The 142588-nt window shown below is 46.1% G+C and overlaps 5 protein-coding genes and 1 pseudogene across 7 annotated transcripts in view; 4 read left to right on the forward strand and 2 right to left on the reverse strand.

Moving 5' to 3' along the window:
- Positions 1–1245: 1245 nt before the first annotated feature.
- On the reverse strand, positions 1246–19355 carry SESN2 (sestrin 2). The gene is made up of 10 exons (XM_079778348.1): positions 18906–19355; positions 10716–10781; positions 8543–8740; positions 7970–8152; positions 7647–7859; positions 6772–6922; positions 6154–6272; positions 5693–5883; positions 3855–3999; positions 1246–3035 (listed from the first exon to the last, which is right to left on the reverse strand). The coding sequence occupies exons 1-10, from the start codon at positions 19002–19004 to the stop codon at positions 2949–2951; spliced, it is 1452 nt and encodes a 483-aa protein (XP_079634474.1). The 5' UTR covers positions 19005–19355; the 3' UTR covers positions 1246–2948.
- A 15378-nt stretch (positions 19356–34733) lies between these two features.
- ATP5IF1 (ATP synthase inhibitory factor subunit 1) lies at positions 34734–38449 on the reverse strand. The gene is made up of 3 exons (XM_079778444.1): positions 38290–38449; positions 38105–38196; positions 34734–34991 (listed from the first exon to the last, which is right to left on the reverse strand). Exons 1-3 carry the CDS (start codon positions 38374–38376, stop codon positions 34844–34846), a joined length of 327 nt encoding a protein of 108 aa, XP_079634570.1. The 5' UTR covers positions 38377–38449; the 3' UTR covers positions 34734–34843.
- A 2327-nt stretch (positions 38450–40776) lies between these two features.
- DNAJC8 (DnaJ heat shock protein family (Hsp40) member C8) lies at positions 40777–68027 on the forward strand. Its single transcript, XM_079777985.1, has 9 exons — positions 40777–40908; positions 43020–43121; positions 54548–54604; positions 59372–59438; positions 59956–60050; positions 61545–61616; positions 64658–64749; positions 66067–66142; positions 67210–68027. Exons 1-9 carry the CDS (start codon positions 40831–40833, stop codon positions 67330–67332), a joined length of 762 nt encoding a protein of 253 aa, XP_079634111.1. The 5' UTR covers positions 40777–40830; the 3' UTR covers positions 67333–68027.
- A 7868-nt stretch (positions 68028–75895) lies between these two features.
- Positions 75896–105562, forward strand: PTAFR (platelet activating factor receptor). 2 transcript variants are annotated; one of them, XM_079777802.1, is made up of 2 exons: positions 75896–75980; positions 102419–105562. In XM_079777802.1, the coding sequence occupies exon 2, from the start codon at positions 102465–102467 to the stop codon at positions 103494–103496; it is 1032 nt and encodes a 343-aa protein (XP_079633928.1). In that variant the 5' UTR covers positions 75896–75980; positions 102419–102464; the 3' UTR covers positions 103497–105562. The 2 variants fall into 2 exon arrangements, with proteins under 2 accessions (XP_079633928.1, XP_079633927.1); XM_079777801.1 differs by lacking the exon at positions 75896–75980 and adding an exon at positions 89076–89185.
- Positions 105563–106485: 923 nt separating this feature from the next.
- On the forward strand, positions 106486–107212 carry LOC307103520 (large ribosomal subunit protein uL1-like; annotated as a pseudogene). The gene is made up of 2 exons: positions 106486–106501; positions 106584–107212. The product of its transcript is annotated as a large ribosomal subunit protein uL1-like (transcript).
- A 34190-nt stretch (positions 107213–141402) lies between these two features.
- EYA3 (EYA transcriptional coactivator and phosphatase 3) overlaps positions 141403–142588 on the forward strand; it is a 98234-nt gene continuing 97048 nt past the window's right edge. The window contains exon 1 of the mRNA XM_079776527.1: positions 141403–141514. The gene's annotated coding sequence lies outside the window, so the exon portion shown is untranslated. The remainder of the gene's footprint in view (positions 141515–142588) is intronic.

Genomic DNA, 142588 nt, shown 5'->3' on the forward strand with positions numbered 1-142588 from the left:
TAGGTATTAACTCCATTGCCTAGATAAGGAAATTGAGGTGGAAGAATGGAAATAACTTGCTTATGATCAGACATTACATGTCAAAGCTGGAACTTGACCCCAGGTCAGTCTGTTAAGTTGGTATTCCCTAGACTCTCCCTTGAAGTTCCTTTTCTATAAAATGGGAACACCACTCCTTTCTTCCAGGGTTGTTGTGGAAAGTAAGAGATTAAATCTGAATACATCTGACAAGTCACTCAGCAGTGCTACCTGGAAATGAAAATGCCGTTTTCATGGGAGAGGAAACTTGAGGCAGTTGATTGACACCCCTCTGCATCCCCTTGCCCCAGGATAAGTGACTGAGTCAGGACCAGATCCAAGTTTTGTACTCCAGATCTGATTTACTCTTTCACATTCTCTTAAATGACTGTAGAAGGAAGAACAAATGTGAGAACACTGCAAAAATGAAAAGGGTACAAGGAAAAGGGAACATGAAGTCAGTCAGGGAAGGCTTCCTGGAGGAGGCCATTTTCATGTTTGAAGGCAAGTGGGGAAGACAGCAGGAGAGGGCTTAACTCTTAGTCATGATGCAATTATCCTAAGCTTACTGAAGTTCCTTGTGCCCAGAGTTCAAAAGCTACTAAATGGCACTGGCACAGCCTGGGGTTAGGGAGAGTCACATCTATCTCCTTATGCCCAGTTCTATCTCCTTAGTGCTAGAGAGGGAAGGATGAGAAGCAGATAAGCATAATGTGGTGGGGAGGGGACAGAAGGGGAGCCCCCAGAGATTCTCAAACAGCTCGCCTCTGCCACAGGGGGAGCCTAATAGTGGATAAAATAGGAAGGTTAAATGCCCAGGCCTTAGGGTCAAGCAGACCCCAATTGGAATCGGGCTTCACCACTTACTAGTTACATGGTCTCAGCAATGTCACTTTACCTCTGTCCCAATTCCCTTGCATATTCAGAGAAATGGCCTCCAAGTACCCAGTCAAGGGCTTAGTGAAAAAAAAACAAAACAAAAAAACACAAAAAACACACATGCCCATTGTATTTCCATAGTGCCTGGCCCGCTACAAATGGGTGAAAGGACTAGATACCGAAGGTACAGAAGTTTCAATGCCAACCACTCCCAATCCTGCAGTCACTGGGCACAAGTGCCCAGTAGGGTTGGGGCTAGCAGGTCAAGTCCATGATGCAATCACAGCTTCCTGCTAAGAGGTGAACCATGACCCTTAGGAAATAGAAAAACAGCCCATTAACAAGCAGTACAAAACAAAACCTCGGTGAACTTTTATTTCTCATTATACAGAACTGGTAGCAAAGCCAAAGACTTCTGCACTTGAACACTGAATACCCCTCCCCATCCACGCACAGAACACTTCCAGTCATCATGTCCTCTCTCGACTCCAAACCCAGGCTGGGGCCTCTCCCCTCCTGCCCAGCTTCACTGCAGGGAGGGCTGTGAGGCCTGAGGGTGCCAGTCGCTTCCCCATGCCTGCATGGGTATGAAATGCGGCACACTGACCAGGCTCCTCTCCTGCCCCGCCCCAGCGAGGAGGGTCAGAGCAAGCAGCAGCTTGGCCCTTGCCTTTCTTCAGGCCCCTCCTCACCGGTCAGAGAGGAGGCACACACTGCCGGAGAAGGGCAAGGGAAGTCGTAATTCACAGCTTGTTTGCCATAGAAAGTGCCTGGGGTCAGTCCTTGGCTGCTCCTGCCTCCAAGTAATCCACCTAAAACTGAGGAGAGGGGACAGAATCTGGGTGGGCCTTGGAAGGCAGCCAGGAGACTGACTGCAAGAGGGGGAGTCCCCGGAGGACCTTCAAAATCCTGCACGATGTGCAGTTCACTGCTGGCAGGTTGGCCTGAGAAACCCAGAGTGAAGACTCAGGCATGAAAAGTATCCCCTCCCCTTAGACTGAAACGGAGGAAATCGGGGTCAAGGAGGTTTGGCAACATAGCCATGGTCACCTGGCCAGGGGCAGCGCCCGAACAACCCTGGGGTCTCCAAGCTCTCCCACTGCGCCATGTGCCACCTAGAAAGGATCGAGTTTTTGGCAAATATCTGCAGTAGAGCTCAGGACACAGGAGCAGTGCAGGCTCCGGGGAGAACAGATTGCCCCCGTCCTCCTGCTCACACCTTTAGAGGTGAGGCCCTGGAGAGGTTTGGACTTCATCCATAAAGGACCAAAATACAGAGAATTTATAACCTAATACTCCCTACACTTCAAAAGGCAAAGTGACCAACAAAGCTACTCAAATTCTCTAGAGATCATCTACTTTTTGGATGTGCTTGGTCTCTTCTCCTGGGGCCTCACACCACCAGGTGTGGGAGAAAAGGGTGGGAGGTCAGAGGAGATCAAAGCAAATGAAACAGGATTGGGGCCACCAGGAAACAAGGGGCCTTCAGGCTGCCCAACTGAACAGGTTTTTGGGGAGCCGGATGCACAGACCAGCTGTGACCCTGACTTTCACATTGACGGGTTAATGGCAGGTGAGAGGTAATGGAATTGGAATGATGGAGGAAAAGGAAAGCTGCTTGGAGTGTCAGTCCCCGGAGGTGTTCGCCCCTCTCCCTCAGGGGCCAGCCGGGGCCCTTTCCAGTCCAGGAAGGCCACAGTGCTTGTGGTGGGCCCAACCTGGAGGTACATAAATCCGCACTCAGCCCATCTTACTTCCTGTGCCTTCTGCCTCTGGGTTCCGGGGTAGGAAGAGGGCATGGCCCCTGGGGATCTGCTAGTCCTCTTCCAGCTCCCAGGGCCAGAGCTGAGATCCCAGAGATCCTGTCCATTCCAGTGAGAAACTGTAGGGTGTGGCTTGGGGGCTGCACCTCACACAAAAGCCCACCCCCACAGTGTGGCGGGTGGGCGTGGGACAGAAAGGGATCGGGTCTGTCTCCAGACAGAAAAGTTCTTGCAGAGAGGAGGATGCCTCGAGAGTTAGCTGCTCCGGGCCCAGGTCCTGTGTGGGAGTCAGGTCATGTAGCGGGTGATGGCACGGAGGGCATAGAGCAGGGCGGCTTGCATGCGGGCCTCCAGGAGCAGCAAGTTCACGTGGACCTGGGGCACAGGGGAGGGCTTGTCAGCAAATGATGTCCGTCCTCGCCGTCCCCATCCCTCCCACCTTGCCGCCATCCCTGACCACTCATCTCATCCTTCTATTACCTAAGACTCTGAGCGATTTGGGGCAAGGACTGCTCAGGAATTTCAAGCAAATTCATCTTTGTTGTGACTAATCTCTTTATCTCCCAAAGCTAAAGTAAGAGCTACCACTGAGCACCTGTTTGGGATTGGAGATTTACATTCATTTTCCCATCTCATCCTCCCAGCAATCGAGATGCAGGTACTGTACTTTCCGGCGTATAAGACGACTGGGTGTATAAGATTTTCCTGGGTTAAAAAGTCATTTTATATGCCGGAAAATAAGGTATATTGGGCTATATTGATGGGATTAGATATAATGGATTAGATATATTGAACTACCGTATTTTCTGGCGTATAAAATGACTTTTTAACCCAGGAAAATCTTATACGCCCAGTCGTCTTATACGCCGGAAAGTACGGTAGTGTTTATTCCCATTGTCAAAATAAAAAAGCTTGAGGAGGCAGAGTAACTCGCCCAAGGTTCTACTTCTACTGAGTGACAGTGTTATGATTTCAACCCAGATCCTGCTGGCTGCCATGGAGGACCCTGCAAAGCACATTCCCATCTTATGGGTGAATCAGTCTGAAATCACTTCATGGAGTAGTACTTAAACCCAGTACAATACACCCAGGTATCCTACCTGGCAGGACAGACTCAGTCTGGGGTACCTCGTTGGGTCGACCCCTTGCCCTCTCCACTGGCCAGGCTTACCCAGTTCCACCCTGCCTCCGTACCTTCTCTGAGTGGCGGAAGTGCCTCCAGAAGAGCCTGTACATTCTCCGGGTGGTCTTCTCCGGGTAGCAGGCCACTGTCTTGATATAGACCTTGAGGTTCCGCTCCAGGAGCTGGTTCACCTCCCCGTAGTCATAGTCATCATACCTAGATGGAAAGGCCCAACAGCATCACTCACCCTCCGCTTCCAGAACTAGCCCCTCTCTTCCAGCCCCACCCTATGAAAGGAGGAACAGAGAGCAGCAAGAAAAGGCAGAAGGGGGGAAGCAACTAGAAGCTTGGTTCCTCTTAGGAAAATAGCTGATGTCATATATCACAGACCAAGGAATGAATAGAGAATAAGCATGCTTTATTTGGTATCAACTATGTACCATGTGAACATATACTCAAGGAATCCTTAAAACAACTGTACACTACTGTATATAGAACTATTACATACAGTATACTGTATTCATCAGCCTCGTTTTATAGATGAAACTGAGATTCAGAGAAGTAAAGTCACTTGTCCTAGGCCACACAGGTGGGAACGGGATTCAAACCCAGCTCTACCTGGCTCCAAGGTCATATTTACTACTTTGCAGTAAAGGCCATGGAAGTTGGGACAGGAGGTGAGTGCAAGTATTTACCCTGGAGAAGGAAGGTGGGAAGGGCAAAGGGGAGCTGGTACTCATTTTATAGATGGGCAAACTAAGGCCCGGAGAAGACAATTAAGTTGTTCAAGTCAAAGAGCTGGTTGGTGAGCAGTCCAGAAGCTACTTTATCATTCGCCAGTCCTGTGAGCCAGTGAGTCATCTCAAATCCGTGTGGATGGGAAAGACGGGTTAAAAACGGGAAGACAGAGTCAGCAGACAAAGGTGCCAGGTCAGGGATCATGTTGGAGAATGGAGGACCCTGGGCCTGAGAGCTGGGCAGGAGCCAGCCTGTGCCGAGCCATCCTTGGTCTCCTGAGCTAGAAACCTGACAATGACCAGCGGGATGGAAGCCAATTAAGTACAACTCAGCCCACCCAGTGAAATGTGATTCACAGTTAGGAATACATGGAAACTCACATTTATGCCCTTTTAAAAACTGGGGGATTTTTTTTTTAATGCTTGAATTAAACTGTTAAATGAGAAAAGTGAGAAAAGAATCATGGTTCACTAAAATATGCTCATGTCTGATTAAGTAAAATAAGTGACACATACGCAAGAAAATATTGTTTTCATAAAATTATATGTATGTTTTGGTTATTTGTGCATGGAAAACAGACAGGAAGGAAATACTTGACAAGAAGAAGAAAGGATGGTTATCATGTATAGTTTTTATTTTCTTCTTTTTGCTATATTTTCTAAATTTACTAAAAATTAGGCTGCATCTCTTTACAAGCATCAAATATATATATATATATATATATTTAAATGAAATTATAATTTCAACTATTCAAAACCAACTACGTAAGAAAGAAAAGAAGCAATATAGAAAAATGTCACAGCCCAGCCTGCGTGGATCGGTGATGAGCATCGACCTATGAACCAGGTCATGGTTTGATTCCTGGTCAGTGAGGGGCGTGCAGGAGGCAGCCGATCAATAATTCTCTCTCATCACTGGTATTTCTCCCTCTCTCTCTCAGATTATATATATACAGTTATCTCTATGGAGTGGGATTAAAGTGTTTCATGTATAAGGTTCAAACAGTAAGCACATTTATTATCTTTTGTAATCAGCAAAGAAAAAAATCTGCTTTGAAAAATAGCATAGGCAGGAAGAAAGGAAAAAAAAAAAAAGAAAAAGGAAACCACTGTGAGTGCAGACTGAGGACTTGCAGTGCACACATGCCCTGGATGAGGAGACGTGTGCTTACCTGATGCCGAAGACGCAGTGGATGTAGTTCCAGATGGCCCTGCGGAGCATGGAGGTGTCCACTCCGCTGTGCATGGCCATGGTGTTGTAGGTGAGGCTATAGGCTGCCTGGAACTTCTCATCGAGCAGCTGCCCACCCTCCGGGTAAAGCCTCTGGATCAGGGAGTAGCCATGGTCTTCCCAGGTATAATCCTGAGAAATGTGGGAAGGGGTCAATAAATGGCCCAAGGCTGGCCGGAGAGACCCCATCCTCTGGAACACACCTCCCCACCCCACAAATCTAAGCTACTGCTTAGTCTGGGCCGGAGAAGCCAAGAGGGATGCACTTAGGGCACAGATGGGTCCCTTCATGATCCCACTTCCCTCAAGGGAGAGAAGGTACCCAACTCTAATCACTCAGATCATCCACCACCCCTTGACTGTAAATCAGGAGCAATGCCAAGATCAGTGGGGAGAGCCCACCTGGGCACGGAAGGTAGGAGGCGCCTGAGTCCCTCGCCGGGTGAAGTCCTCATATCCGAAAGTGGGGTCTTCTACGAAGCACAGCATGTCTGGGTGTGGCGAGGACTCCAGGATGTCAGCTGAGAATATCAGAAAGAGATCACAGTGAGGCCAAGGCACGGAGCACAGCGATCTTCACTCCCGAGTAATCATCAATGTGGGGCCAGGCAACGCAGGGTCTAAGGCCAGAGAAAGCCCCTCCCTCCCGTGAGTGGAACCAGGATTCCAACGGGAGGAGGCGAACCAGGCCCGGGGCGGAGGCCCCAGTAGTAACAACAGGCACAGCAGTAGTAGTTATTTATGGAGCCACGCGTCCTGGGCCGGGCTCCGTGTGAAGAGCTTTGCTTTTCGTGTTCCGTTTACCCTGCACATCAGTCCTTTCCGTGTGAGGAGACAGGCCCCCGGGCAGGAAGTGACGTATTAGTGGTCACTCCGACAGGAAGCCTAACACAGGCCAGATTCAAACTCAGGTCTGACCCCAAAATACAAGAGATGCAGTACACAGAGGTGCCTACTCCTCCACAGAGATGGCAGAAGAAGGGGGCAGGCCCTGGAACCTGGACGCCTGTGATCCCGTACCCGAGGGGGTCACCAGTAGGCTCTCCGACTTCTCCAGCTCGAAGCGGCTCTCCATCTCTTCCTGAGACGCTCCCTCATCCCGCAACAGGCTCTCCTGCAGCTGCCTCATGCGTTCCATCAAAGCCTCCACGTCGCGGGCAGCCTCGAAGCCCTGCAGGGGGCACCCACAGATGACCATCTACTCCGCTCTCGGCCACCCCAAGAAATTCCACACATCTTTCCCACATGCCAGGCCTTTCTGAACCGGCAGCTCATGGTCTATGCTTCCCCAAGGGAAGTTTAAGAAGCTACAGAATCAGCCCTGGCCCAGCTAGCTCATTTGGTTAGAGCGTCACCCTGATACACCAAGGTTGTGGGTCTGACCCCTGGTCAGGGTACATACAAGAATCAACCAATGAATGCATAAATAAGTGAAACAACAAATGCATGTTCCTCTCTCTCTGTCTCAAATCAAGCAAGAATTTAAAAAACACAAAACTACAGAACAGACATGCACAGACATGTCTTCTCTGAGCATCAACTGCCCTCACAGGTAAGGGACTTTTAAAATACCTGTATTTTCGTATTAAAACAAACAAGGCCACCTTACAGAATAAGAAACAAACTTTGTATTTTGAAAGTGGTAAAACCCAGGAGACTTTAAGTCTTGGAGCTACATGTTGAGGGGCCAGTGACATGGTTATTTCATCTAGTCCTCACAACTCATTATGAAGTAGTGGTCTTTATCCTCATTGTAGAGATGAGGAAGTGGAACTTCAAAGTCAAATAACTTCTCCAAGGCTTATCACTGTGAGGCAGTGAAGCAGTGGCTTCTGTCCAGGGATGACAGGCCATGCCAGCTTCCTCTCCCACCCAAACCCGGGCCAGTGACTTACCCCAGAATTGTTCAGTGAGTCTCTGCTGGGGGGGCTGCTTTGCTCGCTAGGGGGTGAAGGTGCCTGGGGTACCGGGCTGCCCTCCGGGTCCCCCTCAGGGAGGATGCCACAGCCAAACACGAAGGAGGCCAGTGAGTGACAGTGGGTGAGCAGGACCAGGGCCTGGATGAGCTCAGCCAGGGACCAGCTATGCTCACCCGTCTTCAGCAAGGCCTGGAGAGGAAAGAAGGCCAGACGTGCTCAGTGCCTGCCCCCGGGCTAGCTGCCATACCCCAGCCCGGCCCCTGTGCTGCCTCGGGGACCTGCCCCTCTACCCGCTGTACCTGGATATGCTCCTTGGTGATGAGCCATGGGCGATGTGCCAGCAACTTGTTGATCTCATTAAGCTTGCGCAATTTCTTAGGGGCCCGGTGGAGGCCAAGCAGCCACTCAGGGTCACCGCCAGTCTGCAGAAACTCGGCCATGTGGGAGCCCACCAGGTAGGAACACTGGTGGCGGGCAGCAGCCTATGGAGGTAAGGGCACATACAGCAGCGTGAGCTTAGGTCATGCTATTCTTTCTGTGCCCTATTCGGCGTGAGTACCCCATGGAAGGTGACATCATAGACCTCATTGTTGCCGAGAGGCAGGAAATTTGGGTTCTAACCCCAGCTCTGCCACTGGCTTGTTGTGACCTTGGGCAGGTCATTTACTCCTTTATGCCTCAGTCTCCCAAGCTGTGGAGCAGGCACTAAAGATGCCTCTTTTCTAAAATTCTATAGTCAAATAAAGCCAGGGCTTTCCTCTCCTCCTCCTCATCTATGGAATCAGTTCAGAAAGTCCCCAGCAAAGAGATTTGCGGACTGAACCCCCCGCCATGTGGCCACCCCCAGGAGAGTCAGGGTCAGACAGGCTCACCATGATGGCAATGTAGTGGCGCCAGGAGCTGGCCAGGGGCCCATCTGTGTGCAGCAGTAGGTAGTGCAGGCGCCAGAATCTGCTAAGGTAGTCGGGGTGCAGGCCCATCACCACTGCCAGGTTGTCCACACGCCCACAGGACATCAGTGCCTCCAGCCCCAGGTTCTGCTCGAGGCTCTCAGCTCCCTCCTGTAGGACCTGCCAAGCAAAGGTGAGGAGAGGATGGGTTCCCCTCCCGTCCTTCCCCGAAAAGAGACCAACACATTCATCACAGTGGGATTATAATAGCAAGAAACTGAAAACAACCATGTCCCAAAAGAGAGTAAGAGAGTAAAAGGTATTTCATTAAGTGATCAAATACTTACCAGATACCTTGTATAGTAATAACCAATACTTTTATAATGCTTACAAGGTGCCAAGCACTGTTGGAGCACTTTCTATGTATTTACTCATTTAATTCTTACAAGTATGCGATAATTCTATTCTCCATTTTCAGATAGAAAAACTCAGGCACAGAGATGAAAATACAGTTTTACGGCCTTCATGGAGCTCCTGTTTTAACAGTGCAAAACCGTACAGCCCTGGGAAGTGGGTGCAAAATAGCGGACACTTCCCGAGTGCTGTGTTCATGCCGGGGCTGAGTTTAGAGCGTCCCCTGCCTTATCTCATTGATTTTCCCCCATTCTCTTGTGAGGTGAATACTACTTTCCCTCCACTGACAGATGAGGAAATCAAGGCCCAGAGAGGTTTCATTCCTTGCTCAAGGTTACAGATCTAGTAAATGACAAAACCAGGATTCAAATCCAGATTAACCCCAAAGCCTATTTCTTTTCTTTATTATAAAAGAGGAGTGGTTCTTTCTTTTTGGATTTCTGAGAAAAATGGAGAGAGAGAGAGAGAGAGAGAGAGAGAGAGAGAGAGAGAGAGAGAGAGAGAGAGAGAAGAGAGAGAGAGAGAAAGAGAGAGAGAGAGAGAGAGAGAGAGAGAGAGAGAGAGAGAGAGAGAGAAAGGAAGGACCATCAATAATGAGAGAGATCAGCTGCCTCCCACACGCCCCCCACTGGGGATTGAGCCCACAACCGAGGCATGTGCCCTTGACTGGAATTGAACCTGGGACCCCTCAGTCTGCAGGCCAACACTCTATCCACTGAGCCAAACTGGCTAGGGCAGGAGTGGTTATTTCTAAATGAAAATATAAAATACAAGCGCAACACTTGAGCTTCATGTTCTGGGCTGCACACATGAATAACTAGCTAGTGGGTGTTTATTTTCCATTTACAAAGGGTGGAGGGAACTGGGGGCTTAGACATTTGTTAACAGTTCATTAACTACTTGGCCTACATGTTTAGGAGAGAAAAGAGGACAAGGAAACAAACAGTTGTTTCCAAAGAAAAAGAAGAAAACTATTATTTAAAAAATGTTCTGTGCATGTGCTTTGAGGGCACCCCCACACACCAACTCCACACTAGAATGTCAGTTCCATGATGGCAAGGATTTTTGTCTGTCTTATTATCTGTGGTATCCCCAGCACCCAGGACAGTACCTGACACAGATTAATCATCCAATAGCTATCTGTTAAAAACATGGGGGAAAAAAGAATGGATGATCTGACTCAGTAAATGAAAGAGGTCTCTGTTGTAGTAAGTGAGAAAACAGAACGAAACAATAAACTCCCCCCAAAAACATGCTGTAAACTATGACCTTGGTTCTGTATGGGGGAAAAAAAAAACAAAAAAAAAACGCCAGAAAACAATGGCAAATGGTTAAGTAACACTGATTACTTCGCAGGGGAGAAGGAGATTCTGAAACATTGGAAACATTTTTTATAATGAACATTTACTTCTGAAGTAAAATAAAACTTTAATATATGCACAGTCAAGAATGAGAAAATAAACACAGATGGTTCTATCTTCTTGAGGAAAAGCAGGCCTTGTTCTGGGAATCAAAAGTTTGTTCATGACCTAGCTGCATTATTACCACTGTATCTCTTTGAGCCCGTTTCTTCCCAGCAAAATGGGGTTAATTTGCCTGCTTCCTAGAGCTGTTCTATAGGTTAAATGAGTCAGGAACCTGAAGGGATAGTTTCAAAACTGCTATTTCAAGAGACACCAACTCAGTGTTCCATGTCCCTTCTTCCCAGCGACCAACAATTCCTAACCCCTTCCAAGCTTACCTCCTCCACTGGGATGAAGGCGCTGGGTCCTCGAGGGCCTCCCCGAGCCCACCTCATCCTCTGCTCCTAGAAGGAAACACATCATGGTTAGTTGGAGGTAAAAGAGAGGACTAAAAGGGAAGTTCTCTCTCTAGTTTTCTCTTCCTACCCAAGGGGCTACAGTGAACTTTGAAAACCTCCTTTCTGGTGCAACCTGCATAGAGGAGTCATGTGGGAGATATACACCTGTTAGGTGGGTGGAGAGAGAGCAAACAAGAGAGAGGGCTCGCCCCACAGGCTTAGCTCTTCAGAAACTGGGCAGGGACTGGGGAGCCCCAGTACTGGGTAGGGAGGGCCTGGGAAAGGGGACTACACAGCCACCATACTGCACATCTCCAGGAGACCACCTTCCGGCAGCCCTGGAGAATCCATGCAAGAACCCCCTCATTTACATCCTGAAGCCCGGTTACCCTAGATTCCCAGGATGCAGCTGCAGTCTCTCTCAAATTGTCATTTCTTCATCCCTCCCGCCATCACCACCTTATAGACCACTACCATCTCTTGTCTGGACTACCAACCACAGCCTGACCAATGGTCTCCCTGCCCCATCCTACCCATTCCTCTACCAAATTAACAAAAAAATAATGAATAAAACATGCCCCCTGAGCACCAACTCTAGGAGCAGGAGCAGATTTAGTGAGTATGTGACCTTGGTGGTTTCTAAAGAGGGCAACCTTTCTACAGCCAGAGTAAACTTTATGTGCAAATCTGATCAACTGGCTTAAAACTCTGCCTCCGCTCCCTTAGCCTTTGAGATAAATGAGAGGGACGCGGGCCCACTGTCCTCCCACTCGTCATTCCTTTGGCAGAGCTAACTTTCAGTCTTCCAGGGCCTGGGAAACTTCTTTCAGACCCTCCTCTGTGACCCACAATTCCCAGTGCTTTGCTTCTGACAACATTGTCTTCTGCTTGTCTGAATGAGGTCTCCCTACTGCCACGTCACATTTTGTGGAGAGCGGGGCCAGGTCATTCATACTAGCTATGAATTAAGAACACAAAGAAAGCACAGAGGCTTCAATTGGCCTGCAGACTGAAGGGTCCCGGGTATGATTCCAGTCAAGGGCATGTACCTCGGTTGCAGGCTCAGACCCCAGCCCTGGTCGGGGTGCGTGTGGGAGGCAACCAATTGATGTGTCTCTCACATCAACAGTTTCTCTCTCTCTGTCTCTCCCCCTCCCCTTCATTCTCTCTAAAACTCAATGGAAAAATATCGAGTGAGGATTTAAGAGAGAGAGAGAGAGAGAGAGAGAGAGAGAGAGAGAGAGAGAGAGAGAGATTACCCGAAGCAGTTATACCTCCACTGGACAGAAACAGAAATAACTCTCCCCATCTCATTAAAATCCAGACTTATTACCAATGGACCCACCTGCCCAGGAACTAAATATTATAACTGCACCTTCCTTCTCAGATGGCAACCCCCACCCTGAGGAAGGAAGAGTCGGGGGCTCTGAAAGAGGACAAAGGAAAGAACAATGGGACCTGGAAGTCCCCGATGTGAATAATTCTGCCACTAACTTGCTGTGTGCCTCTGAGAAAGGAACCTAAACTCTCTGGGCCTTAAGCTGGGACAAAGAAGAGAGTTGGGCTGATTACTCAGGTCCCTTTCAGCCCACACTTCTGGGAGCTACCAGGCCAGGCGGGTCCCAGTCTAGCATGGAAACCACCAGAAGCCCCAAGCACTCCTGTTCCAGCTTCCCCTCCTCCCTCACCAGAGAGAAAGCCTAACAGCTCTGTGTGGGAGATAAGAATTGCTGACTCCACAAAAAGGGCCTCCCCCTCAGGGGATGTGAGGACAGAGAGAAAACCACAGCCAGGTGGGGTGGGGCGGGGCAGGGCAGGGTGGAACTGGGGTTTGGGGGCTGGGGGCATAGAGGGCCCCCTTAGAGTGCTAGCAAGGTACAGGGAACAGCCTTGGGAGCCCCATTTCACTCGAAGGTCTGCCCCATGAGCTGTCAAGGAAAGGAACCTGTGGGTCTGAAGTGATAAGTCTGGATCCAACAACGTTTTCAGCCGATGGTGAGGAGGATGGTAATGGAGTACAGTAAAAGACAGGGGCTCTGACAACAACTGCCTAGGCTCCAATGACATCTCCACCCTCTGCTGCCTACGTGAGCCTCAGTTTCCTCAACAAATAATGGGGCTAATAGTACCTACTTTTACTGGGTAGTCATAAGGATTTAATGAGATAATGCCCTTACCTCAGTACCTCTATCACAGTAAGCACTTAATAGAAATCAGCTATCATTAACCTCGTTGTTTTTTCAAACAATGGCATCTCAACCCTAGCAGTACTTTAGAATCCATTTGAAAGCTTTTAAAAAAATACCAGTGCGCCCTAGCCGGTTTGGCTCAGTGAATAAATATCAGCCTGTGAGCCAAAGGGTCCCGGTTTGATTCTGGTCAAGGGCACGTACCTTGGTTGCAGGCTCCTTTCCGGCCCGGACCCAGGCCTGGTGCATGCAGGAGGCAACCAATAGATGTGTTTCTCTCACATCAATGTTTCTCTCTGTCTTTCCCTCTCTCTTCCACTCTCTCTAAAAATCAATGGAAAAATATCCTCAGGTGAAGATGAACAACAACAACAACATATATATATATATGCAAGGCCCCACCTCCAGCAATTCTAATTTAATTGGGTGGGCACAGCATAGTTTATAGCCAGGGTGTGTAAGGCAGTGGGCTAAGAGCTTTCCAGGTGGAGCCAAAATTAATCTGTGCATTCAACAAATGTTTTTGATGACTACATTTCAGGTAGCAACAGTACAGGAGTAAAAAAACAAAGTCTCAGCCTTCACAGAATTTACAATCTAATAGAGAAAGGCAAATAAACAAATTACAAGAAGGATTTCAAATCATAGATTATATGAAGTAAATTAAATAAAGCAATGATGGGGTGGGGGTGGGTGATATGCAATATTGTAGGCTGAGTAGACAGAGAAAACCACTGAGCCAAGACGAGGTAACTTTTGAGTTGATATCTAAATATCAAATATCTAAATGAATTGATTAGGCAGCAGGGCCAGCATTCCACTCAGAGGGAACAGAAATTGCAAAGCTTTGAAGGCAAGACCAAGCAGAGTCTAACCCGGAGCTCTGACACTAGGAATGCTTCTCTCACCTTGACACCCAGAACTTCAGAGGAAGCAGACAGGGCAGGAGATGCCAAGAGATGATGCCTCCAAATTAGCTCTCCCCTATTCCCTGAGACAGGAAGTCAATAATCATAAGGGTAGATAACAACCGTGATTACCATTGGCTAAGCATGTATGTCACATGCACTTTAAGGCAGGAACTACTACTACTACCAGGGTGCCTATTCTACAGATGAGGAGTAAGGCTCAGAGAAATAGTCACTTTTAGTCACTCAGCCAAGGAGCTAGCAAAGTTGGGATCCAAACCAGGTTTCTTCAACAGCAGACACTATTCCCATTCTCTAAACTTCTCAAGGTCTCAACAGCCCCAAGGCTTTGCACCTGGGGTTCACCAGGATTGAGGAGCTCCTTCTCCCTGCCCACATCCCCAGAAATCCAGTACCCCCAATCACAGCACCTGTCATACTGCGTCGTTTCTTACCTTGAGGGTGCACACTGGAAATAGTTCCCTGTTCTTAACCCCAGGGTCTAGCACAGAGCAGTCCAACAGAACTTTCGGCAATGAAGGAATAGTCTATCTGCATGCCAAAGATGGTAGCCCCTAGCCATGGGGGCTGAGCATTTGAAGTGTCACTAGTGCAACTGAAACCTGAATTTTAATTTTTAAAACAATTATCAAAACTTAAATAGCACCAAAACCGGTGTGGCTCAGTGGATAGAGCGTCGGCCTGCGGACTGAAGGGTCCCAGGTTCGATTCCGGTCAAGGGCATGTACCTTGGTTGTGGGCACATCCCCAGTAGGGGGTGTGCAGGAGGCAGCTGATTGATGTTTCTCTCTCATTGATGTTTCTGACTCTCTATCCCTCTCCCTTCCTCTCTGTAAAAAATCAATAAAATATATATTTTTAAAAAAATTAAAAAAAAAAACCCAAAAAACTTAAATAGCCACATGTGGCTAAGGGCTACCATATTAGACAGTGCAGTTTCAGCAAACATGCTAAAGGCAAGATCTCCCCACCCCCAAGTTATAGATTAAAGAAAGGAAACCAGAGGGGGCAGGTGACCTACCAAAGTAACACAGCTAGTAGGGGCAGAGGGAAGATCAACGGTTACTGTTCCTATAGTTCCAACTGACGGGGTCCCTCAGGGCAGCAAGAACACTAACCAGTCAGCCCTCTGGGTGGCCACTCAACGGGAGGGTTTCAGGCAAGTTTTGAAAAGAGGATAACCACCTCAGAGCCCAGTGCCTGGCTCCTAATTTAAGTGCTTGCTAAAGGTTGGTTGTTATATTAGCTTAGGCACTTGTGTACAGTTTCCATCTAATCTTCATCAGTTTTGGTGTGGGGGTGGGGGTCTCTATTTTGCACTTGAGGAAAGATTAAGGTTCCAAAGGTTAAGTACCAGATGACAAGTGGCCAATCTGAGATTTAAACTCAGCCTCTTGGAGTAGCCCCAGCCTTTATTCCTGGTATCCTATGCACAGCTTGCAACCCCAGGACTCAGCTACAGACACCTGCGAAGTCACTCTGCCAGCTGGGAAAGGGCAGAGACTACCCCACCCTCACCCCTACTCCCACCCCCACCCCGTGAGCAGCTGTGGTCTGCTGAACTCAGATACATGCCTGGGCTTACACCTGAGAGGGATACATAGCCAAGCAGCCTGTGACCAGCCTTGGGGGAGGGGAGTGTGCGTGGTGCCTCAAACTTACCCTGGGCGGGGACTGGGCTAAGGGCTTTACACATCTGATCTGGCTGATTTCTCCCAACCATGTGGAGGGAAATAGGTCCTATTATCCCTCCTTCAGAGACAGCTCATGGAAGCTCTTTCTGAGTCCTGGTCCAGACAAGCACAGCTCAGATCGAACTTCAAAGCCTGCACAGTTCACAAGGGTCAGCTCAGCCAAGAGGGGCAAACAGTTACAAGCACTCACTAGGTGCTAAGAACAGTGCTGGGGATGTGGCCTATGCAGTGATTCTAGCCCAGCAAGGGCAACAGACAAGAAATGCCCGATTATACCACTGTCACACTATAATTGGGATAAAAAGCTCCTACAAAGGAGAAGGGGGCCTGGGAGAGGATATGCAGAGGGGCCTTATCTATGGGGGGGGGGGGGGGGGCGGGGAGGCGTCCCTGAGGAAATGATGTTGAGGAAGTGATTCTTGAGCCTAATAGGGCTCTGAACACATACTACCAATACCAGAGTGAAGTGTCTAACGACATAAACCCCTTGAAGGGGTGTGTGAAGTGATGGCAGTTGAGGGGACCATACATGTGGGTCTTCCCTTGGACCCTGGGCTACCAGGCTTTGTAAGTTCCGCACCTTGCTGTCTTCTAAGGAATCCACTTAACGCAGACATCCTCCCAAGGTCCTCTTTGAGAGAAAATATGTAGAAAGGGTTCAGACATCACCCACTTGCCCCTCTCAGACCTGTGGCTTCTTCCATCGAAAGGCCACTCCCCCATAGCTTGCCCAGACCACTTCCCAGGCACTGTCCCTAAGAGGCATGGACCAACTCTCACCTCAGGCAGGGGGGACACCCTCAAACACACCCTGTGAGACACTCTGGGGAAAAGAGATATAAATGGACGATGGCCACATCCTAATAAGAGCCACCATTTCTGACAAGGTTACTGTGTTCCAGGTACTGTGCTTTGGCCTTTGTATTCTCAGCCAATTCTCCCAACAATCCCTCAGAGATACTATCAAATCTGAAAGGAAGATGCAGATCTGAGAAGTGATCACTTGGCCACGTTCACACAGCAAGTGAGTGGGAGGGCTAGTACATGAACTCAGAGCTCTGCCCAGGTGCTCTGATTTTTATTATTACTATTTCTAAGCCTCACCTGAGGATATGCTTAGAGAGAGGGAGAGGGAGAGAAAAATGGATCGGTTGCCTTCCATACATGCCCTGAGATCGAACCCGCCACCCAGGTATGTGCTCAACCAACTGAGCCACTCGGGCCGGGCTAGGTGCTCTTAATAAATATTACGGCCTGGCTGGTGTGGCTCAGTAGGTTGAGCATCGTCCTGTGCACTGAAAGGTTGCCGGTTGATTCCCAGTCAGAGCACATACCTGGGTGGCGGGTTTGATCTTGTCAGGGCACATACAGAAGGCAGCCATTGATGTTTCTCTCTCCCCCTAAAAAATCAATTAAAAGATCTTAAAAAAAAATTACACCAGGTTCTTAAATAACATTGTTTGTTTATATCAATTAGCCTATGGTAAGGTTAGTTTCCTTATGCATCATTTTGCATAAAGTCACAGAACCTATAGACCATGTTAAATGAGGACTTACTGTATTTCCATTTTTAAAAAAATATATATTTTATTGATTTTTTACAGAGAGGAAAGGAGAGGGACAGAGAGCTAGAAACATCGATGAGAGAGAAACATCGACCAGCTGCCTCCTGCACACCCCCTACCGGGGATGTGCCCGCAACCAATGTACATGCCTTGACCGGAATCGAACCCGGGACCTTTCAGTCCGCAGACCGACGCTCTATCCACTGAGCCAAACCGGTTTCGGCTGTATTTCCATTTTTAAAAATATATATTTTTATTTATTTCAGAGAGGAAGGGAAAGGGGGAGAGAGACAGAAACATCAATGATGAGAGAGAATCCTTGATACCAGGCATGTGCCCTGACCGGGAATCGAACTGCGACCTCCTGGTTCATAGGTCGATGCTCAACCACTGAGCCATGCTGGCGGGGCTGTATTTCCACTTTTTCACAAAGAAGGAAACAGACTGAGTGGAATGGCGTGGTCTGAGTCACACAGCTGAGACTGGGCAGAAGCAGGTTTTATTCCTCCACCTGTGGCTCCTAGGCCGTGGTGGGGACGGGTAAACAGAGGAACAGAAGACACAGGACACAAACCATCCACTGTTGGAGCCAGAAACCATGATGCTCAGAGAAGCCCAGCCGTTTCCCCAGGATCACCATTGAGGACTAGCAAGTGTCTGTCTCCCCACCGCAGTAACACACTGGTGCCACTCTCCAGGCCAGGAAACTAAAGAAACAAACAAACTCCCTGCAGGGCCAAGCTCATTCGGGAATCCTGGAGACACCCAGGCCAAAAAAATGAGCTACTCCGGGGTGTTAGTGAAGAAAGCGCCTCCATAGTCCCTCCTGGACCTCAATTTTCTCATCCTGTAAAATGGGACTACAGTATAGCTCACACTAGTATTTTGCTAGTTCAGTCCGGAGGACTCAGAGAAAAGGCAAAACCCGAGCCTGGAATCCAATAGGTGCTTTATACGATGCCCATTATCGAGGGTGGTGGTGAGGGTGGGGGCAGGGGGGTAGGGGAGGCGAATTGTCAGATTAGGCCCAGCCTTACTCCCAGCCTCCCTGCAAAGGGAGTCCCTGCGAAGCAAACTTCTGAGACCTCAGACCCCTTGGCAGGGCACAGCCTAATCCGCGCTTGATGTGGGAGCGATGGCCAGGGGTTTCGCCTTCTCCCCGGAGCTTTGGCCGCCGCCGCCGCCGCGTACCCGGTAGCCGGCCAAGGCCCGGAAGCAACTGCGCCCCCTTCCAAATTGGGGTGCAGGTGGGGCGGGGGACGAGGTCAACCTCCCTTGGCCCGTCCCAGATGCCCCATTCCCCGCGCTGGGGGACCGGAGCGGGAACGCATCCTACCTCGAAAGAGGCGTCCGCCCGCCGGCCCGGCCCGGAGCAGGGAGTCGTCGGGAGGGGGCGGGGAGGAGGAGGGGTCGGGCCGCGGCGGCGGAGATTTGCCCGGACTTGACGACTCCCACGGCCAGAGCCCAAACCCCAGGCAACCTCGAGAAGGCTGTCCTTTCATTGGCCAGGAGTCCGCGGGCGCCCAGGAGGGCTCCGCAACCCCGGGGGAAGGGGAGGGGCGAGGAGGGTCGAGGTTGCCAGTTGATGCAACCCCGCTCCAGGTTTACGCGCTCCACTCCTCCTTCCCGGGCCGGGGGTGGAGGAAGCGAGGGGGGGAGGGGGGCCTGCGCACCGACTCAGCCCAGGCTAGCCCGAAGCTCGGACGAGGCTCGGGGTTCAAGGAAAAAGTGGCGCGGCTCGGCCGCTGCTTACCTCTCCGGCCCCCGGGCTGCCGCTGCCGCCGCCGCCGCCCCGGGAGAACGGCAGGTAGCCCTTCAGCTCCGTGCGGCATTCAGAGTCCGCCACGATCATGGTGTGCGCCAGGACCCGGGCACCGGAGGGGTTTGTGGCCGGACGCACTCAGGAAGCCGGGACCGGGGGCCGCAGGGGAGGTTCTAGAACCCGGGGTGTCTCTCGGGGCTCCAGAACGCTCCCAGAGTCCAGGAACGGCCGCTGCCTCGCTGGACTCTCCTCGCGTCCGGCTCCTGGGGCGGCGAATGGACTCGGGAGCCTGGGGTTGGCCGCGGCGCGCGGGCTTTCACGGCCTGGGGTGCCTCTGAAGTCCGCAGTGGCGAGGGCTGCTGGCGGACGCGGCGCTGCTCGGCATCCCCGCCGCGGAACTGCCAGCGCTCGCAGGGCTCTGACACCAGCAGCGCCTCCAGCCCGCTGCGGTCCCCGGGGGAGGGCGGGGACACAAAAGCCCCACGCCGCAGCCAATCAGATGCCTGTTTCCTAGGGAGGCGGGGCGACACCCTCCTCAGGAGCCGACTGCTCAGCCAATCCGCGCCGGGAAGCGCCCAGGAACTCTGGGAGCTGTAGTCAGCCCCGCACGAATGCTGCAAACTTTTGCAAAAGGGGTTTAGTCAGATTGTTGACAATACCGGACGAGAGTGACAGCCCGGAGAGTCATTACAGCTGCGTGATGAAACGGGACTTCACCGGGGCTGGGCCGTCGAGCCAGGTGTGAAATCCCTCCCAAGTACGTTCTTCAGCTTTTCAGTTCCTGGAGGGACTGGTTTAGGGTTCGGAGAGGTGGTGCTAATTATAGAGCCAGATCTGGGCACACCCCTGTGCCCCTGGTCTCCGGGGGAGGGCTCCGCCCTTAAAATGTATCAGACACAGAGAATCCACCTTATTTGCAGAGTCTCTGGGAAAGCCTTCATTCTTTGAAATGTCCCTGGCAACCCCCAGTCTAACTTCAGTCCCTATTGCTGCAGGTGTCCCCCTACTGCTCCTTTGAGTCTCGGGTCCTTTTTCCATCCCTGCCACCCGGTTCTAGAAACTTTGTGATAAGGCGGTCCACTGGATCTTTTCTCACCTCTCTGGCCACTCCTTCTCTGACTCCTCAATCCTTCCACCCCTGGAACGTGGATGTTTCCCTAGTTTGTTTTTATCCCTCATCTATCCAGACTACTCTCCGTGCTTGATCTCATTCCTTTCCTGGCCTTTAACTCTCCCTTTGGGAGAAAGTCTCTTCCACCAGCCCCTCAGCACCTGTAAGCTGATTTAATCTTCAGCCCCCTTCCCACAGATTCTCTTCCTCACAGTTTTTCTTCAGAGCTCCACTTTTTTTTGTTTCAATTTTAAAACCATTGTTAACTCTGAATAGAGAATCATGGCTGGAGCAAGTGGACTAAATGACCTACAAGGTCCCCTCTGAAACTTCTGAGTCTAGGCTTATGAGTCCAAAGATGACCCTTATGGCTTGGTCTCCTGCCTCCAACTTCTTGGGAGAAGGAAATAAATCTCACCCTCTGCTGAGCTCCCAAGGCACTTGATTTGGATCTCCTTTATAAGACCTATCACTTTCTACCTTGTAGTATAATTTTCTGTGTGCAGGCCTTATCTGACCCTTTTGATTATGAGTTATTTGAAGATAGGGTCCACATCTTTGTCTTCTGCCACATGCCACCTAGCCCAATGTTCTGGCCTTCAAGCCCTTCTTCCAGAAGTTCCCTCTGCAAATCTCTGCCAACTGAAATCCTACCCAGCATTCAATGTCTTCATTCATGTTTGTGGCCTGAATGAAGGCTTGGAAACGCCACTTCCTACAGAAAACATTACTTCTTCAGCTCAGCTCAAAGTCCTCTCTCCCACTCCTCAACACATTGTTTCTACCTCTTTATACCACTGGTCTTCAACATGATGCAGCAGCCTTGTTATGTCTACATAGCTTACCGCTTCTCTCTAACAAACAATGGAATATGTTATTGACTACTTTTGAAAGGGAAGAAACTTCAGCTTACTTAGAAAGGTAAAAACTTAGCATCAGAGTCATATAATATCTTCTTTTGACTGTACCAGGCTGTGCCAGAGCTTATTTATTTAGTTATTTATTTTTAATATATCCTATATAAGAAAAGGCTAATATGCAAATTGACCAAACTGCTAAAGGACTGGTTGCAATGATGCACACTGACCACCAGGGGGCAGCCCCTCAACACAGGAACTGCCCCCTGGTGGTCAGTGTGCTCCCACAGGGGGAGCGCTGCTCAGCCAGAAGCCGGGCGCACAGCTGCCGCGCCAGCGGCAGTGGCAGGAGCCTCTCCCGTCTCTGTGGCAGTGCTAAGGATGTCCGACTGCTGGCTTAGGCCCTCTACCATGGGGAGCGGGCCTAAGCCATCAATCAGACATTCCCCAAGGGCTCCCAGACTGTGAATCTCATGCACCGGGCCTCTAGTATTTTTGTATATTTCAGAGAGGAAGAGAAAGGGAGAGAGATAGAAACATCAACGATGAGAGAGAATCATTGATTGGCTGCCTCCTGCACGCCCCGCACTGGGGATGGAGCCCACAACCCGGGCATGTGCCCTGACCAGGAATCAAACCCTAACCTCCTGGTTCATAGGTTGACGCTCAACCTCTGAGCCAGGCCGGCTGGGCTGTCAAAGCTCCTTTAATGCAGGAACTGTGCCCAGTTGTGTCTGTATCCCTCACTATCATGTACTGATTCCTCAGTAAATATTTTTGAGTGAGTCAATATGAATACTTTCCTCTGTAGAATAACCCTTTAGAATCTTCAAGGAAGTGACTAAATTTTTTCAAGGTTTCACTTACCAAGTTAGAGATTTTGTGAAAAGAAAAGGCAATACTGATATACTAAATTGCATGAGCTTTTGTTACCAGTCTGTAAGGAAGGAAAAGCTCAAAAGAGGCACAGATACAACCTTTTGCTGAACTCCAACAATAGTCCAGGATACATCTGTTATCTCCTGTAACTCTCACTACAACCTGGTGAGGTAGGCATTATTCCCCCATTGGACAAATGAGGAAACTGAAGTTTAAGAGGTGTGTTGGCCGTGGTCTGAGAGTTTGGTAATATGTCGAGTAAGGATTCAAATTCAGGCAGGAATGACTCTAAAGCAGAAACTCCACTGTACCACTAAGGAGAGAAGAAGCTGAGTGTGTATGTAAGAAGCAGGCTAGCACAGGGAACTAATGCGTAAAGCAGAATTCCAATTAATTGGGAGTGAGAAACACAATGATCAAGTGGCCTATAAGAGATGGGCCAGGCATGCCTTTTGATAGGAGAGCCTCCATGAAAAGCCAAGTCATCTTCTGAAGGTGGTTAGGGCAGCTGGAATCTGAGCCAAAAGGAACCAATGAAAATATGTCATGGAACTGGCTCCATGCAGAGCAAACCTGCTGGTCAGTCCTCTGGATTCTTCCTTTTTTTCTTTCACCCAGTAAATATTTATTGACTACCTAGTATACACCAGACAGTGTCCTGGGCTCTGGAAATCCAACCAGTAAAACTTCCAGTCCAGTGGGGCATGGCCCAGTGACTCTGGCTGAGTTTATTCCTCCCCTCCCCTATGACTAGTATTTTTGGACCTCTACTTTCTGTTGCCATACTCTCTGTACTCTTGCATCAGCCATGCTGAGGCCACGGATTGACCAAAGCTTTTATTATTCCTCAATCACATTCCAGTCCTGAAGCTACGTCTACATTGCTTTTGAAATGTTTTTGGTTTCCTCTGCGTCAGACCCTCTCTCGGATTTTAACTCTAATGGAAGTCTCTTCTGTTTTGTATTCATTCTTTCTGAATTAATTTTACAATCCCAAATTATGGGGTCACTTTGCTATAATGACTTTGTCTCTGACCATACCTGGGGCTATGATTTATCACCCATATGTAATTTTCCAAGCTCTTCTCATTGTTCTCAACACACTGCCCCCTACCATCTCAGAATACAATTCCTGCCTTGGGGGAGCTTTCAGGAGAGAAGCCCAACTCCTACAGGTTTAATAAAGCCAAAGCGGACTCACCCTCTGCGGCTCATTCACACATTCGTCCATTCAGTCACTCATTAAGCAGTCATTGTGGTAGATGCGGAGGGAGGTCCTCCTGCGCTGACAGGTGCTGAGCTGAGGAGCTACACAATTAAAATGGAAATTGTCCCCTGGATTGTGCTCCAGGAGGCAGAACAAACGGACTCTCTGAATCAGAGCCAACCATCTCTCAAGAGCACTGCCCCAGGAATCCTAGTTTTTAGCTGTATGACTGAAAGAGAATCCCCCCCGCCCCCCCCCCCCCCCCCAGCTCTTAGAACCTGTTTTCTCATCAGTAAAACAAAGGGATTGGAAATTAGCTCTAACCCTCTAGAGCCACTGTGGAGAGGACTGGGCAATGCATATCATTCGGTTTAATTGATTATATACTGGGGACGGAAACCAGGTTTCAAAAAAACTCACTCCTCTTAATAAAAACAAAGCAAATCAAATACAAAAACTGACCAGCTGGGTGCTTTGGGATAATACACTATGAATTTAGGTTGGCTTTGTCGGCTGAATGAGTCCTTAGCGCCCCCTACAGGCAGGACCGTGCTACAGCGCAGAACGGACTGGGAAGAAGGGTGGACTGAGGTGCCCCAAACCGTTTTTGAGTTTATAGGATTGTCAGGTCCCATATCACAGCCTGAAGGTCCTGAAAAGTGGGCAGGCAACAGCTAAGTAAAGATCGTGTGGATGCTGAAGATTCCCTGCTTCCAGGAGGGACCAGACCAGACTCCTCAAGGACCTTCCAGCCTGAATGCACTTCCCATTGTTTCGGCCTACTCCTGCATTTTACAGGCAGGAAGCCTCAGGTCCAGAGAGAATAATTCATATGTCCAAGGTCCTCAGAAAGTTGGTCACAGAATGGAGACTAGTTGGTCCAGACCCCCAAGTCCAGGGCCACCTACAAAGGCTGCCCCAGGAGTGACACCTTTCCAGGAAGAACAATTCTCTTTGTTCCAGCGTCTTCCTCTATTCCCCCCTCTCCACTTCTAGAGGACCTACATCCACTTCTCAGACACCTGAGGCTGTCCTGAGCAATGGCCCTGGCTCCCATCACCTTTCCCAGCCCACCTCCTCCTGCCTTTAAGATTTCCCTCCTCTCCTCCCCCCAAAAAAGTTGCACTTGGATTAGGATATCAGAGCTGAAGGTTTTTAGCTGTGTGAACCTACGGAAGTCACATCACCTCTCGGAACGTGTTTCCTGTGTAAAATGGGGCAATCCACTGGGGCTGTTGTGAGGATGAGCGCTAATGCATACAAATCCCTTAACAAGGCTTGATGCAGATCAAGTGCTCAATAAACTGTAATTATTATTATTGTTATTATTATTTATATTGTTGCTGTTATTTGAAAGTACCTAACTTAGTGCAGGACGACAGTGGGTGTTCAAGAAAGGTGATTATAACCATTAATATTGAAGAGTTTGAAGCACGGAGCCTGGCATGGGGCAGGAACTGAATACATCAACGGTGGTTAGTACTCTTGCTTTTTTCACCCAAAGGCTCCCAGTACGTTGGCAGTCCTACTCTCTCTCTCTCTCTCTCTCTCTCTCTCTCTCTCTCTCTCTCTCTCTCTCTTTTTTATTGTTGACACTATTACAGATGTCCCCAATTCTCACCCCCGAGCCCCCGCCCCCCTCTTTGTGATGTCTCTCCGGAGGAAAGGCTGCACCACTTATTTTTGCTCAGCAACAGGCTCCTCTGACGTAAGCCGCCCCGGCCAGTGAGCAGGAAGAGGGGCTGGGTTACCCGGCAGCCAATAGCAGCCCGAAGCGGCGCGCAGGCCTGACCCGCGCTGGTTTCCAGGCGCTGGAGAAGCTAACCCCTGAGGGGGTTTTCGGGGGCGGGGTTTGTCTCCAATGCTCCTGGGTCTGCCTACCAACCAGGCTCTGATTGGTGCGGGCCTTGGAGGCCCGCCCCTTCGTTCTCCCGGCCCCGCCTTCGTGGGAGGGGGCCGGGACTACCCCGTCTGTTTTTTGTTTCTTTCTCCCTCACTTTCTATTTTTTTTATTTTTAATGAAATTTTGGTTATAACTTAGTTTTTCCCTTCCACGTGATGTGACATGTGTTATTTAAGAAAGTTTGGGATATACAGAAAAGCATAAAGGTACAGAAGAGATGGCCCGAATATTTTCACCTTTTGTGTTTTTTAATGTTTAAGGCTTTCGGACTTAAGCTAGTCTTGCACTTGTTCGTCGGGCTATTGTAAAAGCAAGCGTAACCCTGGAAGCGACCAAAATGCCCCTCAAAGGGGACTGGCTGGAGTAATAAACAGATTCGTCCTCACAATGAAACATCACGCAGCACAGAAACGGAGGGACGTAGTTCTACGGCTCTCCGTGAAATGAAAATGTGTTCAGGATTTAATATTAGGTTAAAACAAAAAGCAAGTTGCACGATCATACATATGGAATGATCTCAAAAACATATATGTACATGATTATACAGAGGCAAGAAAAGTCTGGAATTAATGGGCAGTTTGCAACAAATTGTTAGCATCCGGTTACCTCTGGGGTGGAGGGGGATAGAGAAATTGTTAAGACTTTTTATTCATTTCTATAATATTTGTGTGTGTTTTTTTTAATTGTTTTAATTGACCCTAGAGAGAGAAGAAGAGAGAGAGAGACACATCAATCTGTTGTTCCACTCATGGATGCATTTATTCTGTTTTGCTTTTTAAAAGAATATATATTTTTATTGATTTCAGAGAGGAAGGGAGAGAGAGAGAAACATCAACGATGAGAGAGAATCATTGATTGGCTGCTTCCTGCACGCCCCACACTGGTTATAAAAATTGAGCCTGCCAAAGGAACTAAAGAGGCACTTTTTAAAAGAGGACATACAGAAGGCCAAGAGACTGTATGAAAACATGCTCAAAGTCACTAACCATCCGAGAGATGCAAGTCAAAACAACAATGAGGTACCATCTCACACCTGTCAGAATGGCTATCATCAACAAATCAACAAATAGCAAGTGCTGGTGAGGATGCGGAGAAAAAGGAACCCTCGTGCACTGCTGGTGGGAATGCAGACTGGTGCAGCCACTGTGGAAAACAGCCGATCAATGATTCTCTTTCATTATTGATGTTTCTATTTCTCTCTTCCTCTCCCTTCCTCTCTGAAATATTAAAATATATATATATTTTTTAAAATTTAAAATAAAGTTGCTTCTGTGAACATTATTGATGCCTGTCTTATTCAGCTCTGGCTACCATAATAAAATATCAAAGACTGGGTAGCCTAAACAACCGAAATTTATTTTGTCGCAGTTCTGGAGGCGGGAAAGTCAGAGTTCAAGGTGCCAGCATGGTCGGGTTCTGGTGAGAGCTCCCTTACTGGCTTGCAGGTGGCTGCATTCATGCTGTGTCCTCACATGGCAAAGAGCTAGCAAGCAAGTTCTCTGCTGTCTCTTCTTACAAGGTCACTAAGCCCATGATGAGGGCCCCATTTTCATGTCTTCATCTAAACCTAATTACCTCCCAAATACCCTGTTTCCCAATACCATGACACTGTGGTTAAGGCTTCAACATACATATTTTGGAGAACACAATTCAATCCACAGCAACACTTATGAATGGGCCTGGTGCTATGCTTGGGTTGGGGAACAGGGCTGAATAATACCCAGAATCTGACAGCCAGGATCAGACAGATGAGGAAGATAAAAGCAGAAACAGAAGTAGCTCAGATAAGCCCAGACACCCGAAAATAGTCTGACCAAGTCACCACTGGCCTTAAAACTCTTCATGGCTCCCATTGTCCAGGCTGTGTATGGTCATTCAATGGGTCATATTTGGTCTGCTGATATAAGCTGTTCAGTCCTCTGGGCTCAACAAAAAATAGGATTAGTTGCTAAGATTTTAATATTAGGAGATTTGACATAAATTCCCCAACTTACGAATTTTCTTAGAAAAGAGGAAGATGTATTAACACTGGGTTTGCATTCCTGGGGCCATTGGTGGGACTAGGTAGCTGAACCTGTCTTTTCCAGTTTTTAGTTCCCATAATAATAACTACACAGAGACCTCTTTGACTTATTTATTTTATCTGCCTGGCTTCTGTAGGAACCTGAGTTTGAAACCCCTGAATGGGGTCAAGGTTATTTAACAAGGTATTCAAAGCCCCATGATGGTCCTGTGCCTTCCCTTTCACCTGAACTTCCTTCTACTCTTGCTCAAACACACTGTTGCTCAAGATCAAAGGGTAAGGCAGTGACAGAATGGAGATTAGAACCAGGGTTTCTCATCTCACTACCCAGGCACTTTTAACTACCTCATTTGGTTCTTTACTCATTAACTTGAGGTGCTTATTTTTCTTGATAAGACCAGGCCAAAGTCAGCCAATTTGAATAAAACCAAATGGAATGAAATGTCCAGAGGTGGAAATTTTTGCTACCAGATGTGCAGTCTCATAGATGGCTCTCATCAGCCTCTCACTCCCCTTGCTCACTGTGCCCCAACTTTCTGGCCACTTTGCTGTTTTTTGGCCATGTTGAGCCACTCGTCTCAGGTTCTTTGCCTTTGCTATTAGACTTCAGCTTGGAACACTTTGTACCTTCATAGCTTATGCTAATGTAATCTTTAGGCCTCACCCTATCAGCTCACTCTATAAGGTGACCACCTTTTCAGATCACACTATATAAAATAGTTCACCTCCAGCCACTTTATGTCCCTTTACCCAACTTTATTTCTTCTTTCACCTAACATATATACTTGTTTATTTTTTTTGCCTCCCTCACATTATTGAAGCTATATGAGGGCAGGATTCTGTTTTGTTGTTGTTGTATTCCTGGCACCTAGCACAGTCCTGACACAGTAGGCATTCAATAAATATATACCAGATGGGTTGTGACCAATGGTTTGGCTGGATGGTCAGGGATTTGGAAGGAAGATGTTTGGGGGTGACAAGAAACTGTCTCTAAAGGGCGGGGAAGATATTTGTGTCCAATGTGAATACTTACCAAAGAGTGACCTTGGCAGAGGAAATGTTAATAATCAAGTGGAGTGCTGACTGGCAGGGCTCAGTGGTTGGCGTGTTGGCCTGTGCACCAGAGGGTTGAGGGTTTGATTCCCGGTCAAGGGCAGTACCTGGGTTGCAGGTTTGATCCCTGCCCCGGTTGTGCGTGTGGGAGGCAACCAATGAATGTTTGTCTCTCACATCAATGTTTCTCTCTCTCTCCCCCTTCCCTCTCCCTTCCACTTTCTCTAAAAATCAATGGAGCCTGGATGGTGTGGTTCAGTGGTTGAATGTCAACCTATGAAGCAGGAGGTCACGGTCAGATTCTCTCTCATCATTGATGTTTTTCTCTCTGCCTCTGTGAAATCAATAAAAATATTTTTTAAAAAAGATAAAAGAGTCAAGATCACAGCAACAGCAGTGAACCTAGGATGAACTACCTAGACTCAGGAAAGGAAGTCACAGAGGCAGAAGTGAGCCATGCTGGGCTGCAAGGACTCAGGAAATAAGTTACAGAGGCAAAAGGGGGCCCCTTGGAGACAGGTTCAGGGGGTTAGTCTGGGATAAGCTGCTGCTGCCTGCTGCTCCCCTGGTTGCAAGTCCCATGGGAATACTCAGAGCTTAGGAGAAAGAAAGCAAAGATATAAACCCCAGAAAAAAAGTGGGGGGTAGGGCCTGCAGGTGTGCTCAAGGCAGACCAGGCACTGGCATCCTTTGTCTTAAGGGTTTTTATGTTTTCTGAAGGTGGGAGTTCTAGGGAAGGTCTCAACAGAATATTCAACAGCTTTCTAGGTGTGCCCTTTAATAAGCTGGTGCATCAAAATGAGTGTAGAGGGGAGTTTGGTATCATTCTCTGGTCAGCTTCACTGCTTTACTTTTATTTTGGTTCTAATTGTTGTTGTTTCTTTCGTTATTTATTTCCCTGACTTCATCTGTTCTGGGGTTTGGCTGGCACTAATGGCACTAACTGGGTCCTGTTATCTATCTCCTTGACTAGGGTGATTTAAACCACTCACTCTCTAGTTGGGGAGCAGAGGTGCAAACCATCTGCTCCTAAGCATCCTTGCTTAAGGGAGATAAGACCTTGGTTAGCAGGCTGTTAATTGCTCGACCTTTTTTAACTACTTGTCTCAGTTTCCCTCATTCCATTTGCCAAGTAAATTGTCCTAGCGTTTTGCCTCAACATCAAAAATTCAGATACAAGTATTGGTGAGGATGTGGAGAAACTGGAACTCTTGTACATTGCCGATGGGACTGTAAAATACTGCAGCTGCTATGAACAAAGTTTGGCAGTTTGTCAATAAGTTAAACATAGAATTACCATGTGACTCAGCAATTCCCACTCCTAGGCATGTATCCAAAAGGACTGAAAACAGATGTTCAAACAAATACTGGTACATGAATGTTTTTAGAAGCACTATTCACAATGGCCAAACGGTGGAAACAAGCCAAATATCCATCAACTAGTGAATGGATAACCAAAAGTTGTATATCTATACAATAGAGTATTAGTCTGCCATAAACAAGGAACGAAGTATTAAAACATGCTACGTGGATAAACTTTGAAAACATCACACTAAGTAAAAGAAGCTAGATGCAAAAGGTCACATATTATATGATTTCATTTATATGAAATATTCAGAATAGACAAGTTTATAGATAGAAAGCAGACTAGTAGTTGGGTGGCTGGGGGAATAGAGAGTGACTGCTTAATGGGTATGTCATTTGGGGTGTAATAAAAATACACTCAAACTGCTAGAGGTGGTGTTTGCACATGTTGAATATATCAAATGCCACTGAATTTTACACTTTATTTATTTTTTAAGTTTTTATTGCGTTTTTTACAGAGTGGAAGAGAGAGGGATAGAGAGTTAGAAACATCAATGAGAGAGAAACATTGATCAGCTGCCTCCTGCACACCTCCTACTGGGGATGTGCCCACAACCAAGGTACATGCCCTTGACGGGAATCGAACCTGGGATCCTTCAGTTCGCAGGCAGACGCTCTATCCACTGAGCCAAACCGGTTAGGGCTGAATTTTACACTTTAAATCAGCGGTTGCCAACGGGTGGTCCATGAGGTCGGAAATGTTGGTGACCACTGCTTTAAATGGTTGAGGATTCATTCTTTGTTACGTGAATTTTACCCAATTACAGAAGAGTGGTGAACAAGGAGGAATCTGTGGATTCTGCTAACTGTGAGTTTGTGCCAGGTGGCACCAAGCGAAGCAGTGGCTATGTGTCCCCATGCTCTTTGTTTCTTTGCCTGCTCCCAAGCTTTTTGTTCCTTTCCAGTGCTTGGAGTTAAAGATTCCTTGAAGTAGGGTACAAGTGGTTTAGGTGTTCTCTGCTCTAATAAAGGACTGCTATACCTAAACAGAAGAGGTAAAGGAGGGCGGGAGGGAGGCTGGAAAGAAGAAAGGAGGGAGGAAGGACTGAGAAGAGGGACACAGTGATTATGCTTTCAAGTGGCCAAACCCCCCTCCCACCCCGGAAGATTGGTAGGCTCTCAACCACACGACCTCCTCTTTCCCCATCATTCCCCTCCATGTTCCAGCTGGACAGGCTGAACTGTGAATGCCCTCAAACCCATGCTTCTTCACATGCTGTCACTCAGCCTTGAATGCCACCCCTCCCTTTTATCTGGCTGCTGCTAACACCTTTTCCACGGTGCGGGCCCTTCAAGCCCCAGGTCTGGGTAGTGCCTGTCCAGTATCCTGCCCAAGCATTCTGTACTCATCACCATCAGAATGTTTCCCACATTGTTGTTTAGTCACTTGTCCTTCCCAGTCAGCTGTGGGTCCCGTAAGGACAGGAGCTTTGATTGTTTGGTAGTTGTATTCCCAGTGTATATCAAGTGCCCAGCATACAGTAGATGCTAAATATAAACTTTATTTATATTTTATTTATCTTTAGAGACAGATGGGTAGGGAGAGAGAAACATCAATTTGTTGTTGCATGCATTGGTTGATTCTTGTATGTGCCCTGACTGGTGAATGAACCAGAAACCGTGGCATATCCCGACAGTGCTCTAACCAACTGAGCTACCTGGCCAGGGCTTAATTTTCAATCTACACATTTTAAAAGATCTGAAAATGGATTATGTAGGTTATGCAGCAATGCATATTTGAGAATAGTGGAATGACCCAGAGTCCTTTTTATGGAAATCAGACGACAAAAGGTGACTCTTTTTCAGAACAAATATTACCCTCAATTACAGTACTAGTATACTGCTTGGTGAGCAGAATTTTAGTTCTCCCTGGCCCCTTCAACTAGGTGTCCTTATGCAGGGAACAACCTGCAGCCCATACCTTTACACCAGTGGTTCTCAACTCGAACCACATATTGGAAAAACCTAGAGAGCTTTTTGAAAATACTCATGCCCAGGCCCCCATCTCAGAGATTTGGATTTAATTGGTCCTGAGGCATTGGTTTAATTTTAAAACTCCCCAGTATTTCAATGCGAAGCCTGGGTTGAGGATTACCACTTTGTATTTACTGATGTGAAAATCTAAACCCAGCTCTATTGCAAATGTGTGTGCACTATATAGGCATGCATTGACATGCTGATGGGATTCATGTCACAGCCAAAATCTAACACAATGCCAAGTACTGGCATTTCAACATTTACTGCCAGGAACCTCTGCCTTTGCCACCCACCCCCAGATGTCCAGGCAAGCTCCCTGACCTGTCTCACATTGAGGAGGGAGCTAATAGGCAGCTGAACCACGACACTGGGACTGCAACTCGAGATTGTGGGACTAGGAGTTCTGAAGTCAAGTCTGGGCTCAGCACAAGCCTGGTTGTGCGACCTTTAAAAGTTACTTCACCGTCCCCTGCTTCAGTTACTTTGGTTATGAAATTAAACTAATGGTATGGACACATTTGCCAGAAATATAATGAGATTTAACGAGTCAAGTATTTGTTAAGTGCTCCATAAATTGCTGTGCAATTGTTAAGTAAGTTCATTGTGTGAAATTCCATTGAAATATTTATTTTTTAAATGGCCCCGTGATTTTTTTTTTAATACATTTTTATTCATTCTAGAGAGGAAAGGAGAGGGAGAGATAGAAACATCAACGATGAGAGAGAATCACTGATTGGCTGCCTCCTGCATGCCCCACACAGGAGATCGAGCCCGCAACCTGGGCATGTGCCCTGACCAGGAATCTAACTAACTGTTCATAGGTTGACTGTCAACCACTGAGACACCCAGCTGGGCTGGCCCCGATGATTCTGACACAGGTGGTTGGGAAGCTGTTTAGACAGATCTGCTCATAGAGTTCTCTGGTCCCTGCCTTTTCCAAGTTTTGTGTGTTCAAGTCTTCTTGAGTTTCTGAAACAATAGCCCCTGTTCTTTTAATAAATTACTTTTTCTCTTCCTTAAGCCAGCCAGTGCTGGTTTCTGTTACTTGTAAACAAAAAGAACTTAAACTAATGCAATAAATCAGTACAGTATTTTCCAAATTGTATTCTATGGAAGGCTATGTTCTAAAATGTTAATGTTATCCCGGGCCAGGGTAACTCAGTTGGTTAGTGTTGTTCTGATATAATACCAAGGTTGCAGGTTTGATCCCTTGTCAGGGCACATAGAAGCATCAACCAATAAAATCGTAAGTAGAACAACAAATCGATGTTTCTCCCTAAAATCAATTAAAAAAAGGATTAAAAAAATAAAATGTTCATGTTTTGTACAATAATGCTTAATATATTTTAATTTTCATATCCTCAAATAGCTTTCATATTAAGAACTATATATCTATATTTCATATTAAGATAAAAGGGGGGTGGCATTCAAGGCTGAGTGACAGCATGGTGGGAAAGGATACTTGACTTGGGGTGGTAAATACACAATACACTGTACAGACGATGTATTGCAGAATTGTATATCTGAAACCTATATAATTTTATTAACCAATGTCACCGCAATAAATTTAATTTTAAAAAAAGAACTAAGTAGGTATCATTATTATATTTAATAAAATGCCTTTACAAAAGTGTTCTATGCCCAAGGCCAGCAAATTTCAGAACTATTTTATTTGTAGTATAGTGGGCCTCAAACTTTAGTGCAAATCAGAATCATCTGGGGGAGCTTGTTAAGATTGTTGGGTCCAGCCCAGCCGGCGTGGCTCAGTGGTTGAGCATCGACCTATGAACCAGGAGGTCACAGGTTCGATTCCCGGTCAGGGCACATGCGGGGTTGTGGGCTTGATCCCCAGTAGGGGGCATGCAGGAGGCACCCGATCTGTGGTTCTCTCTTATCATGGATGTTTCTATCTCTCTCTCTCCCTTCCTCTCTGAAATCAATAAAAAATATATTAAAACAACAACAACAACAACACACACACACACACACACACACACACACACAAGATTGCTGGGTCCCACCCTCAGTCTCAGCAAGTCTGTGATGGGGCCTGAGAATTTCCATTTCTAACAAATTTCCCAGATGCTGCTGGATCACGGACATTTGCTAGTTTTAAATTAGGCTGCTCCAAAATTTATTTTACTTAAGAATTCACGTTGATTCCATCTTCATCTTCAAGTTTCAACTTTTACTTGCTTTATCCAATCATCATTAGACTTTTAGGGGATTTTGTATGCCTTTATAATTTTAGTAAAAAAAAAAAAAAAAAAAAAAAAGCAAAATGATCCTGACTGTGTGGTTCAGTTGGTTGGAGCACCGAAAGGCTGCCAGTTTGATTTTCGGATGGGAAACAGGCCTGTTTTTGGATTCGATCCCTGGTTGGGCACACATAGGAGGCAACCTTCCCCTTTCTCTAAAATCAGTAAAAACATATCTTGGGTGAGGATTTTCTTAAAAAGCAAAATGAAAGATGTTACTTGTTCCTTATGTCATTTGTAAACTTTCCAAATTTTGTACTGTTGTAAAATTTTTAAAAAGGCATGTGACCTTACCATGATCATTTCTTGTACTTCGTCTTGGAGGTCATTTTGTTACTGGCCACTTGAATCTCAGTACTTACACCTAGGGACTATTTACAAACTTTCCATCAGCAGCATCATGGACAAGTGTTTTGGAAACAGCCATCTAGTGTCCTGTCTGCAAGAGCAGGGTCAATGCCTTGTCCAAGGTTTTATTACAAGTAACACTAGGGTCTTGCAACAAATTGTTCATAGTAATTCTGGGGCAAGTGATCTATTGAATTGTTGAATTGAAAATGTCTTGCCAATGGCCCTAAAAATCACTTCAAAAATAAATTTTTGTTTTGGCTTAGAGGAGTTACACTACTAGTTTGTTAAAGTCTATTTTGAATCAAGAGCAAGCTCGGTGGAGCAAAATATAACCTAGGATATAACTGTGATTCTCTGCTATTAATAGACTTGGATTAGAAATCAAAAACCCTAGATGCCAAATTTCAACTCTAATTTACTAACCATAGGCAACACATCATTTCTAATTCCAGTTCTCTCAATCTGCACAAAAATAATTGGAACAAGGATAATTAGTTCATATGAAGAGTTCTCTAATCCATCTTATAAATGCAAAATGGACTGATGGTTCCTTGAATTGTATTTTTTAAGCAACTACTCATCTGTTTTCCAGGCTGCTCTTGACCTTGGATTGGGGTTTACCCTTCAAGCTTTCTCTGAACCTCTGACTCAGACAGGGACAGGGGCCTCTCCCCATGTCCTACCTGCCTCCCCCAGTTCCCCCGTGTGACACAGCACTTATCATGCTGTGCTTTGTCTTTAAGCTCCCTATTGCAGATACCCTGTCTGACACATTTTAGCATTTAGTGCTCCCCCACCCCTCTCCAGACGATAGAAGGCTTAGACACAGTTCACTGATCACAATTTATTATAATCTTTTGGAGCATAGATACGATATTAGTTACCAGAACTATGTCTTCATAGAGGTGGACATTATGTAGCCATTCTATGGGGAACTGCGTGCACTTAATCATCAGTATGATCTTTCAGTTTCTTGATGTTCTGCTTGTGCCGCTCAATTTCTTTCTGCAGACGCTCAATCTCCTTTTTATGATGAGTGATCTCTTCTTCATGGTGTTTCTTCAAGGATGCCAGTTGTTCTTTAGTCCGCTCTCTACAAGTAAACAGTGGCTCTGGGTTTAATCCTAATCCATCACTCCAAAGAGATGTTTAAGCAGAACCTGCAATACCTAAGGCAAAGGAGTCCCAGTCCCACGGGAGTCTGGCTTCTACCTCCTCAAGCCCCACTAGTGAAACAACACTCCACCGTAACATGTACCCATCTGTAGGAAATGACCAAATGACTCCATTTTTCTGGTGCTAGTGCCTGAAATTCCATCATTCACGAGCTATTCCTTTTACATTCCTCATTAGAGCAGAAAACTCCAGAGAGGTATGACGTATGTCCCCAATACCTTATTAGAGGAATAACCAAGAGAACAGAATCCCTTTTTGGGGAAATGAGGAGTAGACAAAGGGGTACAGTGAAAGGACAAATATTTGCAATCTATCCTAATTTACCTAGAGCTTTCTTTGCCTAGAGAAATGCGTGGCCCACTGTAAAGGCCAAAAAGAAGGGCGGCGGGGGGGGGGGGGGAGGAGAAGGGCCTCTTGCATGGGCAGTACTTGGCAGTCCAATTGAGAAACAATATAGCCCTGGCTGGGTGGCGCAGTTGGTTGGAAGGTTGTCCTGTACATCGAAAGGTTGCGGGTTTGCTTCCTGGTCAGGGCACATATCTAGGTTGTGGGTTCAAATCTGTGTTGCAGTGTGTATGGGAGGCAACTGGTCAATGTTTCTCTCACTTTGATCTCTCTCTAAAAAAAACACAAACAAAAAACCAATAAAAACATCTTCGGGCGAGGATTAAAAAAAAAAAGAGAGAGAGAGAGAGCCCTAGCTGGTTTGGCTCAGTGGATAGAGCTTCGGCCTGCAGACTGAAGGGTCCCAGGTTTGATTCTGGTCAAGGGCACAAGCCCAGGTTGTTGGCTCAATCCCAAGTAGGGGATGTGCGGGAGGCAGCCAATCAATGAATCTTTTTTTTAAAATATATATATATTTTTATTGATTTCAGAGAGGAAGGAAAAGGGAGAGATAGAAACATCAATGATGAGAATCATTGATTGGCTGCCTCCCACACGCCCCCAACTCGGGATTTAGCCTGCAACCTGGGCACGTGCCCTTGACTGGAATCAACCTGGGACCCTTCAGTCCACAGGCCGACGCTCTATCCACCGAGCCAAATCGGCTAGGGCAGAGCAATGATTCTCATCATTGATGTTTCTCTCTCTCTCTTCCTGTCTGAAATAAAAAATATATCTAAAAATATACAGGACATCGATGCAGGTTGCCCAGGACCAAACCAGAGAGGGTAGGACCTGCATTGCCACCATCTGTCCATCATCCAGATATCATTGCTGACATGCACACATAAGGAACTATTTGACATTGAAACTGGGTCTCAGAACTGTTGGACATTGAAATTGGGACTCAAACATTTTTTGTTATTATATGTTTATTTCTAGTCTGCAGATGCAAGATTTTTTTAAAGAAAAGAAATGGGTAAAAATAGATACAGAGGCAAAAAGCATTGAACAGACTGTCAAACTACAGCGGGAAGGCAGGGGAGGTTGGGGGGGGCGGGCTGTAAGAGATCAACCGAAGGACTTGTATGCATGCATATAAACATAACCAATGGATACAAGACACTGGGGGGGGGGGGCCAGGTGAAGGCATATGCTGGGGGGTAGGGGAGGCTGGGGGGAGGTCAAGGGGGGAAAAAAGGAGACATATGTACTACTATTAGTAATAATTCAAACAATAAAGAAAAAAGTATATATATACAGGAGCCCAAGTAGGTGGTCTTTAAGGACTGTACTTTGGCTTTCTGGTATGACAGGGGCCATGGTGATAATTCTATTTTTTTTCTTTAAGAATAGTTTGTTGATTTTTACAGAGAAAGAGGAAGGGAGAAGAAACATTCATGTAAGAGCCCACAACCCCAGCATGTGCCCTGCCCGGGAATGGAATCAGCAACCTTTCCGAGCATGGGCGAGGCTTAACCAACTGAGCAACACCGGCCAGGGCCAAGGTGATAATTCTCAAGAGTGAGGAAGAGAAGGCAGAAGTGAAAAGATGGCCAAAGGAGAAGCAGAGATGAGTTCTATGCTATTCCTTACTGTGCAGAGAAGTCAGTAACAGATAACTCAGGGTTGGTAAAAATGTAGAGGCCTAGCCCACTCCATACTCTTTTTTTATTGTTGTTGTTAATCCTCACCCGGGGATATTTTTCCATTGATTTTCAGGACGAGTGGAAGAGAGAGAGAAAGAGAGAAACATCCATGTGTTGCCTCCTGCATGAGCCCGGACCAGGACCCTGGCAGGGAGGAGCCTGCAACCAAGGTACAGCCCTTCCGGACCAGGTCCGCATGCCAGTTGCTCTCCAGAGGCTCTATCCACTGAGCCAAACCAGCTAGGGCCCCACTCCATACTTTTTTTAAAAAAAATATATACTATATTTTTAATTGATTTCAGAGAGGAAAGGAGAGGGAGAAAAAGAAACATCAATGATAGAATCATTGATCGGCTGCCTCCTGCACGCCCCCCACTGGGGATAGAGCCTGTCACCTGGGCATGTGCCCTGACCGGGAATCGAACGGTGACCTCCTGGTTTATAGGTGATGCTCAACCACTGAGCCACACCGGCCGGGCCCCACTCCATACTGGGCGGAGCCGGCCAAAAGTCTCCAGGAAATGAGGAAGGGAATTTCAAATCTGGAGCACTCAGCTCCTCTATGACCCACTCGCTCTGGCCAAGTTAGGCCTTTGGAGGTCTAGGGGATCCATCCTTCAGGGGCTAGCAAAGCTAAGGCGTGTGGAGGAGAACACATCATGGAAGGATATATATTGGGTGTTGGATCCAGACAATGCAAAGGATCTGGGGGCGTTTCGCACAATCTGGGAAGAACTCCACGGGTGGGGATGGTAAATGATTCCGGAAGAATTGGGCCGTGGAGAAGCGCAGGTGGAAATGGCTTGGAGTGGGGGCCCTGGGACTAACCAGCAGGTCACCAGGAGCAAGGGTGTAATGGGTCCCGGAACCCGGGAGCTCTGCTGGGGGGGTGGGCTACCTGGCGCCGGGGAGGGTGGGGAGGGCGATTGGAAGTTTAAGAAGGCCGGGAAGGCAGGCTCTGCGAGATCTAGGGCTGGATCCGCCCCGGGGGCCTCACCGGAAGTATCGCTCCTCTTCGGCCTTCTCTTTCTTTGCGAAGGTCCCGCCGGCTTCTCTGATGGCGCCCGCGTCCGAGGTGAAATTAGCTGGCTGCGGAGAGAGACGTGACATTGGGAAAGGTGTGGGGGCGGGGAGAGGCGCCCGCGCTCAGGGCTGGGGCAGCGGCCTCTGCCGCGGGCCTACCCGTTCGCAGCCGAAGCCTCCGGCTTGCATGGCCCTCACTCCCCGCACTCCGAGCCGCAGCCGCGCCGCCGACGCCGAGACAGCCATGGTTGTCAGTGCCGCGCAGCTCCGGACGCAGAGGTGCCGACTCCCGGGGGCGCTAACGGCGCTGGCGGCGCTGACGGCCGGCGACCAATCCTGTCCACGGAGAGGCGGGATGAAGCCGGGAGGAGCGAATCAGGAAAGGGGGGAGGCGGGGCTGCTGGGGTTCGCGGCGAATGCTGAGCAGGAGGCGGGCCTGTTCGTAGCCAACCCCTAGCAAGGTCTCCTGGGCCAAAGGATAGAAAAACAAGAATGGAGGACGTTGGAGGCGAGTCCCGGGCGAGGGAGGGTCAGAAGCCATTAGATTGAAGCGTGCCGTCCACCCCTCACCCCACGATTCCAATCCCAAGTTTGTTATTGTTAAGCACCCAAAGGAAACCTTCCCTTTCCTGGACCGCTAGGGTCAATAAGATACTATACGTAGGGCCCATGCACTCAAAGGTCACGTGTTCGGAACAGGTCCCTGGATTCAAGGTTGCACCCCCCGCCCCCCTATTGGGGGCGCCTTTGGGATGTTTCTCTACCCCTGCCCCCCCCCACCCCCCCCACCTCCCTACTACTCTCACTCAAATCAATGGAAAAGAATATCCTCTGGTGAGATTAACAACAACAGCAAAGATGCTATAAGAATAGTAAGGTAAAAAAAGATTGGTAAGATGCTATAGGGATTGGAGTGTGGATATCTATATCCAAGATATCCGGACTTAGTTGGGTTGTGGGTAAAAATGTTGTATATATATTTGATCTCTTAACAGGTATCAATGTCCTTTCGTTGCATTGCCATTTCACTATAAAGTCTCAGCTTAAATGTCACCTCAGAGAAATCACCCCTGATCTCCTTAGTCATTCTATCATAGCTCCCTGTTTTGTTCTCTCTCTCTCTTTGCACTTTTCACTTCCTGAAGTTATCAGAGTCGTGATCAAATAGGCATTAAATTAATATTTGTGAAATGAATGAATATGTTATCAAATGGTGTGGTGCAATGAAGAGCATAAGTAGGAGTCTAGGGAAGGCTTTGCCTTGACATTCCTTCAGCCATGAGCAAATATGAACAAGAAAATAGTAGCTTATATAGCCTTTGCCTGCCTATGTCATATTTTCTCTCTGGACTCAGTTTTTTTTTCTCTCCTGTAGATGAGAGAGTTAGGCCAGATTATCTATGTTACTCATGATTTTAACACTTCTTTGTTTTCTATGAAATGGTAGAACTATTTTTATTAATCATCTTTTGGTTGGAAAAATGCCAGTCCTGGTTTGTATGACTTGGGAGAAAATGGCTGTGGGGCACATTTTCAAATGTTCATTGCAGAAAATTTGGAAAAAGACAAAAGCGGGGTAGAAATAATCATCATTTATAATTCCTACCTGGTGATAATAATTTGGTGTGTTTCTAGAATGATCTTTAAGTACCATTCCACTTTCAGAAACTCTGTTTCTACTTCTCATATTGCTGTTTCTTGATAATCTCCTAGGCTGGGCATCCAGTGGAGGGTCTTACAGAGTTTGTGTAAAAGATCCATCTAGGCACTAGGATGACTGTAATAAAAAAATAGAGAAATTGTAAAATTTCAACATTGCTGGTGGGAATATAAAATGTTTCAGCTGCTGTGGAAAACAGCTTGGCAGTTGCTCAAAAGTTAAATATAGAATTCCCATATGATTCAGCAATTTCACTTTAGGTATTTGGTATATACACCTCCCCCCCCCCTTAAACCCCCCCCCCCGCTGCCCCCCAATAGAAAATTGGTACTCAAACAAATACATGTAGCTTCAGGTTCATAGCAGTACTATTATCACAATAGCCAAAAGCCAAAAGATGGAAACAACCCAAATGTACATCAACTGATGAATGAATAGAAGAACAGTGGAATATTATTCAACCACAAAAAGTAATGAAGTAATGATACATGCAATACCTTAGATGAACCTTGAAAACTTGCTAAGTTGAAAGAAGGCAGACACAATAGGCCACATAGTGTATGGCTGCATTCATATGAAATGTCCAGAATATGTAAACCTATAGAGACAGAACATAGAATGGTTGTCCGGGTTTGGGAATAAGGGGAATGAATTGGTGAGGTTGTCCGGGTTTGGGAATAAGGGGAATGAATTGGTGAGGTTGTCCGGGTTTGGGAAGTAAGGGGAATGAATGGGAGAAACGGCTTAACTGGTGCCAGATACCCCTTTGGGGTGATGAAGCCTTGGAACTAGATAGAGGTGGTGGTTGCACAACACTGTGAATGTACTAAAGGCCAATAGGTGTTCACTTTAAAACGGTTAATTGTATGTCATGTGTGTTTCACCTTAACTTAAAAAGGAGTCTTCAGGTAGCGGCGTCGGCCGGGCTCCGAGCCCCGGGAAGGTCCCTAGGAGGGAGGCGAGGCTGGAGGCGGGCCTGTCAGCGTCACCGGGAGCCGCGCCTGCGCAGAAGAGTCACGTGGTGGCGGGGCCCGGGGAAAATGGCGGCTTCTGGAGAGAGCGGGGCTTCGGGCGGCGGAGGCAGTACGGAGGAGGCATTTATGACCTTCTACAGTGAGGTGAACCACGCGGGATGAGTAATGACACCCGGGCGACCCCTCCTGGGCCTGCTCTCCCCCCGGCGAAGGCAGGGGTCCTCCTGGCCTGGACCGTTGGGCGGCTCCTCCTGTTTGGCCTTCGGGGCGGCGCGGGGTTAGGGCTGTCTCTCCCTGGTAGCTGCTGGGGGATCCCCCGGGCAATGAAAACGGGGTCGGGGTCCGACTTCTGCGGGCAGATGGCGATTCTGGCCAACGAAGTATCTGGGCGCGCGTAGCGCTCCCATGTCCGCGGAGTTGGGGCTGGCCTTCCTGGGGGCGACTTGACCGTCCTGGCCCCCGTTTTTATTTTTAAACGTAAGCGCTCTCTCCGCAGTCCTCTGCCATGACTTGTATTAGCGGTTATTTATGCCCTTCGCGAGTGCCAGGCACCATGCGTCATACCAGGCGGGCACCTCCATTTTACAGATGACAAGCCTGAGGCTCAGGGAGAGGAAATGATTGGGAACAGCTTGTATCACGTTAGGGCCGGAGTCCGTTTGATCCGAGCTTCGTCTGCTGTCGCATTTCCAGCACCTACTGCATGGGGTTATTCGGTGAATATTTGTTGAGCAAGTTAATGAAGGGACAAATGAAGGAAAAGCATACCGTTTGGAGTCAGAGGGCCTCGGATTGGATTCGTGCAGGGCAGTTACTGAATCCTCTCAAGGCGGTGATTTTGCAGATCTCGTTTCCATGTCTGTAAAGCGAATTAATATTAAAACGAGTTTTTTATGAGGGTTAATGGAGTAAATGTATGAGAAGGAGTTTCATAAGCAGCAGCATCTCTCGAAGACTTAAGGCTGAAGATGGAGCTCGTTGGGTTGGCCGGGATTTGAGGAGTAGAGTTGCTCCTCACCAGGCTGTGAGCTACCATGTCACCTTCATCTTTTGTCTTCGCTGTTTTGTAACAGTGTGTTAAGTAGTAGTTTCTCCCAAGAATTACATTTAAAAACGGAAATTAGCACATCCTTTATAGTCTGTCCTTTTGAAATGCCTGATTCACGTGAAAGTGTTCAGCAATTATAATGGAACTTGTTTCACTTACTAACTCTTAGTTTAAAAAGAAAATAAAAGAAAAAAGCAGTTCTGTTTTGTTTGAATTCGATGAAAGAAAACATGTCAAGGAGGACCCTTCAATCGTCATTCAATGTCTGTTGAGCACCTGTCATGTACAGTGTGCTGTTTATGTGCTGCAGGTGGGGTAACGAAGAGCAGAGAGAAAAAGCCTGCCTTCATTTCATAGAGCTTGCCTTCTACAGAGAAGGGTAAACAGTAAACAAACAGATATACAGTATAATGTCAGGTAGTGATTTAAGTGCTATGAGGAAAAACAAGCCTGAGAAAGAAGGTGGGGGGTGGGGAAGTGGCATGCTATTTTAGAGAGTGAAGAGGGAAGATGCTGAGAAGGAATGGCTTTTTATGTTGTTGAAATTCTTCCCAAACTCATTTGTTCAGAGGAATAAAGATGGTAAATAATATACCAGACATTCATTTCAGCCAGCATTCCAATTCTGATAGTGGCACCAACGTGTTTTCCTGGGACTACCTGGTGCCTGTTCTTCGAACTGTCTTCGGGCCAGGAACTTTTCTAACTCTGTTAGAGTTAGGTAGGCAGAGTTAATTTGCTCTCTCCCATATAACTTTTTTAATGCTGCCTTTAATATATATTTCAGTGTACTTGTATTTTTTCTTTTAAAAAGTTACAAATTAAGTATGAACACACTTGAGTACATCTTCTATCATTAGAGTGGTAACTGAAGGTGGTGGATATGACTTTGAATCTCTGAATTCAAATCTCTGGAATCAAACTGTTAAGATTAAAATTTTTATTTATAAGTTGGGTAATTGAGAAGAACTCAGTTAATTTCTCTAAGTCTCAGTTTTCTTATCTGTAAGAATGGGGATGATAGTATTTACTGTGTAGGATTGTTGAGAGGAATAAATATGTGTAAAGTTTTCATATTATTAAAATTCAGCAGCTGGTAGCTGTTGTAATTATTCCCCGAAGTGGTTAGTGAAATAGCTTGTTAAGGTGACAATTCAGAATTTATTTTTGACCTATACTAATGAAGTTCTTATCTCTTTTATTTTAGGTGAAACAAATAGAGAAAAGAGATTCAGTTCTAACATCCAAAAATCAGATTGAAAGATTGACCCGTCCTGGTTCCTCCTATTTCAATTTGAACCCATTTGAGGTGAGCTGTCTGATGTTGCTGTGGTGTCGTGACTGGGAGCTTTGCATAGTTGCAGGCAGACTTACATCAGAACACACAACTAATTTGTGTTATAGTTGGAATTGAACTTGGATGGTTTTATTGTGAGCAGAACCTGAGAGGTAGCATGTTAAGGAAAATGAGATAGTCGTTGCTCTGTCAGATATTCTCCATCATCTTTAAGCAACCCAAATATATATGGGTTTATTTTCAGATGTAAAGGGATAGCTAGCTTTGATAAATTAAGGATCTTCAGTTTAATTTGCTTGTTAAAATTTTCTGTTTCACCACAGTTTAAAAAAATATGAAAAATCCCAACAACCAAAAAATGATCACAAGATTTTAGACAAGGAGATACAGTTTTTGGGTTTCCTTAGTTTTATAATATTTCTTATTAAAATTTGAAATATAAAGAAAGCAAGGATAAACATTCGTGTATAATTCTCCCTAAGAGAAATTCTAGCTACTCTTTACTGTTTATATTCAAACGTTTTAATAGTTTTATACATATAATGAAAGCCTAAGTGACTGTTATAGTGGAATGACCAGAACAACAGGTGCTATGATGTGCACTTACCACCAGGGGGCAGATGCTCAAATAAGGAGCTGCCCACTGGTGGTCAGTGTGCTCCCACAGGGGGAGCGCAGCTCAGCCAGAAGCCGGGCTCATGGCTGGCGAGTGAGCAGCTGTGGCAGGAGTCTCTTCCGCCTTTGCAGCAGCGCTAAGGAGCAGTGAGCCGAGCAGTGAGCAGGTGGGCGGTAAGGAGCCAGGGGTCCTGGACTGCAAGAGGGATGTCTGCCTGCTGGCTATCCCCTGAGGGGTCCTGGAGTGCGAGAGGTCGCAGGTTGGGCTGAGGCGCCCCCCCCCCTCGCCCTGCCCCTGTGCACGATTTTCATGCACTGGGCCTCTAGTTTAAAAATAAGGAGGATCATATAGATACTTCATGCTACTTATTTATGATTTTACACTATTTTAAATGCGTTGTTACATAAAATATAGTTTTGCAACATGTTAAAAGTCTCTATTTAAATAATTCTTTTATTGTAAGATTTTTAAATTAGCTTCTAATTATTCACAATTATAAATTGAAATGAATATTATTAACATGAAAGTAACTTATGGAGCATTTATAAAAAACTCTTTATTGTGGTGAAAGATACATAATGTAAAAGTAACCATTTTAGCCAGTTGTAGGTATAGAGTTCAGTGGCATTAAGTATGTTTAGTGTTGTGCAACCATCATCACCATCCATTTCTAGAACTTTTTCATCATTTAAAACAGGAATCCCAAGCCCATTAAACAAGAACTTCTCATTCCTCCAACCCCCAGTACCTTGGTAACCTCTGTTCTGCTTTCTGTCTATGCATTTGCCTATTCTAAGTGCCTCATATAAGTGGAATCATACATTTGTTCTTTATGTCTGGCTTAGTTCACTTATACTATTTTCAAGGTTCATCCATTGTTTCTATATATATATTTTTTAATACGTAGTTTCTTTCTTTTTAAACACGTTTTTATTTTTAGAGAGGAAGGGAGAGGGAGAGAGAAACATCAATTGGCTGCCTCCCTCATGCCCCCTACTAGGGGTGGAGCCTGCACCCCAGCCATGTGCCCGGATGGGAATGGAACCAGTGATCTCCCAGTGCATGGCATGATGCTCAGCTAACTGAGCCGCACTGGCCAGGGCATTAACTGTTTTTCAAAGGCAGGAGCCACTGACTAGAATTGTCCCTATCTGAGGCCTATGGGGATTAGTGAGGGAGGGGCAGGGATACTGACTGACTGACTAATTCTGGCTGACCTGGTCTGCACAGCCCCTGCCCAGCCATGTCTTAGCACAGTCCCCAGGTAATTCCTCTCACTGGGGCCACAGCTACTTAGGTCTAGAAGTTGACCCCTTGGTGGGAGCAGTGCCACCCTGCTTCCTCCTGTCATTGGCCCCAGAGTTTCTCCCTGAGTTACCAGTTGTTAGCAGAGAGAAGATCTTTTTCCTCCCCTCTCAGATCATCCACCTTGAAGATATGTAAGGACCCATGTGTTCTGAGTGAGGTAGTGCCTCCCACTTGCCCCCCCAAGTCTTTGTTCCCTGCCACCCATCATTCTCCCCATTCTTAAATGCTAATAAAGTTAAAAGACCAAAAAAAAAAAAAAGAATTTTTATTTTAAAATAATCGCAGATTTGCAGAAAGGTTGCAAGTATACTATGAAGATTTTCTTGAACTGTTTGAAACTTAATTGTCAATACGTTTTCCCATCATCCTGGAATATTTTATGCTCTTCCTACAAATAACATTTCCTACTGAACCACAGTATATCCATCTTAAGTCCTCAGATCCCATTCAAATTTGTTCATGTATCAATAATGACCTTGATAACAAAAGGATCCAGTTAAGAATCTCCTATTACATCTAGTTGTCATGTCTCTTTAGGCTTCAGTCTGGAGCAGTTCCTTAGTCTTTCCCTGACTTTTGTGACCTTGACATTTCTGAAGATTACAGGCCAGTTATTTTGTAGCAAGTCTCTCAGCTTGAGTGTATCTGATATTTCTTCATGTTAGATAGGTTTATGCAATGTCGGCAGGAATATCACAGAAGTGATACTGCATTCATGTCTTTGCAACTTATAAAGTGGTACATGATTGCCTGGCTGGTGTGACATAGTGTTTGAGCGTCAACCCATGCACCAAGAGGTTGCAGGTTCAGTTTCTGGTCAGGGTACACGCCCAGGTTACAGGCTGGATCCTCAGTGGGGGGTGTGCAGGAGGCAACTGATCGATGTTGATTCTCTCCCATTGATCTTTCTACCTCTCCTCCCTTCCTCTCTCACTAAAATTAATAAAAACATTTAAAAAAATTGATACATGATTTTGATTTATCCCATTACTATTCATGTTAACTTGATCACTTGAAGAGTTGCCTGCTTGCCGTGACTGGTATGCTAAGTGGTTACTGCATTGGCCCATGCACCAAAGGATCATGCGTTTGATTCCCTGTCAAGGGCACGTACCTGGGTTTCAGTTGCGTCTGGGAGGCAACCAGTCGATGTGTCTCTCTCACATAGATATCTCTCGCACCCCCCCCCCCCCCCCGCCTCTCTCCCTCTCCTTCCCTCTCTCCCTTCCCCCTACCCCTCCCCTCGCCTCTCCCCCTCTCTGCCTTCCACTTTCTCTGAAAAGCAATGGAAAAAAAAATATCCTCCCGTGAGGATTAACCAAAAAAAAAGGTTGCCTGATAGCCCTGGCCGGGGAGCTCAGTTGGTTAATGTCGTTCTGATATGCCAAGGGGTGGGTTCGATCCCCTGTCAGGGCACATAACAAGAAACAACCAATGAATGCATAAATAAGTGGAATAACAAATCTCTCAAATCAATTAAAAAAATAAAAATAAGAGTTGCCTGCTAGTTTTTTTTTTTCATGAAGTTACTTGTTTTTTCTTTTCTGTAATTAATATTTTATAGGGAAGTATTTTGAGACTGTATAAATATCCTGTCCTTAATCAGAGTTTCAATTTATTAATTTATTTGTCAGTATGGACTTGGGATTTTCTATATTAGTCACTGGGTTATATTTAGATATTTATTTTGATGCTCAAATTGTCCCAAATTTGGCTAGTAGGTTACCTTTTAAGTGAGCTCCTGTCTTTTTCATATTCTTCATCATTCTTGGATTACTAGGCACTCTTGTACTTTTCCTGACCCAGCCTGGAATTAACTATTTCACAGAGGAGCCCTGGTTCATTTCAGTGAAGAATGGTATTTAAAATCAAGATTTGGCCCTACCCGGTTTGGCTCACTGGATAGAGCGTCTGCCCTCGGACTGAAGGGCCCTGGGTTTGGTTCCAGTTTGTGGGCTCAAACCCCAGTTGGTTGTGGGCTGATGAAGAAGCTGTTGCTGCAGGAACTCAGGGATGCAGTGAGGGTGCGGGTGGGGGAGTTTACGTGGAAAGAGGCCACGCACCTGCTGGGAAGCCACCACTCTCCACTCTCATTTCCTATGGGAAAAATCTCGGATCCAAGCGAGATGTGTGTCATAAATAAATCCCTCCCTAAGAGTCAGTGAAGCTGTGCCACGTCGTTGAAGCTCTTCATGTGTTTTCTGCTGGCTATTGAAAATAGGCTCCACCCCTAGTAGAGGGCATGAGGGGGGTAGCCGATCAATGATTCTCTCTCATCATTGATTCTATTTCTCCCTCTCCCTTCCTCTCTGAAATCAATAAATGTATATATAAAGATTTGAATGTTAGGTGTACTCAATGCAATTGGGATGTCACTCCCAGATTCTATTGGTAGATAGAGCTAATGAGAGAGAGAGAGAGAGAGAGAATGTGTGTACATACATTTTACACCCAATTTTAATCCAACACCACAGGGTTTATTCTAGGTTTTTTTCCTGTCCCATGTTCATATTTCCCTTCTCTAGTGAGAAATCTTTAATATGTATTTACTTAATTGATCCTCCTATATGCAAGTGATCTTCCATTACCATTCCTTCCCTTATGTGAATACCCTCATCCCACTTCACTCTGACACCAGCACCTTGCTGCCTCACTGCAAAACCATTCTCCACAACTGAGCTCAAAACTCCCATGCCAGGTCATCCTTCCATGCGGTATGTTCCTCACCTGGGTCTGGTTCTTTGTGCCCACCCTCCACCCCCTGGGGGCTCTTTTCATTCCTCTTAGGCTGCAGCATCCTCCCTGCCAAACAGGCACCCTTTCTACCCTCTTCATCTTACTTGGGCTTTGAGTCCACACCCCTCTGCATGGAGTCCCTCTTCACTCTGCTCAGGTTCTAGCTCTCTGTGCCAGCCATGCTTTACGTAAATGCTCTCTACATCCTGTTAGAGCTCCAGCATCTTGCATCGGGCTGCCCTTTTGCATTGGCTGTCCTCCTGTATGGGCACCTCCCTTACCATGCCCCAGCTTCCACACCCCATGCTAGGCCACTCCTTTGTGGAGATGTCCTTGCCTGGACTCCTGTACCCTGTGCCAGACACCTTTCCTTGTGGACACTCCTTACCCTGCTTGGTCTCAAACACCCATATTGGGCTTTACTTCAGTGGGAGTGCCTCCCTCTTTCTCTTGAGCTCTCACACCCTGCACTGGGCTACCTCCAATGTTAACAGTCTCACCCTGCTTGTGTTCTAGCACACTATGCCAGGCTGCCCTCCTCAGCCTACTTCGGCATTCCATGTTGGGCTGCTCTTTGGTGTGAATGCTCCTCTCACCCAGTTTGGGCTCTAGCACCGTGTGACTGGCCATCACTCCCAGTGTTGTCACTGTCTTCTTTTCTTCATTACAGATGGGCTCTCACACTCTGCTCTGGCCCATCTTGATTCCCCACCCAAAGTAGATATCTGCTTTGCCTGGCGCCACTTAATGTGTTTGGATTGTATTGCTCAGAAAGAGAAGGGGAGGACGAAAACCTTAGAAAATACTTTTGATAAGAATTTGGGGAGGGCAGGCATGGGGGAGATAATTTGAGGAGGTAATAATGAACTTGTTGGTATGTTCTTTCTATTAACTCATACCTTTTTTTTTCTATTAAGTCATACTTTTAAATTGAGCATAGTACATGAAAAGGGGACAAGTAATCACATAACTTAGCCATTTATTTGTTAAGGTAATTAGGGTTTCTGTGGAGATCTGATTGATGAGGAGTGACAGATACTCAGGACCAGTATGAAAAGCTAGGATTTTTAAAAAAATATATATTTTATTGATTTTTTACAGAGAGGAAGGGAGAGGGATAGAGAGTTAAAAACATTGATGAGAGAGAAACATCGATCAGCTGCCTCCTGCACACTCCCCACTGGGGATGTGCCCGCAACCAAGGTACATGCCCTTGACCAGAATCGAACCTGGGACCCTTCAGTCCGCAGGCCGACGCTCTATCCACTGAGCCAAACCGGTCAGGGCAAAGCTAGGATTTTAATGCCCTACTAGTTAATATGGTTCTGGAAGTGGAACTCACTACTCCGTAGCTCCTGTCTTGACTATAGGAATCATCTTTGGATGCATGGGCACATTTAGGAAGGTGTGAGATTGTATTTGGGCAGGATTCCATGACTGTCCATTAGAACTTTTGTCTTTTCTATTTCATACAAATGTGCTGTATAGGATGGGTGCCATCCACTTTATAGGATGGGTGCCATAAAGTTGCTTTTTTCCTCTTGTTAATCCTCACATGAGGATACCTTTTCCATTGCTTTTCAAAGAGAGTGGAAGGAAGGGGGAGGGAGAGGGAGAGAAACATCGATGTGAGAGAGACACATTGACTGGCTCCTGCATGTGCCCTGATGGGGGGTGAAGGTGGGGACTGGGGAGCAAACCTGCAACCCAGGTATGTGCCCTTGACCAGGAATGAAACTCAAGACCCTTTGGTGCCAGGGCTGATGGTCTAACCCAGTGGTCGGCAAACTCATTAGTCAACAGAGCCAAATATCAACAGTACGATTGAAATTTCTTTTGAGAGCCAAATTTTTTAAACTTAAACTTCTTCTAACGCCACTTCTTCAAAATAGACTCGCCCAGGCCGTGGTATTTTGTGGAAGAGCCACACTCAAGGGGCCAAGAGCCACATGTGGCTCGCGAGCCGCAGTTTGCCGACCTCGGGTCTAACCACTGAGCAATACTGGCCAGGGTGTCACTAAGTTGTTTTTTGACTCTTAAGTCAGAATTAGGTGTTCCTAATGATTTAGGAAATCAGTGATGTGTTTTTTATGTAACAACTATTGAAATATTTAAATCAGAGGTGGGGAATGTCTGGCCCATGGGCTCAAGAAATCATTTGGTCTGGCGCTGCCAACGCAACCATAGGCAGGACTCAGAATTCAATAAATCTAGGAGCTTTTTTCATAGCAACAAATTTATATTAAGTAGCTGTCTCCCCAGTCTGCGAGGCAGTCCGGCTTGGTCCTCCTCCTCTTCCTCCTCCTCCTCCTCCTCCTCCTCCTCCTCCCCCTCCCCCTCCCCCTCCCCCTCCCCCTCCCCCTCCCCCTCCTCTTCCTCCTCCTCCTCCTCTCCCCCCCCTTCTCCGTAATGAATCTCGATCGTTAGTGCCGAATAAACTTCCTCCTTTAAAAAAAAAATTTATATTAAGTAAATTAATTATACTAAGTGAAAGATGTTACAAATATCCAAATAGCCTTTGGCAGAAAAAAGTTTCCCCACCCCTGATCTAAATGAATCAGATTTTTCTACAGATGTAAGCAGACTGGTCTTTTTCTAGTAAGGAGAAATAATGCAGTAGTAGCTGTCATCTCAACTATCAATTGAAATGTGAATAGTCTTTCTATACACCACCTTACTGAGCAGCAGGTAGAAAAGGCAGAAATTAGTCTGGGAATTAGGAGTCTTATTACAGGAATCCTTTTCCAGGGAGCCTTTTTTTTCCCTGACTGCCATCTCAACAGCTCTGTATCTGAATACATTTCAAACCTTCAGCTATTATGCAGTCATCTTTCTTATGCATTCTATAATTATTCTTAGGTTAAGAGCTCTCTCCCGCTTCCTTCCATAAGCTCCAGTGGACCTGTGCCCCTGCTCAGTCCTACCCTTTTCATGTTCCTTTAAAAAAAAAAACTTTATTGATTTCAGAGAGAGGAAGGGAGAGGGAGCAAGCGAGAGAGAAGCTTTGATGTGAAAGAGAAACATTGATCTGCCGTCTCCCTCATGCACCCCGACTGAAGAACACACCCACAATCTGGGCATATGCCCTGACCAGGAATGGAACTGGTGACCTTTTGTGGCATGGGACGAAACTCAACCAACTGAGCCACACCAGCTTGACTCCTTTTTTTAAAATTTTAATTTAACTTTAAGGCTCCAGCAGACGGTACCACATATTTTATTTTCTGTTTATCTTCTTCAGCACTTTGAGAAAAAAGGTATTTAACATGTCAGAGAATTCAGGTGTGATGTTAAGGCTAGATTCCTCTTTTAAGTCAAAGGCCCCAAAGAAGGAGACTATTACAGTTTATTTGAGTTTGGGAAGTTATGTAAATGCCACAGTCAAGCGTTTTTTGTTGCTGTATGATCATTAATTAACTCTTTGTGTTCCAAGACTGTGGGTTTTTCATTGCAGTATTCCCAAAGCCTGAGACACAACAGCTCAGAAAAATCTTCCAAGAATCTGAACATCCTGTGTGCTTCCTTAGAGCCATATTGGTAATGTGGCACTTATCATTTTTGTTTGTTTGTTTTGAAATTTTATAAGAGTTTATTCGAGCCAAACTGATCACATGCTGGGGAGCAAGATCTCAAAACACTCCCCGGCATTTATCATTTCTGTAAGGGTTACTTATTACCGATATTGTCGATACCCCCCACCCTGCTAGACCTTAAATTCCATGAAAATAGTCTGTGAGCACAGTATCTAGCAGTCCTGTGTGCCCTAAAAGTTTGTATTGAATGTATAAATCTGGCTTCAAAGAGATTTGGGCCACAGGTATTGGTCATTTTCTTCACTGTGTTTCATGGCTACCTACAACTCTTAAAGATAGGAAAGGAGTTGGATTAGCTTTGAAGGCACGTGGTGAATATTGGTTGCTGGTAGTCAGTGCACACGTGATGTAGCTTGGAAAAATACCTTTTGTGTGTGTGTGTGTGTGTGTGTGTGTGTGTGTGTGTGTGTGTATGTATTTATTTATGTAAGTATACATACCCTCTTCCTTTTTGCTGAATCATCTAAAAGTAAGCTGCAGACATTGTGACTCTTTATGCCTAAATACTTGAGCATCATCTTTTCCAAACAAGGGCACATTTCCACATAACCACAAACCATGACCACACCTAGGAAAAACAACATCATTTCAATAATATCCAGCCTAGCGTCCACTTGCAAATAGTCCCAATTATCCAAAAAAAAAAAAAAAAAAAAAATTATGGCCTTTTAAAAAAACTTAGGAACCAGTTTATGAATTACATTTGGCATGATTAGTTCTTGGGTAGTTTTATTGGAGGCTGTGTGCGGGTGTGGGGTGTGTGTGTGCGCTCGTGAAGGTGGGAAGTTTACCATCCTTTCTCATTCATTTTGGACACCTTCTGGGGTTTGTTGGACTTTGGTTTGCTCTAATGCATTCCTTTTCCACAGAACCAAGGTAAGGTAAAGTTCTCTGAATATTTGTGTACATACAGTTACCTCTCTTTATCTGTAAATCTTACATGGCTGCATTCTTTCTCTCTGAGTTTTTCCCAATTCCTTTCTCCCTTGGAAAGGTATGAAGGAGCACACTGACTCTTGGAAATTCTGTTTTAAAGTTCTTTCTCCTTCACCTCCAGTTGTGTGCCTTGCATTTGAGAATGGGTTTGCTCTTGTCATAACCTTCAAAAGTCTATTGAGCCCTGACCGGTGTAGCTCAGTTAGTTAAGCATCTTCCCATGTGTTGAAAAGTTGCTGGTTCGATTCCTAGTCAGGACACATACCCAGGTTTAGGGTTCGATCCCTAGTCAGGGTGTGTGTGGGAGGCAACCGATTTTTCTCTCTCTCTCACATAGATGTGTCTCTCTCCCTATCCCTTCTTCTCTCAAATTAATAAGAACATCTCTTAAAAAGTCTGTTGAATATTATGGTTGATTCAGCTTCATTGCATACCAATAATTTTGCTATAGGTGGGCTGTTCGAATACTTTGAAAGCTTGCTATAAATCTTGACATTACTTGCCAGGTTTTCCTAAGACCCTTTAAGCATCTGACTAAGCTTAGCAGATTACTTTTCAGTTTTAATTTCTCTGGTATGTATTTTTCTTTTTTTGTTAATCCTCACCCAAGGATATTTTTTCCCATTGATTTTTAGAGAGAATGGAAAGAATGAAGGAGAAGGGCTGAGAGAGAGAGAGAGAGAGAGAAACGTTGATGAGAGAGACACATCAATTGGTTGCCTCCCCCATGCACCCCGACCAGGGAGAGGGGGGAGCTGGGATTGAACCTGCAACCCAGGTATGTGCCCTTGACCTGAATTGAACCTGCGACCCTTTGGTCCTCAGGCCGATGCTCTAACCACTGAGTAACCAGCGAGGGCAGTAGGTATTTTTCATATCAAGATTTATTTTTTTCCTCTCCCACCCCCCCTTAATAACTGATCCTTAGCTGATGTTTATCTCTCTCCTTCTCCTCCTCTCTTTCTAAAAAACAAAAACAAAAACAAAAAACTTTAAAAAAAGTAAAGTTCTTTAAAAACACACACACACACACGTTCCCTTGCCTGTTTTTTTTTTTTAAATATATTTTATTGATTTTTTTCAGAGAGGAATAGAGAGTTAGAAACATCGATGAGAGAGAAACATCGATCAGCTGCCTCCTGCACACTCCCTACTGGGGATGTGCCCACAACCAAGGTACATGCCCTTGGCTGGAATCGAACCTGGGACCCTTCAGTCCGCAGGCTGATGCTCTATCCACTGAGCCAAACCGGTTAGGGTCCTTGCCTGTTTATCTGTGCATTTCTAGTACATAGCAGTGTATTCAGCAGGTAGTAGCTACTGCATAAAATATTTGAATGAATGTATGTATTTGTAGTAATGAGATTAGAATCCTTGATGAGGAATATCAACACCAGGATACCCAGGCTTGGAGAAGAATAATTAAATTTATTTTTTAAAACCGTATTGCTAAAAAAACAAAACCGATATTTCTGCCATTTGGAATCATACTTTTCTACGGGGGGCCCCAGGCATTGATGTCAGGTTTCCACAGGTGTTTGCGGTGTTCACTCCGGGTTGAGAACTATCAGGCCATGTAAATTATAGATATAAAATGGAACCAACTGGGCACTTCTCAATTGAGGTGAAAATCAGCCAGCCTTATTTTTTCCCTGTTGAGTTCTATGCTTTCTCCACATTTGCAAAGGTAAGTAGGGGGTAGGAGGTGGGTATTTTATTAATGAATGAAGGAGAAATACAATATTTTCTTACAGTTTGGAAATATGTCTCTGGGTATAAGGTAAGTTATTATTTTTCTGGTGGAGTGAAAGTAACTACTGTATTGAGAACCTAAAACAGTATAGCTATTATTCTGTTACTGATTTGCTCATTAATATTTCTTGAGCATTTTTAGAACTGTGTGCCAGGCACAGTTCTAGAATGCTGAGTACTATACTCTATATATATATTTTTTATTGATTTCAGAGAGGAAGGGAGAGGGAGAGAGAGATAGAAACACAATGATGAGAGAGAATCATTGATTGGCTGCCTCCTGCATGCCCCCTACTGGGTATCTAGCCTGCAACCCAGGCATATGCCCTTGACTGCTATTGAAGCTGGGACCCTTTCGTCCACAGGCCGACGCTCTCTGCACTGAGCCAAACTGGCTAGGGCTGAGTACTATTCTAGAAGTTGATTAGAATATGTATAATTATTGAATTTATGAAGTCTTTTAATTTTTTTTACAGTGTTGATTTTGATTTTTTCAGGTTCTTCAGATAGATCCTGAAGTGACAGATGAAGAAATAAAAAAGAGGTTTCGGCAGGTATAGTACTATTTCTCTGTAATGGACGGAGTTTGAACATTTTGGAAATGTAAGCATATGATGGTTTTCTTAATATTTGCTATTATGGCCCTAACTGGTTTGACTCAGTGGATAGAGCATCGGCCTGGGATCTGAAAGGTTCCGGGTTCGATTCCGGTCAAGGGCATGTACCTTGGTTGTGGGCACATCCCCAGTAGGAGGTGTGCAGGAGGCAGCTGATTGATGTTTCTTTCTCATCGATGCTTCTGGCTCTCTATCCCTCTCCCTTCCTCTCTGTAAAAAAAAAAAAATTGCTATTTATGACTTTTGGGCCAACATTTAACTTTTTTTTTTTTTTTAAACTTAAAGCTATGTAACTCTTAGATAAAAACCTTATAGTGACATAAAATCTTAAGTAATTTGATGGTCATAGCTTACCTCTGAATGGAATGAATTTTATATCCAAATAGAATCTCTTTAGCCCCTTATTTAAAAGGGAGAAGTACAAGTGGAATTGTAGCGCTTACATGGAGTCATACTTACTAAGTCCCCTGGCTTCCAGGAGAGAACATGTTAAATGATTTGTAACAGTTCTTTATTTATTTTAAGACCCCATTCCTTAGTAATTTGCTTTTGTAAATTTAAATGACTATTCAGGAGATAACTGGTTTAATATAAGGAGTGCTTTGTAGAAATTCTCTGGGAAAGGAGATCCACAATGTCTGATTCTTGTTCATTCTAATCCTATATAATAAAAGGCTAATATGCAAATCAACCGAATGGCTGACCTATCACTATGATGTGCACTGACCACCAGGGAGTAGACACTTAATGTAGGAGCCTGCCCCCCGGTGGTCAGTGCGCTCAGCCAGAAGCTGGGCTCACGGCTGGCAAGCGCAGCGGCAGTGGTGGGAACCTCTCCCGCCTCTGTGGCAGCAGTAAGGATGTTTGACTGCCGGTTTAGTTGGAGAGTGGGCCTAAGCTCTTAGTCGGACATCCTCTGAGGGCTCCCGGGCTGCAAGAGGGTGCAGGCCGGGCTGAGGGGACGCCCCTCCCCCTGAGTGCACGAATTTCGTGCACTGGGCCTCTAGTGTTTAATAACTTGAGCTACAAAGTAGTTTTGAGAGTTAAGTAAGCCCCCAGCCTTTCCTTCTGTGAGTTGAATAATCACATTCCTGATAATGTCTTTACAAATTGGATTTTCTATGTATTTCATGTTTGTTTGTTTTTTTAACTTTCCCCAACATCTTTATTTCTCTTACGTACTACAGTTTTCAACCGTTGTGCCGCCGCAAGAATTTTGAAAACATGCAATTCCTGACTCTTTAGTCTGGGGCACTGACCTCTTTTCCCTTAGATTATCAAATAAAAAAATGACAACAGCCAACACAACAATAGCCGTTTCGTGTGAATGAATCAAAATTATACCTATTGCACCTGGCCAGTGTGGCTCAGTTGGTTGAACATCATCTCATGCACCAAGAGGTTGCTGGTACATTTCCCGGTCAGGGCACATACCTGGATTTTGGGCCCCATCTCTAGTAGGGGGTGTGTAGGAGGCAGCTGATCAGTGTTTCTCTCTCATTGATGTTTCTCTCTGTGTGTCCCTCTCCCGTCTTCTCTCTCTCTAAAAATCAATAAAAAAATATTTTAAAAACCTAGGATGTTAATTTAAAAAATTAAATTATACCTATTTCTTTTTTTGTCAGTTTGACAAAAAATTTATTTTTTGGTGTGTTGCAGAATTTTAGTAATTAGTTTGTGTGCCACAAGATGAAAAATGTTGAAAACCACTGCACTACATATTTAAAAGGGCTTGACCAGTGCTGAATAATATTCTTAGCTCCTGCATGACATCCTTGTTAGTACCCAGTGTTATGCTTGCTTCTTTTTTTCTTTTAATGCTCATCCAAAGATATTTTTCCATTGATTTTTTTTTGTTTTGTTACTCCTCACCTGAGGATATTTTTTCCATTGATTTTTAGAGTGGAAGGGAAGGGTAGAGACACACAGAGAAAGAAACATCAATGTGAGAGAGACTCATCGATTAGTTGCCTCTGGCACACGCCCCAACGGGCTGGGACCACGCCTGCAACTGAGGTATGTGCCCTTGACTGGAATTGAACCCAGGACCCTTCAGTCTGCGAGCTGATGCTCTGTCCAGTGAGTCAAACTGGCTGGGCTTTCCATTAATTTTTAGAGAGAGTGGAAGGGAAGAGAGAGAAAGAGAGAGAAAAACAGAAACATTGATGTGAGAGAGACACACTGATTGGTTGCCTCCTGCATGCACCCTGACCTGGGCTGGGGATTGAGCCTGCAACCGAGGTATGTGCCCTTGACCAGGAATCGAACCTGAGACTCTGGTCCGCAGCCCGATGCTCTAACCACTGAGAAAAACTAACTAGGGCATGCTTGCTTCTTGAATACAGTAATTGCCCCTCTCATTGCTGACTCATAATCATCTTATGATCTGCTATTAAGCCAAGATGTTTTTTATCTTTGCCTACTCAATCATTTCCCATTATATAATTTTATAGGTTTTTTTTTCTTCCTGAGTTCTCTGCACTTACACGTATTCAGTTTTTTTCTTTCTCTAAAATTTCAAGTTTGAACTGGGCAAGTAAGTTACTTTCAACCTTTCTGTGCCTGTTAACCTTAATTGTGAAATGCACATAATAATGGTGTCTACCTGGTGGGGTTGTTAATGAGGATTAAATGAGTTAATACAGTAAAGCACTAGAATAGGTCTTGTTATATATGTCCTCTTTATATGGCAACTGTTGTCAGTGTGGGTTAGACAGTATGCTAAGGTATTTACTTGCATTATTTCATTTCAACCTTAAAACAACACAATGAAATATAAGTACCTAATAATAGGTGGAAGATGAGGCAGATAGGTTAAGTGAGTTGCTTAAGATCTTACAGCTAGTACGTGATTGAAGTTGCAATTAGACCCCGGGAATCTCTCTATAGTAATGTAGGATTTAGCATTAGATTCCCACTTGCTGTCATTTCTCAACACAGCCCCTCTGTTCCAACTAGTAGTTGGTTTCTGTCTGTCAGTGGCAGTAGGTCAGTGGTTCTTAACCATGGATGTCTAAAAGAAACAGCTGTGGAGATTTTTGTTTTTTTTTATCCTATCTAATAAAGAGGGAATATGCTAATTGACCCTCACACCATCGCAAAGATGGCGGCGCCCACAGTCAATAAGGAGGGAATATGCTAATTGACTGCCACGCCCTCAAAGATGGCAGCACCCACAGCCACAAGATGGCAGCGCTCAGCCCCACTGGGGCAGCAGGCATGCGGCCGCTCCACACGCCTGCCTCAGGAGTCCCCCAGTCCCCTCAGGCCCCCAGCCACACAGGGCCGGCCTGAGGTGCAGGCAAGCCTTGGATGGCAGCTGGCCAGCTGCCCAGAGCTGCCCAAGGCTCAGGTAACCAGGGCCAGCCAAGGCTTGCGCTGCTGGCAGTGGCAGCAGCAGAGGTGTGATGGTGGCATCGCCTTCCCCTGATTGCCAGGTTGCCTCCCACCCCTGAGGGCTTCTGGACTGTGAGAGGGGGCAGGCTGGGCTGAGGGACCCCCCTCCAGTGCATGCATTTTCATGCACCAGGCCTCTAGTTTTGACATAAAATTTTTTTAAGTTATAAAGCAGTGAACACCCATATACTCACCATCTATTTGCAACAGTTTGCTTCATTATACATATATTTTTGGCTTAATTTTTGACAAGTAAATTACAGACACCTGATACTCCAGCATGAATCTCCTTAAATAAAAAAGGACATTTTTTTTTTGCATAACTACTTGTCACACCTAACAATATTAACACTAATTCCTTACTATTATTTGATACCCATTCTAGTACAGGTTTAACAAGTACAGATGCCAGAGACTCATTCAGAAGCTCTGAGGGTAGAAAGTAGACATCTGTATTTTTTTTAAAAACTTCACAGGATTGGAGCACAGCCAGAACTGAGAACCACAGTTTTATATTAGAAGTTCTTATAGGAAAGAGATGATGTCCCTTACCTGTTTTATTCTTTAGTGCTCAGAATAAGGAACCTAACAGGAACTTGGTAGTTTTCAATGTCCCTCCTCCCCGCAATGATCACAACATCTTCATAATAGTAGGCTTACATTTATTCTCAACATTGTGATTAAAACCCTAAATGTTTCCCAGTTGTGCATTTACCTTTTGGTGCTTGAGTTTTGTTAAAGACGAGTATTTCTGGGCATTTTGTGATATTTATTAATTAAAAAAAATACTTCTGGCCTGACTGGTATGCTCAGTGGTTGAGCATTGACCCATGAACCAAGAGGTCACCATTCAATTCTCTGTTAGGGCACATGCCAGGTTGCCGGCTTGATCCCCAGAGAGGGGCATGCAGGAGGCAGCCAATCAGTTATTCCCTCTCATCATTGATATTTCTCTCCCTCTCCCTTCCTCTCTGAAATCAATTTTAAAAAAATATATTTTTAAATATATTTTATTATTTTTTACAGAGAGGAAGGGAGAGGGATAGAGAGTTAGAAACATCGATCAGCTGCCTCCTGCACATCCCTCTACTGGGGATGTGCCTGCAACCAAGGTACATGCCCTTGACCGGAATCGAACCTGGACCCTTTAGTCTGCAGGCCGATGCTCTAGTCACTAAGCCAAACCAGTTAGGGCTAAAAAATATTTTTTAAAAATGCTTCTGGCTAACAGTCTTTTTTGCCATAGTACCTTAGAGCTTTTGGTTTAAAGAATGCAGGCAAAGAGTAAATGTTTCTTTTCCCTTATAGTTATCCATCTTGGTGCATCCTGACAAAAATCAAGATGATGCTGACAGAGCACAAAAGGCTTTTGAAGGTATTTGTAAATTTACCTGCTTTTGAATAATATAGTCAAATGTTAGGGATGAACTGTTTCTTGTCCTGGATCAAGAAAAGAATATAATAGTTTTGTCTTCTGGTCATGAAGAAGCTGGTGTTCAGTAGAAGAACAGTTGTCATTCCAAAGCAAAATGTTGCTGTTTAAGAAATAGACCTTAAGTTTGCTTTGTTAAAGCTTCTTTGTGCCAACAAAGACTGTTACTGCATAGGATCCTTTTTTTCTCTGAACATAAAAAATAATTGGCAATGTTTTATCACTGAATTAAACCTGGATGTGGTGTATATAGCCTTGAGTGTATATTTAATTTTTTCCAAGGCTCTCAAGGAAAGTCATTGCTCTAGTTATATGTTTTAAAATTAGTTTAACAACAGTAAATAATTTAACAAAGTAGGGAATGCTTTTAGATGGCACAAGTCCGTTTACACTGCCTGAGTATAGTTCAGACTTGCAGAGGGTGTTTGCAGAAACAGTTAATTTCAATGTTTTGCATTAGCTGTGGACAAAGCTTACAAGTTGCTACTGGATCAGGAGCAAAAGAAGAGGGCCCTGGATGTAATTCAGGCAGGAAAAGAATACGTGGAACACACTGTAAGTATTTATAGAGCCGCTGTGTTTACAGGAAGTACTAGCAAGCCTTGGGCATCTTGTAGGAGGGTTAATGTTAACATAGCAATGCCTACTGTTGAAATTGTGATTGCATACGTGGTCTCCACCACTTTGCTGTGGTGGTCGTGAATAGTGTGTGCCTAAAACTATTAATTCACCCCCGGACCTCAGGATGAAGAGTGGTTAGGACACTGCTCCGACCTCTTTCCTTACCAGTCCCGTGTTGGGGAGAGATGGCTTTTTTGTCCTCTCTTTACATGTCACATTACTCCATTGGAGAGTGGAGAAGTGCAGCAGCCATGGTCACACTTGACCCTTGATTTTTGTTCTTGTCCCTGTGAAGGGGTTGGAACATGGGCTTGAGGTAGGCTGGCAAGGGGATGTGAGTAAATTTTTTAAAAAGGAGGAGCTACCTGTTTGTATTAACAACAGGGAAGGACTCAATTGAAATAAATTTAGTTAGAGCTGGTGTTAACTATTTTTTCATTACTGAAATCTGAGTGGCAGTAAATGTTAAGGTGGCTTGCTTGAGGTAAGAAAGGTCTTTGTTTAATTTTTTACTTGCGGGTCAAGAATCTTGAGACCATTTATAAGGGCTATTTCAGTCGAGAGTGAATATGGATGTTTTCTTTGAAGAGCTTTGGAATCTAAAACAACGTCATAACCAATAATAATAATGACTCCAAGTTTAGATGAGGAAAAGGAGTAAAAAGGAGATGGACGACCATAATTATATACTGCTGGTCATGTGTTGGAAATGGAACGTGTAGGCCCAATTCTGAAAAAAATCAGAAAAGTACCTGAAAATGTGTACTTGAACCATTATAGTAGTTACCTTTCATCGGAATTTTGCCTGTAAAGGAGCCACCCTCAGTTTTTCTGACCACAAGGTGGCAGTGGGGCCTGTCTGAGCTTGGAAAGCACTGCTTTTTGCTGGTGTCCAGCACTGAGTGATTGCTTAATGGAGTAATGTCATTCTTGTGTGGATGAGTATATTTGATTTTTTTTTTTATCTCAATAGTTGCCAAAGTGGTAAAAACACCAATTAACATGATGTGAAAATTATGGGGTTTCACAGTGAAAATAAAAGAATGCAGTTGTAGAAATGCCAAAAAATAAACACACACCAATATTTATTCTATAGCTGCTTCTAAAACTTGACAACAATGTTTTCTTTACTAAACACATAACCACAAACTGTGAAAGGTAAATGGGTAATGTGTTGAATTTATTGGATCTGGCCTAGGATTGGATGAGTTGGGGACAGCTCCCTCACTGGTCCCATTTCATCCTCCCGTAGATTGGAACTTGTTCCTGGTTCTTCCTGATTGCATTGCTGTTTTGGAGGGGAGGCTCTTTTTTCAATGGAAACCTCTTGTTGTGCGTACAGAACAGTACACATATCGTGTGTGCAGGCTCATGGATATTCTTAAACTATGAGTGCTCATTTTTTGATGAAAAAAAATTTTTTTTTAGGTGAAAGAGCGAAAAAAGCAATTAAAGAAGGAAGGAAAACCTACAAATGTAGAGGAGGATGATCCAGAGCTGGTGAGTTAAGTGAGGGAAAAGCCACCTTATCTGGTGTATTTGGGCTCACTGGTGAGTTAAAGAGAGGGAAGCCTAAAGAACGATGCACACATGTTATAAACATTTGTTTTAACTCAAAATATTAAATGTACATTTATTCACCCTTTAAAAATTCACCTCTTTTTTGACATAGGCCTATGGCCTTTTTCTTTGAGAATATATTGGAGTTTGTAGTTGACTTTATTTTATGAAACACACACATGAAGCATTATCCAGTTTTTAGTACTTTTAATTTCTTTTGAAGTACTTTAAAAATGTAGGTACTTGTGAAATATACCAAGAGCAAAGTCCTAGATATTTATGACAAGAATCTTTATTCCATTACTGTGCGATTATAACATTTCAAATACACCTATCAAACACATTGACATGAATAGATTCTAAAATGTTTTCCTGTTCATTTCTCTGCTGCATGATTTTTATTCTAAGAATTTTATTCCTAATCTTTTCCAGATGTCTCACCTGTACCTCATTCAATAGCAGTTATTTTTAGGGACTTAATGTTTATTGAATTTTTGTAAAGCATTATACTTAGTTTTAAAAGTAACAACAAACACTTTTATAACCACACTTACGAATTTCTGTGATATTTAAATCACAAGTATAGTATTAATTGCAACTGGCATAGATAGCTTTGAGAAAAATCAGAGACGACTCTTATTTTTATTTATTTATGTGTTGATTGATTTTAGAGAGAGGAAGGGGGAGAGAGAGAGAGACAGAAATATCGAAGTGAGAGAAAAACATCTATCAGTTTTTCTGCACGTACCCCGACCGGGGATCCAACTCGAAACCTGATATGTGCCCTGACTGAGAATCGAACCTGCCACCTTTTGGTGTACAGGATGACCCTCCAATCAACTGAGCCATGTCAGCCAGGCCACAAGTGACTCTTAAACAGCTGTCTACGAGCCATGAGTTCTCATTGTGCTCTAGGTAATAATTTACAGGGTTATGGAGAGCATTGGATAATGCAGTGGGTTATTTATTGGAGATTTGTTAAGAGAGAGATTCTACTTAAATATTTGTGTCTTTTTGCCTCTTTAGCCTGAAAAATTTAAAGTCATCTTAATCTTGCCTCAATTTAGGTCAGCACGTAAGTTATCCATATACCTATCTTGGTTTTAAAGATTTATAGAGAAGAGGCTGTCTTGCTAGGGAAACTACTTTGCAACTTGCTTCATTGATTTTGTTAACAGTGACTGGTCCCATCATCTGGACAGTAACGTTGCTTGAGAACTACTAGGCTGTATTTTCCACTAGTCACCTGTTTTGGGTTTACTCTCTTGCAGTATTTTACTTTTTTCTCCTCAGTCTTATTCTCTCTTCCTTTTAATTACCCTCTGTAGTCTTTTCTGAAGGCCTTCTTACAAATATTCCTTGGTTCTTCTAAGTTGTTAAGAACCCTAATTTTTAAAAAAATAGGTTTTTATTGATTTTTAGTAAGAGAGGAAAGGAGAGGAATAGATAGATAGAAACGTCATTGATTGAGGCTGCCTCCTGCTGGCGATTGAGCCCACATGTGTCCTTACCAGGGTTCGAACTGGTAACAACCTCTTGGTTCCTGGGTCAGTGCTCAGCTACTGAGCCACACCAGTCAGGCAAATACCCTAACTTTATTTTAGTTGTCTTTTTTTTTTCTGATTATAAAGGAACATATGCTAATGATAGCAAATTTGGAAAAAGCAGAAAAATATAAAATATTGACAATCACCAGTAACTGTTCACCCAGGAGAGTTTAGAGCTTTTAAAGATATTAAAATATTCATGAAAGACTCTTTTACTCCTTTGATGTTTGTCTTTATTAGAGATTGGAGTTGTCAGCATTGCTTTCATTGTGGACAGTAACAATATTATAAGAAGCAAGAAATTTTTGGGCTCTTTTACTTTCTTTTCTCTTCATATATTACTCTTTGCTCCAGTGTCTCTGATTTTAGGATATAGGCTCTATGAAATCTGCATGAGTTATTTTCTAATTTTCTTTGTATACTTGAAATACTTCATATTTGGAGGGAAGTTTCAGAGATAGAGTTCTGTTTTCTTTCCTTTTTAAAGAGGATATATTTTTATTGACTTCAGAGAGGAAGGGAGAGGGAGATTGAAACATCAATAATGAAAGTGTCATTGAGTGGCTGCCCTCATGCTCCCCCCCGACCTGGGGACTGAGCCCTCAACCTGGGCATGTGCCCTGACCAGAATTGAACCATGACCTCCTCGTTCATAGGTTGATGCTCAACCACTGAGACTATATCCGGCCAGGCAGAGTTCTGTTTTCTATCTAATATGTTAATTCTTTCTGACTCTTCCAACAAGGATGTTGCCCTGTCCTCAGAGTTCAGAGTAGAGGAAAGAGGCAAGAAGGGATAAGCCTGCTCTTTCTAAGAACATCCAGGAAGTTGCTACATCACTTTTCCTATTATCCTATGGGCTAAAACTTAAGTTACATGGACCTCACTCTGCTACAAGGAAGCCTAGGAACACAGGCTTTTATGTTGGGTGCACTGTGGCTTAAGGTAAGGGATTTTAGATGGAGGGAGAGGAGATAATGAGATGGGTAGGGATGGCAGCCATAGCCCTGCCACAGTTAATAGCCCCCTAAGACTGGTCTGCTTGATGACAACTTCATATCTAGTGTCTAGTCTGGGGCCTAGCACAGAGTAATTATGAAATTTCTGTGAAAAGAAAAAGAAAAGGAAGTTAATTTTGGAAGGTCTTTGGCAGAAAGGGTCCTCCAAAATCTCAAATGGTTGTGATGAGTAGGTAGTGCTTTTTACTAGAGCAATTTTCCTATATATCATCTGATGGTGGAAGTGGTGGAAATATCTCAGAGGTGGATGTGTTATTTATCTCTCTAGAGCATCATTAAGTGGTTCTCTTTGAAGATCCTTTTCCTTGCCGAGTTCTAGTCTGCTTTTGTCTTGGGCTCCATCTGAAAGTACTTGTTTCAAGTAGTTGGTAAAATAATTTAATTTTATTTTCTTTGATTCTTAACTTTCTTGTAGTTCAAACAAGCAGTATACAAACAGACCATGAAACTCTTTGCTGAGCTGGAAATTAAAAGGAAGGAGAGAGAAGCCAAAGAGATGCATGAAAGGTATATATCAATATATTCACTTAAAGCATATTTAAATACCTAGATTAACCAATATTGCTCTTTGGGGATTTTCCTAAAGAAGGAATAATGTCATTTAAATGATTATCTAAAATAGTTACCTGAAACAGCCAACGTTTTGAATCACAAGGGTAAGGAATTCTGACTTTGGGAAATACTGAATAGACCTGTCCACAGGGAGTTTATAATCAAGGGTGCTGGGTCCTTTCTTCCTGATTTCCTGGAGTGAAATAGGCAGAGTTATTGAGGCCATTGTTACTGAGGCCAGAACTTTTTGTGTATCTGGTGGCTGCAGCTTTGGTGAGTATGTAGTATTACACAGTATAATCACATATACAATGTCTATTGTCCTAAAGTATGTTTTCCCTGGCTCATCAAAAATCTTGAGTTTACTGGTAACTTAGTTTATGTATTTTGTGGCGTGGATTGGTGTTAAGCAATAATTAGGTTTTGCTAGTTGAGGTTGTATGAAATGTCCTTATTTTGGGATAGGATTTTGTGCCGAGATCCCCTTGAGTAAGAACCTCTGTAATTGTAATGGTCATTCTACTGAAGTAAGGTGGCCTGAGTTCTTGAGATAGTTTGTCAGTGGCTGAGCGCAGAACCTCCAATGAGGGTTGGCTGGGTTTTGATGGTCTTGTCTGTCTATCTGTGTAATGGGAATTTATCTCTTCCCCATAGTCTTATCTGCATGTTTTAAAATGAGACATTTATGAAACAACTTAAAAAATTTATTTTATTTCATTGTTGACAATATTAAAGATCCCCCCCAGTTTCCCCCCTTTTACCTCCTCTATCCCCCTCCTCCCAGCCCCACCCCAGGCCTTAACCACACTATTGTACTTTGAGCCCTTTTCAGATAGCTAAATTTGGTTGTGTTTCTTTTGTTGTTTTTAATCCTCACCCAAGGACATTTTCCCATTGATTTTTAGAGAGAGTGGAAGAGGAGAGTCAGAGAGAGAGAGAGAAATATTGATGTGAGAGAGACACATCTATTGGTTGCGTCTCAGAGAGAGAGAAACATTCATGTGAAAGAGACACATCTATTGGCTGCCTCTTGCATGGGGATTGAGCCTGCAACCGAGGTATATGCTCTTAACCTCAATTGAACCAGGGACCCTTCAGTCCGAGGGCTGACCTATCCACTGAGCCAAACTGGCTAGGGCAAGACAGCTATCTTTGTAGAATCCTAGGATATCGATTTACTTTATATGTTTGCTTCTGTGGGGAGATGCTTTAACTTGTATAGTTAGCACACTTAAGTATCGTATAAATACTACAGTCTGGCTTTCCTCATAGGAAGCGACAAAGGGAGGAAGAAATTGAAGCTCAAGAAAAAGCCAAACGTGAAAGGGAGTGGCAGAAAAACTTTGAGGTAAATTTCCAAGGTGGTCAGGGATTCTCATTCCAGAGTAAGAAAACTTCCCAGCAAAAAACTTGGTTTCTGGGGCATTCCCAGCATTGACTGGGGCCGACAGTCAGGAAAATGGGATAAGTGGGGAAGAGTGAGTTGTCCTGCCTCAGCCTCCTATGAGCTCTGTAGCCTTGGCAAGGGCAGTGAGGATCCCAGAATGGTGTTTTAAAGATTGTGGGAGGCACACGCTGCCAGGTAGGCTCAAGAAAAATGGCCTCCCCATTTAATTTAGGGGCAGACATGGAGAGGTGCCCGACTTAGAGGTCTTTTAGTAGAAACAGGTTCTTATGGACCTGATGTCCTGCCTATAGACTCTTAAAACAACTTAAGAAATTTATTTTATTTATAGTATAGAGAGACTTATGGCTTCTGAACTAGACTCCTCTTTGACACTCGAGGTACATCCTTCAGGTGCACAGCCAGTTACCTGAATTGAGCAGCACTTGGTCTTCTATAACATTTAGGCCTCAGGGTAGGGAGTGGCTGACCAGAGTTGATGACTTTGGCCCACTGCATGCATGAATAAAGAGAAGATGAGTAGGCCCCTTCATAAGGAGGAAGTCCCTAGTGGCCCTCTCAGTACCTGGTGCTGGCTTTGCGCCTCCATCCACGTTTTGGTGGGGAGTAGGACAGGTTCAGTGGAAAGAGTGGCTGTATTATACTGGCTAGCCATATGGCTTTGAGAAAACGAGTTGACTTCTCTGAGCCTTGGTGTTGTCATTTGTGAAGTGCTAGTGGCACTGTACACAGATCAGTCAGCTTTCTATGAGGATTAAAATAGCATATGCTAACTGTCCAGCCCAGAGGTCCCCACAAATGGTGGCCTCCTTGTTGATGTGAGTGTTACTCATTTTGTTTCCCACTTCCAGCCTGCGCTGCCTTGTCCTGCCTTCTAGGGGTGGGGTGGCACTTTCCGGGGCAATGGCTTGTTCCAGATGGCTGAGCTAGGTTACAGGGCGGTAGCAAAGCAGGTCAGGCCCTTCCTCTTACTGACTAGTTTCCTTACCTCCAACCACGTTTGTGTTTAGGAAAGTCGAGATGGTCGTGTGGACAGCTGGCGGAACTTCCAAGCAAATACAAAGGGGAAGAAAGAGAAGAAAAATCGGACCTTCCTGAGACCACCAAAAGTAAAAATGGAGCAGCGAGAGTGACTGCCTGGGGTCACAGCCACGGAACCTTTCCCCAACTGTCTCCCCACCTGCTTTGAAGGACTCATTCTTTCCTCCCATTTCCACCCCAACATAGAATAGTATTTGCTTTTTAGGCCATTTTGTTTTCAATACAATTTAATATCAATCAGAGTAATTCTTTTGTACATTGAAATGCGGGGCTTGGTTTAAAAAGAAACCTTCCTCCATCCCCACCCCTAGGCCAACCAAGATTGGAAGGTGCCACCATGGTGCTGCCTTCTCCACCCTGTAACTTAATGTTTTGTACTCCACTGAATTGTCATGGTTAGAGACTTCGTGTATAGTTTGTGGAAATCACCCAATTAAACTTATTGCTTAAAATGGTGTTGCTGTGACTTCAGAGACAAGCCTGGGCCACCTGGGGAAGCCCCTTTGCTTCACTGTCTCACTTCTGGGTGTGGCATCCTTTGGAGCCACAGGTCAGACAGGGAAGGCAGTGGGCACACAGAGCAATCGCTTGACACCCTGACATCTGGGTGTTTGGCATGTGCTCTTCCATCTGACTGACCAGTCTGTGTGGCATGAAGCTCTGAGCCATCCAAACCTGCTCGCTTTCCAAAGAGCTAGCTGTCCTCCCTCTGACACCATTATGTCCTAGCCTGTCTGCATTCATTAGTGGTCGTATTCTGTATGTGTAATAAATTTTTATACCCTAACCATTATTGTAGTCTTCTTCAGGTGTTATTCCAAGGTGGGTCACTTTTCTGGTTTGGTCCAGTCCTGAAATCCTTTGGAGTTCTGGCTCCCTACCACTTACTTGCTAAACCTTAGTTTCTTCATCTGCAAAATGGGAATATTCCGTAGATTACTGTGGCAGTTTTTAGGGAGGAGTAGCCATCCCATCTAATAAAGAGGAAATATGCTAATTGACTGTCACACCCTCACAAAGATGGCGACACCCAAGGCAATAAGGAGGGGATATGCTAATTGACTGTCACACCCTCGCAAAGATGACAACACCCAAGGCAATAAGGAGGGAATATGCTAATTGACACCCTCAAAGATGGCGGTACCCACAGCCACAAGATGGTGGCTCCCAGTCCCCTTGGCCCTGCCAGGGCAGCAGGTGCACGGCACGGCTGGGCCCACCCCCAGATGGGTTTGGCCGCTCAGCCCCCCAGCCGCCCAGGGCTGGCCTGAGGTGCAGGCAAGCCTTGGATGGCGGCTGCCCAGCCACCCAGGGCCACCCGATGCTTGTGCTGCCAGCTGTGGCAGCAGCAGAGGTGTGATGGGGGTGTCACCTTCCCCTGATGGCCAGGTCACCTCCCGCCCCTGAGGGCTCCCGGACTGTAAGAGGGGGCAGGCTGGGCTGAGGGACCCCGCTCCAATGCATGAATTTTCATACACCAGGCCTCTAGTCTATCCTACCTAATAATAGACAAATATGCAAATTGACTGCACCTTCGCTACGCCCAAACCATGCCCACCAGCCAAGCCACGCCCACCAACCAATCAGGATGAGTATGCAAATTACCCCAACCAAGATGGCGGGTAATTTGCATATCAAGACAGCATAGAAAGAAGCCAAGAGCTGCAGAAGGGAGCAAAGCTGTGGAGAAGCAAGCAAGTGGAGTGGAGGAGAAGGGAGGAGTGGAGGCGGGGCAGGGGAGAAGGAAGGAGAGCAGGCGGGCTGGTGGAGAAGGGAGGAGTGCAGGCGGGGCCGGGGGAGAAGGAAGGAGAGTGGGCGGGCCAGGGGAGAAGGGAGAAAAGCAGGCGGGCTGGCGGAGAAGGCGGGGCGGGGGAGAAGGGAGGAGAGCAGGTGGGGCGGGGTAGAGTGCAGCAGGAAACCCTATTGCAGGATTCTTCCTGCAATGGGAACGCTAGTATATATATAAAAGGCTAAGTGACTTGCTGACCGGCCGACTGGCTGGTGGGGAAGATGCACACTGACCACCAGGGGGCAGATGCTCAATGCAGGAGCTGCTGAGCGACAGCAACTTTGCAGAGTGCCCTCTTGCACTCTGGGACCCCCCGGGGGATGTTGGACTGCTGGTTTGGGCCCGATCTCTGTAGGCCAGGCCAAGGGACCCCACCTGCTGGAGGGACCCTGCTCACTCCACAGACACCCTTCAAGCCCCAGTGCCGCCCCAGGTGCAACCGGCCAGAGAGGGACTGCGGGAGGTTGGCTCCAGGGCGGGTCCGGCCCATCTTGCCCAGTCCCACCCTGCCGGTCACCTTCTAATTAATTTCCTTTCAATGTGCACAAATCTGTGCACCGGGCCTCTAGTGGCATATATAAGGTAGCTCCGCAGTGCCTAATGGGTGTTGCCAATATTCTTTCTGCATTAAATGAAGGTCCTGATTACTTTGAGAAATAATCGTATACTAGGTGTACTGGTTAATAATGCAGATTTTGTAATCAAAGAAAACATAATTTCAAGAGAAACATCAAAAGTGCTTTATTCAAAGTAATGTCCATTGCTAGCTACACATTTCCCCATCTTTCAGGTAATTTGTGGATATCGTCGTCCCAATACAACTTTTCTTATTTTGAGGAAAACCATTCAGAGACCCAATTTCCCACTTCTTCGTATGTTTTGAAGTGCTGCCCAGAGAGTGCGTGTGCCATCGATCGGAACAAGTGGTAATCTGAAGGAGCAAGGTCTGGTGAATACGGTGGGTGGGTTAATACTTCCCAGGCAAGATCTTTTAATGTGTCTTTTAACTGATTTTGAAGTGTGTGATGGTGCATCATCATGAAGCAAAATTACTTTGCCATGTCTTCTGGAACATTCTGGTCATTTCACGATCAAAGCGTGGTTCAGATTGGTTATTTGTTGTTGGTATTGATCAGTATTAACGGTTTCACCTGGTTTTAGAAGCTCATAATACACCACACCTTCCTGATCCCACCAAACGCAGAGCATTGTCTTCTTTCCAAAGCGATTTGGCCTTGCAGTCCATGTTGATGGTTGACCTGGATCAACTCATGATTTTGTGCATTTGGGATGCTCAAAATAAATCCACTTTTCATCGCCAGTCACAATTTGATGCAAAAAAAGACTTTCTTTCGTACCATTGAAGCAACATTTTACTGATGACTTTTCGGTTTTCGATTTGTCTTTCATTCAGTTGATGTGGCACCCATTTTCCTTCCTTTAAAATCTTTCCCATTGCTTGTAAATGATCAGAAATTGTTTGCTGAGCAATGTTTAATCTTTCTGCAAGTTTTTAAGTTTGAGATGCATCTTCATCCAATACTGTTTGTAATTGTTGGTCTTCAAACTTTTTCGGTTGACCTGGGTGTTCTTTGTCTTTCACATCGAAATCATCACTTTTAAAGCATTTATACCAGCGTTCACGAGTATCTTGAGATGGAGCATGTTCACCATAAGCTTCCCAAAGTATTCAGCAACACTTTTCTTCAAAATAATGAATTATAACTTCCCGCAAATGCTCTTTTTTTTGGCAGGAAATTTGACATTTTTAAGTGTAAAAATATCTATGATGTTAACACCTTCAGAAAATTTGACATATGAAGTTTTGAAGCTTGTTGTCAATACAACAAAATAGCATACATATCAAATCGCATATATATCAACATATGTGTAATTCCATCTATTGAAAAAAAAATCCGCATTATTAACCGGTACACCTCGTATACTCAAGTGTCCTACTGGCTATGAGAGACAGCCCTTGGGAGGGACAGAAGGCGAGATACAGAGAAATGCCACCTAATATGCGAAGATAGGAGACACTGGGTGACCTGAAATTAGACTTGCTACAATGTTTCGTAGATGAATAAAGAGGAATAATTATAGCCACAAGGCACAATCTCTTGTATCAAGAGATACTGCAACTTCGATTTGCTTCCTTTGGAGGGGTCAGGAACTTGGGTGTCTTACTGTCCTCCAAGGGCAGCTGAGCACATCCCAACTACTGCTGAGTTCGAGCATGAGGGGGGGTGGGGTGGTTAAAACTGGACCGAGGCAGAGAGGGGGATGCACGTCTCGAGGTAACGCAGGCTGTCCTATGCTGGAGCAGCAGCTCTCTCTCTTCTAGCCAGGCAAGTGACACCCCCTCGTGCAGCAGGTGTGTGCACACGCCGCCTCCTGTACAGGTTGAGTGGTCGTCACGGTTCACCTGTCCAAAGCTCGAGGGCGCCGGGCCTAGGCTTTGCTCTCAAGGAGGTTGTGCCAGCCATCAGCTAAGGGCATGCTGATTCGTTCAGCAACCCTGCTGGTGCAGAAGTGACCTGGTGAACACGATGGGGCCTGGCTGCCTACCTCAGCCTGCTGGGGACATGGGTGCACGAACCGGTACAGAGATCAGGAAAGGCACAACGTGCCCACTGCTCTGAGGAGAGGGCCCTCGATCCCGTTCTCAGCAGTTAGGGAATGTTTCCTGGAGGAAGTGAAATTAAAAAAAAAAAAAAATCCTCACCCAAAGATATATTTTACTGATTTTAGAGAGGAAGGGAGGGAGGGGAAGAGGAGGGCGGAGAGAGAGAGAGAGAGAGAGAGAGAGAGAGAGAGAGAGAGAGAGAGAGAGAAGAGAGAGATGTATGAGGGAAACATCGATCGGTTGCCTCCCATAGGTGCTCCCAAATGGGGATGGAACCCGAAACCCAGGTATGTGCCCTGACCGGAATCGGAATTGAACCGGCAAACTTTCAGTGCATGGGATGACACTCCCACCACTGAGCCACACCAGCCAGGGCAGGAAGTGACCTTTTTAAAGATGGTACCCAGAGGCTGATGCATCCGTTGGGAATGTTTTCAGGTGCAAGGAATGCCTAGCACAAACAGGGAATATTTGCTTGCATAGAAGTCTGGTGGCGGGCACGTTTAGGTATTTTCCATGGGCTCAACAGTATCGCCAGGGAGCCAGGTTCTTACTGTGCCTCCTCTCCATCCCCTCTGGAGGGCTTGCCATCTCATAGTCGCAGTTCCTTCCATAGGAGGTTGTGGCAGTACCACACGGCAGACCAATTGCCAAGCAGAAATAATGCACCTGGGAGGCCACATTTCCCCTGAAAGACATCCCTGGCCAATAATGGCCACATGTCCACCTCGGACTGGAAATTTGGGAAATCTGCAAAGGAGAATGAGCAGGTCATAGACCAGGACTTGGTCCTGTGGCTGAGTCCCTACCGTCCCCACTTAACTTGTGTTGGCAAGGAAGGAAGACAGGCAGATTGCCTGCGGGGGACGACTAAGTGTCTGGCACAGGTGGGATAGAAATGAGGGAAAGATGTGTCCGTCAGAGGGAACAGCATGTGCCAAGGCCGGGAGTAAGGGCGTACCCAATCAGTGGAAGGGGACATCCTTTGTTTTGCCTGGAGCAGAAAAATGGCTTGAGATGAGGGAAATCGGAGGTCCAAATGAAGGAATTTGGGTTTCAGTCGTGACATCCCATTTCCCCAGATGGACCAAAGCCTTCCCATTTCCTTCCTGGCACATTTTAGCCACAGACCCCCTCGGAAGAGGAGCAGTAGGCCCCGCCCATTCTCAACCCGCTGGAAGCGATTTCTTCAGCGACGAGCTGGCCGGGGAGAAGGGTGTGCATTGGGGCTGGGACTGAGGGAGCATTCGTCAAGGTGCCTCCAGGGCGGGGCTGTCCCTGTGGCAGCGTCTCCAGCCCCTTTATCTGTGAGTAGGTTCAGGGGTTCTCTGGGCAGGAAAGGCTTGCTGGAGGGGTGCCGGGCCCAGGGAGACCGGAAGGCTGGATGAGCCACTTCACGCCTCTTCCTGTGGTTTTCTGTGAAGAGGGAAGCAGCTTGCCAGCACCCATCCCCACTTCCCGCCGGGCACATGCCACAGGCAGCCACGAAGGGGAAGGAGCCAGACCGGTAGGTCAGAACCCTAGCCTGTGGGCCAGAGACTTCAATGCTGAGCGCCCGGCTTCCTGTGTGTCAATGGGGATTAACCATAAGGCGTCAGTTACTGCCTCTGGCAGTCCAGTCACCCACCACCTCCCATCCCCGCGGCTGTGGTTCCTCCGTGGCTGCCTGGGAAAGCCAGGCCAGGCCCCACCTTCTGGCCGCTCCTGTTTCCCTGAAGCCCGGGTGGAAGTGGGAGGAAGTGCGTGAGAGGCTGCGGACGAGCCTGGGCCTGCCGTGAGGGCGGAACCTCCGTGAAGCAGGATTAGCCCCCCTCCGTGTCCTCTCTCTCTCCCCTACCCCCCACAGCCATCCTGGACCTCTGGGTCACCTGCCCCCCTGCTGGGGGCCGTCAAGCGCTTCTCACCATGGAAGCCGGGGATTGGGGGGGGATCTGGTGCTGCGGAAGGGCTTGGAGACACCTGACTGAGAATTGGCTCTGCCAGTTGTGATCCTGGAAAGTCCTTTCCCCTCCCTGGGCTTTAGCTTCCTCTTCTCGGGTGAAATGAGGGTAGCAACGCCTCCTCCGTCCTCGTTCTGTGACCTCTAGTGAGATCCTGTGGGCTGTGAGGAGCACACACCTGGCAAATGGAGGCTGCAGGCCCGTGTTTGAGGTCAGACGGCTGAAGTCTTGAAACTTCTCTGAGCCTCAGCTTCCCCGTCTTCCTCCTCAGGTTTTCGCCTGGCGTGTAAAGAAGACGAGGAAACGAGGTGCCTGGCACAGGGGGGTGCACAGTGGGGACTCCCCGCCCCTCTCCCAGCATGGTGGTCCCAGTTCAAAAACGGAGTCAAAGAACAGGGGACGGAGGACACCTGGGAAACGTGTAAAAGAGACAATCCCTGAAGATCCGGATTCAGAGTTCAGGGTGGGGGGCGTGTGGTGGGGAGACAGCGGGAACTTTAATAAGCCCCCAGGAGAACTCAGCCAGCGCTGGGACATCTGGCCCGGGGGGGGGGGGGGGGGATGGAGCGCGGGTTCTGTCAGAGATGCCAGTATCCGCACCCCACACCTGTGCTCAGCGGGCCGCCCTTAGTTGAGGTGGGGGGTAGGTGAGCATAGCTAGAAAGAGCCCTTCGGTGATTGAACCATCCTTGCCTGGCCCTGGTTTCCCCTGGACTCCCTCTGCTCCATGGGCCACCTGCCTTGGTGCTTGTTAAACATTAATTTCACTGGTGGCCGCCCCCCAGCCCCTTACCCGCCCCCCCGCCCCCCCAGCACTGCTGTCTCAGAATCTCTTGAAGTGGAATCTGAAGAACTGGTTTGTTAAACCTTCATCTTAAAGAAGTTGTCACCCAGCCGAGGTGGCTCAGTGGTTGAGCGATGACCTATGAACCAGGAGGTCACAGTTCGATTCCTGGTCAGGGCACATGCCCGGGTTGCAGGCTCGATTCCTGATGGTGCAGGAGGCAGCCAACCAATGATTCTCTCTCATCATTAATGTTTCTATCTCTCTCTCCCTCTCTGTTCCTCTCCATAAATCAATAACGATATATCTTAAAAAAGAAAAAGAAGTTGTCCAACTGATGTGGAGAAAGGGTTTGATCCCCAGTTCTGGGACATCAGGCAGGAGCTTGGGTAAATAAAACGGTTTTCATTTACTGAGTTTCTACGATGTACCAGGCATCACACTAGGTATAACGCAGGGAGACTGTGTTGCTGTGACTGACCCGGGCTCAGAGATGCTCAATGGAGGGTCCAAGCTGAATTCCAGAGGTGGCAGTCAAATCCTGGTCCAGTGGATTCTTAGACTTGGCGTTTGAGGATGTCCACCTATCCTGTGGCCTAGTCCGCTTTCCTCGGTAGCCTAAACACCTTTGCTTCCTGCTACGCCCAATCAGGTGTGGGTGTGGGTGGAGGTGGAGGTGGAGATTAGGAGAAGTTTTCAGGCAGAACACCCAAAGTTGGAGCTCCAGGTGCAGTCCCAGGCTTTGGTCAGACAATGGGCCTCCTTAGAGCAAGGACTTTTTTCTCACTCAGACGGGGGGCGGGTGGGGTGGGGGGGGGTCAGAGCAGGGATGGTGGCGTCTCCCTGTCAGATGCGGGTGGCTTCAGAGGCAGGATTTTCTGTTTCCCAGCAGCCTGGGCATCCCTGAAGGCATGGCTGTCTCTTCCTTTCTGGGGGCACCTGTGGGCAGGCTATGTCACACCCACGGGAAAATGGCCTCCTGTGGGCAGGACTGCAGTGTGTCCCCCCTGCAGGGGCATCTTCTGAAAGCAGCGTTGGATCTTTTCCATCAGCGTGGCGCTCACTACCGATAGGACTGTGCCCATTGGCACCTGGGCTCCTAAGGACAGGGCTGGGAGCTTCCTCAGGTCAGAGCCCATCTCCCCTTCAGACAAGGGACCCAGTCTCTCCCTCCTGTGCCCGCCCAGGCCCAGCCCTTCCTCCGAGAGAGGCTACTCATTGAATGGGACCAGCCCTGTGCTGCTGGCTGAGCTGGTGCAGAGAGAGATTCCTTGGCTGAATGTGAATATTCCTGGTGGCCTTGGGGTTGGGGCCCCACCCAAGCAGCTGGCTTCTTGGACTTATGCCCTGATCACCCAGTAGAGCCAGCAGGCAGGCCTCCCCTAGTTCTGCATCCTGCTGCTGAACTAGGATTGGAGCACAGAGGACAGTGAGTCACGCACCTAGGCCTGGGCCTGCCCCCTGCCCCCTGCCTCCTCCTCATTCCCTGCCCAGCTTCCTGAGTTCCCCGAGAAGCCTTCCAGGAAACATGCTCTCCGCGGCCCCCACCACCCCTCAGCTCCTTTGTCACCTCCTAGACCACTGGCCCTGCTGCTCCACAGGTAAGAGGCCGGTGGCCGGGCTGAGAGGGTGAGGTTTGGCTGCTTGGTCTAGCTGTCCCTCAGTATCCTTGAGGCTAGACAGGCTCTGGAGGGGTCTGAAGAGCTGGGTTATGTCTGACTTTCCTGCCAGCAGCAGCCGCTCATGGACACACAGTCCCCCTCCGTCACTCTCAGACACAGGCTTTCGCCCCTCGGAGGCATGTAGCCCCACAACCACCAACAGATATAGCATCCAGCACATCACACAAAACACACCCTCCTCACCCACAGGCACAGGTCACGGCCCTTCACCTCCACGCAACACACACAGACTCTTGGCACCCACTGGTACAACCCATGACCCTTCACTACACATAATACACAAACTGTCACAACGGACACAGTCCTCTCAAGTGGTGCATATCATAGCCACAGGGTGAAACACCTGTCTTTATAGACACACAACGTGTGCGCTGATAGACACAATGAGCCAGGGAAGACCCTCACTCACTTACTGCAAGCAAACCTATCCCACGTACACACACACACACACACACACACACACACACACACATCCATGCAACCTTCTGTACGTATCACAGAAACTCCCCTCACCCTCTCATCCCCAAGATCCTGGGGTGTTACTGCTCAGCTCGGGTAGGGGCAGGGGCAGGGCCTAGTTAGCAATACCATCTCCACTTCTCACATTGCCCCCACCCGCCGCAGCCCTGCTTGTGCACTGGGGGAGCCAGGGGCACAGCCAGGGGTCCTGGCCACATCACGGAGTGTCACAGGAGGGACTCTATGCTGCTTCGGATGCCCTGGGACTAAGCACAAGCTGTTCATACAGAAATCTTGCCGGCAAGCTTGCAAGAAGGCCTTTCTAAGGCTAGCCTGCCATGGTGATGCGTTTCTGCTCAGGTGGCAAGTACCATGATTGGTCGGGAAACTCTGACATAGAGATAAACTCATATAAATGATCGAGAAATGGGATTTCTGAGGTTTAGCTGGAGGCTAAGAAGGGACAGACTTCAAGTCAAAGTAGCCCTTGAGGTCGTGCGATTAAACTGGCCGTGGGATCAGACCGTCCCATCTTCAGGAGAAGTTCAGATGGATGGTCACTTCCCCACGCTCCCACCCCCATCTTTGCACTGAGCATGCCTGAGCCAAGCACTTAAACATAAACTATTGTATTTTAAAATAACATGAGATGTTCTCTTCTGGGATAACATTTGCAAATGCTTTTGCTTATTGGCTTGAAAGATAGATTTACAGATAGAGTTCTTACTAGACTCTCAGGACATGCAGGCATTTCAAAGCCGCTCCACAAGTGTCCATAGAGGGGGTTTTCTTCCTATGAGTGTTAGTTGTTAATGTTACACATTCTGACATCGTGACTAAGTTTGTTTCTATGGAGACTCTCAACATGGTGTGTCATTAAACCTGAACTTCTCTATAAAAAGAAGAGCTTGCTTGCTAGCATTTATCATATGCCTACTGTGTGTCAGACGTCATGCTCAATGCTTTTGCAAGTATTATCTTACTTAATTTTACAATTCCCCTATAAAGTAGACTAGGGGCCCAGTGCACGAATTCGTGCACCTTGAAAGGAACTGTGGGCCACGAGGCTGTGGTAGGCACAGGGGCGGGTCTCGGCCCATCCTCCGTGCCCAGCCCGGCTCCTCTCACCATGGCCCCCAATTCCCTGTCTGCCAGCAGCCCCACTCCTGCTGCTGCCACTCCCACATGCTGATGGCGCCAGCCCCACTTGCACCCACTGACGGCGCAGAGTGATTGGGTCCAGCACCAGCAGTGGGTGTGAGCAGGGGGAGGGAGAGAAGCCCTCAGGGGTGATCAGGGCCGACAGCTGCTCATACCCGCTGATGGCTCCAAGTGACTGGGACCAGCGCCAGGCACTGGCAGCAGGTGTGAGCGGTGGCTCCGGCGCCGGCAGCGGGTGCAAGCGGGGCCAGCGCTGGCAGTGGGTACGAGCAGCAGCTCCGGCGCCAGCAGCAGGTGTGAGCGCTGGGCGGGACTGTGGCGCAGGGGTGCAAAGAATTTTCAGTAACCACCAGAGGCTCACCCCAATGACAGCGACCAGCGCCCCGCCTTGGTCTGGTGTCCCCGCTCACCTGCTCCACCATCCCGCTGCAGCCAACACCCGCCATGTTCTGCACACGCCCCCTGGTGGTCAGCGCATGTCATAGTGACCAGTTGTTTGGTTGTTGGGTTGTTCGGTTGTTCCGGTTGTTCTGCTGTTCGGTCTATTTGCATATTAGTCTTTTATTATATAGGATACTCAGCCTCGTTTCATAGCTATGGTTCCATGTAGGCTCAGAGTGGTTAGGAAACCTGCCCAATATGCCACGGCTAGGAAGCAGCAATAGGGCTTAGATGTAGAGAAGTCTGACACCAGAGTCCACCTCTTTTTTATTTATTTCTATTATTTTTTTACCTTTTAGAGGTAACACATGTGAACACTGGAAGTTCAATAGGTGTGGAAGAATACACAGTGAAAAGATGCCCTCCGATCCTTGTTCTCCAGCCACCTGAGCTTCCTCCTGGAGGCCTCTCTTTTAACCACTGTGAGAGGGGGTTCCAGCCCAAAGGGTTCCAAGAACAGGGTCCAGACTCTGGGGCTTCCTTCCCCATGCCCTCCCCCTGCCCAGGCACACAGGCAGCCGCCTCTGTTTGCTCCTGGGGCTCCTTCTAACCTAAGCCCCAAGTTTTCTTTTGTCCGAAGTCCTCAGGGACCCCCCTATTTGAGGCCCCTGGACCTGGATCTTCTCCCCCTTATCTGAGGGCCCTGGCCGCACCCCGGAGGCTTCCTTTCAGGACCCAGCACACGATGATGTGACCCTTCTCACAAGTGGAGGCTGTTCCGCTGAGCAGTGCTCATTTTGCTGTAGAAAGTGCCCAGGCCGGAGAGGGAGAGCAGGTGAGACTCAGCCCTAGCCAAGGAAGGAAAGGATGAGGGAGAAGAGGAGGAGGAGAGAGGAGACTGAGGACTGGCTGCCAGACTCTGCTTTACAGACTTCACCCCATTGGGAGGTAGGGCTGCCACCCCCACTTTACAGATAAAGAATCCGAGGCTTCAGGCCCGGCCGGTGTGGCTCAGTGGTTGAGCATCGACCTATGAACCAGGAGGTCACAGTTCAATGCCTGGGTTGTGGGCTCCATCCCCAGTGTGGGGTGTGCAGGAGGCAGCCAATCAATGATTCTCTCTCATCATTGATATTTTATCTCCTTCTCCCTTCCTCTCTGAAATGAATAAAAATTTATATTAAAAGAAAAGAATCTGAGGCTCCGCTGGAGCAGTTAAGTGGCAGAGTTGGGATTCAAAATCCCAGAGTTTGAGGAGGACACGTAAATCAGAAAGAGAGGGAGAGCGAGAGCGAGAGAGGGTCAGAGAGAGAAACCGAGGTTGTGATGGTAAGAACGAAGAGGGGATTCAGAGCTGTCAGGCATCGGCTGGCCATCCGAGAAAGGGCTCTCAGCCTTTGTAGTAATCCCCCTCCTCGAGTGACTCTTTCTTTATTCTGTTTATTTGCAACATTTGTCTGTCCTTGTGCTTATATCATCCTGCCTTGATTACTGTAATTTATAAAACCTTGATATATGATGCTGCATGTTTTGGACTTCTCATTCTCCAAATTGTCTTGGCCCGTGGTCGGCAAACTGCGGCTCGCGAGCCACCTGCGGCTCTTTGGCCCCTTGAGTGTGGCTCTTCCACAAAATACCACGGCCTGGGCAAGTCTATTTTGAAGAAGTGGCGTTAGAAGAAGTTTAAGTTTAAAAAATTTGGCTCTCCAAAGAAATTTCAATCGTTGTACTGTTGATATTTGGCTCTGTTGACTAATGAGTTTGCCGACCACTGGTCTTGGCTAATTCCATGTTTACACACACACACACACACACACACACACACACACACACACACACCAAATACCTGTGCACCATTACGTTAAATAGAATATTATAGGTATAATAGAAGCTTCCTATGTACTTCGCACATCTTGCCTCTTCCCTCTCTCCCCAGAGATAGTCACACCCCAAACTTATCTTTATATATGGATGAATACTTATTGTGTCCATGACTCGAAGTTTTGAGAATGGTATGGTACTATGCTTGTCCTGCAACTCGTGTGTTTAGTTTAGCTTTGCGTTTACTGTCCATGTTATTGCATGTAGCATTCTGAAGGTATTTGCAGAATGACACTGTAGAAACACACAAATATATATTAACGTTGCCAGTGTACCTAGGAAGGATGTGAAGATTTTCAACTTTACTTTGAAATTAATTTCCAAAATGATGGTGCCATTTTTAATCTCTTCTTAGCAGTGTTATGAACGTTTCCATTGTTCTACATCCTCCCAATAATTGAAATTGGCAGACTTTAATTTTTTCCATTCTGGTGGTTGTGCTTTTTTTTTTTTTTTTTTCCTTTTCCTTTTTAAAGATTTTTAAAATTGGTTTTTAGAGAGCGGAAGGGAGAGGGAGAGAGAAACATGGAAGTGAGAGTGAACCATCCCACCTGGAATTGAGCCCACAACCCAGGTATGTGCCCTGACCAGAAGTTAACCAGCGACCTTTCAGTGCATGGGACGATGCCCAACCAACTGAGCCACACTGGCCGGGCTGGCGGTTGCTTGTTTTAATATGAACGCCTGATTTCCTGGAACATGGATCATGTTTTTAATCTTTCTTAGCCTCCAGGCTTTCTCTTCTGTGAATTGCTTAGTCCTTCCTTGACCCATTTTTTAAAAAAAATCCTCATCTGAGGATATTTTTCCATTGGTATTTGGAGAGAGTGGAAGGGAGGGAGGAGAGGGGGAGAGAGAGAGATTGGATCGAGCCTGCAACCGAGGTCTGTGCCCTTGGTCAGGAATCGAACCTACAACCCTTCAGTTCGTGGGCTGGTGCTCTAACCACTGAGCAAACTGGCTAGGGCATTCCTTGACTTCTTTTTATTGGGCTTGTCTTTAAGTTATTAATTTGTAGGAACTGATATCATATTGTGCCTGAAAATTCTTTGATACATCTGTTGCAAGTATCTTCTCCTGGTCTGTGACTTGCCTTTTACTATTTTTGTAGTATCTTTTGAAATATACAGTTTAAACTTTTTTTTTTGCTTATAATAAAAATAGTATTTTTTATTCATTTATTTACTTTGGTATTCATCAGATTAACATAGCTTTACCATTTTAGGTTCCTGTTGATTTATTCCCCCCCCCCCCCAGTATTTTATTTTATTTATTTATTTTTAATTCTTTATTGATTAAAGTATTACATATGTCTCTTTTTCCCTCCATCGACCTCTCCCTGGCCACTCCCCATCCCCCCCTTCCCCCCGCCACACACACACACAGTTCTAAATTTTATGTGGTCGGATTTATCCAGATTTTCTTTTTTAAAAAATTTCTATATCTTAGTTTAAGAAAAATTTCCCTTCCCTTATGTCACAAATATATTTTTCCCTCATTTTCTTCCAAAACTTTTAATATTTTGCTTTTCATGGTTAGATCTTTATGCCACTGGAATTGAAATCTGGATATGGTGTGAGGATGTGATCTAGTTTTATTATTATTTTTCCCCTAATGAATAGCCAGTGATTTGCACCAATATCTCCTCCTCTTTTATTGATCTCTAATGACAGTGCTGTCATATCTATCAAGTGTCCATACGTGTGCTCTCTACTTCTGGGACCTCTTTCTGTTTCTGTGGACTGTTTGCTATCCTTTTGTTAATACTGCCCTGTCTTAACACTGCAACTTTGTAATAAGACTTGATATATGATAGGGAAAATCTGATGATGTGTCCTTATTGTTGTTCTTAAAAAAATGTGCTGGCTAGTTTTGGATCTTTGGTTTTTCATTTGGAATTTTAGAATCAGCTTATAAAGTTCCTTGAAGAGCCTATTGAGATTTTTTTTTTTCCAAGCGCTTTATTATGTGACTAGAGGCCTGGTGCATGAGATTCATGCATGGGGGGGGTTGTCCCTCAGCCTGACCTGCACCCTATCCAATGCAGGAGCCCTCAGGGGATGTCCTATTGATGACTTAGGCCCACTCCCCGTGGTTCTCTGCTCTCTGAGGGGCCTGCCTGCTCCACACCGCGGCGACTGCCAAGCAGGCCGTGTTGGGTGCTGCCTGTGGGTCGCGCTTGCCTGCTCCTGGGTAGCCGTGGCAATGGCCAAGCCGGCCATGCTAGGAGCTGCCTCCTCCCTGCTGTCAGTCTCCATGGAGGCAATGAGGTTAATTTGCATACTCACTCCTGATTGGCTGATGGGCATTGAGAAGTGACAGTCAATTTGCATATTTCTCTTTTATTAGTGTAGATTTTTATCCCCCCACCTTTATTAACATCTATTGGGATTTTGATTGGATTGACACTGAATTTATAGATTAAATTGGGAAAAATATGTCTTTATGATATTGATGGTCTCATGCATAGATATATTATATTATTTATTCATATAGTTCTTTTTTTTTTGCAAGAACTTGATCCTTTTTAAAAATATATTTTTATTGATTTCGGAGAGGAAGGAAGAGGGAGAGAGATAGAAACATCAATGATGAGAGAGAATCATTGATCAACTGCCTCCTGCACGCCCCCTACTGGGGATTGAGCCTACAACTCAGGCATGTGCCCTTGGCTGGAATAGAACCCAGGACCCTTCAGTCCACAGGCCAACACTTTATCCACTGAGTCAAATCAGCCAGGGCCATATAGTTCTTATTTAATTATTTTTCAATGATTTTTATAATTTTCTGTACCAAGATAAATTGCACATCTTGGCTTCCAAAAAAATTATTTGCCCAGATAGTTTCCTTACTATTATAAACTGTGTCTTTTTAAAATTGACATTTTCTGTTTATTGCTTATTTATAGGAACACCATTGATTTTTATATAGTGAATTTATATCCAGAAATCTTGTTGAAGTTTTTGTTGATTCTAATAATTTGTCCATGACATTACTTTACGTTTTCTATGTAAACAATCATATTGCCTGTGAAAATGACAGTTTTGCTAGTCTTTTCCAATCTTCATAACCATTCTTTTGTTCTCATATTCTTCACAACAGAGTGAGGCACTTAAGATTATTCCCAGTTTACAGATTGAAAAACCGAGGCTCAAAGAAGCAAATTACCTTTTCCAAGTTCACAGAGAGTTGGTGATGGTCAAAATTTGAATCCAAGTCTCTGGGTCTAAAACCCATGCTCTTTTCCTTGTGGTGTTCTTCCCCCCACATTGTTCTCAGCCGCAGAAGAGCAAAGCGATGCTCACAGAAATGAAGTGTCACATTGCTGTGCGTGAAGGACAGATGGAGAGGGCAGAGAGAAGTGAACAAGGCTTTGATAGTGTGCAAGAGTCAACTGGGTTTTGGGGTATTGGGGTCCTAATTTCAGTTCTGCCACCTACCAGCTGTGTTACCTGGGATAAGTCATTTGCTCTCCTCTAACCTCATTCACTCACACAATAAACATTATGGAGGCGCACCTGCAATGTGCCAGGCAGTGTTCTAGATAATAGAATGTAGTAAGCAACAAGCTAACTGAAACATAGAGGACTGTTCCTGCTCTCAAGGAACTTACAATTCAGTTGGGGAGCCAGATAATGAACAAAGTAAAGCAGCAAAATATATGGTATGTTAGCTGTGGTAAGTGCTGTGGAGAAAAACAAAGCAGTGTGGGGGCACAGGTCATGTTGGAGATGGTTGTAGTTTATTGAGGTTATTAAGAAGTCCTCACTGCAAGGTGGCATTGGAATAAAGACATGGGGAAAGTTTGAGGCAGGAGTGTACCTCGTTATTTGAAGAAAACGAAGCCAGTGCAACTATGGGCAGGAGGGGTGGGGGCGGGGGGGGGGCCCTAGGGGTAAGAGATGAGGTCAGGTTTTGCAGGCATTCTGAAGGACTTTGGATTTTTTGTTAAGTCAGATGGAAGCCACTAGAGAGTTTTGAGCAGAAGAATGATGTGATTTGAGGTTTAAGAGGCTCAACCACTGCTGTGCTGAGAACAAATTAAAAGGGGTGAAAAGGTGGAAGCAAGGAGACCAATGAGGGAGCCACATCCACGTGAGAGATGACGGTGGCTTGAACCAGGGCCGTAGCAGTGGAGATTTTGAAAGCATCTGTCTATCTATCTATCTATCTATCTATCTATCTATCTATCATCATCTATTATTTTAACTTGACAGTAAATTTATATACTTAGTTTAAAATGAAAAATAAGTTGGCCTGATAAAACCGTGAGTGGACTGCCCGCTCAGTGTGCGCGGGCTCCAGACCATGTGCGTGAGCACCCTCCTGCAGGAGTGAAGACATTTGCCTGCAAAAAAAGAGTTGGCCTGGCTGGTGTGGCTCTGCTGGTTGGGTGTCATCCTGTGCACCGAAAGGTTGTAGGTTTGATTCCCAGCCAAGGCACCTTCCCCAGGTTGCATTGCAGGTTTAATCCCCAGGGGAGGGCAGCCCATCATTGTTTCTCTGTCGATGTTTGTATTGCTCTGCCTCTCCTTTCCTCTCTCTCTCAAAACCAATTAAAAATATTTAAAATTAAAAATAAGTTTATTTGGTGAAGGAATCTTTAAAATATCTTATAAATATCTATTTTTCTGAGGATGAGATCCCAAAAAGGATTTTAGACCAACTTGAATCTATAAACTCTTAGGAATGTAGATTATATAAATAGTCCAGAGTTCCTCAACCTCAGCTGTATTAACATTGAGAGCCAAATACATTTTTGTTGTAGGGACTGTTTTGTGCATTGTAGGATGTCTAGCAGCATTGCTGGCCTCTACCCACCACATGTCAGCTGCCCCCAATCCTCCTCCTCTCCCCTGCCAGTGTGACAACCAAAAATGACTCGAGACATTGACAAATGTCCCTGGAAGGCAAAATAGCGCCTGTTGAAAATCACTGATACAGTCAAATGCCAACTTATGATAATTAATTTATCCCTTTAGTCATTCACATACTTAAATATTTCAGGTAATAATTTATTATTTTCTATATAACTAGGGGCCCGGTGCACGAAATTCATGCCCTGGGGGTGGGGGGTCCCTCAGCCCAACCTGCCCCCTCTCACATACCGGGAGCCCTCAGGGGATGTCCTACTGATGGCTTAGGCCCGATCCCCATGGGGAGCGGGCCTAAGCTGCAGTCTGGCCTCCCTTTGTGGGAGGCAACCGGGCTGATCAGGGGAAGGCACCAGCCCCATCACCCCGCTGCTGCAGCCACTGCCAGTCACCACAGCCACCAAGGTGTTTTCATCAACACGGACTCCAGTCCCTTCACCAAGAAAAAATGACAACTTTCTTTAGGCATTTTCAAGATGTGTCTTTCATAGGATACTCATTTCTTTCTTTCTTTCTTTTTTTTTTTTTAACCTCGCCTAAGGATATGTTTCCATTGACTTTTAGAGAATGTGGAAGAGAAAGGGAAAGACAGAGAGAAACATCAAAGAGAGAGGAACACTTTGATTGGTTGCCTCCTGCATGAGCCCTGATCTGGGCCCCGGCCAGGGAGGAGCCTGCAACCTAGGTACATGCCCTTGATCAGAATCGAACCCAGACCCTGCTGTCGGCAGGCCGAGTCTCTATCCACTGAGTCAAACCGGCTAGGGCAGGATATGACATTTCTTAGCCCTCCAGCAGCGGACCTTAGTTTTTTTCTCCAGAAGTGTGGTGGAAAAACCCTAGATCACCTTTTTAGATTCTTATTACCCAAGTTACTAAGAATATTACCAGTGGCATACAGGAAGCTTAGCCAATGTGCAGTCAAAAAAGGTGTTTCCTCTATAGTTCACACCAATCATGGGCTGTGCCCTGCCCAGGCCTAAAGCCTCTGGCCAAAGCTTTAGGCCTAGGCAGGGGACCTCCAGCTCCCTGTGATCGCAGACACTGCCCATTGGGCAGGGGACCGCAGCTCCCTGCAATCCACCACAGGAGCAGACCCCCTCACAGGAGCGAACCCCCAGTTCCCTGCAATCCATCGCAGGCTCCCCGCTCGTGCCCAAGGCCAGAAAAGCCTCTGGTGGATGCTTTCCTGGTGGGTGTGGCTTGTGGGTGTAGCAAAGGTACGGTCAATTTGCATATTACTCTTTTATTAGGTAGGATGCTTTTTTCCAACTCAAATTTCTTTTTTTTTTTTAATATTTTATTGATTTTTTACAGAGAGGAAGGGAGAGGGATAGAAAGTTAGAAACATTGATGAGAGAGAAACATCGATCAGCTGCCTCTTGCACACCCCCCACTGGGGATGTGCCTGCAACCAAGGTACATGCCCTTGACCGGAATCGAACCTGGGACCCTTCAGTCTGCAGGCCGACGCTCTATCCACTGAGCCAAACCGGTTTCGGCCCAACTCAAATTTCTTGAAACCAACTTATGTCAACCCTTTATGTGCATCGTTGATGTTGGCATCCTCATTGTTATTGCTCTTTTCTGTCATCTGATAGAGTTTTCCAGGCTACATCATTTTCACTTCTTTCTACATTGTAGGAGATACAGCACCTAACATCATATATGCCATTATATAGTAAGAGGCTATCACAGGAACATGACATCCCAAGACATAATTATCCATCACATAACATCAGGACAGTTCCCTTTTTCATCGTCCTTCTGATCTCTGAAATCTAAACAAATGCTGAATTACATAGGAAACAAACAACAGCAAAAAAACCTTTCTTATCAAAACTTGAAAACACATACAAAAGTGCACTTGCCATCAGCCAGCTTCAACAATTATCAAGCTATTTTTTAAAACTGAGGTATGTCCTGTATTATTTTGAAGCAAATCCCTGACCAGGAATTGAACCAGGAACCTCTTGGTGCATGGGACGACGCTCAATCCACTAAGCCACACTTGCCAAACTGCATTTGATTTTATGTCTCATAAGTCTTTTATGTCTTTCAATCTAGAACAGTCTACTCCTTCCCCCACTGCACTCCCCACCCCGCCTCCCATGTGGTTGGTCTGTTGAAGGAAGCGGATCAATTGTCCTTCGGAATGTCCTTGTCCCACATTCCAGGTTTGACTGATTACTTCCTTGCGAGGTGCTTTAATTTGTTCCTCCGTCCGCTGTGCTTCCTACACACTGAAGCTTAGGTCTAGAGACTTGATTAGATACAGAGATGGTTATATGTTAAAGTAGAACTGACCGAATTTGCTAACGGAACGGGTGTGGGTATGAGAGAAGAAAAGAGTCGACCTCAGCTTGCTCACTTGTCGATAATGTTGATAATAATCTGCCTACCCACCCTGCTTATTGATAACCTCAAGAGGCACTGCTCCCCAACGGCTACATGAACGTACACGAGGGACTATCGAAAAACAGGCCGAGCCAACTGCCCTGGATCGGAGCCAGGCGTCCTGGAGATTCTGGCTACGTGGGGGCTGGCTGATCCTGAAGGTCCCTCCTTGGTTTGAGGTCGCTCCTGGAGCGTGGTGGCTGGAGGACGGCTGAGAAGGTGAAGCCAATTCTGGGAAGAAGGATCTGGGTTGGGGAGCAGAGTGAGGGCCTGGGATTTCAGGTGGACATTTTGCGTGAAGGTCAGACTCCATGACCAGACCATGTCCTCTGTGTTTCACGGTACCCAAGGCTCAACAGGGACATGAGGAGGTGACCAAACGACCTTTGCAAAGTCCCTACAGGGAGACCTAGGGAGACGTGAGGAGAGTGTGGGTGGTGGGGGAGTGGAGCAGATATGGGCGAAGGAGGTGGCTCTGGGCAGGTGTGAGGGGTGATGGGTGTGGGCACCTAACGCGCACGTGGGTGGAGGGACGTCATAGTGAGAGAGCCTTGGCATGACACTGTGTATTGTGAGTGCAAGCGATCTGTGCGTAGGTTGTTGGAGCGTGTCTGCCTGTGGGTGAAGGGGGCAGAGCTGGGGGAGGGGGGCAGGCCTCTGGCTCTCGTTCTTAGGGCCGCGGCACAGGGAAAGGTGTTTTGTTCATTGAGGTTGGGTTTTGGCTCTGACAAGGAAAAGCAGTGCGTTCCAGCCAGCCGGAGGAGGCCGGCGCAGACCCCCCGGGGGAGCTGAGGCTGGACCCTGCGTGGGGAGCAGGAGCCGGGCTCCTGGCTCTGCTTGCACCTGCCTCGCTGGGGGACCCTGGTCTTACCAAGACCTGCTTCCCTCTCTGTGTCGGAGGGTATGGAGTGACTGAGAGCGAGGGACTGGCTTCCTTAGACAGTGTCCGCTACAGCGCCAGAGCCTGGGGAGTTCCATAAATGGTGGTGGAACGAACAGTGGGCAAAGGGACTCAAAACCGAGGCAGGGAGCTCCGCCCATCCTTGACTGATGTACACGCCAAGCCTCCACCCAACGGACTTTGCCACTCACTCACTCACTCTCTCACTCCATGGACACTCCCAAACTCACATCAGCTGCTCATCCCTGTTCATCCTCATGGTCTCCCACCGACTCCGTGCTGCCAAACTCCTGCTCAGCCCCCCCACCCCACCCCCCTGCTCTGCCACAGGAGTTCCGTGGGCTCAGTGCTTTCTGGTCACCAGGGATGCCCAGCCCGCTCACGCCTCTGGCACAGCGGCCCTTCTGAGCTCCTCCCTTCTCATCCATCTTATTTCTCTCCTTGGCTCCTCGCCCTTTCTTTCATTCTTTCTCTCATGCCCATATACAGACACACACACGCACACGCACACACACGCACACACACACACATTTGCACGCACAGGAACGCACGCAGCCTGCCTCATCTTTTCCTCGTTGAACTCCCTGCATCTCCTCCTTCTTCTCAGGCGGCTGTTTACATCTCCCTGTCTTTCTCCCTCCAGCTCCCATTTCATCCTGACTCCCACTTTTACTGTTTTCTTGGTCACTCAGTTACTTGTGCCTCCTCCTCTTCTCCTCTCTCTCTCTCTCTCTCTCTCTCCCTCTCTCTCTCTCTCTCCCTCTTGCTCATTTCTTGATTTCTCTCTCTTGCCTTTCCTCTCTCTCACCCCAGCTCCCTGGCACGGTGGCTGCTGCCCACACCCCACGCCGCCCTCTGCTCTGTGACACCTCCGAGCAGTGTCCAGGGCCTGGGGGCCCCAACTTGGAGGTTCCTGTGGCATCTGTTGGAGGGGCCTGAGGGTCACGACACTTCCTCCCAGGGGTGACTGGGCAGTGGCTTGCTGTTTCCTCATTTCTGCCACTTCCAGAACGCACAGAGACCCGGTCTGCCGGCCAGATCCCGCAGCTGCAGCCACTGCCCCGGTTCAGGTAAGGGGGGTCCCAGCCCTGGCTGGCAAGGGGGAGGCGTATGAAAATGTCCTCAGGAGACCAAGGTCATGCCCCTAGACCGCACCAAAGCAAACGGTGGTTCTGTTTTGAAGGAACTGTTTGCATCTTCCTCAGGCGCAGAGTCTCGTGTTTACAGATAATTTTCCCAGGAAACCCAGCTCCTCTCCTTGGTTCTCTGAGGCCGAGGCAGCGCTGAGCGAGCTCGGAGACCTCACCGGGAGGCGATGGAGGCGGTGAGAGCGGGCTGCCTAGGTCCCAGGGAGCCGAATGTCATGTGTTTTACTCCTGTGTGACCTTGGCCGCCTCGCACCCTCTCTCTGCACCTGTCTCCTAAAGGGTCAAATGAGGCGCATACCATCTCCCGCAGGGATGTGGGAGAGGCGAAGGATCTGATGGGCCAGGGTTGGATAGTTAGGAGCTCACTGGATGTTCTCCCCGGGGTCAGGGTCGGGGTCGGGGTCGGGATCAGGGTCGGGTGATGAAGATAACCAGGTGCCTTCAAAGGGCCGGGCCCACAACCAGTTTCCCCCACTGGGTCCCAGGATGCTCAGGACAGGGCACAAGCTGGTGACCCTCCCACCCCACCCCTCCACTTTTCTCCGGCAGGAGGTGGGCCAGGGCTGCTGCCCAGAGACTCGGTCACCTGGAAGGAATGAGGGAACCTGCCGAGTCTCTCTCTAGAAAGACAGAGGGGCAGAGGGATAGAGAGAGGATGTGGGTGGGGGAGGACCACCACTCAGCAGCCCTCCCCACCCCCTTAGTTCTGCAGGAGGGGGACCCTCAGGACCCAGGTTTGGAGCTGAGCTCAGCTGGCTGCCGGGAGAAGCATGTCCAAGATACGTGCAGATCCCTTCACAGTTTATAAAGTCCCTTCAACGTACCAAGTGTTTTTCAGTTTGCCAGTCGCTTTATCACTCCCCCAAATCGTACTTCCTTTTCACAACAATACTTGAGGTGGGAGTGGCTCCCCATTGTGCAGATAAAGATCCCAAGGCTCAGCACTTGCTGGTTGGTGGCACTGCTGAGGCCACAGCCCAGACCCCCGATCCCAATTCCTGCCATTTCTCTTCAGCCACCCCAGGCGGCTGCTTCCGGAGGAGGAGGTGTGGCCGGTTTGGTGCCTGGCTGGTTTGTTTGGTTATTTATTCACTCGTTCATTCAGCAAACATTTTTTTTTGAGGTGGGGGCCGGGGAGAGGAACGCACAGCTATTGAGCAGTACGCATGGGCACACATTGCGTCATTCCCTCTTACAACTACTTGGCAAAGGAGGTTTTAGGATCACCATTTTGCAAATTAAGAAAGAGAGGCTTGGAGAGCCGAACATCAGCTGGGACAGAGCAGAGCCTGGCGCAGATCTGGGGCTGTGTGGTCCCCCGGGGGCCAGGCCCTCTGTACCCAGCGGGCGCCAGCAGGGCTCAGGAGCTCCCAGAGGGGGAAGGTGGCAGTGTGATTCCTGGTATCACAGCGGGGTGTGCCCTGCCCTGGGGAAGCCCGGAAGAGGTAGAGCCTGCCCCCTCCCTCCCGCCTGCCCTGCCTGACTTCCAGGAAGCAAAGAGAGGCAAGGCTGACTTAGACAGATACCATCTGAGTATCTGGGAGCCCGGAGGAGAGACCTAGGCCAGGCTTAGGGCCCCCCAACGTCATAAGAATGGCCTAGTCCAGCTGAGTGAAGACTGAGTCTCAACATTGTAATTCACATACCTGGGGTCAGGGTGGGCCCCAATGAAAAGGGGAATTGGGAAGTTCTGGCCCCAGGCCACCCCCATCCCTGGGGCCCCAGACCTTGACCGCTCTCCAGACAAGGAGCTCCATTCATCCACCAATAAATATACCAGGCATGGCCCTAAAGTCCTTGTACTGGAAACTGGGGAGCCCCGTGCAGACTTCCCCAGAGGCCAGTACACTTGCTCCCTTAACTTTCCCCTCAAAGCCCTCTGCTTCTTGGAGAAATTGTAATGAAACCACTCCACGAGCAGAGTCTTTAGATGGTTTGTCCATCGGGGCCCGGCCAGGGCACAAATGTCAAGCATCGGGAGAGATGGGAATGGGAGGCAACTTACTTATTGAGCACCTACTGTATGCCAAGTACTTTAGAGGTTTATCTGCCTTTAACCTCAGGACTATCTTGCGAGGTTAATGCTGATATTATTCCCATTTTACAGATGCGAAAACTTGGACTCATAGAAGGGAAATGATTAAACTGTGGTGTTTTAGTGGCCCCAGGGAATCTAAGATCTGGGAGTAGCTGAGGCCGGTGTATAAGGTTTGGAAGTGAAGGATGAGGGACAATGTGACTGTGTGTGTGTGTGTGTGTGTGTGTGTGTGTGTGTGTGTGTGTGTGTTTAGTAACTATTTCTTGAGTGTTTGCTGTGTAAGAGGCCCTATACTGTTGAAATACCAGAAGCCTTGCATCCAGGGAAGTCCCAACCCAGAAAAAGAGAAACCAACAGCCATGTATATTTTGTGTTATGGGGACCACAGGTGGCACCTTGAACTCTGGCTGGGGTAGAGAAATAAGACGAACAGTAGCCAGCTCTGATATGGATGAGGCATTTTCTATTTAATCCTTACAACAACCCTATGAGGGAGGTAATATTATTAGTATTTTACAGATGAGTAAACAGAGAGGCTCAGGAGGTTACAATAATTGTCTTGGGCAAGAATTGGCTGATGTCCCAGCTGCCATAAAAAGACATGACTGGTTCCCAGGAGCCTTTAGGGTTAATGATATAGCTGGAAGCCTGATAGAGGAGGTCTCAAGCCGGGATGAACTTGGTGTGAGCAGTCACAATGACAGTGGCATGCTATTTTGAGAAACATTTGGTCTGGTCCAATCAGAAGGTTGTCTGGATTTCCTGTAGATACAGCTTTTCAGAGCGGTTGATTGTGAATTCCTTCAGTTGTGCCAAGCACTTTATGTACATTGCTCATGGAATCTACATACCGCTCTGGGGAGATACGTGCGTGTAATATCATCAGCTCCATTTACGGGGGAAGGACCTGAGGCTCAGAAACTGATGCTTGACCATGGTCATGAAGCTAGAATGGGACAGAGACGGATTTGAACCCAGGTTTGTCTGACTCCAGAGTCTATGGTCTTAACCACTGTCCTTTCCAAATACGTATATCTTCCTGGGTGCTCACAAAAGCTCTATAAGGTGCTATTTTATTTTATTTAAAATTTTTTTCTTTCTTGATTAAGGTATTACATATGTGTCCTTTCCCCCCCATTGTCCCCCCACCCTCCCACTCATGCCTTCACTCCCCTGGTGTCTGTGTCCATTGGTTAGGCTTATATGCATGCATACAAGTCCTTTGGTTGATCTCTCCTAGATGCGCTATTTAAAATAAATAATATATATATATATATGTATATATATATATATATAAAAACATATATATACTATAATGTACACTTCAGATTGTTAAGATAATCCATTTATCTTATGTGTTTTTTTTACTACAATATATATATACACACACACAACCTAGGCAAGTGCCCTAAATGGGAATTGAACAGTGACCTCCTGGTTCATAGGTGGACACTCAACCACTGAGCCACGCCAGCCAAGCGAGGTAGATGTGTTATTATCCCCATTTTACAGATGAAGTTCAGAGAGGGGAAGTAGTTTTACCAAAGGTTGCACAGCTATGAAATCATAAAAAACGGAGACATATAATTCCAAGTTAAAAGTACACAAGGTAACTTGCAAATCTGCCATCTCTTGGGCCTGCTTTTCAAACATATTTATTTTATCGTAGTAAAAAAAAACACATAAGATAAATGGATTATCTTAACAATCTGAAGTGTACATTATAGTATTACTAGTTATATGCACATTGTTATATGTTTTAGCAGGTCTCTAAAACATTTTCACCTTGCATGCCTGAAACTCTATACTCATGGAACAACAACCCCCTATTTCTCCCTTTCCCAGCACCCGGCAACCACCATTTTACTTTCTGTTTCTATAAGTTTGATTACTTTAGATACCTCATCTAAGTGTGGGATCATTCAGTATGTGTCTTTTTGTAATTGGCTTATTTTACTTCATAATATCTTCCAGTTTGATCCATGTTGTAACATACTACAGGATTTCCTTCCTGTAGTTTTAAAGGCTGCGGAGTATTCCATCATGCATATATACCATATTTGTTTACCCATTCATCTGTTGATGGACATCTGGGTTGCTTGCACCTCTTGGCTATTGTGAAATGCTGCTATGAACATGCGTGTACAAACATATCTTCAAGATCCCGTTTTCTTTTCTTTTGAATATACACCCCAAAGTGAGATTTCTGGATCATCTGATAGTTCCATTTTTAATTTCTTAAGGAACCTCTATAATGTTTTCCATCGTCGCTGCATCATTTTGTCTTTCCACCAATAGTGCACAAATGTTCCAGTTTATCCACATCCTCACCAATACCTGTCTTTCTCTGCCTTTTTTGATAGTGGTCATCCTAATGGGCATGAGGTGATAGATAAAAGTCATTGTGGTTTTGATTTGCATTTCCCAGTTGATTAGTGATGGCTGAGCATCTTTTTACATACTTGTTAGCCATTTGTATGTCTTTGGAGTAATGTCTATTCCAGTTCTTGGACTATTTTTAAATTATGTATTTATTGTTATCGGGTTCTAAGAGTTTTTTAAAATATATTCTGGATATTAACTTCTTCTCCAATATATGGCTTGCAAATATTTTCTTCCATTATGCAGTTTTAGTTTGCCTTTTTACTCTGTTGATTGTTTCCTCTGCTCCATAGAAGTTTTTAAGTTTGGTGTAGTCCCATATGTCTATTTTTGCTTTTGTTACTTGTACTTTTTATGTCACACCCAAGTGATCATTGCCCATTCCAATGGCATTAAGATTTAACCGTTTCCTTCTATGAGTTTTATAATTTCAAGTCTTATGTTTAGGTCTTTAATCCATTTTGAGTTCATTTTTGTAGACTGTGTATGATCAGGGTTTATCTTCCCTTTTTTGCATGTGAATATCCACTTTCCCCATCACCATTTGTTGAAGACACTATCTTTCCCCCGTTGTGTAGTCTTGGCAGTCTTGTCAAAGATCATTCGACCATATATGTGAGGTGGGTTTTTTTTTCTATATGTCTATCTAGAAATTGATCTGTATGTCTGTCTTTATGTCAATACCATACTGTTTCAATTATTGCACTTTGTAGTATATTTTGAAATCAGGAAGTATGAGACCCCCAGCTTTTCTTTCTTAAGATAGTTTTGGCTCTTCAGGGCTTTTGAGATAAGATTTCACATGAATTTTGTAATGTTTTTTTTTTTCTATTACCAAATGCTATTGGTATTTTTATAGGGCATTGAATCTGTAAGTAGCTTTTGGAAGCGTGGACATTTTAATAATATTAAGTCTCCCAACCCATGAACACTGCATGTTTTTCAATTTATTTGTGTCTTCTTTAATTCCTTTCATCAATGTACTGTAATTTCCTGGGTGCAAGTCTTTTGCCTCCTTGGTTAAGTTTATTCCTGAGTATTTTATTCTTTTTAATGCTATTGTAAATGGGATTGTTTTCCTAATTTCCTTTTCTTTTAGAGTCTAAAATTTAAAATTTAGACCCATTTAAAAATCTTCATTTTACCAAGGAGAAAACAGAGACTCGCGTCATGGGGTGAGTTTAGTGTTTGGACCAGGATTTGATTCCAACTCCAGCAATTCCCGGCAGCGGTGAGATGGTTACCGCAGTCCCTCCCTTCCCTTTGCCCCATTCCATTTCTGAATCTGGGGAGCAAAGGTAAACGCAAGGCCCCACGTCAAAGGCATATCTTTCTGGGGCTACACACCATCCATAATTCCTGTCCTCAGGTCTGTGAGTGGCCGAGTTGGCCAAGGAGTGGTTTGCTGCAGCTTGTCCTAGGAGAGAGAGGATGATGGGCCTTGGACTTGAAAATTCCACCTACTACTGTCCAGCTGTCTGACTGTGGACAGTGTGTTACCCGCTCTGACCTCACGTTCTTCCCTGGAAACATGGGCATCTTGTAAAGCTTACCTCCCAAGGCTGATGGGAGGAGGAAATGCGATCCTGAGTAAGAGCAACTCTACTTTTAATTGGAAAATCATGCCCAGTGCCCCGAGTTTAGGTGGGTTGGCTCTGGCTCCCCTTCAGTCAAGCCCTCCCTACAGAGCCAGGAGTCCTTAGATCCATGTGGGACTGACCACTGAGTCCTGCCCACACCCCCTTTTTGCCCACACTCGTACTGGTGAGTGCACCCACAAGCTTGCTGGATTGCTAGGAGCTGCTGGTACAGAGGATGTGCATGAAATTGGACGTGACTGATCTATAGCTTGTAAATATTTACTTTTTTTTTCTTTTTTTTAAATATATTTTATTGATTTTTTACAGAGAGGGAGAGGGATAGAGAGTTAGAAACATCAATCAGCTGCCTCTTGCACACCCCCTACTGGGGATGTGCCCGCAACCAAGGTACATGCCCTTGACCGGAATCGAACCTGGGACCCTTGAGTCCGCAGGCCAACGCTCTAGCCACTGAGCCAAACCGGTTTTGGCGGTATATTTACTTATTTTTAAGTGTTGTTTTTTTAGACCTAATCAATTTCGTAGGTATGTAAGAAAAAATATATATATTTGTGAGAGAGAAAGAGAGAGGGGGAGATTTATTCATGTGAGAGAGAAACATTGATCGGTTGCCTCCTGCAGTGCCCTGACTGGAGATTGAACTTGCAACGTGGGCATGTGCCCCGACCGGGAATGGAACCTGCCACCTTTTGGTGAACAGGACAATGTTCTACCCACTGAGCCACACTGGCCAGTGTTATAGCTTATAAATATTTAGACATGTGTACTCTTGACCACATATGACACCACAAATGTTAGGGGCCAGACTGACTGGTAAACCCAACTTCCCAACCCACAGTCCGCACTGGGGAAGTAAACAGCCTATAGTTTCTTCTGCTCACCTCCTGGTGGTTCCTCCCCTCGGGTTGTCCAGCTTTCTCAGGTCCCCTGGGGACCTGGAATAGGAGACCGGATGGGAGTGGTAGGCAGAGTGTGGTTGGGGCTAAATGCTCTGCAGGGCAGAGAGTGGGAAATCCAGATGGCAGGATTCTTATCTCCGTGAATCTTTATGGCCCTCTTAGCCCACCCACAGCTGAGTGCTGGGCCTGGGCCTGCTGCCCAGCCTGGGTCCCCTGGGAACTGTGCCCGCAGGTTAAGTTGAACTGTTGATAGCTTTGCTGGCGTTGGTCTGAAGCCTTGCTGGAGCGGGCAGGAAAGGCAGTGGTGAGTTAGAGCTCCGGAAGTCAGTGGTACCCATAGTCCCCTCCCGGGCTCCAAGGAGCTGGGCCAATGGGGAGAGGAAGACAGCCTTGCCATTTGTGGCCACTTTACATGTTTGTTTGTTTTTTGGAACTACTGCTAAGATTGCAAGCTTTTGCAAATGAAGAAACTGAGGCTCAGAGAAGTGAATACACTTGTCCACCGTCACACAGCAAGTAAAAGGCAGAGCCAGCTATGAACCCAGGTCTTTCTAACTCCAGAGGCCTTGTTCTCCCCACCCTACTATGCCTTCCCGAGAGACTGGATACATTTCCGGCATGCCAGTTTCCGCTGAATAGTCATCTGGGGCTTGGCTATTTATTCAGTCATTCAGTCCCCCCGTGTCTGACACTGGGGACAAAGAGATGACAATCTAATCTCTGCTCTCAAGAAGTTCCCAGCCTGATGAGAAAAGGGCCACAGAAATCAATACTTACAACTATGTGTCAGGTTCTATACTGAAGAATGTGCCCAGTACCACAGTGACTCAGAGAGAGGAAGTCAACTCCTTCTACCTGGGGCAATCGGGGAAGGCGTCTCAGAGAAAGCATTCTTTTCTTTCTTTTTTATTTTTTAAATATATTTTATTGATTTTTACGGATAGGTTAGAAACATCGATGAGAGAGAAACATGGATCAGCTGCCTCCTGCGAGATGTGCCGCAACCAAGGTACATGCCCTTGACCGGAATCGAACCTGGGACCCTTCAGTCCACAGGCCGAGGCTCTATCCACTGAGCCAAACCGGTTAGGGCGAGAAAGCATTCTTTAGCTTAGGTCTTGATGAGTAAGATTTTTGCAAGGTAAAATAATAGGCCAAAGGCATGCTCAGTAGGGCCCACGGCATGTGCAAAGACACAGAGGTTCGAAGAGAAATGGAGTTTTTAGAGCAGCAGCAGGAAGTTCCGTGTGGCTGAGTAGAGGGTGAGTGGCAGGAGAGGCTGGTGGAAGATGAGTGTGGACAGGAGCTGGGACTTGATCCTGGACAGCGGGGCGCCATGGAAGGTGTTAGGTCAGACAGGGATGTGGCTGGCAGCGTGTTGAGGCACAGCGTTTCTCCAACTCCAGGGTGCTCATGAATCAAGATCGCATGAATCTTGCTAAAAGACGGCTTGATACAGCAGGCCTCGGGTGGAGCTGAGATGCTGCACGCCTAACGAACTCACAGGTGATGCTGATGCTTCTGGTCCCAGGACCACAGGCGGAGGATGGGGGGGAGGAGGGCACACTCTGCCGTGTGTGGAGGCTGTGTGTGGAGGCTGCCACAGGATCTCTATGCCCCTGGATGGATGAGGCCTCTACTATCTTCTCGGAGGCCCCCTCTCACCGTTCTCACAAAGAGGTCAGTCTTGTCAGTTGTTAGATATTTGTTCACTTGACAAATGTTTACCAAGCTCCCGCGCTGGCTAAGCATGTGCTGGATGCTGGGGACAAAGAGAAAAATTGGAAATGCCACTTTCTGGTCCATGTCCCCACCATCTCTTACCTCCAAAATGGTCTCTTTGCTTCCACTCTTGTTCCCTACCATCTATTCCCTGCCCAGTGTCCAGAGCGAGTCAGGTCAATGCTTCTCGCCTGCTTGACACACTTCAGTGTCTCTGTGATGCTAAAGGAATACAATCTGAACCCCTCCTCACGGGGACTTAGGGCCTGTTCCTCTCTGATTGCATCCCACGCGTCCCCATTCTCACACCTGTAGGCCACCCTGACTTTTCGGTTCCGTGAACATGACAAATTTATTCCTGTCTCAGAATATGATGGACTTCAGTAATTCCAGGTTTTCTCTCGACTATTTTCTTTTCACTTTTTAGATTTCAGCCAGAGGAAGACATAGGCTTTGCAGGATCATAAGTTTTATACAACTTTGGGGGCCCTTCTTTGAAGAAAAGATATCAAATTACAAATACACAATTAGATACAAGGACTAGGAGGGGGCCCTGAAGGTCATGCTTCATTGGCTCGATAGCAACTAGGCCTCTGGTTTTGTTTATTATCACCTCCTCCAAGAAGCCTTCCCTGATCACTTTATTTAAAGCAGCCCTCTGATCTAGCTTCATTATGTTAGTACTTTTATTTCTTGTGTTGAATTCATCACAATTTGAAATTGTATGTATTTATCTTTCTACTTATTTCTCTCTACTTCTTTCAACGTATGAAGCTTCTTGAGTGAGAATTTGACGTTCTGCTTCCTTGCTTCTCATTCACTCTTCAACGCATCTTAGGAAACTGCTCTCCCTCTGGTCACGTGAGATAGATTTCCGTGTTGCCATATCCAATATTTGCTTTTCTGTCTGCATTGTATTTGACTGCCCAGTGACTTTTCACACCGCTGTCCACTGGTTCTCGCGTTCTTGAAACTTTCTTCACGAGGCCTCCAGCAAGGCATGCCCCGGGCTCTCTTCCTTCCTCTCTGGCCACCCTGTCCTCGCCCCCTTCGGGAGTTTCTCCTCCTCCTCCGGCGTATCCTTTAATGGTGCTCTCTTCGGGGCTCAACCTTGGATCCGCCTGGATGCTTTGCAGGCACTCCAAATGTGATACGTCCTCAACCGAATTCATTCTCCCCACCCACGTGCTGTTCCTCCTCAGTCTCGTGTCCATGAAGATAGACAACACCCCACCTTCAATCTCTGGGCCAGAAACCTGGAAGTTCTCCACTCCTCCCTCTCTATCAACCAGTATCTCGCCTCACTGAGTTCTGTCCTTTCAATCTCCCAAATAACTCTCACAACCATCACTTTCCCTCCATCCGCTCTGCCATCGTCCTCTGGCTGGAGAGAGACAGTTTCTGGAGGCGAGTGGCCTCCACCCCATTGAGCTAGAGCCTAAACCCAAGACAGGAAGGAACTAACTTAGGGGTGGAGCTGGGTGTGGGTGTGAGGGGTAGGTAGGGATGTGACTTCCTCAAAGACCCAGAGTGAGGAGCAACACGCACTCCCAGCTATGGGCTGCCGCCTCCCCTCTCTCAGACCCCAGCAACACCGTCCCCCAAGGCCTGGGGGCCCAACAGGAGAAAGAAACAAGGCCAGTGGCAGATGAACGGGCATCTTGGGCTCACGGGAAGAGAGTGGAGGACCTGAGGTTATGGGGCAACAATTTTCAAATCTTCTGGTCTCAGGATCTCTTTATATCGTTAAAATGTTTTGAGGGCCCCAGAGTGCCTTTGTTTACATGGATTATATCTGTCACTGTTTACCATTTTTAAAATTAAAACTAAGACATTATAAATAAAACAATGGTGCTTTTAAATATAAAAACCTATAACAAACTCATTGCATGTTAACATAAATAATGTTTTTAGTAAAAAAATAACTAAAATTTCAAAACAAACGTTTTAGGAAGAAGAGTGGCATTTATTTACATTTTTTGCAAATCACTTTAATCTTGTGTTTGATAGAAGACAGCTGGATTCTCATAACTGCTTCTGCATTCAGTCTGAGGTGATATGTCATTTTGAAAATCTGGCCTCACACAAATAGGTATTTGTAAAGGGAGGGATATTTTAATGTTATTTTCAGATAATTGGTGACACTCTTTTTTTTCCACAAATGGTAGTTTCTTAAAGGTTAGCTGCACTGTGGAACCTGGATCATATCAACGAACTTTTTGTAATTTGTTACCCTGTGAGGTATTGGTCTATCTTATTCTTTGAATTTTCTACCTAGGCATAATTTTGAAATATCATGTCTCCCTTATTTGGAAAATATCGGTTCAATGAGTTATGTGGGTCTTCCAAATATTGTTCTTTCATTATAAGACTAGAGGCCCAGTGCATGAAAATTCATGCACTGGAGGTGGGGGGCGGTCCTTAAGCCCGGCCTTCTCCCTCTCACAGTCAGGGAGCCCTCAGGGGCGGGAGGCGACCCGGCAATCAGGGGAAGGAGACACCCCCATCACACCTTTGCTGCTGCCACTGCCGGCAGCGCAAGCCTTGGCTGGCCCTGGTTACCTGAGCCCTGGGCGGACCTGGGCGGCTGGGCACCTGACATCCGAGGCTTGCCTGCGCCTCGGGCTGGCCCTTGCTGGCTGGAGGCTGAGGGCGGGTCCGGCCGCACCACGCCCCTGGCAGGGCTGAAAGGACTGGGGGACTCTGGTGGGGCTGAGGGGACTGGGTGCCGCCATCTTGTGGCTATGGGCACCACCATCTTTGTGACGGTGTGATGGTCAATTTGAATATTCCCTCTTTATTAGATAGGATATTTTAAAAGTTTCATTCATTAGTATCATCACCAATCTCATCAGAAAAATTTTTAAGTATTGGAAAGCTGGAGATACAATTTCCCCCCAAAATTCTAATTTCCTTTGAAAATTTATCATTGTCAATAAGTACTGTTTGTTTCCCTTGAAGTGACAGGTTTACTTATTCATATCTGAAAAATGTCTGCCAGATAGTCAAGTCTGAAAAACCATTATTTGTCATAATTTTAAAAATATGTTTTTATTAAGTTTTAGAAAGAGAGGAAGGGCGAGGGAGAGAGATAGAAACATCAATGATGAGAGAGAACCATCAATTGGCTGGCTCCTGCACACCCCTACTGGGGATTGAGCCCCAAATCTGGGCATGTGCTTTAATGGGGAATTGAACCAGCAACCTCGTGGTTCATGGGTCGACATTCAACCACTGAGCCACACTGGCCAGGCCATAGTTTGCCATTTTTCCAAGTGATAATAATGATAATCTTCAAAAAAGTCCAGCTCACAACTCCAACAACCACATAAGTGCTTTCCCTGAAGTCAACCAGTTTACTTCAGTTTGGAGCAGAAGTGTTTCATGTGGATTTCCCATTTTGACATGGAATATTAAAAAAGACGTATACTCAAGATTTAATAAAGTTAATAATTTCCTTGCTTTACCAGGGGCATTTTAAAGTGACTTAAAATGAAATTGGCTTTTTTTTCTTTTTTTTTTTTTTTCTCTGAGTACATGGCTGTAAAGAATTTGCCTGGTACTTCAGTTTGGTGCTGCTGCCTTGATTTGTGCTACGGAGCCAACAGTTTTGCACCATCAACGCAAATGTTAACAGTGCAAAAGGCAAATAATGTCTTGGTATTTTTTATATAAATATGTTTTTATTGATTTCAGAGAGGAAGGGAAAGGGAGAGATAGAAACATTAATAATGAGAGAGAATCATTAATCAGCCACCTCCTGCATGCCCCCCACTGGGGACTAAGCCTGCCACCCGAACAGTGCCCTTGACCAGAATTGAACCTACGACCCTTCAGTCTGCAGGCTGACGCTCTATCCATTGAGCCAAATCAGCCAGGACGTCTCGGTATTATTATGACAATAGTTTTGACCTCACGGATCCCCTAAAAGGTCTCAGAGATGTTCCTCTCTCCTCCTCATCCCTGTGGAGCCATTATCCTGGAGCTTTGGGATCAGATGGCAGAGCTCCATCTGGCAGTGGAAAAGGTCCAAAAGCATAAAACTATGTAATTCAGATCAACTATGTCACTCACAGTGTGACTCCTGGGTGAGGTTTTTTGTTTTTAAAGGAAAACACAATGGTTTGTTGGAATAATGGAGGCTACATTTATGTAACTTAACATAGACAAACCACCACCACCCCAACAAATAGAGCAAAGCACACATTTTTCCCCCCTCAATCAACCAAATCCCACGTAGAACCAGCTGTTCCTTAAAACTCACCTGTTTAAGTATCTATAGGCTTCTTCTTCACTTTCCACCGCCGAAACAGCTGCTATTGATTTCATGGATTCTTAGATGTAGTGCCTTGAAAAATTATTTTACGTAGAAAGAAAACAAATGCTGCCGATTAATTGGAAGAGGCCATCGATTTTTTTTTTTCAATGTGCATAATGGGAGTCTTAGAATAGATGAAATAAGATAGTCCCTTGTTGGCCCTTCATTAACCAGCATCCCTGTGTGGTCTTCCAGGCACCAGCAGGACACGGTGACCGGCTGCCTTTTCTAGCCCGGGGCAATGGAGACGAATGCTTCTTTTCGCGTGGACTCTGAGTTTCGCTACACCCTCTTCCCGGTGTTTTACAGCGTCATCTTTGTGGTGGGGGTCATCGCCAATAGCTACGTGCTGTGGGTCTTCGCCAGCCTGTACCCTTCCAAGAAGCTCAACGAGATAAAGATCTTCATGGTGAACCTCACGATGGCCGACCTGCTCTTCCTGGTCACCCTGCCGCTGTGGATCACCTACTACTACCACCAGGGCGACTGGATCCTCCCCGCGTTCCTGTGCAACCTGGCTGGCTGTTTCTTCTTCATCAACACCTACTGCTCGGTGGCTTTCCTGGCTGTCATCACTTACAACCGCTTCCAGGCGGTGACACGGCCCATCAAGACGGTGCAGGCGACTACCCGGAAGCGTGGCATCTTGTTGTCCCTGATCATCTGGGTGTCTATCGTGGCCGCCGCATCCTACTTCTTTGTCCTGGACTCCACCAACGTCGTGCCCAGCCAGGCCGGCTCCGGCAACGTCACTCGCTGCTTCGAACACTACGAGAAAGGCAGCATCCCGGTTCTCATCATCCACATCTTCCTCGTGTTCGCCTTCTTCCTGGTCTTCCTCCTCATCTTCTTCTGCAACCTGATCATCATCCGCACGCTGCTCCTGCAGCCCGTGCAGCAGCAGCAGCGCAACGCGGAGGTCAAGCGCCGGGCGCTGTGGATGGTCTGCACGGTCCTGGCGGTGTTCATCATCTGCTTCGTGCCTCACCACGTGGTGCAGCTGCCCTGGACCCTGGCCGAGCTGGGCTTCCAGAACACCGACTTCCACCAGGCTATTAACGACGCGCACCAGGTCACCCTCTGCCTCCTCAGCACCAACTGCGTCTTAGACCCCATCATCTACTGCTTCCTCACCAAGAAGTTCCGCAAGCACCTCACCGAGAAGTTCCACAGCATGCGCAGCAGCCGGAAATGCCCCCTGACCACCATGGACACGGGCACCGAGGTGGTCTTGCCGCTCAACCAGATGCCTGCCAATGCCCTCAAAAATTAGTCTCTGACCGAGGGGGCCAGGCCCAGAGGCATGGACAATGGACATCAGGACTGACTTGCGGGGGGAGAAGAGGTATTTGCTGTGGTCTGGGCACATCTTCCCTGGGTGCTCGGGGCCCCTTAGACACGGAGGCGACCTCCCAAGGTGGGGATGATGGAAGAGCCGGACAGCTAGAAGTCCCAAACGTGAATGAGCCGCTCGAGCCACCTTTGGACATCCGCCAGAGTAACTTTTGGCTGGTGGCTTCAGCCAGGGGCAGACCCTGGGGACAGACTCTGAGCCACCCAGTTCAGCCTACTAGGGCAGCATCCCAAGGGAATAGGACCTAAACTTTGGAGCAACCACTCCCTTTATCACTGTAAAGGCAGAGAAGGGGGGTATGGGGGAAGGGACACTCCCCTGGCAACGCGGCAGTATCTTTGGGGCAGACTTTTGAGCTGGGATGATGCCCCCCTGTCTCCACCCACAGGCACAAGGTCTTTGTGACACTTCTTAGGGTGGCTCAGTGGAAACTTCTCCCAACTCACCCAACACCTGCATGGGGACCAGAGAAGATGAAACGTGCACAGGCCCAACGCTAGGATGGGGAGCTTGTTTCCGGAGGCAGAGGTGTCTCCCTGCACACGCCTCGCTTCAGGCCTGGCCCGGCTCTGGGGGAGAGACACAATTGCTGCATCCATCTGTCTGTGCAGAGACCTTGATAAAGTACCTCCTGTTGGGCAGCAAAAGCCCCTCAAGGCGAAACTCTGGCCATCCAGGGCACCACGATGCCCAGAGGCCTCCATGGGAATGGGGGCTTAGGCCGGTCTCCCCCCTGCCTCTTTTTCTAGGGAACCCCTCCTAATTTAGCTTCTAGGAGGTGGGAGGAGCAGGTATGGTTTCAAGGGCCAGCAGGCACTGTGAATTCTGGGTGCAGAAGAGAAGGGTCCGCTTCTCGACGATCTCTAGATGCCTGCTTGTGATTTTTCAGCAAATATATTCAAATGAGCCTCCTCTTGCACCCTGAGCTGAGTACCACAGTCTGAATCTGGCAGCTTCAGACCCAGGGCTTGGAGGAGCCCTCTCTGGTTTCCAGGGACTTGTGGGCCTTTAAAGAAATCTTCTTCCCTCTCAGATAGTGTCCCCATGAAGTTGGGGTCCTTGTTTTCTGTCCACTGGGCAAGCACTGGATGGATGATTTTTATAGCTGCCTCCCAATGGGCCAGTAACGCGCTTGGGTCCGCAATCGTAGCTGTGGGCTGGACTTACCCGATGGTGACCAGGTAGTGCAGCCTACTAGAGCTATGGTGTCACCAAGACCCAGTTTCAAGTCTTGGCTTTGTCACTTCCTGCTGAGGGACTTTGAGCTGAATTTCCTACCTCATAGGGATGTTCTGAGCAGTGAAGTAAGTTGCTGAGTCAGAGACCTCTTGGTCAGGGTGCCTACTCATCCGAGTTTCTCTCTTTTTCTGAGAATTTGTTCCCCTCCATCCTCCTGTAGGAGTTGAATGGATGAGAGGTGGACATCTGGCTCCAGCTGGGCCAGTCAGGATGTCTCTCTCAGGAATAAGGAGCAAGATTCAGGGATGCTCTTTCAGGCTCTGCAAGTCACTCACCTGAAGATATAGGAACTCTGGAGCTGTGAGTGTGTGTGTGTCTACACGTGTGTGTGTGTCTGTGTGTATACGCTGGGGTTGAGAGGGTGGCGGAGGTGGCCACCTACGTGAGTGTACTAGCACTAGAGGAAACGGCTCTGTGTAGAGCGAAGCTGGAGATGTGCAGAGCAAAGCGGAGACAGAGGCCCCAGGAGCCTGGAGAGAGGAGGGGGGGGGGTGCTCCCAGGGGCCTGGCTCTCCTCCTCCAGGCCAAGCCCTTCTTGAGGCACAACTGCACTTTTTCCTCTGGGGCCTGTGAGCGTTCCTTGTTAGGAGATCTTCTCTTCTCTTGCTTCAGCTGATTTGAGTCATTGATTACTTGCAACTAAATGAGCTCCGAACGAGATAAATGCTTACATGCTAAAACAGTGTTTCTTGAATTTCAGTGATTCGTGTACCGCCCCCCCCCTGAAGTTTTTATAGTGTCTATGTACCAGCTATATATTTACTCAATAAATATTTTTCTTTATATTGGGTCACTTTTTAAAAAACTTAAATTGTAAAAAAGGATGCTTTATAACTAAACTAGAAGCCTGGTGCATGAATTTCATGCACCGGAGAGAGAGAGTGTGTGTGTGTGTGTGTGTCCCTCAGCCCAGCCTGCGCCCTCTCACAATCCGGTACCCCCTCGGGTAGGGTCCCTAGGCCTGGCCAGAAACAGGGCCTATGGGGGCTTTCCTTGCTGCAGCTGGCCCGCCCCCGCCCGTCACTGCTTGCCATTTGTGTGGTGCTGCCCTCTCCTCCCCCACCAGTCGCCTCCCTCTGCAGGTGACAGGCGTGGGGTGTGATTGCTTGGCTGGCCTGGGCCTCCCTCTGCAGGGCGATCCCTGGTTGACCCCGCATACCCACCACAGCGTTGCTGGCCAGTGGCCTGGGCCTCCCTCTTTGGGGTGATTGACTGTGGGGCTCCTTGAGCAATCACCCAGCAGAGGGAGGCCCCGCCCACCCGGCCGGGGTTCTGCAATTGATCGTCTCGCAGAAGATGGCCTGGGCCTCCCTCTTTGGGGCGATCGATCGCGGAGCCCCCCCATTGATCTGTGGGGCGATTGTGGAGCGATGGTGGGGCCCCCTGACCAATCACATCGCACCTGCCTTGGCGGGCCTGGCACCAGTGCGTGTCATAGCGTGGTCGTCCAGATGGTTGTTCTGCTGTTCGGTCATTTGGTTGATTTGCATATTACGCTTTTATTATTATAGATTGTGAACAAAAAACTAATGCCGCCTGCCATACATAGAAGATAAATGTAAACGGAAAGCATAACTCTTAAAATAAAAATGTTCTAAAGTCACCTCATACTCCCCAGGGACTTGCATAATACACATTGGGAAACACTGCTGTGATGTGTATAAAGTGCATGGTGCCTGCATTCAGTGAGTGCTCAGTAAAGAGTAAGTCCGAGCTCTTTTCCGGTTTTTGCGGTGTGAGGAATCACAAACAGCAAAGTTTCCTGAGACGCCCTGTACAAGGCGGTGTGGGAAGGTCTGCACGGGAACCAGCGCAAGCAATGGAAGTTTTTGGAGATGGTGCAGCTGCAGATCAGCTTGAAGAACTATGAGCCTCAGGAGGACAAGCTTGGGCACCGCCAGGCTGAAGTTCACTCCCGGCCCCACGTTCTCCACGTGTGCGTTGGAGGACCAGCAGCTCTGCGATGAGGTCAAGGCCGTGGACATCCCCCGCACGAACAGCGAGGCACCGAAGAAACTCAACAAGGGGAAGAAACTAGTCAGGAAGCTGGCCAAGAAGTCTGATGCCTTTTTTGGCTTCAGATTCTCCTCTGATCAAGCAGATCTACGAATCCTGGGCCCAGGCCTGCATAAGGCTAGCAAGTTCTCTCCCTCTTGACCCACAATGAGGACTTGGTGGTCAAAGTTGATGAAGTGAAAGCACAATCAAGTTTCAGATGACGAAGGTGCTGTGTCTGGCGGTGGCTGTTGGCCATGTGAAGATGACAGATGATGGAGTTTGTGTACAACATCCATTTAGCTGTCTATTTCTGAGTGTCATTGCTGAAAAAATACTGGTAGAAAGTCCGGGCTTTGTACATCAACAGCACCATGGGCAAGCCCCAGAGCCAGTACTAAGGCACAGCTTTATAAACCACGCTGCTACCATTAAAAAAAAAAGTAAGTCTCACAGTCCTGAGATGGTAACTTCTCGTCACCCCCTTGCCTCTCCCAGAATGTTGCCTCAACACAGGACGGATCCCACTCATACCCAGGGCCCATGGAGGAGTATTTTAGTTGTAGCCCATGCTACAGCCCTGCTGATCTCCTCACCACTCTGCATATAGGCACATTTACTCCCCCTGTGACTTCTGCTTGGTTGTGACCTCAGATGCTCTCTCTCTCTCTCTCTCTCTCTCTCTCTCTTTTAAAATATATTTTATTGATTTTTTACAGAGAGGAAGGGAGAGGGATAGAGAGAAACATCAATGAGAGAGAAACATCGATCAGCTGCCTCCTGCACACCCCCCACTGGGGATGTGCCCGCAACCAAGGTACATGCCCTTGACCGGAATCGAACCTGGGACCCTTCAGTCCGCAGGCTGACGCTCTAGCCACTGAGCCAAACCGGTTAGGGCTCTCTCTTCTTTTTGACCTAGCCCAGAATACTTCTGACAGGCAACCTTCCCAGAGGCCTCCAGGCAGGGTCATTAGCTTTCTTCTAACAGCACTTTAGGGCTGGAGGGTCTAACTTTTTTATACCTTATTTCCTATGGTTATGGAAGTTTATCCATTTCAATGTCCACCTTCCCTTTCCTGGGGTAGGAACTGAATCTTGATCATCAGTGTCTCTATAGTTTCTCACAGAAGGCCTGGGATTGAGATCGGTCTGTCTCCAAAGCTTACTGCTTTCCCAGGGAATAGCATAAACAGACATATTGGCATTTACATGCACTTAGTTTGAAAGGGTTTAACAGATTCTTCAAGGAGCGGTGGAGAAGGAATTTAATAATACACATCCTTCCAAAGTTCTAGGTTCGTACTTAAGGGAAGAAGTCGGTGATTTTCCGAGGATCAGAACATTTTGGAACAGGGTGGGTCCAATCAATCCCTTGATCTTACTAGGGGAATATGGGACTCAGAGGGACCAAGTGATTGCAGAAATTACACAGCATGGAACTGCAGGGGATATAGAATTGGCTGCTAGCCTATGTCTCTCAGTTCTTGCAATGGTGACAGGGATTATGGGAAAAGTTGATTTGCAATTCTTTGGAAGAAACATCACCAGTCAGGATTTCCAAGCCATCTTCTAGGTCAAGAAGGCCTTATCCTGTATCTCCCCCCGATTTCAGCTTGCACCCAAGGGAACTTCCAGTGATCTCAGTTAGAGAATGCTGTGCAGGCAAGACCTGGTCCCTTGAGATGAGTCATAGACTCAAGAGTGATAAGTGTAGGTCATAGTTGACTAGAACTGGGCATGTTTATGCCTGTTTTTACTCATCTATGTTATATCTGCGCTTGAGACCTAAGGCTAAAAATAGGGATAATAAAACCCTCATAAAATAACTTGTGTTTTTTTTTAGTGTGTGCAGACTTGTATTTTTTGTAATACAAATTATGCTTCCCCTGACATTCTGCCAGGAAGCTATCCTCCCACCTACCCAGTCATCCATCTACCAGTCTGTGCATCCATCTACCCATCCATCTAACCATGCATCCATCCATCCATCCAGGTATCCAACAAACATCTATGGAGTACCATTGTGGTCCAATAACTATGCTAAGCACAGTTTTTATTTGCTGTCTCAGATCCTACATGCAAGGTAGGTGATTCCATCCCTGTAGAAAAAGATAAAATAAATAAGGACCCGAGCTGATTGAATCAGACAGTGGCTGCCTCCCAGGCACGTGGTACAGAGGAAAGGGAACTACTTTTTGTTGAGCCCCAGATATTTGCTTGCCATGTTCACAAATCTTATCACATGAGTCCTCACAACCACTGTACAGAACTGAAATTTTCATACCATTTTACAGATGGGAAGATTGAGGCTCTGAAGTGTTCTGTGACTTGTAAAGATAAAAGTGCTAGAAAGTGGCAGAATAAAAACAACAACAACACAGGGTGGGTGCAATCCCTTTATCTTCCTAAGGGGAATATGGGACTCAGATCTGCCTTAGTAAACATGGGTCCCTTCCCTTCTCTCCTCCCCCCAGGTGATTGCACTCTTGCTCAAGCCCCTCCAGGCACTGTCCTAGTGTTGGCGTGTGCTGGGATAGGAGTCTCTTGAGGACAATAGCAGCTGGCCAGGGGCCCTGCCTCGCTGTTTCCAGCTTCCTGCTTGAGTCGGGGGCCCTCGTGCTCCCCATGCAGACTGAAGTCCCAGCAGCAATGACTTCTTTCCAGGGTGAGGCTTCTGTGGTCGCTTAGGGAGGGCACTCCCACAGGTGGGTAGTGGATGTGGATGCAGTGTTTCGAAACCTTCTGAGGCTAGAGTGTCATTGTCGCTGAAGCTGGAAGGTGCATTAAGTGGCCACCCCCATCCTGAGGTCTCTGTAAGAGGAGGGAAAGGGGTGAACACCGACTGCTTATTGTGTCCCAGGCACCATGCGGGGAACTTCACGTCATCACCTGTGGACAGAACGGACTCTTCCCCTCTTCCCTCGGTCTGAACTACTCTCTGCCCGCCCCCCCCCCCCCCCCCCACCGCCGCCATATCTGTATGGCTTATTTCCTTGACTCCTTCAAGGTTTTATTCAAATGTCCCCTTCTCAGTGAGGTCCTGACCACCTCATTAAAAACAGAAGCTTAGAGAGTAAAATGGTTCCTCAAGGCCACACAGTGCACGGCTGGGTCTGTCTGGCTCTTGCACTTCCTATTCTACACTGACTTCCTCTGTAGGCGTCCTTCATGATACAGGTTGAGAAGGTCGTCTTTCATCGTCCAGACAAGAAAAGCAGATATCAAAAAGGTGAAATGACTTACTCAACGTCACACAGGCAATAACTTGACAGAATTAGGATGCATAGATCTTTTATTACCTGCATTTTGCAAGACACTTCTCTTACATACTTTTTTGTCTGAATGCGTGTTGTTTTCTCTTTAATCACCATTCTCCAGGCTCATCCCCCAACTGTTCTAGAGTGTTCAATATCCTTGACTTTTTTGTATCCTTTTCTGTGTATATTCATTTCACATTTACATAAAAGACATGATTTACATATATTGGGTGTCTCATCCCCTCCCCCGGCCTTCACCATTGCTTTTACAATTTAACCATGTTGAAGTGTGTACATCTGGTTCACTGATGCCATCCTCTGCTCCATCACCCCCATCGTGTGCATCTACATTTTGCTTTCCTATTCCTCTGGCAATGGGCACTTAGATTGCCTTCAACTCCCTTTTTTATACACGATGCTGTGAGGAGCTGCTTTCTCATGTTTCCCTAAGGATCAATGCAAGACTATCTCTGGTGTATATACCCAGGAGTGACATTCCTAGGTCATAGGTTACACCTATACTTGATTGGAAGAAGAACTGACAATAAATCACGTCTGGAATGGCTGCACTAGTCCACACTCACTCCCATCCATAGTCACATGAGAGTTTCTACTTCCCCAATTCCCCACTCACCCTTGGCCTTGTTCAACTTTCAAATTGCTGGTCGGTGTGAGGTAAAATCTTGCTTTTAGTTTGAACCTCTCCCGGGTTACTAATGGATTTGTAATCTGTACTCATTAGTCATTTGAGTTTGAATTCTGACTCCAGAGCCTGCACAGTGCCACGTAGTGATCAATGGAGTGGCCTCTGGGGCCATGTTGCCAGGTTCAACTTCTGTCTTGACCTCGCCTGTGACCTGAGGCAGACTATTTAGCCTCTCTGAGCTTCTGTTCCTTCATCTCTAAAATGTGAATAGTTTTGCCTGGCCCGCATGGCTCAGTGGTTGAGCATCGACCTATGAACGAGGAGGTCAAGGTTCGATTCCCAGTCAGGGCACATGCCTGGGTTGTGGTCTCAATTCCCAGGGTGGGGCATGCTGGTGGCAGCCGATCAGTGATTCTTTCTCATCATTGATGTTTCTCTCTCTCTCTCCCTCTCCCTTCTTCTCTGAAATAACTAAAAATATTAAAATAAAATGAGAATAGTTTTATTGTTCACATAATAGCATAATTTTCAGGATTTAAAATTGTTTAGTGTCTGGCAAGGACTATGTACATAGTAAATGTTGTGTTTCGTCCTGATAGGTTGTGTCCTTCTCCCTGCGGCCTCTCTTTTCACTCGAATCCACAACCCCATTTCCCCTGCCCTGTTTCAAACAGTTCATATTATGTAACTCTGAATTCTCCTTAGAAATGTGAAACTGTAAAAGAGAGGAACAGAGTGTGACTAGTCTGGCTTCCTTTTTATTTAACTTCCTATGTCATTCTAAAATATATGCTGAGAATGTTTTAAGAATGGCCACATGCATGAATCAGGGGATTTTGACTTTTGGAAGGAAATAATGAATCAGTTCCTTAAAAGAAAGGATGGGACATCCAAGGACACTATCCACGGGGTGAAAAGGTAACCAACTGAATGGGAGACATTTTTTGCAAATCATAGATCTGATAAGGGATTGATATGCAGAATATATAAAGAATTCCCACAAATCCACAGTGAAAAAAATGATCAATTAAAAAATGGTTAAAGGATTTGAATAAATATTTCTCCAAAGAAGATATACAAATGGCCAATAAACACATACAAAGATACTCAGCATCACTACTCATTAGGGAAATACAAACCAAAACCACAATGAAATAAAATCAGAAAACAAATGTTGACAAGGATGTGGAGAAATTGAAACACTGCGCATTGCTGGTGGGAATGTGAAATGGTGCAGCTGCTGTGGAAAACAGTATGTGGTTCCTCAGAAACTTAAACATAGCGTTACCATATGACCCAGTAATTCCACCTGTGGATATACATGAGAAGAATTGAAAGCAGGCACTCGAACACCAACATTCAGAGAAGCAATATTCACAACAGTCAAAGACAGAAGCAACCCAAGTCCATCAAGGAATGAGTGGATAAACAAAATGTGGTAGATACATACAGTGGAATACTATGAACCTTAAAAAGGAAGGAAATTCTGACACATGCTACAACATAGATGAACCTTGAAGATATTATGCTAAATAAAAGAAGCCAGACACAAAGGACAAATATTGTCTGATTCCACTTATACAAGGTGCCTGGAGTAGTCAAATTCGTAGAGACAGACAGCAGAATGGTGGTTGCCAGGGGTTAGAGGAGAAGGGAAACGGGGAGTTGTAGTTTAATGGGTAGAGGGTTTCAGTTAGAGAAGTTGCAAAAGTTCTAGAGTTGGATGGTGGTGATGGTTGTACAACAATGTGAACATATTTAATGTTGATAAACTGTACATTTAAGAATGGTAAAAATTGTCGCCCTAGCTGGTTTGGCTCAGTGGATAGAGCACTGGCCTGCGGACTGAAGGGTCCCAGGTTCGATTCCGGCCAAGGGCACATGCCTGGGTTGCGGGCTTGATCCCCCAGTAGGGGGCGTGCAGGAGGCAGCCAATCAATGATTCTCATCATTGATGTTTCTCTCACTCTCTCCCTCTTCCTTCTTCTCTAAAATCAATAAAATATATTTAAAAAAAAGAAAAAGAAAAAAAAAAAGAATGGTAAAAATTGTAATTTTATGTTAACACACACACACAAACTTTTTTTCTTAATCCTCACCTGAGGACTTTTCCATTGATTTTTAGAGAGAGTGGAAGAGAGAGGGAGACACACAGAGAGAGAAACATTGATGTGAGAGAGGCACATCAATTGGTTGCCTCCTGCACGGCCCATTGGGCGGGGGATAGAGGTACCTACCCTTGACAGGAATCAAACCCGGGACCCTTCCGTCTGCAGGCCAACGCTCTATCCACTGAGCCATACCGGCTAGGGCCATACACAAACTTTTTAAAAAGAGGGAGGATGGGGTAGGAAGAAGTGAGGTGAGAAGAAATGCAGGTTCTCAAAGGAGCCTTTTTCACAGTGGGTCCATCATGTTCAAGGTGGTGTTGCCTGGAATTGATTCAACAAACTCTACTTGAGTTACTGGGCGTGAAGGAGCTTAGTCAATACAATTCCATACGTGTGATCTTTTTGGTATGCGTGGCTGTCTGAAGCAGCATGGCCCTGTGAACAGAGAATGGGTGTCCTTCCTTCACTCCGCCAACATTTCATGCTTGCCCGTCATAGGTAGCACTCTGCCATGTGCTGTGGGGCAAGTCGGGAAAGGGGAAGTCTCTGCCCTCCCCGTCTAGCAAATTGGCAAATGCGTTAACAATGCGATGGAGTGCTGTACTTCTATACAATGATCTGCTTGTGAGAGTCCATTGTGAACATCTCTGCCCAGCTCTGTGTTTAGCGATGTCATGTTAGTTAGTTTGAAATCAGCCACGTTGGGAATGTATGTGCACCACAGAAATTAGCGAATGCTGCAAATCTTTTGCATCTCAGCTCTGTCATTGGCTGTATGATCCTGGGCAAATCCCTTCCCCCTCTTCCCCCCACCTCAGTTTCCTTATTTTTTAAAAAATATATTTTTAATTGATTTTAGAGAGGAAGGGAGAGGGAGAGAGAGATAGAAACATCAACGATGAGAGAGAATCATTGATCAGCTGCCTCCTGCACGCCCCCTACTGGGGATCTAGCCCACAATCCAGGCATGTGCCCTTGATCGGAATTAAATCCGGGACCCTTCAGTCCTCAAGCCGACACTCTGTCCACTTGAGCCAAACCAGCTATTGCTATTTATAAAATAGATATCATAAATGCCAGTTCCTTTCACTTCCCTCTCCTAGGGAGAGGATAATTTGACACTTGGGATGGGGTTTTGGTTGTTCTTAGATGACCATATTGATTATGGCTTTCCGCAGTTCATTGTTTATACTTGATCTTATGGCCTGATAATGGCTCCTAACTTTTTGGATGTTTCCCAACAAATGAATTTTAACTATAGCAGCAGCTAAAATGAGTTCAGTAAGGCAAGACAGGAAATGAGGAAGAACTTGGGCCTTGGAGGTAGATCTAGATTTGTCTGCCAGTTCTGTCACCACTAGTTATTTGGCCTTAGGCTACTGCCTGTTTCTGAGCCTCAGTTTCCTTAACTGCAAAAATGGGGATAATGACAACTAGCACCCAGATGTGTTGGAAGGTGCAGGGGGGGGGAGGGTAATGAAGAGGAAGTCATTCTGTAATTTGTCAAGGACTATTACGGGCACCACGTGAGCAGTTAACGTAGCAATATTGCTGGTTGCCTAATATCTATCCTCTCCCTCTTCCAAAATAGAAGAACCCCTGTTTTGTTTGGAGTAACAATAGGTTTTTGTTTTGTTTTGAGGCGGTAGCAATATTATACTCAGCTAGAGCATGTGGCTTGGGAACGGAGGGGACACTGGTATTAACAGGCAGGCTAACTTCCCTAGTGGGGGCCCCTGTACGGCTCTTTGACACTGCTAACAGAATAGCCCTTACCAAGGCAGGTGCTAATGCCCCAAGGGTCTTTGGGGAGTTTTTAGGTTAGTGAAGAGCCGCCTTGCCCAAACTGTAATTCTCAAACAGTCCTTACAAAACTCTTCGTATTTATAGTCTAAATGTTCTCTGGCCATTGTTGCTTCTCCACATGTTCTTAGAGATAAGCCCCTAGAGGAGACCCTCTGCTTATCAATGACAGCACACAAGGAATGGTGACATCCCGGCACAACTTCATACTTATATAAAAGGAACTCTTTTTCTTCTTCTTTTGGTCTTTGCCATAAACAGGTGGATTAAAACAACGTTGCATAAGTCAGAAACAGAGCTTCTGGGCAGCATTTGCTTACCAACAGAAATATTTCAACAACCTTCAGCCATGCGGTGGGGGCCACATGAGTCACAGCCTGGTGTTAGGATGTGATCACTCTTTTTTCCCCACCTCTCAGCTGTCTTCTCTGTTGACTTCATTCTCAGAAGGCCTCTTTCCCAAGGTTGCAAGATGGCTGCCAGGGGCTTCCAGGGCGACATTCTTCCTCGTTCACATTTAGCAGAGAGAACGGAAGCTCTTTTCCCCAGCAACGCTCACATGAATCCTGAGATTTGCTTTGATTGGGCTGGCTAAGGTTATATGCCCAATCCTGACGGATCAATGTGGCTGGGAGGTGGAATGGGGAGATTGGCTTAGGCTGGGCCACTTACCCCACCATTGGAGCCCAGGTCAGCGCTGGCTCCATCAGAGTAGTATATAGGCTTAGAGTGGGGCTGCTTTCCCCAAAGCAAAATTGGGGTGCTATTGTCAAAAGAAGAGGGAGCATGTATTAGTTTCCTATGGATAGCTTCCCCCCCCCCACCCCCCCGCCCAATTACCACAAACACAGTGGTTTCACACAACACATCTTATTCTCTGACAGTTCTGGAGGCCAGAAGTCTAAAATAGGTCTTATGGGGCTAAAATCCAGGTATTGGCAGGGTTGTGTTCCTCCAGGAGATTATAAGGGAGAATCCATTCCCTTGCTTTTTCCAGCTTCTAAAGGCTACCTACATTCCTTGGTTCATGGCCACATCACTTCAATATCTGATTCTGTTGTTACATTTTGTCTCTGACTCTGACCCTCCTACCTGCCTTTTATAAAGACCCTTGTGATTACATTGGGCCTACCAGGATAATACAGAGTAATCTCCTCATTTTAAGATCCTTGTTTTAATCATATCTGCAAAGTTCCTTTCACCATGTAAGGTAACAACATATTCGGGGATTAGAACATGGGCATCTTTGGGAGGGGGAGGCATTCTTCTACCTACCACAGAGCAGATGCTGGATGGCCAGAGCAAAAATGTTTATTATATCTGCTTTGACTCCTATCCCTCTGGCTACTCTTTTGTATCTTTTGCAGATTTATCTTCCTTTTCCTGACTTTAACTGTTTGCTTTCTCAAGTTTCAGCTCTAGACTTCCTCTATCTTCACTCTATACTCTTTCCCCAGGCAAGCTCATTGAGCCCAAAGCACCATTACCAACTACGAATTACATACCCACATCTCCAGTCTAGACATCTCTGAGTCAAAACAAGTTTATCTAAATGCCTACTTGACATTTCCACTTAGCTATCTCAATGGCTTTCCAAATTCAAGATGTCCAAAACCTTTTCTCTCAACCCAGCCCTAATTCAGTAAATGGCACCACCATCCCTCTAGTTATGGGAGCTAGAAAACTAGACAATCATCCTTAATGTCTATTTTCTCCCTGCCCCCAATCCTTGACCCAGTCATTTCCACTTTACCTCTTTGATCTTAAATCTATCCATCTCTCTTCATCTATTCACCCTCCACTCCAAGCTACCATTTTGGTCTAAACTGTTAACTTTTCTTGCCTGGATTTATGCATTGGCTATCTAAACTGGTCTTTTAGGTCCATTCTGACCTACCTCCATTTTGTTCTTCATACCAGTCCCAGGTTATTTTTCCAAAATGCAAACCTGATCATGTAACTCACCCACTCGTAACTCTTCACTGGCTTGTCATTTTTCTTAAGAGAGATATCAAAATTCTTCCTGTGTGTGGTGTGTCTAAGGCTTTATGGGGTCTGCTCCCTGTCTATTGCTCTTGTTTTGCCTTCCATTAAGTTTCAGTTGGTCTTCTACCATGTTCTTTTCCTCAGACTTGCCATTTTCTCTGTCATCATTTATCCATGGCATGTTCTATGCAGTCTGCCAGATTACCTCTAACTCATCCCTCATACCCCCCAGGCACCCTTCCTCAATCTCCTGGACTAAATACAATTCTCCCATTATGAACTCTGATGGTATTCCACTGTGTATTTAATCTAGGTAGTGCTAACACAATTCTGATTTTCTTTTTACTTGTGTGCTCATTTGATGAATACTTTTCTCCCCAACACAACCACTGCTAGCCTGCAAGCTCCATCCCTTGTTTTACTGGCACTTTATGTCTCTCATTTTCAGACCAGGACACTGAGGCTTGTTCCAAGGTCATACAGCCAGCATGGCTCAATGATTGAGCGTCAACCTATGAACCAGGAGGTCGCAGTCCAGTTATGGTCAGGCCACATGCCATGGTTGTGGGTTCAACCCCCAGGGTGGGGCATGAAGGGGGCAGCTGATGAATGATTCTCTCTCATCATTGATGCCTCTCTCTCTCTCCCTTACTCTCTCTGAAATCAATAAAAACAAATTAAACAACAACAACAACCCCAAATCTGATGCCCAAACCTGCCCTTTCTTCTTTTCACGTTGCTGTCCTCTGAGATGGGGAATGGTTGGATTGTGTCATTTCTGGGTGTGCAACTCTAGAAACTTCATCCGCTTCCTGGATGAAGTCTTTGGAAATGGGTCTGAAAAGGCCAAATCCACACTCTAGGAACTATCTGGTGAGGCCAATGCCACTGGCACTGCCACTGTCCTCACTACCCCAGTTGTCCATCCGCCTTGAAGACTGTCCCTTAAGATTCAAAGACCAGGTGGGAGCATCCTATGAACCAAGCCTGGGTCACCTGGCCAGACTCCGGCTGCCTAGATGCAGGGAGAGGAGATAGCTGCCCCCTTTCAGGGCAGAATGGGAGTTGGCATTCAAAACCCGACACTGTTGTCCTCATTTCCTTGTGTTTCTTGAGTGGCACCAGGGCCAAAGAACCTCGGGGTAGGTTACCTATCCATCAGGTTTCTGGAGAGTGACTAGGCTGGAACTTGAATTTGGGTCTACATGGTGCAATAGCAGTTAGGGTTCCTGGTTGTGAGCAACAGACACCACCTCTGCCAATTTTCATTCAGCAAAAGACAAGTTATTGGAAGGATGAAGGTGGGGCTCAAAGAATTAACGGGTAGCTGGAGAAGCAAGTTTGGAAACAGACAAGAACCAAGGAGAGATGGAGGGCTTAGGATCAGGTTGTAGGCACATTTTTGCCTGACTGCTGTCACCACCACTATAATGAATGACCTCCAACAAGATCTCCTATCTTGGCCACATTATCTCAAAATTCAAATTCTCAGGAGAAGGTTTTGCTTTGATGAAATTAGCTTTCATTATAGCCATCTCATTCAGGGTAAGAAGGATGTGACTCTTTAGTGGGATGGGACTTTTGGAGTTACTTTTCCATCAAGGCCACAAATGAAATTACAGTAGTCCCTCCTTATCTCTGGGGGATATGTTCCAAGACGCCCAATGAATGCCTGAAACCTCAAATATGTATTGTTTTTTCAAACTTTCCTAAGGTTAAAGTTTAATTAAAAAATTACAAACTTTCCTAAGGTTAAAGTTTAATTAAAAAATTAGGCACATTAAGAGATTAACAATAACTAATAATAAAATAGAACAATTAGCCCTGACCGGTTTGGCTCAGCGGATAGAGCGTCGGCCTGCGGACTGAAGGGTCCCAGGTTCAGTTCCAGTCAAGGGCCTGTACCTTGGTTGTGGGCACATCCCCAGTGGGGGGTGTGCAGGAGGCAGCTGATGGATGTTTCTCTCTCATCGATGTTTCTGACTCTCTGTCCCTCTCCCTTCCTCTCTGTAAAAAATCAATAAAATGTATTTTAAAAAATAGAACAATTATAATAATATACTGTAACAAGTTATATGAATGTGGCATTATTAAGTAAAATAAGGGTTTTTTGAGCACAAGCACTGTGATACCATAACAATTGATTTGATAACTAGTGACAAGATGGCTACTAAGTGACAAGGCTACTAAATGGGTGGGGAGCTAATAGAGCTAGATATGCTGGACAAAGGGATGATTCATATCCTGGGCAGGATGGAGTGGGATGGAGCGAGACTTTATCACACTACTCAGAAAGGTGTGCAACTTCAAACCTATGAATTGTTTAGTTCTGGGACTTTCCATTTAATATTTTTAGACCATAGTTGACCCTGGGTAACTGGAACATTAGAAACTGAAACCACAGATGAGGGGGGATTACTGTAATATGGAAATATCAGTTATCTATTGTCCTATCAATGGTGCATAGCAAGCAATCACATGCTTTAGAAGCATGCGGCAATAGGCTTATACATCTGGTGGTCAGCTAGGCAGCTCTGCTGCTGATCTTGATTGGATTTGCTCATGTGTCTGGAAGTTGCCTGGCTGTTAGCTGATCGAGTCTTACCTTGACTGGAAAGACTAGGGCGTCCTCCGTGAGGCTAATTCTGGCGTGTTTTTATGTGCAATGCAGAGGCATGAGAGCGAGGGTAAACCCTATCATACAAGTGCTGTTTAAGTCTCGGCTTGCATCACATTTGCTCATGTCCTATTGGCCAAAGCAGAAAGTACTGAAAAATTTCGTGGCAAAGGGTTTGTACAGAGGGAAAAGTGAAGAATCGGTGCCATCTTTGCAATCCACTGGGGGAATGGTGCATGCCACTATAAGGAGCCAATGTTTATGACAGGCATCCAAGTCCAAGTTCTTTCCATGCTCCCTAACACCTGGGGCACCAGCCAAAGGAGCATTTCTCCAGGATGGACTTCTGTCGTCCTTCCATGGTATCACGAGAACGCCAGCTCCTCAAGAGTAGGGAATTTTGTCGCTTTTGTTACCCTGTAACCCCACTGCCTTGAACAGCGCATGATACATTACCGGGGCTTAACAAAGAGGGGTTGAATGAAAATTACCTTGTGAACTAACCAAAATTACTTTATGCATCCAACCAAGATTGTTCACTTTTGTGGGGAGATTGTATGCTACAGAGGAAAGGACTTAGATTTGAAGACAAACCAACCTGGGTTAGAATCTGGGCTTCATCATTTACTACCGGGTGACCTTGGGCAAATTATCCAGTCTTCCTGGGCCTCAGTTTCCTGTAGTGAGAACTTTTTGGGGTGACTTCTTAGTGCAACTTCCCCATTTTCTGGTAATTGCCCTTCTAATCTTCACATGTTTAGTGCGGATAGGGCTTCTAGTGTTATGTTACCTTGTTCCTCTCCTCCAACCCTATCTCAAATGATTGGATGAGGGGTATGGATCTGACCCAAAACGGGCCAATAAGAGCCTATTCTCCAGGAATTGGGGGTTCCAGTCTTAGTCTGGTTGACCTTTTAAATGGAGATAGGAACTCAGGAGCTGGCTATGGCCATTATCCATCAGATAGAGCTGGTCTGCAGCAGGAGAGAAGAATAAAGCTCTCATTCCAGATTATTAGGCCTACCTACCTGCCAAACAGCCAGGTAGGTAGCTAGATAACCATTGGTGCAATGGGTAAGGTCATAGTCTCCGATTGCAGACCACCTTGGTGACGCAATCAGGGTCACACTTACTAGCTGTGTGACCTTGGCTGCATTATTTAACTTCCTGTGCCCTAGTTCTCATCTGTAAAGTGGGAATGATATGAATACTTACTTCATGAGGTTGCCATAATGATAAATAAAAGTGCATAGGACAATATCTACCACATGGTGAGTACTAAGTAAACACGACCTGTTGTTATTATCCGTGTCCGTGGATTCCAGAACACACCCTTTGCTCCTTAAAATGAATACCCCTTCCCCACCACACTCCCTTTTTAGGAAAAGCCCACATCAGTGGATTGTTTATTCCAATGCAAAGAATCTGAACTCATACCTTTCTTCGCCTGTGAAGTAGGGAAAGTTAAGAATCATGAGGTCTTAGAGTGGTAGTGAGGACTAAATGAGATAAGCCAAACTCTTGACATACTGTGAGTACTCCATGTTTGCCTGCTTCCTACCCTGCCTTCCTGAGACTCCAACTATGTTCACGCACCTTTGGCCAGGATGGGACCAAATGTGAAACACGGTGCTTCCGGTGGGGATGGTCTTGCCCATAGCTTGGTTTGGCCCCTTTCTAAGACAGGTCTGATCTTTTCTGATAAGGTTGTTAGAGCCACACACTTTGATACCCCATTCTGCAGTCGGAGGAATGAATCATAGATCCCGAGGTGCCTTCCCCTAGGACCGTGGTCGGCAAACTGCGGCTCGCGAGCCACATGCGGCTCTTTGGCTCCTTGAGTGTGGCTCTTCCACAAAATACCACGGCCTGGGTGAGTCTATTTTGAAGAAGTGGCGTTAGAAGAAGTTTAAGTTTAAAAAATTGGGCTCTCAAAAGAAATTTCAATCGTTGTACTGTTGACATTTGGCTCTGTTGACTCATGAGTTTGCCAACCACAGGGCTAGGAAGACTTCATATATGGATACACTCTAGATTCTCTCACTGCTGGGGACATGACTCAGGGCACAGCAACGCTGGAGGGACAGGGGTGGGGGGCAGGCAGGGGGTGGTGGCAAAGAGCTAAATGCAATTTCCCTCAATTGTCCTCTGCTTGCACAATCCTTTCCCTGGTCCTTGGGAGCTACATAGAAAGAAAGCAAGGTGTATCGCTGGCTTAAGAGGACTCGGGCAAAAGGCTTGGAGATGTGGCGTGAGTTCTTGATTCATGTGATAATATTCCCGAGTGGAGATCAATGATGGGGAGGTTTTCTTCCTCTGGGCTGGCTTCCTCAGCCTCCCTGGCTCCGCTCTTTGAGGCTCCTCCTCTAAGCCCACCCAGCCAGCCCCTGGGACCACCCTCGCAAGAATGGGAGGTATGTGCAAGTGGGGTGGGAGGTTCTAGAACCCATCTTGTTTCCTGCATCCATTTGTCTCTGTGTGGGGTAAGCAGGAGGATGACCCTCCGAGACGGGTCAGCTGTTGTCATTGTCCCTGCTCCTGCCCCTTCTCTCCTGTGGGGAACGCAGGTCATAAAGTATTCGCAGATGCTTCCTGGGACCCATAAATCCATGATGCTGCAGACTTCTTCTGACAGTTGACCTACTTCTTGACTGGAATTCTGCCTCCGTTTCCCTACCTAGTTCTCCGGATGCATATAGACGTAGCTTCAGATTTTGCTTATTACCTTTGTGAGCGATATGGGGCTAAGCAATAACCCTGACAAGCTCAGGGGGGCCACACAGCAGGCCTGACAAGCGCAGTGACCAAAAGTAGCCACACAGGATGGTCTGACTGCAAATTCCTAACTGGGCAGGTCATAGTGGGTAGTCACGTTCCAGGCCTATAGCTTCCTTAGCAAAGGTCAGTCTTTACCTTGAGTGAGCTCTGTCCTTGTGCATCTAGGTGTGAATGAAAGAAGCCACCTGCTAACCTGACAAGCTCAGGGGAGGCCTGTGTGGCGGTCTTGAAAACTCAGAGACCTAGGAAAACCACAAAAGATGGTCTGAAAATTAAATATTTAACTACAAACAGGTTATGGTGGGCAGTCATTCCTAGGCTGCTATCTTCCCTGACAAAGATCAACTTGGATCTTCTTTACTGAGCCCATTTGCCTTTTTGCCTCTAAGATAACATATCTGTGAGATGTCTGGGTAACTTGTAACTTCCTTCTTTTGCTGGAGCCCCTGGGGCACAACCAAATGTGGTAGGCGCCAGGACAGATGCCTCAAATTCCTTCATTATCATGTTAATTGTTCCTGTACCCACCTAAGTATGTGTCCATCATTTTACTTTTTGTCCAATCCCAGGGGTTTCCCACCATTTGACTTTATCCAATGAATTTCATGTAGCCCACCTATGTCCCTCCTTTGATGGCAATGTATAAATACAGATGTAACCCACCATTCTTCGGAGCATTATCTCAATTCATTGAGGTTCTGCTTCCCGGCATATGTCGACAGTTTGGCTCAAATAAACTCACTAAAATTCTTTACAGGTTTCAATGGTTTTTTTCGTTAACATAGGATAACATATTTTTGAAATGTCAGAGTAATTTGCTTTTCCTACTCCTCGAAGGCACAAAACCTAAGGCACCAGAGCACAAGACCCCTCATTGTTATCTTATTCCCTAATACCATCGCTACGTGCTGTAAATTATAATTATTAACTATCCTGTATCCACCAATGTAAAAAGAAGGTATGTTTTTCTCCATATTGCCTTTTAGCTAGTCCTAGATATTTCGCAGCTTTGCTTTCTCCTGCCTCCTTAATCTACCACCAATGGATTTATTTCATGTACCTTCCTTAGGTCTTCTCCTTGGATCCTATTGTATAAAATAAGCCGCAACACTGCCATTCTCCTGGGTATCTGAGATCTTGCTCCCTGGCATATGTCACCAGTTTGGCTCAGATAGACTCACAAAAATTCTCTACAGGTTTGGACATTTCTTATGTCGACACTTTCCTCTTAGTTGCACTAGTCAAGCACCTGCCAAGGCCACACCAAGTCCCCACCCCTCCTTGGATCCCAAACCTGGACCGCCTGACTTCCTGTACAGAATGTGCCACTAGAGCTATCCACCAAACAGCCTCCCTGCCCAGCCCATCACTCTCTGTGCCTGAGTCAATTATATTTTGAGTCTGTGTCCAAGAGTCAGCCTGGGGAAGGGGCATGAGGTTTAGAATCAGACACTCGGGGCTAGAATTCCGAGACCATTATCACTTACTTGTGTGACCCTGAGCTGGTCACCTCCCCACTCAGAGTCTCAGTTTCCACACCTTTCAAAGAGGCTCCGGTAATAATCCCCTACCTTGGAGTTGGGAAGATTTAATGAGATGACCTATCTATAGTCCCTCGAACATTGCTCCCACTCCATAACACCACTGTAGTTCTCTGTCATCATTGCTCCTAAGCTATTTAAATAATCTCTTGCCCAGAAGCTTTTCATAAGCCTATTATCAGCTCAAGATCTTAGTTTAGTGCTGGGGGGCGGGGGCTGGGCGGGTCTGGAAGCAGAAAACTGCCCTGGAGCAGCCAGTCACACACAATGGTGGAGGGTGTGACCCTGCAGGCAGACTGCTTGGGTTCAAATCCCAACTTGAACTCTATGGAGTTATGAACAAACTACAGTATTTCCTGTAAGCTCAGTTTCCCCATTTGGCTTATGAGAGGTAAAAGAGCAGCATATACTGCATAGAATTGTCTTGAGGATTAAACAAAATAAACTGTCGGATGTATGACGTGGGATCTGCCACAGAGGATGTACTCAAAACACCTTTGCTATATAGGCCATTTCCAAGTTTTTGCTACTTTATTTTGTTCGTCTTTATACAATTGAATTAGGGTAATGCTCCAGGAGAGGAATTACTGCCTCCTAAAATATTTCACCAAACTGCTTTTAAAAGAATTGTGCCAGTGACCATGTCACAAGCAAATTGTGTAAGTACTGGTTTTGTCATATCTTTGCTAGTACTGACCATTATAACTATTTTCAGTTCTTGTTTCTTTAACAGCAAAGGCAAACAGGGTATGCCGATAAAATTATTAGAACTGGGGAGGTATACTTTCTTTGAAGAGGGAACTCAGAAAGCAAAAAACACACTCACACTTTGTAAATATCTTGAAAATTGAGGATGTTGTTCTTCCTCAACGGCTGCTACTTCTCTTTTCTGAGACCTCCCTTTCTATAGATCTCGTTTAGTCCTCTCGGCTTTGACACTTGTAGATCTGGAATGTGGAAGTGCCCCAAAGTGATGACAATTTAACAGCTTGAGAGAAACTTTTGATGAAACTTCGGACAGATTTCTGTGTCCTTTGAACATGGATTTTTATCACGACAACGTTCTTTCTTATTATTTAAAATACGTTTTTATTGATTTCAGAGAGGTGCATGGAAGACTGTGCAACCATTAAATCCATGTGGCAGAAGAATATTGATGTGGGGAAATATCCACAATACGTCAGTGAGTGAGTACATCAGGCTTCAACAGGCAGCATTTAGCGCCCAGGGTTATTGGAAGAATTAAATGACTTAATGTGTGAAAAGCACATAGGCTCTAGCCCATGGAAAGTTCTTGGTATGTGTTGCCAAAACAGTTGCTGAACCATATCTCATCTTCAGGATCTCTTAGGGAGAAATCAGCCCCTGGGCCATAGTGTGGGAAGACACCCTGTCATGGAAGAACTGCCTCTGCGGGCTTGAAATAATGTAGGGTCCACCTCTCCACCTCGCTCCTTTCCCATCCTGGGAGATGGGAACGCTGTACAGACAGCAGCTCTCTCCAAAAATAACCTTTTTTTAAAATTGTTTAAAGTATTACAAATAGGAGTACATATGTCTCCTTTTTTCCCCCATTGACCTTCCCCCAGCCTCCCCTACCCCCTGACACATGCCCTCCCCCTGCCTCCCCACCCCAGTGTCTTGTGTCCATTGGTTATGCTTATATGCATGCATACAGGTCTTTCAGTTGATCTCTTACCACCCCTCCCCCACAACATTCCCCAGCCTTCCCACTGTAATTTGACAGTCTGTTCAATGCTTCTCTGCCTCTGTATCTTTTTGTTCATCAGGTTATAATGTTCTTTATTATCCATAAATAAGTGAGATCATGCGGTATTTTTCTTTCACTGCCTGGCTCATTTCACTTAGCATAATGCTCTCCAGTTCCATCCATGCTGCTGCAAATGGTAAGAATTCCTTCATTTTTATAGCAGCGTAGTATTCCATTGTGTAGATGTACCATAGTTTCCTAATCCACTCATCTGCTGATGGGCATTTAGGCTGTTTCCAAATCTTAGCTATGGTAAATTGTGCTGCTATGAACATAGGGGTGCATATATCCTTTCTGATTGGTGTTTCTGGTTTCTTGGGATATATTCCTAGAAGTGGTATTACTGGGTCAAATGGCAGTTCCATTTTTATATTTTTGAGGAAATGCCATACTGTTTTCCACAGTGGCTGCACCAGTCTGCATTCCCACCAGCAGTGAAGAAGGGTTCCTTTTTCTCCGCATCCTCTCCAGCACTTGTCATTTGTTGATTTGTTGATGATAGCCATCCTGACAGGTCTGAGGTGGTACCTCATTGTTGTTTTGATTTGCATCTCTCGGATGATTAGTGACTTTGAGCATGTTTTCATGTGTCTCTTGGCTTTCTGAATGTCCTCTTTCGAAAAGTGTCTATTTAGGTCCTTTGCCCATTTTTTGATTGGGTTGTTTGTCTTTCTTTCATTAAGTTGTATGAGTTCTCTGTAAATTTTGGAGACTAAACCCTTATAAAAAATATCTCTTCATCAAATCCTCTTTTCTCTCCATATTTGATCTGGTCCAGAGGTCCACGAGTGGTAAAACCGGTTCTACACTTTTCCTTTGTAACTTCTGCGTAGGAGAAAACCTAATAGTCACTTTGGAATAAGATATCCATATATTGACATTCTTTAGAAATAGAAGCAGGGAAAGGCCCCATTGCAACCTCCTATTACACAACTGAACTTACTGCAAACACATGATTGCTGACCACAAGTCCTAATGACTTGAGCTTGGATGGGGTGTTTCTCCTGAAGTGGGTGGTAGGAGTAAGAGGAACCAGATCAGAGAGTCTAAGTCAAAATCCCCCACAAGTTCAAAGGCCTGAAACGGGGCAGAAAAAGGAAGACAGAGTTAAGGGTCAGGGCCAGGGCCCCAGAGCTGAACTTCAATTGAAGAGAAAGTTGAATTCGGAGTGAGGTGGTGTCCTGGGCAGTGGCCCACTCCTGCTTTTCTCAATTTGTTTTCGAACTCCACAGACAATGATGAGCAGTTGGCTTAAAGGTGTAAGGTCAGGCATGGCGTTCCTGGCCTTTTGTTGAGTCATTTTTGGAGTGGGATTATGGAGCCAGAAGACTTGACTCTTGGTATCATCAGCTACCAATGTCATTGTCCAAAATGGTACCAATTAGCCCTGCCATTAGCCATGTGGGAACATAGCCGAGAGTATGAAGGTGCAGCGTTACAGGCAAAGGAGTGCCCAGCACGTCCCAGGCAGCTTTACGACTTTAAGGGGAGGAAGAGCTGCAGGGGGAGAAGCTGACAAGGCACTCATCCAGCAGTCCTGTGTTCCAGACATTCCTTTGGCTTCGCTGTACTTGGATCCCTGATTCCCACTTCTTATTTTTTAAATATTTTTTGTTGAGTTTAGAGAGGGGAAGGGAGAGAGATAGAAAGACAGAAAGACTGATGAGAGAGAAACTTGATATGCTGCCTCTTGCACGCCCCTTACTGGGGATCGAGCCTGCAACCCGGGCATGTGCCCTGACCAGGAATCAAACTGTGACCTCTGAGCCACACTGGCTGGGCTAATTCCCACGTCTTGATTGTCCCTAGTTCCTGGGCTGTGTCCTTTACAGGTTAGACTTTTTCTAATCCCACCCTCTTGCCCCATTACCTGTTGGTCAGTTCTACATAAGGAAAGGGTCACTGGTTCTTGCCCGTCTGCCTTTTCACACTGGTCTGGCTCCCTTGAGCTCCTGAGCCCACTCTGAAAGGCTTGCTGGACTCTACTTAAAGGTGCTGTCTGGCCAGGGCATTCCATACCTTCATCTATTCTCGTAACTCTTGGTGAGATAGGATAGCAGAATGGTTAAAAGGACAGGACCTGGAGTGAGAGTGCTTGGGTTCAAATGCTGACTCGCCCTGCTATGAGCTGAGTAATTCAGGGCAAGCTGCTTAACCTCCCTGGGTCTCAGTTTTCTCTTGTGTAAAATGGGAATGAGAGTAATAATGCCTAACTCATGGGGCTGTGGAGAGGATTAAACTGAGTTCATGTATGTAAAGTCATGGATATTCAACTCATTGCAATGAATGAAAGGGACAGTCCTGTACAACTAAGAGTCGTCTCACCCCAAATCACTAGTGCTCCTAGCTAAGAAACACTAGCAAAGAGTATAGAGCCTGAATGTCTGGGAGGAGTCATAGATCTACCATTTATTAATTTTGTGATTTTTAGACTCAACCTTTCTGTGCCTCAGTTTTCTCATCTGTAAAATAGGAGCAATGATATGAACTGTAAAATAAGAACAATGATAGCCTACCTCATAGGGTTGCCCTGAGGCTTAAATGAGGCAATATATATATTTCACTTTATAAAATGTTTTTTATTTACATATATTAAATATTTTAACTATTTTAAATATATCTTAGAACCAGGCCTGGCACATAATAAGCTATAGGCATTACTGGAGGTGGTATCTGGTGCATCATAAGCATTTTTCCCCACATCACAAAATCAACCCTCTTCGACTGCTTCCTTTGAAAGTTTTCCAGAGAAAAGTTTCCCTCAGGAGGTTGACACTTCCTATATGTATTACTCATCAGAGTAATAAGAGAAAACATTTCCCAGACAGGGAAAACGAAAGTGGTCACGTCCTGGAGAGTGGTGAATTAGACCAGCCTGAAGAGCTAAGGTGTCTTAGTCAGAGATAGTTCAGTGCAAATAACGAATTCTTTCTCACGCACTAGCCTAAGCAATACATACATTTTGGGGGAGGGGTAAGGGGGAAGTGTGGATGAACTCAGGGGCAGGAAATAGGTTTCATGAGGAACTAGAACCAGGAACTGGAAACTTCAAAATAGATCCAGATTTCCACTCATCCTCCCCACTCCCTAGTCCTCGTCTCCACCCTAATCCTGGCCAGCATCATCTCTTGCCTGGACTGTTGTGATATGCTCCTCTTCTCTCCTTGTCCCCTCACAACCCATTTGTCACAGAGCAGCCAGCGTCACCTTTTTAAAAGGTGGTAAGATTGTGTTGTTTTCCGGCACAAAACCTTCCAGTGGTTTCCCATTATACCCAAGGGCAGAAATTTGTCCCTCTTGTTCACTGCAGTATCCCTGGGCATGACGCATAGTACGTACACAATAGTTTTGGTGAATGACTGGATGGATATGCACCAGGATTCAAAGTAGAACCCCTCTCTCCTCTCTCTCTGAGGCTACGGGGTTCCTTGCCATTCTCTGTGAGTCTGTTCCATGGCTCCTCTCTGGCTTCTCGGCACCCCCATTCACATGGTACAAAATGGCTGCCCAGGCCTGAGCGGTCACCTCCAGCTCCAGCGCCACCTGCTAACGCAGCTCAGATCCCTAATTCCAAATTTCTAGGGAAGAGAAGTTGACTGGTCCGGCTTGGGTGAGGGGTCCACCCCGGTCCATTCAGTTATGGCTGGGGACTGTTGAAGGCCACTCCTGTGGGAAAGGCATTTTCAGAGAAGAGGAGCATGGCTGGCAGGGCACCCCCAAATTGTGTACTCCCTCGAGGGCAGGGCTCAGTGTGGGGAAGCCTCAGTTCTCAGGGAGACCAGTAGTAGGCTTGGGTGGGCAGTTACACTGTGTCAAGAAGATCCCAAATAGAATCCAAGATATGAAATAGATGTGATAAATGAGCTTCTCTTTCCTCTTATACTGAGGAAAATGAGGTTCAGAGAGATAAAGTGAAAATGGAAAAGTACCAAGGTCACCTGGCTACAAAGCAGCAAAGCCTTGAGTGCAACAGCTCTACACCCTTTAGGCCAAACTTCCTCACCACCTCACCCACTATAACTTAAAAAACAACAACCGCTTTATTGGGATATAATTCACATACCGTACGATTTACCTATTCAAAGGTTTCTAGTACAGTCACAGATATGTATATCCATCAGTCAATTTGCCCATTATCCTTTTATGGATAAGATAACTCTGTCCCAAAGAGGGGAAGTGATTAGCCAATGGTCACACAGAGTAGATGGCAGAACGCAGGCCACTGTCCCAGCCACTGAGAATGCTCTGGGAACCCCCGAGTGAATAACTGTGTCCGAAACCTCATGGCTTGTCATGGTGCAATAACATGGAACAGAGCTGGAAGGAAACAGGTCAAGAAAGTCCCCACCTCATGGAGACAGGGACTGTCCAAAGCAAAACTCTGTTTTTTGTGGCCTTTCCTGCCTACACAAGCTAACTGCTTTTCTTGCTTCTATACTCCATTGACAAACAATTACAACCCTGTAAGCCCCAGTTCAAATATCTCCTCCTCCAGAAAGCCTTCCCTGATTCATACTCTCAGGTTGGGTTAAGTGCTCTTCTGCAGTGCCTGCTGGACATCTATGTCTATCACAATAGTATAGCTCTTCTCTGTCTTGGCCCCTCTGCCTGTTGTCAGTCCCCCCAGCGATAAGTGCATGGACTTTGGAACTACAAAGGCAAGGATTTAAATCCAGGCTCTGTCATGTCTTAGCTCTGTGACCTTGGCAAAGCACAAATTAGGCCTTCCAAAATTTCTAGTTCCTGTCCCTCCTTCCTCTGGCTTGGTTCTAAGAAGGTGCCTATTAAGCCTCAGTTTGCATTAGACTCCTGGTGCCTTTGTGTCCTATAGCTTTCTGGGATGCAGCAGACACCTTTTAGTTCGCCAGCCTGTTTTCTTATGGGAAATAATTCCTCCTCCTCCCAATTCAGTTCAGTCTTTACGGTTTGGGTGGCTCTGACCCCAAGTCCCAAGGGTGGGCAGAAGACCCAAGGTTGGCCAATCCAAGGTCTTTGTTCCCAGTGATTAGTCCAGGGATGGGCCTGTGATTTAATCAGAATCCCTTCATGAAATTTGTCATATGGACATTAGAAGAAAATCTCTCTCTCTTTCTCTTCCTCCTACCCCACCCCCCAACATGATTTACACGGCATTGAAAGCGTGGCACTGCCAGCAGGCATCTTGCTGCCTGTCTGAGAGTAAAGCAGAATCAAATAAACCTGAAAGATGGAGAGTTCTGATGCCCTCTGGATCCAGGCATGCCTCAAGTCCCTGTGGACTCTCATTTGCCATATGCCAGTCTAGGTCGGATTTCCGACATTTGCAACCAAAAGAATTCTGACCAATGCATGGGTTCACTTTAATATGCAAACAGGGTGGCTGGATTGATGGTGACCCGAAGACAAACTAGCAAGCGGTGGATAGCAGATTAAGCTGCTGAATTAACAGATCCTAGAACCCATCTAATTTAGGACTTCTTTTTATGAGAAATAATAAAATTTCCTTATTGGTTAAGTAATTTCCAATTTAAAATTACATGTAATCAAAAACCATCCTTAACTTGGTCTCCAGCCTTCTCCTCCCAATTCCTGTGATTCTGGCGAGGGATAGCTTAAAGGTGGGTGACATCCCCCTTGCTGGGCCAAGGGACAGTTTATTTCTCAGTTACTCTGGCTCCTTCGATGCCCTTTTTTTCTTGCAGGCCCTCTGAGCCCATTCTGGGTGTATTTCTGATTCACTCTCCCAAGTGTCCCTTCAGTGGTTCTACTGAAGTTTTGGGGAAGTGGAGGGAGTTCAGCACAGTATAGGAACCAACTTAAAATTATATAAGACATCACTAAAATTTCACAGACCATTATTGCCAAACTTCTTTTTAATTTTTTTTTTAAATTTTTATGTATGAGAAAGAGAGAGAGAGATTCTTGATTCTTGTCTGTGCCCTGACTGGGGATCAAACCCACAGGCTTTGCATCTTGGGACAATGCTCTAACTAACTGAGCTACCTGGCCAGGACCAGGAATTTCTTTCGGGCTACATCTCTCCTTGAGCGTCAGCTTGCTACCATCTCCTCCAGCTTCTCTCTGGCCTCATTTTAGCTTCCAGCAGTCTACTCCAAAGCTTCTCTTACTCTAATGCAAAAAATTTTCCTCTCTGCACTAGACAGCCAGACTTCAGGCTGAAGTTGACCTACTGGACACTCATTAAAGTGTCCTTCTAAATAAAGGGCCAAGTACACTTGAAAATTACAGGGGAATTTTCTTTAACAAAATTCAATTCTTAGGCTGAGCTCCCTTTAGTACCAGTTTTTGGGAAGCTAAAGGGAATAGTATATAACAAACAATTTTCCTTCTGTACAAAGCAAGTGTCTACATAGTGTTTTTTTCTTTTCATTTTGTCCTTCTAGCTACATAGAATCACAAGTTGCCTCTGTGTAAATATATGTTTGTTTGTTTTTTAAAGTTATTCTGTTGGCTATATATTGGGTTTTTTTTAAAAATATATATTTTATTGATTTTTTTACAGAGAGGAAGGGAGAGGGATAGAGAGTTAGAAACATCGATGAGAGAGAAACATCGATCAGCTGCCTCCTGCATACTCCCTACTGGTTATGTGCCTGCAACCAAGGTACATGCCCTTGACTGGAATCGAACCTGGGACCCTTGAGTCGGCAGGCCGACGCTCTATCCACTGAGCCAAACCAGTTAGGGCGTAAATATATGTTTTTTTAAAAAATAAATTTTACTTGACATATAGTTCATATACCATAAAACTCACCATTTTAAAGTGTACAGTTCAGTGGTTTTTAGTATATTCATTCACAAGGTTGTGCAACCACGGTTACTACCTAATTTCAGAACATTTTCATCACCCCAAAAGGAAACTCTGAACCCATTAACAGTTGCTTCCTATTTCTCCTCCCTCAGCCCCTAGCAACGACCGATGGTAACAACTGACCTTAAGGGAAAACATTTAGTTTTTCACTATCAAGTATGATGTTAGCTGTGGAGTTTTTGCAGATGTCCTTTTTCAAGTGGAGAAAGTTTTCCTTTATTCCTAGTTTGTTGAGTGTTTTTTATCATGAAAGGGTGCTGGATTTTGTCAGATGTTTCTTATGTACCTATTGAAATAATCATGTGTGGTTTTGGTCCTTTTTCCTCTTAATATGGTGTATTATATTGATTGTTAGGTAGACAGTAACATGATGTTTTTAACATATCCATGTTGCTATGCTAAAGCATCATACTGGTTTATAAGCTCAGGTGGGCCTCATTTGAAGAAAATTTGGTAAATGACAATCCAGACTTACTCAACTACAGTTTTGGTTGCTCAGGCTAACAAAAAAACAACAAAAAAAGTTTTCTTCTTTACAAAGTTTTTCTGAAAGAGAAAATTCATTGTGAGCATATAAAATAGGATGCAAAAAAAAAGAGAGAAAATTTTGGCTTTTTAGGAACTATCTGATAGCGTATGTGTCTCTGAGGCTGAGAAAAGTTACAGCATGCACGATGACACGTTGGCCTGGGCAGTGGCCTGCCCAGTGCGTCTATTGCCTCCTCAGGCTTCTGTAGTTAGGAGGCAGCTGTGAAGTTGATTGCCAGCCTCCTCTCTGGAGCAGGAAAACAGAATGGGGTTTAAATAGAGATTAATGGTTCATAGGTGTCTACCTACTCCTTCCTTCCTCGCCCCCTGCCCCTTTGTATTTTAAATTTCCTCTTCTGAAACTTTCTGTCTTGAGAGAAGTTGCTGCTGCAGATCTTGCTTCAGATGGAGAGAGTTGTGAATTCAGCTTGGCCAATTACCACTTTGAGGACATCTATTTTTGTGTGTCCAGCATTCCTTTTTTTGGGGAACTTCCCTCCCACAGCCACCCCTTGTGATACTCACAGGGCTGTCAATCACAGGAGCCTGCCTCTCTGACCACAGCAGTGGCTCAGCTCTGAGTCCGCTGGGCTTTCTCAGGACTTTGGAACTGTGGGCGGAGACATGCAGGGTAACAGGTAGCTGGAGCTGAGTCCTTGGATGGGTTCACTACAGAACAGTGGTTCTCGTATGTGGTCCCTGGGCCAGCAGCAGCAGCATGTGGAAACTGGTTAGAAATACAGATTCCAAGGCCCCACCCTACATCTGCTGAATCGGAAATCCTCGGGGTTGGCCCCAGCAATGTGTGTGTGTGTGTGTGTGTGTGTGTGTGTGTGTGTGTGTGTTTAAATATATTTTTATTTATTTCAGAGAGGAAGGGAGAGGGAGAGATAGAAAAATCATAGATGAGCCGAAAATGGTTTGGCTCAGTGGATAGAGCGTCGGCCTGCGGACTCAGGGGTTCCGGGTTCGATTCCGGTCAAGGGCACGTGCCTTGGTTGCGGGCACATCCCCAGTGGGGGGTGTGCAGGAGGCAGCTGGTCGATATTTCTCTCTCATTGATGTTTCTAACTCTCTATCCCCCTCTCTTCCTCTCTGTAAAAAAATCAATAAAATATATTTTTTAAAAAATCATAGATGAGAGAATCACTGATTGGCTGCCTCATGCACGCCCCCCACTGGGAATGGAGCCCGCAACCTGGGCATGTGCCCTTGACCAGAATAGAACCTGAGACACTTCAGTCCACAGGCCAATGCTCTATCCACTGAGCCAAACCAGCTAGGGCTGTGTTTTTTGTTTTTAATTTTGAATATTTATTCGACTTTTGCACGGTTACATGATTTGTTATGTATTTTATACCTTAGATTCCAAAGCAAACTATGTGGACTTTATGTTAGAGACTGTATCTTATGTATCGCTGGCCCCCCTCACTCCCCTGTATGCCGTATGCCTTGAATATTTGAGGGTCTTAAAACACTTACTTATTAATTCATAAAATTAATGAATTTACCTTATGTCGAGGTCTGATTACATGTGAAATTCTGATACCAGTGAAGCTGGTCTTGGGCGTTCTTTGCTCTTGCTCTCAAGGGCCGATATTTCCTCACAATTCTTTCAACACAGTTCTGAGCAATCTGTGTTTTAACAAATCCTCCAGGTGAATCTGCCTAGATGTTTCTGTGAGTGGGATTCCCGGAGCTTACCTAACTCCCGTCCTTTCCGGGAACTTGGCTGTTGATCAAAGAATCCAAGAAGGTTGTTGTTCTGTGTTTTCCTAGGACATTGTCGAAGCCAGCTCTCCACCTCTACATCTAAATACCTAGCCTGTGGGGAAGGAGGAAAAGAGGAGGCAGATGGCTAACAACTTTTTTTTTTAAGAAATGATGTAGGAGAAGTGATGCTTATATCAATTCTATTCACTTTCCAATGGTGAGTACTTGCATGGTCACGCCCAGCTTGTTGCAAGGGAGGCTGGGAAATAGGATTTTAAGCTGGGCAGCTATACACCCTGCTACATGTTGAGGTGAAGTTTACTTTGTTACTAGAAGGAAGAAGGAAATAATGGATAATGAGGAAAATGAGCAATTTTTTTACACTTCCTAATCCTGAGCCTTATATGCATGTGTTGAAAGCTCAGATGAGTTCCAGGGCTAGCAGGCGATGGGATAAAGCAATCTGGGTATCATATTAGAAGGAATGAGGTGACTATAACAAAGTGGGCAGCACCATGTCCTGTCTAAAAGGGGCAGCAGCTAGTCACCTACCCAGTGTTCCTTCTCCCGTTTTCTGTGCTGACAGACCTCCGAGTTTGGGTGTAACCACGGTATAAATCATGATTTTCTGAGCCAACTATGAAATTTCTGTTTCTTATGTCCCCAGCCTTTCTTTTAGCTGGGAGTGTCCACGTGACACCATGGGGTACTTCTGGGAAAGCTTTTGCTTTCCTGGTGAAGAGTCACCCATGACTGGAGCTTCCCCTTACTTGTTCTTTTTGCTTTGAATGTGGGTGTAATGCCCCGAGCTGCGGCAGCCATCCTATGACAGTGGGGTGACAAGAATGAGTGGAAGGCCAAAAGAATTGTGGTGATACTGAGCCAGAGAGAACCAAGGCCAGAGGCCACCTATCTCCAGACATCTTGTTACAAACATAAAAGCAAAAAAAAAAAAAAAAAAAAAGCAAAGAAAAAAGAGCACCCCATCTCCTACTCTCTCCATTATCTCTCTACTCAAGGCATATTGGTCTGTTTGCTGCTCCTCAAACCTGCACATAAACTCAGGGCCTTTGTGTTTGCTGATCCCTCTGCTTGGAATGCTCTTCCCCCTGATCATAGCATCATCCCCCCGCCCCCCATCACCTCCTTTATATCTTTGTTCCGATGGCACCCTCTCAATGAGACTTTCCCTGACACTGTTTTCTTCCCCTCACACTATATTTAAAATGGAAGCACCACCATCCTCCCTGAATTTCCTAACCCAGTTCCCCTCTTAACTTTTCTCTCATAACATTTACCCCATCCAACAATTTGCTAGTGAACTTGGCTTAATGTCTCTCCCCCCACACTCACACTCACACATACCAGAATGCAAGTTCCCTGAGGGCACACATGTTTGTTTTGTTCATGGATATACTTCAGCACTGGAACAGAGCCTGACACATTGTAGGCACCCAATAACTATTGGTTGAATGAATGAAAGAATAAATTGCTCATCAACTTGGCTATTGCTGATCTGAAACCATGCAAGCTGAGCCACCAAGTCCACCAGGGGGTGCAAACGACTAACCAATGTTGCATCCCCAGAACTTACTCCTAAAGCATATACATGCTCATTAATTCCAAAACAGAGCTACAGAAAGGCACACAAATTCCTCCCCAGAGCAAAGAGTACTGTACCTACTAGCATTAAAATCCCTCCAATGTCTTCACAGTCCCGTGAGAATAAAATCCAAGCTTTGCTTTTAAAAAATATATATTTTATTGATTTTTTACAGAGAGGAAGGGAGAGGGATAGAGAGTTAGAAACATCGATGAGAGAGAAACATCAATCAGCTGCTTCCTGCACAGCCCCTACTGGGGATGAGCCTGCAACCCAGATACATGCCCTTGACCGGAATCTAACCTGGGACCCTTCAGTCCGCAGGCCAACGCTCTATCCACTGAGCCAAACCGTCTAGGGCTGCACTCTACCTGGAAATGCCCTCTCTTGCTTCTTCCCCTAACTGATGCCTCTCTAGCCTCTGAAATGCAATGCAAGCCTGCCCTCCTCTCAGAAGTCTCAAAGGATGCAGCCTGTCCGTGCCTCAGTACCCATCACACACCTTCCCATGTGCACCCATCACACACTGTGCTTATTTGCACCACTCCACTTGTGTATTAGTTATCTACTGCTGCATAACAAATGTGTCCAAAATGTAGTAGCTTAAAATAACACACATTCATTCTCTCACAGTTTCTGTGGATCCGGCATACAGGCATGGTTTAGCTGAGGCCTTGGTCATCTTAAAGCTGAACTGGAAAAGATCTGTTTCCTAGCTCACATGACATTTGACAGGATTCAGTTCCTCACAGGCCGCTGGACGGAGGCCTCAGTTCCTCAAGAGCTGCTGGCCAGAGTCCCCACCCTGTTTCCAGCTACTCATTACACCCTTAGAGGCGAATTTATTGTGAAATCAACAGAGCTTATGCTTCAAGGCCCCTGACCTGCACAGACCCCTTCCAAAGCCCAGGGAGGGCCCAGCAGTTTTGTGTTGATAGTTTTGCATTCTTTTTCTGGAAGAGGTCACCTGACCTCAGGCCCTGGTCTCAATGGGCCTGCCAGGATCCTTCCACTGCCCTGCCGTTCACCCCTCCTACTCTACAGCACAGACTTACCAGTATCTTTTTTTGTGTTTTATTTGGCTCTGACTCTTGCAAAACTGTTTCTCAGCAGCCCAGCCTTGCCCTTTCTGCCTTCACTTCCTTAACATAAACAACCTAGGTGCACAGGCCCTATTTTCTAACTCTTTAATCATCTTGACGGCTATTTTTTGCAGCCTTTGATAGTTTTCCCTTAGGTAGTGGTGCCCAGAACGGATGTGTTTTTCTAAACAGCAAGTCTGGCTTCTGACCAAATGGCATCTGATCAGGGCCACTTGGGGGCTGGCTGAGTCTCAGGGACAGCTCTTTTGCCCTGTGTCGCCCCACTATCAACTTCAGGATGACTAAGGTTCAGAGAAATGAAAGAAGGAGTGACTAGGGAAAGGTAGAAGGGTGTGTGTCAGAAACAGCAAGAGCACAGCTGGCGCACTGCTGCTCTGGGTCCATATGTCTTCTGAATTCTGCTCGGCTACGCCAACTCTCAGGGCAGGCTCCTTGTCAAACCCTGCCCATTGCACTAACTGTTGGGTCCGAGTCCCTCTGCCTAGGGACTGGACCTTTTTGGATGCCAGGTCTTAGATGGAGAAGCCATGAGAAGTTGTGGGTGTATAAGAATGAGTCTTTTTTCTTTTTCTTTTTAATTTGATTTCAGAGAGGAAGAGAGAGGGAGAGAGAGAGATAGAAACATCAATGATGAGAGCGAGAGAATCGTTGATTGGCTGCCTCTTGCACACCTCCCACTGGGGATTGAACCTGCAACCCAGATATGTACCCTGACTGGGAATGGAATCATGACCTCCTGGTTCATAGGTCCACACTCAACCACTGAGTCTTGCCGGCCGGGCAGTTTTTTTTTTTTTTTTTTTTGAGGAATTGCCATACTGGTTTCCAAAGTAGTTGAACCATTTTACAATCCTACCAACTATAGATTGCTTTTAGAGGTTCAACTATCATGTCTATAATAAGGTTGTCTTAGGTACAATCGAGAACATCAACAAGAATAAAGCCCAGACCAATGTACTTCATATATGTTAATTAGGAGAGTTTAAATTGATAACTGTTACAAAACACTAATCATACAGTTGGTAACTATTACAAAACACTGATCATACAGTTGATAACTGTTGCAAAACACTGATCATGTGTGTGTTTTTTAAGGGAAACATAAATTCAGAGGCCTTATTTTTAGACACTTTTAGTGTAACTAGACTTGTGTTTTGATTTTGGTTTTTGTTTAGAAAGATTTGGCTATAATATTTTGGACTATTTTTATAGCAGTTCCTTTGTGTTAAATTTTGAATTAAATATTTCAGATCTACAGAAAATAATATAACAAATATCTAAGTACTTATAATCCAGCTTAAACAAAACCATATTTTTTTTAGATCTGTCACCAGGAGTAGAGTAGGAAAAAAACCCACCAATAAACAGTTCCACTCCTGCTGACCATGACAATAAGCATACATGCATGACATCAGAGAAAAAATTAGTAAGTTAAATGAATTCATACTTAGCTACCTATTGCTCTTTCTGTAATTTGAGAGGAGCATGGTCCAGTAGTTAAAATCATGGGCTCTGAAGTTATACAGACTAGATTCAAGTCTTAGGTTTGCTTCTTGCTGGTTTTGTGGCCTCAAGAAAGTTGCTTAATTTATTCCTGCCTCAGTATCCTCATCTGTAAAATGGAGATAAAATACTTCCCAAGGTGTTTGAAAGGATTAAATGAAAAAGATGAACTCTTATGTATTTACTACATACAGCCAGTGACATATAGCAAAGCTTCAATAAATATTAGTAATTATTTATTTTGTTTATTGAGCACCTACTATATGCCACCTACTATATGCCAACCATAGTACTGGCTGATAATTTAGCAGTGAATAAGAAAGATAAAGCCCCCATGGAGCTTACTTTCTAGTGACAGATAAAACAATTCAGATGGTGGTAGGGACTATGAAGAAAGATAAGGCTTGGAAAGGGGGAGAGCTCCTTTAGACAAGAGTCAGGAGGTCATGGGAAGCTATATGAAGCCTTCAGAGGGAAAGTTTAACTGAGAGTAGCAGAAAGAACTAGTCATTTGGAAGTCTGGGGAAGAGTGAGAGAGAGAGAGAGAATAGTATGTGCTTAAGTCCTGAGGCAAGAAAGCTTGGTTTGTATAAGAAGAAAAAGACAGGATGGCTAGAGCTCAGTACATGAGAGGAAGGGAGGTTGGGCATGACTTCAGAGTGAAGAAGGGCAAGCCAATAAGGGCCTTGTGGACCATAGTAAAAAGCTTGGATTTTGCCCTAACCGGTTTGACTCAGTGGATAGAGCATCGGCCTGCGGACTCCAGGGTCCCAGGTTCGATTCCGGTCAAGGGCATGTACCTTGGTTGCAGGCACATCCCCAGTAGGGGCTGTGCAGGAAGCAGCTGATTGATGTTTCTCTCTCATCGATGTTTCTAACTCTCTATCCCTCTCCCTTCCTCTCTGTAAAAAATCAACAAAATGTATTTTTTTAAAAAAGCAAAGCTTGGATTTTATTCCTAAGGGACTGTGAAGACATTGGAGGGATTTTAATGCTAGTAGGTACAGTACTCTTTGCTCTGGGGAGGAATTTGTGTGCCTTTCTGTAGCTCTGTTTTGGAATTAATGAGAATGTACATGCTTTAAGAGTAAGTTCTGGGGATGCAACATTGGTTAGTCGTTTGCACCCCCTGGTGGAGTTGGTGGCTCAGCTTGCATGGTTTCAGATCAGCAATAGCCAAGTTGATGAGCAATTTATTCTTTCATTCATTCAACCAATAGTTATTGGGTGCCTACAATGTGTCAGGCTCTGTTCCAGTGCTGAAGTATATCCATGAACAAAACAAGCATGTGTGCCCTCAGGGAACTTGCATTCTGGTATATGTGAGTGTGGGGGGAGAGACATTAAGCCAAGTTCACTAGCAAATTGCTGGATGGGGTAAATGTTATGAGAGAAAAGTTAAGAGGGGAACTGGGTTAGGAAATTCAGGGAGGATGGTGGTGCTTCCATTCTAAATATAGTGTGAGGGGAAGAAAACAGTGTCAGGGAAAGTCTCATTGAGAGGGTGCCATCGGAACAAAGATATAAAGGAGGTGACAGGGGCGATGATGCTATGATCAGGGGGAAGAGCATTCCTAGCAGAGGGATCAGCAAACACAAAGGCCCTAAGTTTACGTGCAGGTTTGAGAAACAGCAAACAGACCAATATGCCTTGAATAGAGAGATAATGGAGAGAGTAGGAGATGAGGTTAGTTGTAGTGGGGATGAGGGTGCATGGGTCAAATTTTGAGAGCCCTTAGGCCAATGTAAGAATTTTGGTTTCACTTTAAAATAGAAATTCATTGGAGGAGCAACATGATCTGGTTAAGGTTTTAACTGAAGCCCATTGCTGCTGTGTTAATAGACTGTGGGAAGGCAAGGGTAGGCAAACACTCACACATTTACTGAGGTGTGAAATGGTCCGATTCTGGACAGACTTCAAAGGCAGATCGTGGAGAACTTGCTGATGAATGTGGGGTGAGAGAGAGGAGTCAAAGATCTTAGTACATAATAATATTGCTTAGTAAATTGGTATCATAGGAAGAGGTGATCAAGACTACAGCCAAAAAATTTACCAAAAGAGGAGAGAGAGAGAGAGAGAGAGAGAGAGAGAGAGAGAGGCATTATCAAGCAGTTAATTAATAGTATTTTCTGGATTTTGTGTTAGTGAGCATTTTTAAAACCTGTAATGAATTTTCTTAAAGAGGCCCCCCAAACTGAATAAATTTCAGGCTGCCACAAACCTGAATTCAACCCATATTTGGGTAGTAATTTAAAGTTAACGAAGACTTTACAATTTTTGTGTCTGACAAGATAATTACATAAAATAATGTGCACAAAATAGAAGTTAATTGTAAGCTCAATACAATATTATTATAAACTAATATCGGGGATAAAAACATCACCTTGGGTTAGCCTCCCCACAAGTGTCTTCAAAAACTTTCCACATTTTTTCCACGGTTTTCCCAAATCTACCAAATGCATTTCTCCTCATGCTCGCTTTAGGGAGGCAGGGATCACACGCATTTTAAGAGACCTTCTAGAAAATTGAGTGCTGAAGTGTTTTTCACGGGGGCACCGGAGCCTGAGCACAGCAAAAACTAGCCCATCAGCACCAGGTACCTGGGAGGCACCGAGAGAGGCGTAACCAGGGGCGGGGCTCGCCGGGGCTGGGGGCGGGGCTCGGGGCGGTGGCGAAGGTGGGAGGTGGGTGGGGCAGTGGGCGGGGCCTAGACGCTTCTCAGCCCCGCCCCGTGAGGCCTGACACATGCGCCCAAAGGCTTCTGGTGGAACGAGGTGTGGATTGTGAGGTGACCCTGGACGGTGACTTCCGTTTTCTAGGGATGCGCTTCCGGATCACGCTAACGCCGCGGTTTCCTCCACTCGCTTGGTTCTCCTGTGGGTCTGGACCGGTCCCCATGTCCTGCAGCGGGGCCCCTGCAGCCTTTGGGTGAGTCTGCGCTGCCGACCGGGTCTGAGGGCGGCCGGACGAGTACTGCCTGGAGGGGGACGGGTCGAGCGTTCTGGTCCCTGTGGGCGGCGGTTCGCTCTGCCTGTCCCTTGTCCCTGCTGTGCTTCCCTCACCTCAGCCCTCTGCCTCTCGCTGGCCTCGCCTCTTTCACCTCAGCTTCGCCTTTCTCGCACCTTTCGCTTCGCTGTTTTCCCTCAGCCTCGCCCACCTTTTGCAAGCACCGGCTTCTTGCCTTTTGCTTCAGCGCTTCCTTCCGCCACTGCCTCTCGTTTCCCCCCCATACTCTGAGTTTAGCCCCTCTCTCCCCAGACCCCTGACTCCGAGACCTCCCAGCAGGACGGCCCGCGACCTCGTTGTGGTCGTCCTCCTCCACTGCGAAACAGGGTGCTGGGTAACTTGTCCTCCAACTTTCCTCACTTTTGACCCCTCCCGGAACTAGTAGGTGACATTTGTGCTGTGCCTGGGGTTCTCCCGCCTTTTCTCGGCTCGCAGAGGGCTGTGCTGTAAACCCCCAATCCGGGCAGGTTTACCCGGCCTGGGGGCAGTTTGGCCCTGAGGCACTGGGTTCGGCTGAACTCCGGGAGCTTCCGCGGTTTGGGAACAACAAAGGCGTTCCCGGCCCCTGGCTGGAGCACAGCCTTGGGGCTTTCTCTAGAACCGGCGAACAGGTAGCAGGCACACGTAACTGCTCGCCATTGGGCTCGACTCACCTTGTTAATTGACAGATCGTGAGGGCGGCCTGTCATTTTGATGTTCTCTGTTCCACGAGAATGGAGACGCGCACCCCTGAGGCAGAAAATGCCATGTTCTGGGCGGATCAGCTCTGTTTTCTGCAGGGGCTTTACTTACAGGACAGTTGCTATGACAGAGGACAGAGTTTCCTGGGACGTTATTAGCCCCAGATTTATTGCCAAACATTTTAGGAAGTTGTTACTAAAACGTTTTCTGCTAAAGAGTTCATAATAATAATAATTTCAAAGTACATTTTCTTGAGTACATTGAACTCAGTGTGCATATGTCTTTATTCTTGCCTGTTATACATTGTTTCTTCAT

The sequence above is a fragment of the Cnephaeus nilssonii genome (assembly GCF_951640355.1).
Source record: "Cnephaeus nilssonii genome assembly, chromosome: 7".
Taxonomy (NCBI): domain Eukaryota; kingdom Metazoa; phylum Chordata; class Mammalia; order Chiroptera; family Vespertilionidae; genus Cnephaeus; species Cnephaeus nilssonii.

Excerpts from the sequence above, each read along its gene's own strand:
- ATP5IF1 (XM_079778444.1), bottom strand. The coding sequence starts at position 38,376 with ATGGCTGTCTCGGCGTCGGCGGCGCGGCTGCGGCTCGGAGTGCGGGGA. Across the intron at positions 38,197-38,289 it reads GAGGCTTCGGCTGCGAACGG|CCAGCTAATTTCACCTCGGA; the intron begins GTAGGCCCGCGG and ends CTCTCTCCGCAG. Across the intron at positions 34,992-38,104 it reads GAAGAGGAGCGATACTTCCG|AGAGCGGACTAAAGAACAAC; the intron begins GTGAGGCCCCCG and ends GTTTACTTGTAG.
- DNAJC8 (XM_079777985.1), top strand. The coding sequence starts at position 40,831 with ATGGCGGCTTCTGGAGAGAGCGGGGCTTCGGGCGGCGGAGGCAGTACG. Across the intron at positions 40,909-43,019 it reads TTATGACCTTCTACAGTGAG|GTGAAACAAATAGAGAAAAG; the intron begins GTGAACCACGCG and ends CTTTTATTTTAG. Across the intron at positions 64,750-66,066 it reads GCCAAAGAGATGCATGAAAG|GAAGCGACAAAGGGAGGAAG; the intron begins GTATATATCAAT and ends CTTTCCTCATAG.
- PTAFR (XM_079777802.1), top strand. The coding sequence starts at position 102,465 with ATGGAGACGAATGCTTCTTTTCGCGTGGACTCTGAGTTTCGCTACACC.
- SESN2 (XM_079778348.1), bottom strand. The coding sequence starts at position 19,004 with ATGATCGTGGCGGACTCTGAATGCCGCACGGAGCTGAAGGGCTACCTG. Across the intron at positions 10,782-18,905 it reads GCAGCCCGGGGGCCGGAGAG|GAGCAGAGGATGAGGTGGGC; the intron begins GTAAGCAGCGGC and ends GTTTCCTTCTAG. Across the intron at positions 6,273-6,771 it reads CCTACTGGTGACCCCCTCGG|CTGACATCCTGGAGTCCTCG; the intron begins GTACGGGATCAC and ends TGATATTCTCAG.